At 50.1% G+C, this 121,877-nt stretch overlaps 6 protein-coding genes across 10 annotated transcripts; 5 read left to right on the top strand and 1 right to left on the bottom strand.

Moving 5' to 3' along the window:
* The first annotated feature begins 23,957 nt into the window (after positions 1–23,957).
* SLC2A1 (solute carrier family 2 member 1) lies at positions 23,958–36,443 on the top strand. 2 transcript variants are annotated; one of them, XM_085558999.1, is made up of 11 exons: positions 23,958–24,077; positions 28,405–28,497; positions 31,597–31,757; positions 31,889–32,129; positions 32,448–32,610; positions 32,690–32,877; positions 32,969–33,073; positions 33,173–33,274; positions 33,512–33,715; positions 34,729–34,920; positions 35,635–36,443. In XM_085558999.1, exons 1-11 carry the CDS (start codon positions 24,060–24,062, stop codon positions 35,635–35,637), a joined length of 1,470 nt encoding a protein of 489 aa, XP_085415125.1. In that variant the 5' UTR covers positions 23,958–24,059; the 3' UTR covers positions 35,638–36,443. The 2 variants fall into 2 exon arrangements, with proteins under 2 accessions (XP_085415125.1, XP_021393522.1); XM_021537847.3 differs by lacking the exon at positions 35,635–36,443 and having other exon boundaries at positions 34,729–35,210.
* A 2,089-nt stretch (positions 36,444–38,532) lies between these two features.
* ZMYND12 (zinc finger MYND-type containing 12) lies at positions 38,533–53,192 on the bottom strand. The gene is made up of 8 exons (XM_031506683.3): positions 53,070–53,192; positions 51,987–52,128; positions 47,056–47,227; positions 45,518–45,687; positions 42,606–42,728; positions 41,698–41,818; positions 40,072–40,217; positions 38,533–38,793 (listed from the first exon to the last, which is right to left on the bottom strand). The coding sequence occupies exons 1-8, from the start codon at positions 53,150–53,152 to the stop codon at positions 38,674–38,676; spliced, it is 1,077 nt and encodes a 358-aa protein (XP_031362543.3). The 5' UTR covers positions 53,153–53,192; the 3' UTR covers positions 38,533–38,673.
* Positions 53,193–53,235: 43 nt separating this feature from the next.
* On the top strand, positions 53,236–57,495 carry PPCS (phosphopantothenoylcysteine synthetase). Its single transcript, XM_021537844.4, has 3 exons — positions 53,236–53,767; positions 55,250–55,353; positions 56,865–57,495. Exons 1-3 carry the CDS (start codon positions 53,251–53,253, stop codon positions 57,186–57,188), a joined length of 945 nt encoding a protein of 314 aa, XP_021393519.1. The 5' UTR covers positions 53,236–53,250; the 3' UTR covers positions 57,189–57,495.
* A 2,720-nt stretch (positions 57,496–60,215) lies between these two features.
* On the top strand, positions 60,216–98,443 carry CCDC30 (coiled-coil domain containing 30). Of its 2 annotated transcripts, XM_085558993.1 has the most exons (24): positions 60,216–60,261; positions 60,845–61,012; positions 61,859–61,979; positions 67,992–68,167; positions 71,464–71,611; positions 74,983–75,098; positions 76,871–76,963; positions 77,651–77,757; positions 78,549–78,741; positions 81,260–81,358; positions 81,973–82,113; positions 83,470–83,607; positions 84,430–84,587; positions 85,873–86,113; positions 87,493–87,666; positions 88,267–88,476; positions 89,013–89,170; positions 90,114–90,261; positions 90,700–90,821; positions 92,223–92,364; positions 93,755–93,891; positions 94,166–94,277; positions 95,658–95,725; positions 96,302–98,443. In XM_085558993.1, exons 1-24 carry the CDS (start codon positions 60,238–60,240, stop codon positions 96,522–96,524), a joined length of 3,417 nt encoding a protein of 1,138 aa, XP_085415119.1. In that variant the 5' UTR covers positions 60,216–60,237; the 3' UTR covers positions 96,525–98,443. The 2 variants fall into 2 exon arrangements, with proteins under 2 accessions (XP_085415119.1, XP_085415120.1); XM_085558994.1 differs by lacking the exons at positions 60,216–60,261; positions 61,859–61,979 and having other exon boundaries at positions 60,879–61,012.
* A 1,305-nt stretch (positions 98,444–99,748) lies between these two features.
* Positions 99,749–104,484, top strand: LOC110474421 (coiled-coil domain-containing protein 81-like). 3 transcript variants are annotated; one of them, XM_085558997.1, is made up of 12 exons: positions 99,749–99,989; positions 100,162–100,223; positions 100,640–100,796; positions 101,166–101,422; positions 101,765–101,850; positions 102,381–102,484; positions 102,711–102,828; positions 103,059–103,167; positions 103,497–103,672; positions 103,912–104,030; positions 104,164–104,211; positions 104,363–104,484. In XM_085558997.1, exons 1-12 carry the CDS (start codon positions 99,878–99,880, stop codon positions 104,467–104,469), a joined length of 1,455 nt encoding a protein of 484 aa, XP_085415123.1. In that variant the 5' UTR covers positions 99,749–99,877; the 3' UTR covers positions 104,470–104,484. The 3 variants fall into 3 exon arrangements, with proteins under 3 accessions (XP_085415123.1, XP_085415122.1, XP_085415121.1); XM_085558996.1 differs by lacking the exons at positions 99,749–99,989; positions 100,162–100,223 and adding an exon at positions 100,292–100,362 and having other exon boundaries at positions 104,164–104,207; XM_085558995.1 differs by lacking the exons at positions 99,749–99,989; positions 100,162–100,223 and having other exon boundaries at positions 100,345–100,796; positions 104,164–104,207.
* Positions 104,485–108,089: 3,605 nt separating this feature from the next.
* LOC110474425 (guanylin) lies at positions 108,090–113,332 on the top strand. Its single transcript, XM_021537820.3, has 3 exons — positions 108,090–108,300; positions 111,429–111,618; positions 112,463–113,332. Exons 1-3 carry the CDS (start codon positions 108,226–108,228, stop codon positions 112,525–112,527), a joined length of 330 nt encoding a protein of 109 aa, XP_021393495.2. The 5' UTR covers positions 108,090–108,225; the 3' UTR covers positions 112,528–113,332.
* The last annotated feature ends 8,545 nt before the right edge of the window (positions 113,333–121,877 follow it).

Genomic DNA, 121,877 nt, shown 5'->3' with positions numbered 1-121,877 from the left:
CCAGCCAGCCTCGTCGCTCCCCTTGCAGGACCTTCATCCCCTGCCCTCCCCAAGACCTTCCCCTCCATTCACACCAAGAGCTGCCCAGGTTGGACATGCGATCCCAGGTGAGATCCTATTCCCACCATGGATCCCATGGGGTCACATCCTCCCTCTTTTCTTTCCTGGCCTGTGATTATTTATCCACCCCTTGGCTTCTTCCTTTTCCCACCCTTTGAAAGAGTGTCTTTGCTTCCTTTTGAGTCATCCTGGAGTTCCTGCTCTCTCCAGTGAGTAATGTAGGGTTGGATGGACCACGCTGGTCCGGGGAGAGGGATGGGAGAGGAGAAGCTGGGATAACAACCGGATTGTCTCCTCTGAGCAGGAGAAGCCACAGCTCCACGACGTGCCAGATCTCCTCGAGGAGTGAGATGTTAACAGCGTGCCAAGTCAAGACTTTCAGGCCTTGGGTTGGTGTCACCTTCTGGGGGCATTGTGGCCAGCAGGGACCCTGCCAGGACAAGTGGAGCAGGAGAAGGAGCAATGCAGGCTCACCGGGATTCCCAAGCCAACACGTGCTGGGAGACGTGGGGGAGCTGGTGAGGAAGAGGAGGGTGTTCCCAAGTGGGCAGGACCAATCCTGCCTGAAAATGTCCATTCTCACCCCTGGAAGTGCCCAAGGCCTGCTTGGAGCAACCTGGGACACTTCAAGGTGTCCCTGCCCATGGCAGGGAGTGGCACAAGGTGGGCTTTAAGATCCCTCCCAACCCAAACCAGACCGGGATTCTATTCCAAGAAAATCCAAATTCACCTCAGTTCCACACTCCAAAACACCATTTCCACAACGCGGGGCAACACAAGCCCTGGAGATCCCCAAATTCCCCCTTTTCCATCCTCCTTCCCTACTTTGCATTCCAGAACTGGGGTAACCCCAGACGAAAACTCGGGGAATTCTTTCGGCTCAACAAGTCGGGAAGGGGCCAAGCTGCTGGAGGAGCTGTCGCGTTGGATTTTCCAGCCCTGTGCACCAGCAGGAAAAATTTCATGTAAATAACCCCCACTTCATCCTATGGGGTAATAATGATTTTCGTCCTCCTAGGGAGGGGAGGTTTAAATCCCCCAGGATGAGCAATCCCAAGCATTGCAAATTATACAAAAATAGAATGATTTGTTTTAATATTTTATATCAATTTATATTTTCTATATGAATAAAATTATAAAAATATACATAATACATAATGTACAAATTCTATTTTATATATTAATAATAACATTTCAATATAAATATACAGAGAGTGTTACATATATATATTTACATAAAATACAAACATATAAATGTACAATCCCTTTTCCCTGCAAAGAAGTTTGGAAAAGGAGAATCCAGCCTCAAGCTCAGCTGCCTCCAGCATAATCCCCTGCCAGCTCCTAACGAAGAATAGCCCCATTATTAATTAAACGGTGACATTCAACTATAGATGCCTGAAAATATTTCCTGCTGGGGCACGTGCCCCCAAATCCCACAGGCAGGTTGGTGGGAATCTGGATCCCTGATCTGGATCCAGGCAGCCTCCTGCAGCTTTTAGGCTTGGTTTTAAGGGGCTGGAGGGGAAAGAAGTGTTTGTTCCTGCCTGGAAATAAGAAAGTGCAGAGAGTGGATGCTAAAAATCCATTTCAACTTGAATTTTCCAAGTTAAATTGGAGTTTCTAGAGAGAAATAATGAGAAGCCGCAGCCTCAAAGCATTAAATATAATTTTATCCCTGTTTTATCACGCCCATAAATCCAATTTTTTTTTTTTTTCTCATGACCAGGGACCCCCCACTTCATGTTTGGATGTTGGAGGGTCCATGTTTGGGAAAAGACACTCCAGGTTTTGCACAGCGGGGTGGAAAATTTGAAAAAGGAGGTGGCAGGTGTGCAAAAAGGGATTTTGGAGTGAGAAAAATCCCCCCCAGGTTTAAGAAGAGGAGCCCCGATTTCCAAAAATTCCCCCCAGATTTAAGGCCCATCCCCAGGTTCTCAAAAATGGATCCAAGCTTTGCAAAAAGGGGTCCAAGATTGCCAAAGGGGGGGTCCCAATTTAACAAAAATAATTCCAAATTTTAACAAAAATGAGTCCTGATTCACAATTCTCCTCCCCAAAAGTGAGAAAAGGCCCACGCTCCAAAAATGGGGTTCCAGGGTTGAAAAAAGACATTTTGGATTCCCTAAAATGGACACTAAATTCCCTAAAAATGGTTTAATAAAAAAGGAGCCCTGTTTCACTAAAAGGGCCCCAAAAACTTAAAAATTCCAAAGGTTCCCTAAAAAAGATCCCAGGTTCCCAAAAATGAGGTCCCAGGTTTGCAAAAAAGGGATTTCAGGAAGAAGAAAAATCCCCCCCCAGGTTTAAGAAGAGGATCCCCGATTTCCAAAAATTCCCCCCAAATGGAAGGCCCATTCCCAAGTTTTATTAAAAATAAAAATAAAAATAAAAATAAAAATAAAAATAAAAATAAAAATAAAAATAAAAATAAAAATAAAAATAAAAACAAAAATAAAAATAAAAACAAAAATAAAAATAAAAATAACTGTTAAAAATTAAAAATTAAAAACTAAAACTAAAACTAAAACTAAAACTAAAAATAAAAATAAAAATAATAAAAATAAAAATAATAACAACAGATAAATTATTTGGGAACTGTCTCTTTTACTGATGTAAATGGGTTTTTACACTGGATTTTCCTCCATATTTTATTAAATTCTAAAGGGAACATTCCCAGGGCTGGAAGTAGAGATGGAAATGCCCCTTCCAAATCTGGGTCTCCTGAGAAGTCTCTGTGGGAAAAGCAAAATTTGGTGTTTCGGTGGAGAATAAAGGGAAAAGGTAATAAATAAACTGAAAATGAAGAAGCAGAGAAGGAAATAAATGTGGAAGTCAAAGAGGGGAAAAGATAATGAAGAAAAATCAAAATAATGGGAAAAAACCCATGGAAAATGGGAATAAAGACATAAAGAATTGGAAAGCAAAATAATGGGAAAATAAAGCCAGGGAAAGAAGGATAAAATCATGTGAATGCAAAAAATAAATGAAAAAAAGAATAAAAAAAGAAGTGTAAAATAATAAAACTGCAAAATAACACAGAGGGATAATAAAGAAATTACAAATAAAAATGGACAAGTAAGGTGGTACAATGGAAAAAAGGAAAAGAATGGAAATAAAAATGATATAAAAATGAGAAGATACAGGAATAAAAAAATGTAAAATTAAAAGAATAGAAATATAAAAGAATATAAAATATGAATTAAACCCAAAAGAATATAAAGATGCATTATACAAAATAAAGTAACATAAAAATGAACAAAAAAGCCAATAGAAAAATTGTGGATTAATAAAAAATCTAGAAAAAAAGCTAAAATGAATGCTAAATCAACGAATATTAACAAATAAAAATTCAAATAATATTAAAAATTATTAAAAGTAAAAGACTCAAATTCAAACGATATCAAGGTAAAAAGACCCCAAAACAAGAAACACGCAGAATATTGAAATAAGAATATTGAAATAAGAATTATATTGAAATAAAAATATTGAGATAAAAATAATATTGAAATAAAAATATTGAAAATAAGTAACGTTAAAAACGGAAATAAACCAATCCCTACTCCGAGCGCATTGAACTCCAAGGATGTCAAACAGAACCCAGCACAAGAATTCCATTAATTCGATTTTTATTATTTTATTTTATTTTATTTTATTTTATTTTATTTTATTTTATTTTATTTTATTTTATTTTATTTTATTTTATTTTATTTTATTTTATTTTATTTTATTTTATTTTATTTTAATTTATTTTAATTTATTTTTATTTTATTTCCCTGTCCTCCCCCGGCGCTTCCCTTTGCTGGGCCGGGAATTCGGGCAGGGAAGGAGCGGGAACGGGAGCGCGTCCTCCTGCTCCTCCTCCTCTTCCTCTTCTTCCTCCTCCTCTCCTCCTCCTCTTCCTCTTCTTCCTCCTCCTCTCCTCCTCCTTTCCTCCTCTCCTCCTCCTTTCCTCCTCCTCTCCTCCTCCTTTCCTCCTCCTCTCCTCCTCCTTTCCTCCTCCTCTCCTCCTCCTTTCCTCCTCCTCTCCTCCTCCTTTCCTCCTCCTCTCCTCCTCCTCTCCTCCTCCTTTCCTCCTCCTTTCCTCCTCCTCTCCTCCTCCTTTCCTCCTCCTCTCCTCCTCCTTTCCTCCTCCTTTCCTCCTCCTCTCCTCCTCCTTTCCTCCTCCTTTCCTCCTCCTTTCCTCCTCCTCTCCTCCTCCTCTCCTCCTTTCCTCCTCCTCTCCTCCTCCTTTCCTCCTCCTCTCCTCCTCCTTTCCTCCTCTCCTCCTCCTCTCCTCCTCCTTTCCTCCTCCTCTCCTCCTCCTCTCCTCCTTTCCTCCTCCTCTCCTCCTCTCCTCCTCCTTTCCTCCTCCTCTCCTCCTCCTTTCCTCCTCCTCTCCTCCTCCTTTCCTCCTCCTTTCCTCCTCCTTTCCTCCTCCTCTCCTCCTCCTTTCCTCCTCTCCTCCTCCTCTCCTCCTCCTTTCCTCCTCCTCTCCTCCTCCTCTCCTCCTTTCCTCCTCCTCTCCTCCTCTCCTCCTCCTTTCCTCCTCCTCTCCTCCTCCTTTCCTCCTCCTCTCCTCCTCCTTTCCTCCTCCTCTCCTCCTCCTCTCCTCCTTTCCTCCTCCTCTCCTCCTCCTTTCCTCCTCCTCTCCTCCTCCTTTCCTCCTCTCCTCCTCCTCTCCTCCTCCTTTCCTCCTCCTCTCCTCCTCCTCTCCTCCTTTCCTCCTCCTCTCCTCCTCTCCTCCTCCTTTCCTCCTCCTCTCCTCCTCCTTTCCTCCTCCTCTCCTCCTCCTTTCCTCCTCCTTTCCTCCTCCTCTCCTCCTCCTCTCCTCCTCCTTTCCTCCTCCTCCTTTACTCCTCCTTTCCTCCTCCTCTCCTCCTCCTCTCCTCCCCGCGGGGGTTCCGCCTCTTTGTTCCCCTCAAAGCCTCGTCCCGCCCTCGGGAGCACCGCCAGGGATTTTAATTTTTTTTACATTTCCTAAATCAAATAAACACTTTTTTCCCCCCACCCCCACCTCAGCTTTCTGGAATTTTCCTGCCCCGGGAATGGCCCCGGGCGGGCTTGATTTGAGTCCTTTTTATTATTTATTTTATTTTATTTTATTTTATTTTATTTTATTTTATTTTATTTTATTTTATTTTATTTTATTTTATTTTATTTTATTTTATTTTATTTTATTTTATTAATTTATTTTATTTTATTAATTTATTTTATTTTATTTTAATACATTTTATTCTATTCTATTTTATTCTATTTTATTTTATTTTATAAATTTTATTTTATTTTATTTTATTTTGTATTTAATTTAAATTTTAATTTAATTTAATTTAATTTAATTTTAGTCTAGTTCATTCTCCAGCTGTTCCAGCAAAAGGAAAACAACCTCTACCCCCAGCATCTCCTTGGGGGAGGGAATCAGAGCCCAAAAATACTTGGGAAAACCAAATTCCACCGTGGATTCAAGTTGGCTTTTGTCTAAAACCAGACAAATTTGGGGATTTGAGAGGATGCTGCTGCTCCTGCATCCCTGCCCCCATCCCCCGTGGTACCCAGCCCCAAAATCCTGCAGCCCTGCATTCACCCCCCCAGATGTCCCCAAAAAATCACAATTCCTCCCCTTGGTGCACCTCAAGAGGAAAATCTGGGTAAAAATTTGAAAATCTGCCCCAAAATTCACAATTTCCATTTTTTTTTTCTGGTATCTCAGGGGAAGTTTTGGGGGGAAAAAATGATGGGAAATTTGGGGAAAAGTTTAAAAATCCACTCCAAAAGGTCGCAATTTCCTCTCCTCAGAGGGATCTAAGGGGGAAATTTAGGAAAAAAATTTGGAAAATCTTCAATTTAACCAAAGTTTCTTCCTCGGGGCTATTTAAAGGGGAAATTGGGGAAAAGTTGTGGAAAGATTTCCCAAAAAAATTGCATTTCCAGCGAGTATTCCAGTGGGATTTGATGGTTCCCAATCGGTTCCATGAATTTTAGAGCTGAGGCACGGAAAATGCACCCTAAAAAATCACATTTCTCCCATTGCTGGCATCTAAAGGGTGAAAATTTGGAAAAATTATGGAAAATATGCACAAAAAATCAGATTTTCTCCCTATCTCAGGGACTTAGAGGGGAAATTTTGAAAAAATTTTGGAAAATCCACCCCAAAAATCAGCTCCTCCAATGAGAACTGAGGCTGGTGCTGGTGAATTTTTGCTCCCCTTTTTCCTTAGGAAAAGAGACTTAAGGATGACATTTTTCCATGGGATTTGAAAGATTAAAATATGGAATTTTGGGAGTATTTATGGAGTATATGTAATTAATTCTGTATATTTTAGTAATCTTTAGGCAATATTATATTAATGTTGAAATATGGATAGTAATTCTATTTTATTCTGTTTTCTATTCTATTCTGTTCTATTCTATTCTATTCTATTCTATTCCATTCCATTCCATTCCATTCCATTCCATTCCATTCCATTCCATTCTTCTGTATTATATCTTATTATAGATTTATTATATCTATATCTTCATTATCTTCATTATCCTATATTATTATTTTATCACATGATATTATGTCGCCATATATTCATTGCACAACATACCCCAGTGAATGAATAGGATGTTTATATTATTATTATTTATATGTCAATTTATATTTTATTATTTATATTTATATTATTAAATTATTATTTATATTATTAGTATTTATATGACCTATTAATGCCACTTTTGTCTCATATATTAAATATAGATATAAATTTGCAACTTTCAGTGAAAAAGGCCCCAATTCCTCATATATGATTTTTTTGGTGTCTTCCTAACACAAAACCCACTCCATATATTTAAATTTATGTAAAATTTTTTTGGCCTTCTGCTGCGAACCCCACCACAAACCCTCTCTATACTTGTATTTAATTTGACGGTTTTTTAATGCAAAAAAATCTTCATATCTCTATAGACTTTCATGTTTTTCTAATTCACAAATACCCTCCAAATATGTTTTTTTATGTAATCTTGCAATGTCCTTGTGGAAAAATGACCTCAACCCGCCTTATATGTATTTTAAAATATATATTTATGTTTTTCCTGCTTTTTATTACAAAAAAGACCCCAAAACCTCCTTCCATATGTTTTATTTTTTCTTATGAAAAAACATCCCAATTAACCTCCGGCTAGAAATATTTACATCCAATTTTGCATCTTCTTCATGCCAAACCTACCGAAATCTTCCTATCTATGAATCTATAATAAATATTTTAGATTTATTTAAAATATTCATGTGTCTGAGCATCTCAGCCCCTCCTTCCATCCAGCCCCAAACCAGCATCCTCAGGATTTTTCTCCGTAGGGAAAAATTCCCTCCAAGCCCACAAATAAAATCCTTTTGCCGTTCCCTGCTGGCCCAGATCCTGATCTCAGCCCATTTTTGATGGATGCAAAACGATAATTTTGCCCAAATTTTTGAAAAATTCGATGGTTTGGGCAAAATCCTCCCTGCAGAAACGCATTCGTGATCCCGTTCTATTCTTGTTCTTTCTCCCAAATTTATTTTCCCACCCGGGGGGAAAAAAGGAATTTTTTGGGGATTTGAAGGGCAAAATAAACGAGGGTTGGTGCCTCCGAACCCCACAAATGGTTTTGTTCGCCGCGAGGGGAATTTTTGGGGTGGGCAATGCGGGAATTGGAGCCGCGATGGAAAATTACCGCCGGGCAAACAAAGAAATCTGGGATTTGGGAATAAACAGGCGGGCCAGGAAGCCGGGAGGAAACCTTGGGCAGGGGAAGGGAAGGGAGAGAAAAGCTCCCACCACGGGGGGCAGAGAAAATAACCCGGGGGGGGCCCAGCGCGTGGGAAAGGGGCTCGAAAATAGGGAAAAAAGAGCTTTGGAGGGACCCCAAAACGTGGGGTGCCACAGCGGGGGGGACAAGGCCAGCCTGGGATGGGGGGTCAGGCCTGCGCCCCCCGGCCGGGTCTGGGAACCCCGGGAATGAACGTTGCCCTGGGTTTGTCTGGGAGCGGCAGGTGTGCAAGGGAATGGGAGTGTGCAAGGGGATGGGAGCGCAGGGGGGAGTGCAAGAGAGTGAGGGGAGTCAAAGCAGTGAGGAGTTTGCAGGGGAATGGGGAGTGTGCAAGGGAGGGAGTGTGTAAGGGGATGGGGAGTGTGCAAGGGAATGGGGAGTGTGTAAGGGAATGGGAGTGTGCAAGGGAATGGGGAGTGTGTAAGGGAATGGGAGTGTGTAAGGGAATGGGGAGTGTGTAAGGGAATGGGAGTGCAGGGGGAAGTGCAAGAGAGTGAAGGGAGTGCAAAACAGTGAGGAATTTGCAGGGGAGGGAGTGTGTAAGGGAATGGGGAGTGTGCAAAGGAATGGGAGTGTGCAAGGGAATGGGGAGTGTGCAATAGAATGGGAGTGTGCAAGGGAATGGGAGTGTGCAAGGGGAGAGAATGCATGAAGGAAAAAAATTAGTGGGGAAGTGAGTGTGTACAAGGAGCGAGTGTGGAAGGGAACAAGTGTGCAAGGAGAACAATCCTGGAAGAGCAGCAAGCTGCAGAAGGCCTGAGTGTGCAAGGGGGGTGCACAAGCAGATGGAGTGAGAGTGGAAGGGGAAGAAGTGTGCAAGGGGAGTGAGCACAGAGGGAGAGCGAGTGGGAAAAGGACTGAGTGTGCAAGGGGGTGTTGGAACAAACACATGGAAACAAGTGTGCAAAGGGACAAGTGTGCAAAGGGAGCCAGAGGTCCAGGGGACCAAACTTCCAAAGGGAGCAACCATGGAAGGAGAGCATGAGTGTGCAACGTGCGTGGGGAGCAGGCGTGCAAAGGGAGGGAGTGTGGGCAGGGCAGCAAGGGAACGAGTGTGCCAGGGGAAGAGGTGTGGAATGAGTGTGGAAGGGAAGAGCTGTGGAACGAGTGTGTGAGGGGAAGAGTTGCGGAATGAGTGTGTGAGGGGAAGAAGTGTGGAATGAGTGTGCCAGGGAAGAGCTGTGGAATGAGTCTGCAAGGGGAAGAGGTGTGGAATGAGCGTGCAAGGGGAAGAGGTGTGGAGTGAGTGTGGAAGGGAAGAGGTGCGGAATGAGTGTCTGAGGGGTAGAGGTGTGGAATGAGTGTGCAAGGGGGAGAGGTGTGGAATGAGTGTGTGAGGGGTAGAGGTGTGGAACGAGTGTGCAAGGGAAGAGGTATGGAACAAGTGTGCCAGGGGAAGAGGTGTGGAATGAGTGTGCAAAGGGAAGAGCTGTGAGACGAGTGTGCCAGGGGAGCCAGCACAGACTGAGGTGAGCAGGGAGTGAGCGTACAAAGGGGTGAGTGCGAGCAGGGAGTGAGCGTGCAAAGGGGTGAGTGCGAGCAGGGAGTGAGTGTACAAAGGGGTGAGTGCGAGCAGGGAGTGAGCGTGCAAAGGGGTGAGTGCGAGCAGGGAGTGAGTGTGAGCAGGGAGCGTGCAAAGCGAGCGTGCGAGGCCCCTGTGGGCCGGCGGGCCGGGCGATGGCAGCCCCTCGCTGGCCTCCCGTGGGCCCCCGGCGCTGCCGCTCTCCCCTGGCTCCTTGGGAAGGAAACTCCAAACTGCGCCCACCAGGGAAGGGCCCGGGGCGGGCGCGCCCCTGGCACTGCCCCGCTCGGGGGCTGGCAGCAGCTGGCACGGATTTTGGGAGCAAATCCCCCGAACTCTGGCTGCCGAGCGAGCGGGTGGCGTGTGGGGACACCGGGGGACACAGGAGCTGGGAGGTTCCTCGAGCTGGCTGAGCTGGGAGAAGGGCTTGGACGTGATGCCGCTCAACAATATTTTGGGGGATTTTTGGCTATCGTCCCGCTCTGGAGCATCCCAAAAAATGGGCCAAGAGGGGATGAGGAGGCAGCTCCCGGGCAAGACAGCGCCCATCGCCCGTGTCAGGCTGGCACACGCCCACCCCGCCCTTGGGCAAGCTTGGAATGAGGAAGGAACTGCTCCTGCTGCTCTTCTCCTGCTGCTCCCACAGCCTGGAAGTGCTGCTGGACCTTGGCTGGGGCCTCACCCAAAATCCAACCCCACCCCACCGTGACCTGTCCCTGGGTGTCCCCAGTGCAGGAGACCTCAGTGGGACCCTGCCTCAGGGCATCTGCCCATGGTCACCCCATGGAATGTCCTTCATTCCCCACGCATGTCCTTCCCCCCATGGAGGGCCTTTGCCCTGCAGATGTTCTCCATTCCCTGAACTTTCTTCAATCCACAGGTGTTCTTCACCCTGTGGATGTCCTTGACACCATGGGTGTCCTTCACTCTGCAGATGCCCTTGATCCCATAGATATCCTTCACCTCACGGATGTTCTTCATCTCATGAATGTCCTTCATCCCCCCATGGATGTTCTTCACCCCAGAGACATCTTTCATTCCATGTGTGTCCTTCACCCCATGGATGTCCTTCATTCCACGTGTGTCCTTCACCCCATGGATGTCCTTCATTCCACGTGTGTCCTTCACCCCATGGATGTCCTTCATTCCACATGTGTCCTTCACCCCAGAGTCGTCCTTCATTCCATGTGTGTCCTTCACCCCAGAGTCGTCCTTCATTCCATGTGTGTCCTTCATCCCCCATGGATGTTCTTCACCCCATAGACATCCTTCATTCCACGTGTGTCCTTCACCCTATGGATGTCCTTCATTCCACATGTATCCTTCACCCTATGGATGTCCTTCATTCCATGTGTGTCCTTCATCCCCCATGGATGTTCTTCACCCCAGAGACATCTTTCATTCCACGTGTGTCCTTCACCCCATGGATGTCCTTCATTCCACGTGTGTCCTTCACCCTATGGATGTCCTTCATTCCACATGTATCCTTCACCCTATGGATGTCCTTCATTCCATGTGTGTCCTTCATCCCCCTATGGATGCTCTTCACCCCATGGATGTCCTTCATGCTATGTGTGTCCTTCACCCTATGGATGTCCTTCACGCCACGTGTGTCCTTCACCCCATGGATGTCCTTCACCCTGCAATCTCCTTTACCCCCCATGCCCCCCCATTCCCACTGGGAAGTGGTGTCTGTCCACGTCATGATCTTCCCTGGACTCAGACTTCACTTGGATCCACAGCAACACTTCCTAGGCCGGCCTCGACTCCTGCAACAAGCCCTGACCTGACCTCACCCCCCAAATTTTGGGGCTCTGGTGGCCAAGCAGGGCAGGTCCCAGCAGCTCTAGGCTGGAGCTGTTTTGGGAGGGTGTTGCCAGGACTTGACCTTGGATGTGAGAAGGGAGATTTTTTTGGGCTGACCCATATTTTTGGGAGGTCCACGGGAAATGGGGGTGAAGCCTCAAAACGCTGATCCCCTTCGACGCACCAGGAAATGTGGAAAAGAGGGAAAAATCCATCTGAAATCCCAGGTTGGGGAACACCGAGTGAAATTCAGAAACCACAGGAATTTCGGAGGCCGAAAAGTGCGGGAAGGATCAAAGCGGCTGCGTGGGAATGGGCAAGCCCCAGCAAGATCCGGGGTGACCTCGCTTTGACATTCCCAAAAATTTGGATCCGTCCCGTTGTTTTCGCCCATCATCCCGGTGTGCATCGCTGAACCCCCTCGCTCCCAAAATTGTCGCTTGGAGCACCCAAGGGACCCTGAGGGGGATGTTTCAGATAAAATGGGATGTTCTGGGCATCCCCCAGTCCCACTGGGCTGGTTGCGGCAGGGCCGGTTCCCCAGCATGCCGGGACGTGCTGGGAAGCATTTTTCCAGCTTTTTCCTATCTCCTTCTTATGCAAAGAATTCGGGGCCTGGCAGCAGCGCTGGGGGCTTTGCCCCGGCTCCATCCCACCCTTCCCCCAGGATGCTGCAGAGCTGCTTCCCGTGGGGGGCTGGAATTTGGGATTGCGTGGGAAATGCACAGGAATGACACGGGCTTTCATGGGATGGCTGCGTGCAATTTCATCATCGTGCATGGGATTGCATGGATTAGATGGGAATTGTATGGGATCATTGCATGGGATGGTTGCAAGTTGTTTAGTGGGATTCCTTGTGGTGATTGTATGGGATCATGTGGGATTCCATGGAAATTGTATGGGATCATTGCATGGGATGGTTGCAAGTTGTTTAATGGGATTCCTTGTGGTGATTTTATGGGATCATGTGGGATTCCATGGAAATTGTATGGGATCATTGCATGGGATGGTTGCAAGTTGTTTAATGGGATTCCTTGTGGTGATTGTATGGGATGGCGTGGGATTCCATGGAATTACATGGGATTCCATGGGGTGATTGTATGGCATTCCTTGGGATGACTGAATGGGATTATGGATGGGATTGCGCGGCATTTCATCAGGTGAATCCATAGGACTGCGTGGGATTGCATGGATTAGATGGGAATTGTATGGGATAATTGCATGGGATGGTTGCAAGTTATTTAATGGGATTCCTTGTGGTGATTGTATGGGATTGTGTGGGATTCCATGGAATTCCTTGGGATGACTGAATGGGATTACTCATGGGATTGCACGGCATTTCATCAGGTGAACCCATAGGACTGCAGGGGATTGCATGGATTAGATGGGAATTGTATGGGATGGTTGCAAGTTATTTAATGGGATTCCTTGCGGTGATTTTATGGGATGGCGTGGGATTCCATGGAATTGCATGGGGTGATTGTATGGCATTCCTTGGGATGATTGAATGGGATTCCTTGGGATGACTGCATGGGATTACTGATGGGATTGCACGGCATTTCACCAGGTGAACCCATAGGACTGCATGGCATTGCACGGATTAGATGGGAATGTATGGGATCATTGCATGGGATGGTTGCAAGTTGTTTAATGGGATTCCTTGTGGTGATTTTATGGGATGGCGTGGGATTCCATGGAATTGCATGGGATTCCACGGGGTGATTGAATGGGATTCCTTGGGATGACTGAATGGGATTACTCATGGGATTGCACGGCATTTCATCAGGTGAACCCATAGGGCTGCAGGGGATTGCATTAGATTCCATTGGGATTTCATGGAATTCTGTGGGATTGCACAGGATTGTGTGGGAAGGGAAGTTTGGGAAAACGGCAGGAGACGCTTACGCAGGAGCCTGGTGGGTTGGACAGTGTGGGATCAAGGTGCAGGGGGATCAAGGGGATTTTTGAAGGAGTTTGAATGAGTTAAAAATGGGACTTTTGAAGGTTTTTTTTGGTGATGTGGTTTATTTTCTCATTTTTTACATGGGTAGGAAGGGTGAGTTTGGTCTATGTTGTTACAGCATGGTTTAGAAGGTTGCAAGAGTTTTAGTTACAACGCTTTTTAAGGAGTTATAGACTAAAAAACACTGTTAATAAGGATATTTACATTTTTGACTTAATATTTAAATATTTTGGTTTATGGATTTATGTTATAGCTTAAGTTTTCTTAATTATGACGTATAAATTTACAGTACTGTATTTTAATCTTTCTTAATATGACATATAAACTTACAGTACTGTATTTTAATCTTTCTTAATATGACATATAAACTTAGAGTACTGTTTTTTAACCTCTTTGTTTATTTTTGTGGCTGCTTTATTTTTTCCCTATATTTTAAACTCCAAAACTTTAAACTTTCTTTTATTTAGCTCAACGTATCTCTGCTTTAAACTATAAACCTACATTTTCCCTTTTAGCCCTTAAGTTTGGAAGTATTTTCTAAGGTTTCAGATGAAATCTTGTGTTTAATTCTAAATTTTGGGTTATGGGTTTAAAGTTGTGAGCTAGGGGATATTTGGGATGGAGCTGGCCACCCTTTAGCACATCCCCAGGGCTTTTTCCTGCTCCCATCCCATTTCCATCCCTGGGAACGGGGGAGGAAAACCCACCTGGAGAAACACCAGAGCCACTTTGGCCACCAGGGAATTCCAGACTCATCTGAGCCTCCAATTTGGGCTTTAAAATCCTGGAGAACACCAGGATGTGGCACAAAAAGTCTCTTGGCATCTCCTTGGCCAAATCCAGCCGGGAAAAAAAAACCCAAATTTGGGAATTTCATGGCAAGCAACATTGATCCCCCTTTTCCACGGCCAGACCCCCCCATCATCCCCCGATTCTGGGGGGTCTGAGCCCCCCACTCTGTTGTCTCCACTTCCATCTAATGAGTGGAGCCTTTCCCTTTGCCTAATTAAATCCTGCTCATTAACCCACGGGATTTAATTGCTCCTGACGAGGGGCAGCAGGAGCCGCATTTCCAATTTCCTTCCCTTAATTCTTTTAATTGGGAGAAGCAGGGGGATGGTGACCCAGCACCGCCGGAAAATCCACCCAGGGCAGAGTTTTTGGGAATATTTTCCATCACTTTCATCTAACGGCTTTGTGTCACCCCCAAAAATAGGGAGAATATCCCCAAATCCACGAGGAAAGGGTTGTAAGAGCTGTGCTGATGCTGACAGCAACAACAGTGACAGCAACAGCGAAACCAGCAATAAAAAATAAAAATTAAAAAATAAAAATAAAATAATACTCATACTAATACTACTAATACTAATACTAACACTACTACTGCTACTACTACTACTACTAATGTTCTAACCTTTTATTCCAGATTATTTGTGAGATATTTTTGGGGAAGTTTGGAGATTTTTTTGGATGCAAGCCATGCCCGTGGCTTTTCTTCTTCTCCCACTTGGAAAGGAGTTTGTCATCTGCCTCCTGGGTTTTTTTGGGAGTTGCTGAATCACGACTTTGGGGAATGGGGTTATGGAGAGGGCGGGTGAAGCTGGAGAAGGTGAAGAGGAGTTGGGAGAAGCTCACAAAAATTGAGTTGCATTGTCTTGGATGGCTGCTATTCCCAAAATATCCAATTTCATCATCCTGGGAGGATAATGATCCCCAAAAAAGTGAATCACACTGTCCTGGGAATCCACTAGACTCCCCAAAAATTAATTTTCACCATCGTGGGAGGGTGATAACCCCCCCAGAAATCCCAGTGGAGTGTCCTGGCTGGGCTATATCCCTGCAAAAATCCAAGTTCATCCCCCTGGGAGGTTAACGCTGCTCCCTCCTTGCCCACAGATAAATTTGCATAGTCCTGGAATGTTGATAATCCCCCAAAATTCGAATTCCATTATCCTGGATGGGTGATGCCCCCCAAAAATGGAATTGCATTATCCTGGGAGGATAATGACCCCCCTAAATCAAATTCTATAAGCCTGTCTGGGTGTTATCCCTCCAAATTTTCAAATTGTGTTGTCCTGGGTGGGTTATGACCTACTCAGAGTTCAAATTTCCAGGTGTTGGGAGAGTGACACTCCCCAAAAATTCATATTGCCCACACAAATTTAAATTACATCACATAAGGAGGGCAATATTCCTCAAAAAAACCAAGTAGTATCATTCTGGGAGGATGGGAAGCCCCACAAAACCCAAATCTTGTCATCCTGGGAGAGTGCTATCCCCCAAAAATCAACTTGTGTCATCCTGGGAGAACAACAAATTTGAATTTCATTTTCCTGGGATTATGATATCCCCCAAATAAAACCGCATCACCTTAGAAGGACAATGATCCCAAAAAAGTTGAGCTGCAGCATCCTGGGAAAATGGGGATCGGAGGAATTTTTAGCTCCTGGATTTGCTGAGCCGCTGTCTCCGACATGTCCCTGCAGCCGAGGGCTGATGACACACAAATACCTGACTCGTTATTATTCAGGCAGTTAATTAGGTAATGGGGATTAATCCTCCTTCCTGCGGGGCGGGAATTGCCCATGGAGCCTGCTCCGACCCATTCCCAGAGCTCCGACCAAAGGGATGGGGAGGCAAAACCCATCTTGTCTGAAGCCCAAGGGACTTTTAATGGAAAAAAAAAAAATAGGATTTTGGAGCTTTTCATTCCCTTCCTAGTGTTTCCCAGCTTGGGATGCCAAAGTCACCTGCACCCACACGCTATTGGTGGGCCCAGAGGGTAAAATGTACCTTGTGCAGCAAGAGGAATATCGTTATTAAATTAATTAATTGAAAATAGACCATCCCAAAAGATGGGATCTCCTCCATCCACGGTGGGATGAGTGGAACGTTTCAGCCCGTACCCTCCGGCCAGCACCTGCTCCCACCCTCAAACCCAACATTTACAACTCCAAATGCCCTAAAATTCATCCCCAAATTCTGCCTCTGGCCCTTTTCCAGGCTCCCCGAGGATGCTCGGGCATTCCAGGGATGCCAAGGGGAGGAAGGAGGATCCCTCCGTGCCGGCAGCTCCAGGGTTGTCAGAATACTTTACATTTGGCAAATCGGGCTATTTTGAGTGGAAAAATCAGGATTTAGGGGTTTTCTAAACCTGGCAGGGAATATGGAATGGGAAGACCAAAATCCTCTTGTAAAGAAATCCATCATTCTGGGAGCAAGCTAGAGTTATTTCTCTCTGGGATGTTCTGATGAGGTGCTGTAAAATCCTCCCTACACCTGGAAAATTCCTAAATCTGAGCAGGTTTGGTGTCAGAATCTGAGGTGTTGATGATTCTGAGATTGTAAAAGTCTCTGTCTGTCAGCCCCCTGCCAAAGCAGAAGCCATCATTGGTCTGTGCTGGTTTCCAGGTTCTTTATTCTGTTGATCTCTCACATGTTCTGCTGCCCTGCCCAGCTCTGTCCTGCAGGGCAGCGTGTGGGGCTCTGCCCTCAGTGGGATGTGACAAACATTAAACACCAGAAACTCCCTGGGCTGGATTTACAATAACGTGCCAATATCTGTCACCTACGTTGGACAGTGTGTCCCCAGCCTGAACCAACAGAAAAATGCCAACACCACAGTGAGACATGGAGGGCATGAAGAAGGAGAAAAAGGACAAGGCACACCCAATTTCCTCCAGCTTGTCCCCTTTGGACCCCTCATCTAGAATCCTAAAATTTTACTTTTGCACCCGTGCCACACTTAATTATTACTGATATCAAACACTCAGAGCTTGTAATTCATGCTGTAAGATTGAAAACTCTTTTCCATGGCCAGAGATCACAGCCAGTGTCTCTGGGGGCTCTGTCCAGGGGGTTCCTGACCCTGCCAGGGTCCCAGGGCAGCCAGAGGGAAGCCAGGATTCCCACAATTTGGATGCATTCCCACATTTTGGGTGGATTCCCACAATTTGGGTGCATTCCCACAATTTGGTGCATTCCCAGCGGGATGGTGATGCCGGAGAGGGGCAGATGCTCCTTTGGGGTCCCGGGGGTTCTGGCACCCCCCTGTCCACCCTGCAGGATTTCCATGGCCCGACCTCGGGCCAGGGCTGGGACCTTGGGAATGTGCCGGGAGTGGCAGAAACAGGAAAATCGGCCTAATTCCGCCTTTTTTTCCCGCTAATCCACTAATTTTCCCCACCTTTTTTCTTTATCTTCCAAGCTATTTTCACCGTGTTACACCCATTTTCTCCCTATTACACCTTTTTTTCCCTCCTTATTACACCTTTATTCTCTCTGATCCAAACATTTTTTTCTCAGTCCCACCTTTTTTTTTTTTACACTGTTCCACCCATTTTTGTCTCTAATCCTCCCATTTTTTCTCCCAGTTCCACCCTTTTTTCACTCTGTTCCACCCATTTTCTCCCTTTTCCACTTTTTTCTCCCTATTCCACTTATTTTCTTCATTCCATTCTTATTTTCCTTCCATTCTACCTTTTTTTAAAAGTTTGTGTTCCACCTCTTCTCCCTATTCCACATCTTTTTTCCTCCCTGTCCCATTTTTTCCTCACCATTCTACCTTTTTCCTCCCTTTTCTTCTGTGTTTTCTCCCTATTCCACCAATTTCCTCTCTATTCCGCCCTTTTTCTTTGTAATCCATCTATATTTTTTCTCCACATTCCACCTTTTTTTCTCCCTTTTCCTCGCCAGGTGGAGAAAATCCCAGTGCCTGGATCCCAAAACCTCAGCAGCTCTCCCAAAGAAGTTCCCCCCTGGCATCCTGTGCATCACTGCAATGGGATGAAATAAAATCGAATAATTAATCAAAAATGAAAAAGAAAAAAGGAACGTCTCTGTAAATGAAGCCACAGGAGAGGCCATTATCCATTTATTATCATTAATGATTAATTATTGTCATTACCAGCCTTTGACTTCAGAAATAGATCCCCAAGGGGAAAATCATTGGCAAATTAGAATTAATTCATCATAATATCATGGAAGAGGAGGGGAAATCCCTTTTTTCTGCTGTTTTGGCTGTTTTAGGGGTTTGTTGGTACATCCAAGGCAGTTTTATGGAAAGGGAAAAGTGGGATTAAAAAAAAAAAACAAAACAACCAACCAACTAAAATAAAAAGAAAGAAAAAACAAAAAAAACCACCCCCAAAACCCAAAAAACCAAACCATATATCTCCCTTTTTTTTTCCTTCTTGGAGAAGGACTGGGAATCCTCATGCATGAGCGTGTGGCGCCGAAGGGAATGGGGATTTTTCCCTCCTCTCCTCGCGTGGATTTCGGCGCTGGCCCCGCTGGCACAGCGCTCCTCGTGCCTCCCGTGACTCACCTGGTTATTTTTAGCCCGACCTCTTTTCTCCCCATGTTTTCATCCGTGTTGTGGCGTCCTAAAAACGGCAAATAAGGCATGAAAGGGAAAGCCCACCTTTGGAAGAGCCAGCACTGGGCGGTAACTTTCCCCTTTTTCATGGATAAAGCAGAAATTCCCTTTGTTTTCCCATCTTTATTGCGTTTGTTGAGTGAAAAACCAACAAAACCAGGTCAGTTTAGGACAATGAAGTCGCTGCCTGGGCTGGAAAACTTTTTATTTATTGATTGGAATACATTAAATGATAATAATTGGTTTTATTTGGATCAGTGTTCCTGCTTTTTGCAGACATGGAGCTTTTCTCCATTCCACTCTCACCCAAGGACTGGAGGGTTTAATGCGCTTTCATCCCACTTTTACTGATCCTGGGGTTGAACTAATCCAGGTTTAAGGATAAAAGGTGAAATCCAAGGAGCTTCGGCTGTTAAATCCAAATATTACGGTTATTCAGGAGCTCTGTCGCATCCCTAGAGCTGGACCAGCAGGCTCCAAGAGCATCTGGAGCCAAAAAATCTTCTGGGAGCAGCTCAAAATCCCAATGGAAAAGCCAAGCCAGGGCATTTTTAAGTTAGGCTGAAATCCCTTTGGAAGTTGTGTCGATGTTACCCAACCCAACTTTATGACAAATCCTATTTCCGGATGGACTTTATCCTCACTTTGTCACCTGGGCTGAGGTGACCCAACCCTGGCTCTGCCCAGCCCTTTTTTTCTGTAATTTTTTGGGGATTTGAAGGAATTGGGATGGTGGAGCTCTGGAAATCCCATTATTTTGGGGGGATTTTTGGCTGGTCTTTAAAAGGATAAACACCAATTTTTTGGTTCAAGGAAATATTTTAAAGTTTCTTGAGGTTCAAACATGCTGGAGGACACTGGGGATATTGAGATAAATCCTCCCTGTAGTGGATTAACTCCATCCCAAGACAAATTCTTTGGTTTCCCCATATTCTAAGGGATAACCCAGGACTTTTGTCTTGCAGCATCAAGTCCCAGCAAAACCAAATTCTCTCCCATGATCCATCCTGCGAGGCCAGCTTTATTTCCCCAAAAAACATCCCTGGAAAGGTGATTCCAGCTTGAACTTTGCCTGAACAAAAGGGAGCTGTGTCCAAATCCTCAGATCCCGTGTGTCACCAGGATTTGCGTGTCCCTGATGCTCCCGAGGGTGGCACTGGGTCGGGATGAGGGTCAGGGATCGGGATCCTGGATTTCCTCCCCTGCTGGGGTTGGGAGTTTTTGGGGCCGTGCTGGGGGCGTCAAAGGTGAAATCTGGTGGGGAAGGGGGTGAGGATGGAGAGCTGAGCCCATCCCTTTGCTCCTGTTCTCCACACAAGCCCATCCATGGAGAAGCTGATCCCATCCCTTTGTCCCTGTCCTCCCTGAGCTCATCCCTGTGGGTCTCCACCAGAATTTCAGGCCCACGGAGCAGCTGATCCCACCCGTGACCTGTCCTGGCCACAGTGGGGTGGGAGTGCAGAGCTTCCCTCTCTGCCCTGGGACCCTGGCAGGGTCAGGAACCCCCTGGACAGAGCCCCCAGAGACACTGGCTGTGATCTCTGGCCATGGAAAAGAGTTTTCCATCTTACAGCATGAATTACAAGCTCTGAGTGTTTGATATCAGTAATAATTAAGTGTGGCACAGGTGCAAAAGTAAAATTTTAGGATCCAAAGGGGACAAGCTGGAGGAAATTGGGTGTGTCTTGTCCTTTTTCTCCTTCTTCATGCCCTCCATGTCTCACTGTGGTGTTGGCATTTTTCTGTTGGTTCAGGCTGGGGACACACTGTCCAACGTAGGTGACAGATATTGGCACGTTCTTGTAAATCCAGCCCAGGGAGTTTCTGGTATTTAATGTTTGTCACATCCCACTGAGGGCAGAGCCCCACACGCTGCCCTGCAGGACAGAGCTGGGCAGGGCAGCAGAACATGGTAGAGATAAACAGAATAAAAAACCTTGGAACCAGCACAGATTAATTATGATTTCTTCTTTGGCAGCGGGGCAGAAAAACAGAGACTTTTTACAATCTCAGAATCATCAATATCTCGGATTCTGACACAGGTGGATGCCCTGAACCCCCCCTTGTGCCCTGGATCCCCACAAAATCCAAAATCTGCATCCTGGGCATGGCTGAGCCCATCCCGGTGCCCCCGGCCTCCCCCCGGTGTTATTTTAACCCTTTTCCCGACAGCAAATCCCCCTAAATCCCCTCCAGCCCCTCGGCCCCGCCGGGATTATCCCGTTTGCCTCCATCAGCATTCCCGTGGCGCCGAGTCGGCAAAACCCCAAAAAACCCCAAAAAACCCCAAAAAACCCCAAAAAACCCCAAACCCCTCCGGACCCCCCGGGATGGGCAAAAAGGGGCAAAAGGGGCTGGGCTGGATCCAGTGGAATTCACAGGTGAGGAATTGCCTGGAATGGCCAAATTTGGGGCAAAACCCGGCAACTTTAGGAAAAAAAATTAATATCTATGTTGGTTTTTCTTGATTTTTTTAGTGTGATTTCCGGTTTTGCTTTTCTGGTGTTTTTGAGATTTGCTTTTTTGGTGTCTTTTTTTTTTTTTAAACTTTTAAACTTTTTTGTACATTCCTGTGCTTTATTTTTCTTTTTTTTTTTTTTTTTAATTTTCCCCATTTTCTTCAATTTTTGTGTACTTTTTGTGCATTTTTTTCATTTTGGAGACTTTTAAAAATCTTTTTGGTTGCTTTGCCCAACATTTTCACGATGCTTTTCTTTTGTTTGCAGGAACGACAAGGGGAATTGCATTTTCCATCCAGTTCTTAGGATTTTAGTGACTTTAAAGGAATTTTTAATATGAATTTGAGGGGAAAATTGGAGTTTTGAGTGGAGGTGGCAGAGCCGGCCACATGTAGGTGTGCACTCACTGGTGCACACATGTACAGCCATACAGCCCTTGCACACTCATGTGCACACAGACACTCCCATTGCACACTCAGGTGTGCAAACCCCTGCAACACGCACAGAGCCACAGAGATGTAAATGAAGCCACAGGAGCGGCCATCATCCACTTATTATCATTAATGATTAATTATTGTCATTAATAATTGCACACTCACGTGCACACGCACACACTGCAGCACACGCCAATCATGCTGTGCACACGCAGTGACACGCAAAAATATTGGCACACAGTTACACACAGAGGTGTGCACACACACACAGCTGCACTCACACTCACACACACAGAGCTGTGCACACTCACACACCTGCACTGACACACTCACACACACCTGCACTCACACTCATACACAGAGCTGTGCACACTCACGCACACCTGCACTGACACACTCACACACACCTGCACTCACACTCATACACAGAGCTGTGCACACTCACACACCTGCACTGACACACTCACACACACCTGCACTGTCATTTACACACACAGAGCTGTGCACACTCACGCACACCTGCACTGACACACTCACACACACCTGCACTCACACTCACACACCTGCACTGACACTCTCACAGTGACAGCCACCCCCCATACGTGCAGCTGCACGTGGGCCTGTGCTTGTACACTCACTCACACGTGTGTGCACGGTGACACGCACACAGACACACACGTGTGTGTGCACGGTGACACACACACACACACATAGACACAGACTCACACACACAGACACAGACACAATGACACACAGACAGACACACAGACAGGGACACTCATACACACACACTCACACAGACATGGACACACACATGGCCATTCTTACACTCTCACACAGAGACAGACACACAGACAGACACACGGACACTCACACACAGACACATGGACACTCACACACAGACAGACACACAGACACACAAGCAGACACACAGATGCACAGACAGACAGGGACAGACACACAGACACAGACACACACACACACAGACACTGTCACACTCCTGGCACTCACTGTCTCACACAGACAGACACACGGACACTCACACACAGACACATGGACACTCACACACAGACAGACACACAGACAGACACACAGACACACAGACACACAGACAGACACACAGATGCACAGACAGACAGGGACAGACACACAGACACAGACACACACACACACAGACACTGTCACACTCCTGGCACTCACTGTCTCACACAGACACACAGACAGACACACGGACACTGTCTCACACAGACAGACACACACAGGGACAGACGCACGGACATTCTTTCACTCTCTCACACAGACAGACACACAGCCACAGGCACAGAGACAGACGCAGAGACACATGGACACAGGGACAGACACACGGACACTCACTCTCCCACAGACAGACACAAAGACAGACAGACACGGACACAGACAGACACACAGACACATGGACACTCACTCTCTCTCACACACAGACACACGGACATGGACACACGGACACTCACTCTCACACACAGACACACAGACGGACACACAGACGGACACACGGACACACACACATGGACACACGGATGGACACACGGACACTTTCTCACAGACACATGGATGGACACACAGACACACAGATGGACACAGGGACACTCTGTCACAGACACTCAGACGAACACACAGACACACACGGATGGACACACGGACACAGGGACACACGGATGGACACACTCATACATATGGATGGACACACGGGCACACGGACAGACACACGGACGGACACATGGACGGACACATGGACACACGGACAGACACACGGACACACGGACGGACACACGGACGGACACACGGACAGACACACGGACGGACACACGGACGGACACACGGACACACGGCCGGACACACGGACACACGGCCAGACACACGGACACACGGCCGGACACACGGACACACGGACAGACACACGGACACACGGACACACGGCCGGACACACGGACACACGGCCGGACACACGGACACACGGACAGACACACGGACACACGGCCGGACACACGGACACACGGACACACGGACACACGGACAGACACACGGACACACGGACACACGGACACACGGACAGACACACGGACACACGGACAGACACACGGCCGGACACACGGACACACGGACAGACACACGGACAGACACACGGACAGACACACGGACACACGGACACACACACGGACAGACACACGGGCAGACACACGGACACACGGACACACGGACAGACACACGGACACACGGACACACGGACACACGGACAGACACACGGCCGGACACACGGACACACGGACAGACACACGGACAGACACACGGATGGACACACGGACACTCCCGGACCCCCTCCCCTCCCCCCCCGCCCACGTGCAGCCCCGCACGCGCCGCCGCCCCCCGCGCGCGCCCCCTCCCACGCCCCCCCCCCCTCCCCACCCGCGCGGGGAGGGGGGGCGCGCGCTCCCCCGAGGCCCCGCCCCCTGCCGCGAGCGCCGCCGAGGCCCCGCCCCCCCGGCCGGCGCCGGCCAATGGGCGCGCGGCGCCTCGCGCCGCCCCCGCCCGCGCTCTTAAGCGGCTCCAATGCCCGGGCGGCGGCCGCGCCTCCGCCCCGCTCCGCTCCGCGCCCCGCGCCGCGCTCCGGGCCCGCCGCCCTCACGGCCCCGCCATGGACACCGGCAGCAAGGTGAGCCCGCGCCCCGCCGCCCTGCCGCCCTGCCGCCCTGCCCCGCGCCGCCCCGCCGTTCTGCACCCGCAGCCCTCCCCGGAGAGCGCCCGCCGCCCGCCCGCGGGCTGCCCGTTCCCCCTGCTGCCCGACCCGATCATGTCCCTTTTAACCCCGTTCTGGGAGCCGGGGTTTGGCCCCAGAGCCCGGCAAAGGCTGAGGGGGCTTTAGGGGGACCCCCCCCGGTCCCCGCGGCTCGGCCGGGCTCGTCCCGCCCGGAGCTTCTGACCCAATTCCTGCCGATTTATCCCAAACTCGGGAGCATTCAATGCTCCGAGCGCTGCCGGGATCCCGCAGCACCCTCCCCATCCCAAATTAATTCATTTGCATTTAATTTAGGGGGTAAAATAAAAGCCCTGAACGATCCCGCTGGTTAATTCTATCAGGTCACTGACATCGACCCCCATTTGCTTCGTCCCAGCCACCAAAATATTCCCGTCCCAATCTAGGAATGGTTGGGATAAATCCAACTGCTTTTGGGATTTTTTTTGGGGGGGGGGATGAAGGAATGTGTTAGGAAATTGGCTGCGTGGCGGCACGAAGTGTAATTAACCCAAAAAACCGTGATTTTTATCCTAATTAAAGATGCCACGATCCCTCTTGGTATTTTCCCCCCCTGGAAAACTCTCCCTTGTCCTCCCGCACGAAATACAGATTTTTCTTTAAATTGAAGGGTCTGTATCTATATGCCCTGTGCATTCTGCTCCGGTTTCCCGGGATGAGGGGTGGGATTGGGAACGTGCCGGCCGGCAGCGCGGCGATGGGGGCAGGAATTAAAAGGCAAATTTGCTCTCATACCCAAGAAATGCGACGCATTAACTCCCGGCTTCCCGAGCCGGAATCGCCTTCCCGCTGCTTCCCCAGCTCTGCGACCCCCTCCCCGCCTTGGATGGATTTGGGTTAGAAATGATTAATTTTTTTGGTCGAGGTAATTAATTGCAGGGATGATTTGCCGAGCGCTGATGGGTGACGCTTCCACCCAGAGTGTGTTTTGCATGGAGAAACAAAATAAATGTATTTTTCATGGAACCAGCTGGCGGTCGGGAGGTGGGGGACAAACTCCCCTCCCCAGCCCCCTTTGGATTTAATAATTAATATTATTAACGCAGGACGTGTGGCTGTGCGTGGCACATTCCGTGTGTTTTTTTCCAGCTCGTTCCATGCAAAAACGTCTCCCGTGCTTGGTCGCGGTTGCACAACTCGCCGGGATTGTGTCGCCGTCCCCGGGTGACCTTTAAGTAGGGAAGCAAAATAAATAAAAAAACCAAATTCCGCCGCTCCGATGCTCCTTGCCCTCCCCTCGCCCGTTCTCTCCCCCAGCCCAGATCCCACGGTGCTGGTGTGACCCCCAAACGCTCTGCCTTTAAATCCCCTCCTGAGGCTTTGGGGTGGATTTTTCCTGGTTTTTGGTGGCGGTGGGAGCTTTTCCCGGGTGGGGAGGGGGCTGCAGCTGTGTTATCCATGTGCCCTTGCTCCCGGGAATGTGCAAATGGGGAGCAAGGGGCTGCCCACAGCCCCTCTTCCATCCCCGGCTCTTTAAATCCTCGTTTAAACCCTCGTGGGTCTTTTTAGTGGTGTCTTTGTCGTGTGGATTTTCCCATAAATTCCCTCCTGAGACCCCCTTTTTAACTGTCATTTGGATTTTTAATTTTTCTTGCTCCACGGGACAGACAGCATCCCAAAATTCTCCATGCTAGAGTGAAAAAAAACCCGGGATGTCCTCCTGGGACCTCTGGTTTTTTTCATGTTATTGCTAATTTGCTTTTAGAGAAATAATGAATTCACTGGATCCATGAAACAATCAGCATCCCAAAATTGCCCAAATCCTCCTGCACTGGAGTAAAAGAAGTTGAAATTCCCTTCTGGGACACTTTAAAAAATATTATTTAGAAGGAATTATGATTTCCTTGTTTTTCCTGAGGCAGCACCATCTCAAAATCCTCCGTGCTGGAGTGAAAAAGTTGGAATTCCCTGCTGGGGCACTCTTTCAATATCTTTATATTAATATTTGAATATTACTGTTTTGCTTTTAAAGGGATTATTCATTCCCTTGATCCATGGAGTGGGCTGTATCCCAAAGTCCTTCCAGGCTGGAGGATAAAAAAGCACCAAAAGGGTTAAATACAAAGTTGTAAAGCCGAAGGCAGCAGGTTTGGGGGGGCCCTGTCCCCCTCTGGATCCTCCTCGGAGTGTCCTGGCTTCCGTGTTGGAGCTGGGGAGGAAGCAGGAAGCAGCTAAAAAGAAAACAAATAGTGTAAATTTATTAAAAGCTTGTCTTTCCTATAACATAGAGGAATTATTAGGGATAAAACCAGGAGTTTGGGGTCTAGCCAAGCTTCAATAAGTTTGTTTTATGGAAATAAGAAAGAATTTGTCCCAAAATTCCCGATAAAGATGCTTTATCCTGCAAGGGGTTAAAAAAAATCTCCCCACAGCCCCACGTGGGATTTGGCAGGAGCTGCCTGGGCAAAGCTGTCCTTAAAAATCGACTTTTCCCTTTATTTAATTATTTCCCCCCCCCAGAGTTGCCTTTAATGGCGAAGTTCAAGCCGAAAGGCTCCCGGATCGGAGCCGGGCAGCGTGTTTGGGCTGGGAAGGAAGCAGAGGAGCTGACTCACCCTGACCCTCCTCGGGTCGAGCCTCCCAAAAACCAATCTTCCTGCCATTTTACCCATCTCATACCTCCAAACTGCTGGAATTTAATGAAAACACAAGAGGTTTTTCTGCTGGAATTTAATAATTTTTTTTTTTTTAGTAGCTGTGAAAAGTGAAAAGTTCCTTTCTTCCAAATGTTAACGCTGAAGAATGAGTTTTGAGACGTTGTTTTAAAAATTTTTTTTTTTTTTTTTGGTAGTGGCTGGTGTGGGTACATCAAGCTGTTGTTACTTCTCACCTTCCTGGAGCAAAGTTCATCTGGCTGCTGCATCCCCATCCCTGGAGGCATGACTCACCTGAGCTTGCCCTACCTAGGGGAGCGCCTGGCAGCTCCTGGGGTGCCCTTTAGCCAGGAAAAGGCAAAATTAGGGCACAAACGCATCAGGGTGATCACCCAAAAACAAAGGAAATTCATCCCCAAACCTTCTAATGCCCTCCAAACCCACTTAAATCCCTCAAATCTCTCATTTGTAATAAGGTTTCCCCAAGCAACAGGTGTTTTTAGCATTTCCATCCTAGGTTTTTGGGGGATGGATAAGGTCCCAGTTAGAATTGTGGGATTTTTGGGGCTTTTTCTGTGTTTTCTTGTTTTGGGACACCATCAACTTCCCAGCTTGTTTGTGCCCTCCCAAACACCGAGGAGGTGTTTTCTCCTCGAAGCACCGACCAAATCCAAGTGCCAAAACCTCCCTGATTAGTTGTGTTGGGGCCAAGCCTAATTAATGAGCTTCATTAACGGGCCTGGCTTCGTTCCCTCTGCTTTTCCCCTGGGAACTTTCACGCGGAGGGAGGCGGTGGCCGGAGTGGCAAGGTCAGGGAGCAGCACTAAATCCATTCTTTATTAAAAGAGGTGAATGGTTCTTAAATATAAAAATTATCCTTCTTGTGGGGGGAGTTGGAGTCACCTCCCCTCATTTAGGCAGAATATGAGATATCGATCCCTTGGGAATATTAATCCAAGACACCCTGGGAGCATCCTTGGGGTGACATGTTGGTACTTAGGGGAAAACCCCTCCCACCCCCCTCAAATGAAGGGTTTTATAAATTTCACGTGGCTCATCCCAAAGCTGATTAAGTGGGAATGTCGGATCCTGGTTCTAGTGCCGGGAAAATCTCCTGCCTGGGATAATTGGGCCGCTAACGAAGGTGGCCCAAGCGCTGGCCTGCCCTGACCCTGCTCCCAAACAAGGCTCTGATTGTTGCTCTGGCTCAGGCGGGAGGAAGAAGAGGCCTGGGAAGGCTTTGCCAACTACTCAGGGTTTTGCTCAGCGACTCTTAATTAGACTCTGATGGCTCCCTGGAGCATCCTCGCTGCTGGCCCGGAGCCTGGTGGTCACACAGAGCCTCCGAGGGGACCCTTGGAGCCCTGATAATGCCTCTGACCCACTCCCGGAATTCCTGGAATCCCCCAAACCATGGGATTTTCCAACCCCCAAAATGACATTTTTGTCACTATTTTCCCCCCCCCTTTGCGCCAACACCAGCGTGTTTTCTCTTTTTATTCTGAATATTTGTACTCGCCGCCTTCCCGGTGTCCCGTGCAGCAGCCTGGTCTCACTCTGGTGGGAGAGGCAGGGCTGTGGGGAATCCCAGATTTAACCCCTTTTCACCCCTTTTCCCTGTTTTCTGGCAGATGACGGCTCGCCTGATGCTGGCTGTGGGAGGAGCAGTGCTGGGCTCCCTCCAGTTCGGATACAACACCGGTGTCATCAACGCCCCGCAGAAGGTGAGCGCTCCCAGAACCCTCCAGAGGGAAATTCCATCCCCTCTGTCACAAAATTCCACCCCCCTCAGCCCGTGTCCCAAAACAAAGCAGCCTCTGCTGCCAGCCTGGCTAAAATAGTACATCCCGCTAGGCAGCTTAGGGCTGTAATGGGATTTGAGAGGGAGTTATTTAGCTCCAGCCTTCCCAGGAGAATTTGTTTCCTCCTTGCTTGGCGCTTTTGTTGGGAAAAATCCCAGCAGTTGCCTGCAGGATGCTCTCTGGGTGTGGCCGGTGGAACTTTTCACCTCGGCTCTTAGTGAAGGTCTGGGAATTAATTAAAGGTTTGAGTCACCCCGAGTGGCTGCTCTGACCAAGAGCTCTGGGTTTTGCATCCCAGCACGATGTCTTGGGAGGAGAGAGAGTTGGCTGGGAAGTGCTGTAAGTGGGATGGAGTGCAGGAGGTGTTGGCTCCTCCTCTCATGTACTGCCAGGACCCTCCTGCTGCTGCAAAACATGACTTTTCCCAGATTTGGTGGCTGCTTGAGGTGTTAAACGCTTGGAAAATAAGCTCAGAATTCCAGTTCTGAGATGGTGCTTGCTGTGCTGGGATAAGGTGTGGAGGGACAGCTTGGGCTCTGTGGGAGCAAAGCTGTCCCCGAGTGTCATCACCCCAAAGAATGCAACCCACTGGGGCAGCATCCAGCTGCCAGAGTTTAATCCCATCCCAGTGAGTGCTTCTGGAATGTCACCACAAGCATTGAGAAAACTCCTCGTGGGATAGAAAACCCTGTGGAAAAACTCCCCAGGCCCCCTCGGTATGGGAAGAGGAAAAAGCCAGGGATTTGTTCACGGTGTTGCATTGCATAGTATTAAATCCTATGTTCAGTTCCTGGCTGCAGCTTTCCCCCAGAGCCTGCAGGGTGCTGCTGAAGCCTTCCTGCAATATCCCAGTGTCTCGTTGCCTTCACAATCACTGGTCTGACACGGGGGATGTCCCTGAGCACGCTGCCTGGGAGATGGGCCATGGAGCAGCACTGGAGCTGCTGGAGTTGGGAAATCCCTGGGATTGCACTGAGGAACTGCTGCCCAGCATCTGCCCTGGCTTCCCTGAGCTCTGGCAGCGTGGCAAGAGGGGATGCTGTGCTCGCCACCTTGGTCAGAGCCACGTCCCAGGAGGAGCTTTGGTTCCCTGCACTGAAGGATTTCTCTCCATCTCTCCCAGCTGGCTGCTCTGGGTGATGTGGATGGTCAGGAATCAGCTCTGTGCTTCCCGTGGGACCCTGCAGCCCCCAGCAAATCCAGACACTCATCATGGGTGTTGCCACGGTTTTCCTCTTGATTTTGGGGATGAATCCCTTGGGCTCAGGCCAGGAGGAGTCACATGGTGCTGGATAAGTCACCAGTGTTGAGGGGAAGGATTTGGGATCCTCTGTGGGAGCATGAGGAGGGGTGGGATGAGGGTTTTCCTGGGCAGCAGGATGTGCTGGACACAGGGGCTCACCCAGTTTTAAGGATGGGGACACATAAAACGTGGCATTGGGATAAGGACACATTACTGTGCAAGATGGAATGCTTTGCACTTGGAATGGGGTGCATTGGGATAAACTGGGGCACAGCTGGGATGCATGGAGGTGCAGGACTGGGACAGGAATGCCTCAGGATGCATTGAGGCACAGGATGGGGATGCAGTGGGATAAACTGGAGTGAAGGGTTGGGATGAGAATGCACAGGGATGCAGAGTTGGGATGGGGATGCATTGGGCACAGGTTTGGGATGCACTGGTATTGAGATTCGTGGGGATGCATCACAACATTCAGCTGAAAAGGAGGGGAAAACAATTTTTTTTTCCTTCACCTTTTTTGCTTTAAACCCATTTTTTACCTCTTTCTCTCCCAAAAAACCATTGGGTTCTTCAAAGCATCTTCCCTTTTTTCAGGAGGAAGGGCCAGGAGGGGCTGTTATTTCCAGATACCCCCTGGGCCTACTGAGAGCCTGAGCCAGCCCAGACTTCTCCAATTATCCAATCAATTATTTATTTTGGGAATACTGGTAAAAGAGGGAAAAGCATCCAATCCCCTGGGTGAAACAGAAGTGAACAAAATCACTTAAATATAGAAATTCTAATGGTTTACATGCTTTGGAAAAGGAACAACTTGGCAAAATAATGAATTTGGATTTGTACCCAGCCCAGTGTATATTTCTTGCAGTGTCTCTGCTAGGGCTCCTGTTTGGGCTTGGATTGATGGGAAAATGGAAAGTAAAGCACAATGGTGTAAACAGTGAATTGGGAGTGAAGCCATTCAGAGCAGCAAAATCTTGAAGCCACCTGAGCTCCAGCAAAGCAGGGAATCTCTGGAATTTCTGCTCATTCCAGCTGGGCTTGGTGGGGTGTTATGGAGCCCTTTGCTGTGGTGGTTTGGGGATGGGTGACCCATAAATGATGGTATTATAAAGGATTTGGGTTGGAAGGAACCTCTAGAGGGTTGTTTAGGCCACTTTCCCAGCCATGGGCAGGGACAGAAACTTGGTGAAGCTACCAGTGATGGGCTAGCTTTAAAAATACATCAAAAATATACAAAAAGTATATATTTTGTGTAGAAAAAGATGCAAAATTGATATAAAACCACCTAAAATTCACAAACCAGGCAGTTCTTGGTGTTTCAACCCAAGGCCTGTGCTGGGTGTTGGCATCGAGGTCCTGCAGAACCACGGCAGAGATCTTGTGTTACGGAAGTCTTGGGGGGAAAAACCTGGAAATAGAACCCCACGAGTACCCAAGGGGATGGGAGCTGCCCTGTGTTCCTCCCCTCCCTCTGCAGGGCCGGTGCATCTCTGGCTCCTGCCCTGCCCTGCGGAGCAGCGTGACCTCCCCGTGCCTGCCCGGCGAGTTTGGCGTCCGTCTCTCTCCGGGCAGGGCGAGCCCAGAACCCGTCCGGCCGCATTTCCCCCGCGTATCCCAGCAGGTTCCCTCCCTTGGGCAGGAGCCCAGCCTTGGCCGGCGGCTCCGGTGACGCATTGTCTTGTGAGCCGCGGTGGCCGCGGGGACTCGTCCCTCCGGTGGCCCGGCCGGAGCGGGGGCTGGGCCTGACGCCCGCTCTGGGTTCTGTCCTGGTTTTCCAGGTGATCGAGGACTTCTACAACCGCACGTGGCTGTACCGATACGAGGAGCCCATCAGCCCCGCCACCCTCACCACGCTCTGGTCGCTCTCCGTTGCCATCTTCTCTGTCGGGGGCATGATCGGCTCCTTCTCCGTGGGGCTCTTTGTCAACCGCTTTGGGAGGTGAGCTCCGAGCTGGTGGGTGCCGTGGTGGGGAGGTTCTGCTGCCTCACCCCGCCCTGGCGTTCCACACTGCTCAGGGCTGATGTTTGGGTTCTCCTGGCGTTCCTCACCTCTCCTCCGTCCCTCTCCAGACGCAACTCCATGCTGATGTCCAACATCCTTGCCTTCGTGTCAGCTGTGCTCATGGGCTTCTCCAAGATGGCTTTCTCCTTTGAGATGCTCATCCTCGGCCGCTTCATCATCGGCCTCTACTCTGGCCTCACCACGGGTTTCGTGCCCATGTACGTGGGTGAGGTGTCCCCTACTGCCCTGCGGGGGGCCTTGGGGACCTTCCACCAGCTTGGCATCGTCCTGGGCATCCTCATCGCACAGGTGAGCACTGGAGAATGTTTTGGAGGGGTTCCCCCTTCTTTTGATCCTGACGCTCCTCAGGACCTGCAAGGATGAGGTGCTGTGGATCTGAAAACCTTTCAGGTGGAGCTGGGAGCTCAGCAGGAGCAGGATGCTGTGGAATCTGAAGGTTTGGGATGGGTAACATCAGGATACTAACATCTCTTGGCCACCTGGAAGCAGCACAGGAGTCCTTCCAATGGCTGTTCCAGCTTGGAGCACACCATGAGTTGCAGAGTTGTGTCCAACCAGGACTTTTCCAGCTGGGATGGGTGGCTCAATCCCTCTACTCCTCCTCAGGTGTTTGGTTTGGACTTGATCATGGGAAACGACTCTCTCTGGCCGCTGCTGCTGGGCTTCATCTTCGTTCCTGCCCTGCTGCAGTGCATCATCCTGCCCTTCGCCCCCGAGAGCCCCCGGTTCCTGCTCATCAACCGCAACGAGGAGAACAAAGCCAAGAGTGGTGAGTGGCCCCTCTGCAGGGCCCATCCTGGTGCTCCAGAGGGTCCTGGACATCTCCTGACCCCACCTCTCCCTCTCAGTCCTCAAGAAGCTGCGAGGCACGACGGATGTGAGCAGTGACCTGCAGGAGATGAAGGAGGAGAGCCGGCAGATGATGAGGGAGAAGAAGGTCACCATCATGGAGCTGTTCCGCTCGCCCATGTACCGCCAGCCCATCCTCATCGCCATCGTCCTGCAGCTCTCCCAGCAGCTCTCGGGGATCAACGCGGTCAGTCTGGGTGGGCTCTGGATGCCAGGGGTCAGCTTGGTTCACCTACAGCTCCAGGACCTGACTTGTGGCACCTCCCTGCCCTTTGTAGGTCTTCTACTACTCCACCAGCATCTTTGAGAAGTCGGGGGTGGAGCAGCCTGTCTATGCCACCATTGGCTCTGGTGTGGTGAACACTGCCTTCACGGTGGTCTCGGTGAGTTCTGGCCCCCCTGGGTGGGAGGAAAGGGGAGGTGGGAGAAGGGGCCTTTCCTGCAGGCTGGGGAGGTGCTGATGGATCATGTCCATCCCACAGCTCTTCGTGGTGGAGAGAGCCGGACGCAGGACCCTGCACCTCATTGGGCTGGCAGGGATGGCTGGATGTGCCATTCTTATGACCATCGCCCTCACGCTGCTGGTGAGTGCTGGAGAGGCTGGGAGGAGGAGGAGGAGGAGGTTGAGGGATGGTTGGGGAGGAGGAAGGGCTTATTCCTCCTTGAAGTGATGGCTGAGCCCTCAGTCTCTATTGTCACATCTCTCCTGAGCTCCTAGAATTCCAGCTTCCAGCTCATGGCTCCTGTGCCAGCACCAGCTGAGGTGTCCAGGTGCCTTGTCCCCTTCATGGCACCAACCTTCTCCCTCTCCCTTGGCCTAGGACCAAATGCCCTGGATGTCCTACCTCAGCATTGTGGCCATCTTTGGGTTTGTGGCCTTCTTTGAGATCGGCCCGGGCCCCATCCCGTGGTTCATCGTGGCGGAGCTGTTCAGCCAAGGCCCCCGTCCCGCTGCTTTCGCCGTGGCTGGGCTCTCCAACTGGACTTCCAACTTCATTGTGGGAATGGGCTTCCAGTACATTGCGGTAATAATGGCTGGGGATGGGGGTGGGACTGGGGACACGGGGATCTGGGAGTCCCGCAGGATCCCAGCAGCCCAGGGGAATCTCAGTCCCAGCCTGTCAGACTGTGCTGGCTCAGGGTGGATCCAGATCCCAGTTCTGGATCAGGGATGGAAGCGGTGTCCAGCTAGATCCTGATGCTGGATCCCCGTGCCAGACTCCAGTGCAGGATCCCATTGCTGGATCCTCCTGCCAAATCCAAATCCCGGGTCTGGTTGCTGGTTCCTGGTGCTGGATCTCATTACCGGATCTCAGTGTGGAGCCCTGGTGTCAGATCTTGGTGCCAAATCCCGCTGCTGGATCCAGTGTTGAATTCCAGGGCCACATTCTTGAGCCCTAAAACCTAAGCTGAGGTGGTTTGGTTGGGTTAAGATCCCTTGGGAAGAAGGATCTGGGGCTGGAGGAGGATCTTGACTCAGTGTTTCTTACAGAACTTGAGATGTTCCTTGAAAGGAGGACCTGGGTTTTGGATGGCCATGGCGGGGTGGTACCAGCTGGTCCTTCAACCATGGCCCATCACTCTGTGTCCAGAGATGGGAACAGAGCTGGGGAAGGCTCTGGAACACCAGGAGCTGCTGGGGAGGCTCAGCCTGGAGAAAAGGAGGCTCAGGGGGGACCTTCTGGCTCTGCACAACTCCTGACAGGAGGGGACAGCTGTGGGCGTGGGTTGTGCTCTGCTCCCAGGAAACAGGGACAGGAGGAGAGAACCCAGCCCCAAGCTGTGCCAGGGGAAGTTAAGATTGAATATTGAGAAAATTTCTTCATGGAAAGGGTGGTCAGGGAGGCAATGAAATCACCATCCCTGGAAGTGCTCAAAAACATGTGGATGTGGTACCTGGGGCGTGGGTTAGGGGTGGACCTGGCAGTGCCGGGTTGGTAGCTGGACTCAGTCTTGGAGGGTTTTTCCAACCTCAACACCTCCACGATTCCGTGACCTCCATCCACGTGCTCACCTCCCCTTTTCCCTTCGATCCCAGCAACTCTGCGGCTCCTACGTCTTCATCATCTTCACGGTGCTGCTCGTGCTCTTCTTCATCTTCACCTACTTCAAGGTGCCGGAGACCAAAGGCCGGACCTTTGACGAGATTGCCTCGGGCTTCCGGCAGAGCGGGGGCGGCCAGAGCGACAAGACCCCGGACGAGTTCCACAGCCTGGGCGCTGACTCGCAGGTGTAACCTGGACCCCGGCGCCGCCGCCCCCCGCTCGGGGGCACTTTCCAAACACTTTGTACAGACCCCAAGCAGGAGGGGAGTGGGGGGGGGTCTGGCTCCAACACCCCTTCTCCAGCCTCCCCCAGTGCTTTACTGGGGACAGACTGACCTATTTTATTATTATTATTATTTTTTTTTTTCTGCTAGGAACGAGTTTTATTTTATTTAATTTTTTTAGTTGGTTTCGCGTCCAAGATTTCAAAGCCGATAGGCGTTTTAAAACCCAGCCATGCAGCCCCCACCAGCAGGAGGGCAATTCCCTGTTTTTTATCGACGACGCGATAGCTATTTAACGGAAAAATCACGTAGAGGAAGTTTTTAAAAAAGCTGGAAACTTATTTTTTAACATTCTAATCATAGAGGAAAAAAAAAAAATCGCATAAATTGACTAATATTTTTTTTAAAAAAACAACAAAACCTACCAAGGAAATGAGTCATTTTTTTAAAGTCTCCTTGATTTCAAGCCCTGCGGTGGGCTCGCGGACGGGGACCTCCCGCCCGGGGCAGCGCGGAGGACGGAGCCGTCCGGATGGATCGGTTGGAAAGGTCAATCCATTGTCACGGGCTCCTCTCCTTTTGCCTGAATTCCAGCTGGGAGGGGGAAAAACGGGAGAGGGGGGGATGTGATCTTGTTGAATTTTGGGATTAATCTCGGCAATATTTGCCCGACAGTGAAGCGCCAGCGGCAGCCGCACACGACAACATCCCCCTCCATCACCACCCCCATCCCAGGACTCACCAAAATCCAGCACCGCATGGATACAGCTGTTTCCTGCTCTGTGTATAGACTGGAAGATATTTATATTATATATATTTTTGTTCAATGGTTGTTAATAGTAGACATTTAAGTTATAGCGTTTCTGATTTGACAAGCCAAGTACTGTAAATATTCTTGGAGTATATTCACACTGTATAATGCATACAAAAGGTACAGAAAAAGGTTATAGTTTCTATAGCAACTAAGAAAAAAAAAAAGCTTGTACATGGTTAGGATGACTTTTGTATAGTTCTGCACTGTAGTTGTATCTATTGCACTGAACTTCAGGCTGTAGTATATTAAAAAAAAATACACATGAAAAATACTGTCCTTTTCAAACAAAACTGAAAACACACACAAAAAAGCATTTCTCTGAGTGCAGCTGGTGTGGGAGCTCCTGGCACATTCCCAAAGCCACAGGGAGGGTTGTTTTTTTGTGTCATTTTCTTGTTTGTTTTTTTTTTTTTAATAGTATCTTTTTTAAAATGTATTTGTTTGGTTTGGAAGTGATGACACTTGACCACACATGAAAGAAAATAAAGGGGCGGGGGGGGGGGGAATAAAATAAATATCTTTAAAAATGCCCATTCTCAGCTGGTTGTGGCACAGCCTCACCAAGCTGTGGGGGGGGTATGTGTGTGGTTTTTAAGCAAATCCCTGCAGTGAAGTGCCAAGGGGAAGGTGTGTGGTGTGAACAATAAAGGAGAATGTGAGCAGCCACCCAGCCCCAGTGTCCTGTGCCTTTATTTCTCAGAGCCAAACTTTCCCTGCCCTGCCAGGGCTGGGGGGGTGTCTGGGAGTGCGTGTCCCTGCAAAGCTTTTCCACCACGGGAACGACTCACCTGGTTGCAAAATACCTGCTCTGGGTGTACAACCAGATTTTAATTGCCTGCAGCAGCCTGGGCTGGGATCGTGGGGGGACCTGGCTGGAGCTGTCGTGCCCTGTGGATCCCAAACCTGCTCCTCTTGCCCAGGACAGAGCCTTGGTGCTGCCACGAGCACCTGAGCAAGGGAAGGGAGGGAGGAGGTTGCTGCTGCTCCATGGATTTGGTTTTTTTTCCCCTCCAGCTGAGAAGGTGCCGAGAGTTGCAAGCCTGAACACTTTCAGGCAAAGAAATGCTGATCTTGGTCACTTCAGGCTTTTTTCTATCTATTGAAGCAACTTTTTGCCCTGCAGGGCATGGCTGTTGTAGGAATCGCTCCTGTAGTGTCTTTAAGAGCTTCCCCAGAATGTTCTTTCTACGCCCAGGGCTCCTCTCCTCACTCTGCTGTTTCGTTCCTGGCTCCAGGAGATGCTCAGCCCTGCACTACCTTCATTTCCAGGCTGGGCTTGTTTTGTTGAACATTCAGAGCAGCCACACGGCCCTGCAGGCTCAGCCTGGGAGCACTGGAAGGATTACAGCCATGACCAAGCTCCAAATCCCTGGTGACCCAAATCCTTGTGCCCTGGGGCACTGTGCCAGCAGGAACAGCTCCCCAACATCCCCCACCCCACGGCGGTGATCATTCCAGCCCCTTCAGCATCCCCTGCCCCTCGGCGGTGATCGTTCCAGCCCCTCCCAGCATCACCCACCCCATGGAGGTGGTTATTCCACACCTGATGAGGTGGAGAGTCCAGCAGCATCTCCCACGAGAGTGCTGCGAGGTCTCCCAGCCCTTCCCCAGGCCTGAGCTGTGCACCCTGAGCAGCCTTATCCCACCCTCTGCAATGGAACGTGGCTGAACCTGCGGTTTTCCCTTCCCCAGCAGCAGCAATCCCTGCTAATTGCTCAGGCCCCAGCTTGACGAAGCGTTCACAAAGCGCACTTGACTCCAGCCCAACTCGGCGAGGCAATTAAACACCCTCATAAATCCTCCTGCAGTAAAGGAGCCTTAATCGGGGCTCAGGGCTCAGCGCGGCCAGGCCGAGTCCCTTCTCCCCTTTCCCAGCCTGAGGGATCACCATGATTCCCACATTCCCCACACTCCCCACGGCCTCTGGAGCCTTCTGGCGTCTGGCCCTGCCCTGGTGTCCCTGTCCCTTCCCCCAGCTGGGTCACTCCATCCCGAGGGGTCTCGCTGCTCCCCAGGCCAGGAGCCGGCTGGGAATGGGCCCCGGGGTGGCATCTCCTCCTGAAGCTGGGGCAGGTCCAAGGGCATGTCAGATCTCTGCCAGGAGGAAGCTGCATCTCCTTTAGCTTAGAATCCCAACTTGGAGTCTTTTCATCCTTTCTTTCAAGCTTGCTTAGAGTCCCTCATGCCTCCCATGGTCCTTCTTTGGTAGAAGTTCTTCCCATGAAACTTCTGCCCGTGGAATTGGAACAAATGAGTCTCTCAGTGCCCAGAGCTATGAGTTGTGCAGAAAGAGAAAAATCTGAGCACCTGCCATAGTGGAAGGTGTCCCTGTCCATGGCAAGAGGTGAAGTGGGATGAGCTCTAAACCAAGCTGGTTTTCCAAACCAGGCTGGGATTTTCTGGAAATTGCTTTGGAGATGGAGGGGCTCTGCAGGGAGCTGCAATGCCTTGTCAAGCCCGAGCAGCTCCCCTAGCTAGATCCTGCCCACCACCCTAGCCCTTCCCTGTGTCCCTCTCCTATCCCTCCATGGGATCTCCCTCACCAAAATGGCAAAGCAAAGCCAGGAAGCCAGTAAGAAACACACCTGAGCTCCTCTTGGCTCCTGGACAACCACCATGAGACTGTGAGAGGCTGTTTGCTTATTCCCAACCTGGCCAATAAATGATTTATTCAGTGTGTTCGTGCTGCTTTTGTTTCTCACCCTGGTGCTGTTACTCTCTCAGAGGTTACAGAAGTGGAGCAGCAGATGAAGACTAACTCAGACCAAAATGTTTATTTTCCAAACAGTTTGGAAAGAGGCAGCAAGCAGAAGGCCCAAGGGCTTGTGACGCTCGTGGTGTCCAGGAACCTGGATAAGAGAGAACCTGGCCAAACAAACCGGGTCTGGCAGAGCCAGTCTTTATGTGGTGTGGGAAAGCTGGGCATTAATCAGCTCCAGCAGGTGACCAATGGTTTCTAGAGAGTCTTGCTGGGGCAGCTGCTTGGCCAGGTCGAAGGCTTTCATCCCCACCTCCTGGGCCTGGAATGGGACAGAAGAAACACCCAGGAATTTGGCTTTTCTCACGGGATAGTTGAATACCTGCTGAGGCTCAGTGCAGGAGCAGCCTGGAGCAGATCCAGGCTCTCTTTCTGAGGTGACCTGCACAAGCTGCTTTACAGGAGAGCCTAAAGCTGCTAGCAGATCCCATATTTAGGATCCAGTGGTGCAGACAGGAGATTACTGACCCCAGCCCCCCGTGCTGGACATCACCTCCTGTCTAACACAGCTCCTCTGGACAATCCCAAAGCCATGTCAGGGAATAAAACCAGCTGTACTGACTCTGAACTAAATCCTTCATTTCTCTTGATAAGGAACTAAATAATTTCCCTTGGTAGCTTTTCCAAGGATTAGATACTCTCAAAATTATAAAACTTTAATTTTTCCAACAAATTGAAATTTGTTTGTGTCTCCCAAACACTCCCAACTTGTGGCTTTCCATAATACACTGAAGAGACCATTACTATTTCAAAACAGTATTTTTCACCACCTGTGTTTTCACTCCTCAAAACCCAGGCTGAAGAAACTCAGGGTTTTGAGCTCTGATCCCAAACAGAAGGGCCTGATTGCCAGATGGTGTCTGCTCAGCACTTCCTGAAAATCAATTCTTGTGCTTCTGGTAAAGCACAGAAGTTACTAGTCACCTGAATTTTTAAGCCATAAAGACACAGGAATGCAGATTCCAAACTGGAATTACAGACCCAAATATACTGAACCTTGAACTCAGGGGAGTTCAAGATCTGTCTGGTACACAGATCTTGCTCTGTGTAACCCCTGAGCTCAGCTCAAAAGGCAGCTACACTGCCAAGATATCCCAGATAAAGGAAGAGCCTAGAAAATGTGGATAACTGCAGGATCCGCTGGCATGGCAGAGACCAAAACACATCCCCCAGGATTGTCAGCCTTTACAGAGTGCAGGTCACAGAATCATGAAATAGTTTGGCTTGCAAGGGACTTTAAAGCTGATCTCATATCCCATGACAGGAGGATGGTCTTCTACAAGACCAGGCTGCTCCAAGCCCCATCCAACCCAGCCTTGGACACTTCCAAGGATGGGGCAGCCACAGCTTCTCTGGGCACTCTGTGCCAGGGCCTGCCCACCCTCCCACTATCCCACCTAAGCCCTTGCTTTGAGCACTATGAGGCTCTTTGTTCTTGGTCACCAGCACTGTGGGCTCAGGAGGAACAAGAGGACCAGGAGATAGGATGGTCCCCAGAGCAGCTGGCCAATTCTCCTGAACCCTTTCAGCCACAACCTACCTTGGCTAAATCCAGGCCCAGGTAGTGGATCATGGCCAGGGCATGCAGGACTCGGGCTGTTTCCCCAGGATGCTGCAGTGGTCCCTGCTCCCGGACCTTCAGCACCGTGCGCAGCATCCGCGATCCTTCCTCACGCTGGCCTTCGGCTGCACGGAGAAAGAAATGATCCTGATGGATGGATTTATGCCAGAGAATAGATTCCAAACTGCCCAGCTGGCTCTTCTAGGCAGCAAAGTGTTTCTGCTACAAACATCAACATGGTCTGAGGGTGGGGAGGCCCTGGCACAGGGTGCCCAGAGAAGCTGTGGCTGCCCCTTCCCTAGAAGTGTCCAAGGGATGGGGCTTGGAGCAGCCTGGGATAGTGGAAGGTGTCCCTGCCCCTGGCAGGGGGTGGAATTAGGTGAACTTCAAGGTCCTTCCAATCCAAACCAGTCTGGGTGTCTCTGATCCCAGCTTCATGCAAATTCCATGTCCATCAACAGGACTCCTTTCATCCACTCAGTGCTTGTGTTGATCAGCCTTCAGAGAGGATGTGGAGTCACAACAGCTGCAGGAAAATAACTGTTTTTCTACTCCTGTCACACCAAAGATGGTCTCCTGTAGCCCTGCCTTAGTGCTCTTCCTACTCTGAGAACTCCTGATGGAGGTAGTGCCAGGAAATGGGATTTACAGAAATGATTCTCTGAAAATCACAGAATCCCAGACTGCTTTGGTTTGGAAGGGATCTTAAAGATCATCTCATTCCAATCCCTGGTCATGGGCAGGGACACTTTCCACTAGACCAGATTGCTCCAAGCCCTGTCCACCCTGACCTTGAACATTTCAAGGAGAGAATTTTATATTCCCTTTCCTGACAATGTCCTTATTAGCACAGATGGTAGAAAGGAGCCAAGAACCAGAGTCTGGTCTGGTCTCAGGAAAGCCTGAGGTAGTACCAGGGGCACACTGATGCTTTCTGCACCTTTATGTGCCAGTGAGAGACTCCCCAGCCTTTCTCCCAAGAGTGCTCTAATTATCTGTACAGGCTATTCCATCACGTCCTGCTGCTCCAGGAGGCAGCTGTACCTGCACCTAAGTGAGCTGAGATGTCACATCCATTATTAAAGGGAGATGAAGAAGCTGCAGAGAATGAGAATGTTCAAGTGTCAAATTGCACCAGGGGAGGTTTACTTGGAATATTAGGAAGAAATTTTTCATGGAAATACATGTAAAGCATTGGAACAGGCTGCCTCGGGAGATGGTGGAATCACCTTGCCTGGAAGTGTTCAAAAAGCACGTGGATGTGGCATTTGGGATTGGGTAAGTGGTGAACAGGACAGTGCTGGAGGAATGGCTGGACTTAATGGTTTTAAACCCAAATGAGTCCATGAATCAAATTTTGCTTTGCTCCAGTCAGTTCTAAGGGAGCTGTGAAATGGAGAATGCAACCAGCAAGGGCAAAGCTGGGTTTCCATGGAACACCCTCATCCCTGAAACGGCTTGTGAAAATCTGCCGAGCAGTGACATCCAGAACACTTGGCACTGCCATTAAATTCAGCCTCTGGAAATGCCAACACAACATGTAGGGTGCAGGGAGTCTTTAACCCCCCCACTTCCCAAAGGTTTTGGAGCAACAGCAGCTCTTACTCATCCTGTCCTCGATGACCTCCTCCTCCTCGGAGAATGGTGATGCTTCTGCCTGGGCCTGGAGCACTTGCTGGTGCCTGTGAAGGGAGCTCAGCAGCCAGCCATGCCAGAGGCTGCTCACCTGGCAGGAAGCATGGGAATTATTTCACTCCTGTGAACCCCTGGTATTCGCTTGTTCTCCAAACAATGTCCCTGCACGGCCCCGTCCCCTCCGCGTGCCTGCGGGTCACTGAGCCGGGCTGGATGTTCCCACTCCTTTCCCACACAGCCCCACCTGGAATCGCTCCCTTCTCCAGCTGGTTAGGGATTTTCACCTAACTTCAACAAATCTAACCAAAATGTTCACCAAAAGCTAGCTGAGTTGATGTTTGGGATGGGAATGGTGGTGGATTTTGCAGCTCCCAGCACCTTATTTCCACAAAAAGTTCATTTTCTTCAGTTATTAAATCAATTTGATAATTATTACTTTCATTGCTTGAGCAATCCAGTCTGAAAATCTTTTATCAGTGTGACTTTTTACTGGTTCCTAGTATAAATTTTAGGTTGCTTGTTTGTATCCCACTTTTCCCTGGATTTAGAAACCCCTCAGAGACCCTCTGTATTGGTGGGATTCTAACCCCTGGCACAGGAAATTTGACAAAAACAGCAAAGCTGTTTTTTTAACAAGGTTTGGCTGCTCAAAATGAAGACAGTTTATTAAGAATTTTGAACTGATTACAGGATTAATACCTCACGGTTTTAACTCAGATATTTATTTATGTATAAAAAGGGTTTCTGGGACTGATCCTAAAAGGCAACACTGACACTCGGTATGGTCATCAACCCATTGAAAGGAAAGGGAAAAACCTTGGAAAGAGCATCCAAAAAAGCTGAGAAAAACTCAGAGGATGATTTTTGGTTCTACCAACCTCAGAATAGAGTGAGTTTGCTGCATCCATTTTATTCTGGTGGAAGAAAATATTGGCCATGTGGAAGTACCCTGCAGAGACCTCAACAGAATTTAGTCCAAACTCAGCAGTTGCCAGGTAAACCTGAAATCAATATTAAATACAAAATAAGCCCCAGAAGATTCATGTTCATGTCAAACCTGGGAAGTTTTCATTGTGGATTAATATTGCAAATGCTGGGGGGTTTTTTTATGTGTAAACTATGCCTGACAATGATTGGAAAATGTGGTGCTTAAAAGCTGTTTTTTGGAAGTTATGTAAAGGAATGACATGCTAAAAACTCTGGTTGTTATCCATAGGGATGAGACACTAACAAGCTGTATTTTGGGGGTTATCCATATGAATCAGGTATTAAGCTGTATTTTGGGGATTATGTAAAGGAATAAGGTATAAAACCTCTATATTTTGTGGTTATCCATGGGAATGAGGTACTAAAGAATTGTATTTTGGGGGTTATCCATAGGATCCATAGGAATATACCTAGTTCACAGAGTTCATCCATAGGAACGTATTAAAAAGCTGAATTTTGGGGTTGATCTGTGGGAATGCAACACCCTAAATCCCCCCTAGCTGGGGCAGAGGCACCTGCTTGGTTCATGCTATGAAGTCCAGGGCAGATTTCCCACCTCTCCCCCTCCCCCTGTGCCACCCATCCATCCACCTCTCCCAAAACTCATCCTGCTGCTCTCCCAAAGCCCATCCTGCTGCTTTCCCAAAGCTCATCCTGCTGCTCTCCCAAAGCCCACCCTGCTGCTCTCCCAAAAGTCATCCTGCTGTTCTCCCAAAACCTACCCTGCTGATCTCCTAAAGCCCATCCTGCTGCCCAAACCCCATCCTGCTGCTCTCCCAAAGCCCATCCTGCTGCTCTCCCAAAGCTCATCCTGCTGCTCTCCCAAAGCTCATCCTGCTGCTCTCCCAAAACCTACCCTGCTGCTCTCCTAAAGCCCATCCTGCTGCCCAAACCCCATCCTGCTGCTCTCCCAAAGCTCATCCTGCTGCTCTCCCAAAACCCATCCTGCTGCTCTCCCAAAGCCCATCCTGCTGCTCTCCCAAAGCCCACCCTGCTGCTCTCCCAAAACTCATCCTGCTGTTCTCCCAAAGCCCATCCTGCTGCCCAAACCCCATCCTTCTGCTCTCCCAAAGCTCATCCTGCTGCTCTCCCAAAACTCATCCTGCTGCTCTCCCAAAGCCCATCCTGCTGCTCTCCCAAAGCCCACCCTGCTGCTCTCCCAAGACCCATCCTGCTGCTCTCCCAAAACTCATCCTGCTGCTCTCCCAAAGCCCATCCTGCTGCTCTCCCAAAGCCCATCCTGCTGCTCTCCCAAAGCCCATCCTGCTGCTCTCCCAAAACTCATCCTGCTGCTCTCCCAAAACTCATCCTGCTGCTCTCCCAAAACTCATCCTGCTGCTCTCCCAAAGCCCATCCTGCTGCTCTCCCAAAACTCATCCTGCTGCTCTCCCAAAACTCATCCTGCTGCTTTCCCAGCCCCCGGACAAGCCTGTTCTTCCCCCAGAGGAGCAGTGAAGGCAGTGTAGAATTCCAGCTATTCTGAGCTGGTGTGTGACTCTCAGCCGATCCCAGACATGCAGCCAAAGTCCAGGCAGGTCCTGAACTTGCTAAGAGTTAAAAACTTCTTACCTGGTGCCCTTTCAGGCATCACATTTAGGGAATCTTAAAAAAAAAAAAAAAAAAAAAAAAGGCAGGAGGGAGGGATTTTGGAAATCTCCAAAGACTCTTGAGAGATTCTTTTGTGGGATTCTCAAATGCCCAAAGGGCTTCTAGACTAAGCAGAGACATGGTTGTGTGTTAAATAGAAAAGGTCTAACTCTTCTCCCTTTATGTCATCATTTACACCCACACAAAGCCACTATCAAATTCCACAGGAGTGGATATACATCACTCAGCACTGGATAAATTTAGTCTACATGGGACAGAAATAGGATGTGGAGAAGTTCATCTGGCTTTGGAGGATCAAATGACAGGCAAAGCATCCACAGGAACACGGGTGGCAATGGCCAAACTATTTTCATGGCTGAAGATGTGGAATTGGAGAAAAATCATTGAACCAGATACTGAAATAGGGAAATAAAGCATTAATTAAATAATGGGTGACAGGGCTGGGAAAGTACTGAGTGAAATAACAGCCAAAATGTAAATTATCTCTGGAAAAAAGGCAAATCCATCAGCTTGGGGCAGGAATGTCTGGGCATCTCGGCACTGAAATGAAGCTGATAGAGAAATTTATAGGGAGAAGCCATCAAGACAAGGAATGTGAGGAATATATGAGGAGTGTCTGAGGGAGGCTCAGCCTGGAGAAAAGGAGGCTCAGGGGGGACCTTGTGGCTCTGCACAGCTCCTGACAGGAGGGACAGCCAGGAGGGGGTCGGGCTCTGCTCCCAGGGAACAGGGACAGGACAAGAGGGAATGGCCTCAAGCTGTGCCAGGGGAGATTAGGTTAGATACTGGGAAAAATCCTTCATGGAAGGTATAGTCAGGCATTGGAGGAGGCTGCACAGGGCAGTGGTAGAGTCACCATCTCTGGAAGTGTTCAAAAAGTGGCACCTGGAGACATGACATGGGTTAGTGGTGGAGCTGGCAGTGCTGGGAGAATGGTTTGACTTGGTGATCATGGAGGGCTTTTCCAGCTGTAGTGATTCCAGAATTCTCTGTCACTTCACGGGAATAGGGATAACTGGCAAAACACATCTTTAGCTCACACATGGATCCACATGTGTCTCAGATCTATCCAATTTGGGTGATGTGAACCCCCTCAAGATCCCAAATCTGCCTCTTGGCATTTCCATATTGATCTGGGAGGAGAGAAGGAATTACAAGGGAAGTGTTCCTTGTTCCTGTATTCCAAAGGACTTACATCATTGGCCAGGTGATACAAAGCCTGGTCCAGGTTTCCTTCAGCAACAGAGAAAAGCCCCAGCCCACGGTGTAACTTAGACTGAAGAGCAGCACTGCAGTCTGGGGTTTGGAGGACGATCCACTGGGCTTGGGAGAGATATTTGGCTGCCTGGCGGAGACGGCCAGCACCTGAAATGACATGTAGGGATAATCAGGGAAATCAGGAAGATAAGGAGCATTTTTTAATCTGGAAAATCAGAGAATATTACTAGCTGTCCCTTTGGGGTAGCTTGATATGCAATGGACATGCATTTTGGGGATTCCCCACTTCTTTCCCAAGTGCTTCTGAGTTACCCAGGTGTCTAAAGACTCATTTACAGACAGGTGAATGTGTAGAGAGCTCCAAAAGGAGCCAGAAATCACAGAATTCCAGACTTATTTGGATTGGAGGGGACCTTCAAGCTCATCTAGTTCCAGCCCCTGCCATAAGCAGGGACACCTTCCACTATCCCAGGTTGCTCCAAGCCCCATCTAACCGGGCCTTGGACACTTCCAGGGATGGGGCAGCCACAGCTGCTCTGGGGAAACTGTGCCAGGGCCTCCCCATCCTCACAGGGAAGGATTTCTTCCCAATATCCCATCTGACCCTGACCTCTGGCAGTGAAGCCATTCCCCCTTGTCCTGGCACTCCAGACCCTTGTCCAAAGTCCCTCTCCAGCTCTCTTGGGAGTCTCTTTAGGCACTGAAAGGGGCTCTGAGGTCTCCCTGGAGCCTTCTCTTTTCCAGGTGAACATTCTCAACTTTCCCAGCCCATGGAAAGCTGGGCTCCATGGCATTGGATACGTTGCACACAATCTCTCTGGAACACGTAGCCTAAATAGGTTCACTGCAGGCAGGCACTGATGACTCTCACCTTATCACACTGGAATTACTCACAGTATTTTTTCCCCCTGCTCTCACCACACCATTTACGACAACCCCTGAGCCAGCTCCGTTGTGCCAGCGGAGCATTGTGTGCACTCCTGGAATGAAAGTGATTTACAGGGATCTCTCTTGCACGGAGAGCAGCTCCCATGCCCTCATTTGCCATGTTTTCCAAAGCACACAATGAGAAAAAGATCTGCTCAGGCAGAGCAAGATTTGTGAATGAACCAGGAGTTCTTTGGGTGCAATGGCCTCTGAAATGTTTGCTGGTTCCCCGAGATAAGAGCACAACTAACCACCCTCTGGAATTTAATGCTTTGGAGAGTCATCCAAGGCCATGGAGGTAAAGAATAGACTTTCATACAGCTTCTCCTGTGGGAATTGGTGTAGAGGAAGAAAACATTTCATTTGATTTCATCGATCTCCTGAGCGCTGAGAGATTTGTTTCCCCAGAGCCACAGAAAAGGGGTGTGAGGGGGGTGTGTGTGTGTGGGACGGCTCAAATCCCTGCAATGCCCTTGAGGCAGAGCAGGGGCCAGAACTGCTCCTTTCCAGATAAATGGCAAAAGGAAACCAGAAACCTGAGCTGGGAGGCCTTGCCCTTGCCAGCATTCCCATGTTGACAATGCTCACCCGTGGAGGCCTCGGCCAGGAGCAGATAAATGGGCACGAGCTGTGTGGAGCCAGAGCCGAACACTCGGGAGCTGAAGCGCAGCGCCTGCAGTGCTGCAGGAATTGCTTCCAGGGGCTGCCCTGACCACACAAACCCCTGGGCTGTGCTCAACGCCACGGCAATCAGAGATTCCTGCAGGGAAACAGAGCAGGGGCAGAGTGAGGAAAGACAGGGAGAAAGGAAATCACAGAACCCCACTCTCCAATTTGGGTTGGAGAGACCTTAAAACCCATCTCATCACATCCCCTGCCATGGGACACTTTTCACTAGACCAAGTGGTTACAGATGCACAGGCTCTTTTTAAAATTAGGTTTTCAAATTATAAAGCAGCAATTGTAATGTAGTTTGTGGCTGTAATTAATAGACAGACATTAAAGCTGTCATATTAGAATGTATTAGAGTCTGGCTCCATTCCTGCTTTGAGTAGGAACGGCTTTGGAGGTCATGTGTTGTCTTCCTGGACGAAGAATCCTTTACGCCTCCTGACAAGGTCTCATAAGGCTGCAGCAATAAAAGCTGTGAAGCACAGAAAATGATCATCACAAGACCAGAAAGGAGATTAGAGCCAGGGGCTCCGGTGTGACTCAGAGCCAGCCAAGCCCCGTGGTGCCAGCATGGCACAGCTCCAGCTGCTGGAGACACGGCCAGGGAGTGAGGAGAGAGCTCCTACAGGGAACTGCAGCTTCATCCCACCCTCTCCTGGCTGGTCCTGCACTGGGATTTTGTGTGCAGACTGAAAACTGGTCAAAATCAGAATGTATTACACTCAGCAAATCCATCCCCAGCCGGGGCTGGTGGTGCAGCAGCTTCTGCAGTGTTTGGGTTTGTCAGAATCCATAACTTATCCTGTACTTATCCATATATCATTGCTCCCTGCCTTTTGCTGTTCTTACCAGTCCACACCATTTGGCCTCTCCAATGTTAGCAGCAGCTGATGTAATCCCCAGCTCCACAAACAGATCTCCATCCCAATTCCTGCTCCCTGCCAGGAGCTCTGCATACTGTGCCCTTACAGGAATGCCAAGGATAAAATGCCAGGATCTTTGTGGAATGACAGAATTCCAGAAAGGTTTGGGTTGGGAGGGGGCCTTAAAGCTCATCTTTTCCACCCCCTGTCATGGAAAGGGGCACGTTCCACTAGACCAGGTTGCTCAGAGCCCCATCCAGCCAGCTACTAACACTTCTCCATCAGCTTTTCCTAGCAGTGGTGCAGCAGGAAAGCTGCCTGGGAATCACTGTAGCTGAGGTAAAGAGACACATTTTTGGGCAAATGAGATCACTGAAGAGCACAGCCCAGAGCAACAGCCCCTGCTCCATTGAGGAGAGCCAAGAGCGAAAAAACCACAGCACCCATTCCTGAGCTACCTGAATATGGAGAGGGGAAAGGCAGGTTTTCCAGAGAAGCTGTAGCATCCCTGGAAGTGTCCAAGGTTGGATGGGGCTTGGAGCAGCCTGGGATAGTGGAAGGTGTCCCTGCCCTTGGCAAGGGGTGGAATGAAATGGACTTTAAGGTCTCTTCCATGCCAAACCAGTTTGGGATTCTGTGAAACACAAACTGTGTCCAGGGAGCAGGTGGTGCCCAGGAGAAAACCAGCACATGCTTGGGACAGCAGCAGGAAAAGCTGGTATTTCTTAGCTGGCATTTCTGTCTGTGCCAATCTGGTGCAAACAGGGCAGGCCCTAGTGTGTGGGCATTGCCCAGATTGGCATCTGGGAGGTGCTGGAGATTGGGATCATTCCTTTTTTACTCCTTGTCAATGGTATCATCACTGCTTCCCATGGCCTGAAACATCTGCAGCGAGGACAAAGCTGGGGGTTGGACTCTGGCACAGCTTCCAGGAGGAGAAGGAAGGGCAGGAGGCAAGAGGAGCCCTGGAGCAGTGAATATTTCCAACCACAGTTCCAAGCCTTGGAGGATAGTTCCCTTTGGCCCTGAGCAGTCCTGGGTGGTTTTCTTTGGCCCTGCCTTGGTTTCCCCCTAGCCCCTGGCCTTGTTGCTTTGGGCTCTCTCCATGTGTGTTGCAATTTGAGGTTTCTCTGAAGATGCCCCCACACAATTTTTGGGGTTTGAGGGGGCTGAGGACCCCAGCTGTGCTCCTGGTGGGAGCAGGGGGTTGGGAACACACTCAGGGCTCAGTGCCACATCCTTTATTCACTCTCAGGACCAAAATCTGTGGTGTGTCTGAAGAAATGAGGATTTCAAGAAGAGGGAAGGCTCCAGTGAGCTGGAGCTGAACCTGCAGCCAGAGCAGGGCTGGGCTGGATCTTTCCCATGCCCAGGAGCTGTGGGGAGCTGACATCACGCAGGCAGGTGAGGCTTTTCTCCAAACAGAAACTTGGAGTTCTGTCGGTTTGGAGGTGCTGTCTGCAGGCACCCCCCTGGCTATGTTGACAGAAGCAGATTTCTATCAACAAAGCTTTGGAGCACAGACAAGGAATGAACCTCATAAAACCTCCTGGCTCCCAGCTCCTTGCTCCTTGAGCCACAGGGCATTTGGATGTGCCCAGGTTTCCCTGTGTCCTGACTGATGCTGGAGCTCTGTGTTTTCTAAACAAACACAGGGCAGGAGTGGGTGAAGTACAGCAGAAATGTTCAAAAAGCAGCAAACCCAAGGCAAGCTTTGGGCAGGTTTTTTCTCTAGTTATCATGAGACTGCAGAGCTTTTCCCTCGACTCCAAAGGCCTTTTTTGCATAGAATCCCAGACTGGTTTGGGTTGAAGGAAGCCTAAGGGTCATCTCATTCTGGCCCCTGCCATAAGCAGGGACACCTTCCATTATCCCAGGTTGCCAAGCCCTGTCCAACCTGGCCTCAGACACTTCCAGGGATCCAGGGGCAGCCACAGCTGCACTGGGCAACCAGTCCAGGGCCTCCCCATCCTCACAGGGAAAAACTTTTTAAGCACTTTTGTTGGATCTGGAGTAGGAATGTGATGCAGCCAGTGAGACAAGGCACTAAATATCCTTCCCCTCTCCCAACACTTCTGAGCCAGCCCAGACCCAACTTGGCTGCTTCAAATCCTGCTGGACATGAAGGAACTTTCCCTCTTGCTGGGAAAGCCAGCGGGTAACTGAGGGATTTCCACTGTCTCCCTCCTTTTTTGGAGAGAAGGAAAACAAAGTGTCCCAGCACAGACCATTCTCAAAATGGATTTTATTTAAATAGGCTGGAGACAAAGGTCAAAGAACAGATGATGTTAATGGTTGTTAAGGAGCTTATAAAAATCTCTACTTCAGAAAACCCCAGAGTCTTCTCTCCCTGCCTTTCCCATGGAGCCATTCCCAGCCCAGGCTCCAGCTCCATGCTGCTGTTTGCTAACCCAGCGTGAACCCCAATAAAGAATGACTTTCTCTCCACCAGCCCCATCTTCCTGCTGTCCTTCCCTTCACCTAATTAAACCAGGAGATTAACTTCCAGCTAATGAAGGAGCACTTCCCTCAGCTGGCAGCCACATGGCCTGTTGGAATGTATGGGGATAATTTTAGTTGCAATAAAGTCAGTGATGTAATCAGTGTCAACATCAGTGTTCAATAGCAGGGGAGTTTCTTGGAACAGCTTCAAGCACTTCTGGATGCAAAATCCTGCCACACCCCCCTGACACCCATTTTAACCTTCCTTGCAGGTTTTATAAAGAACAGCTTAAACAGAACCTGGAATTAAGGAAGTTTTGCATTTTCCCTTTGGGACACACTGGCCTGACACACCTTCTGTGGACTTTGCTCAACAGTCTCACCTGGGATTTTCAGCCAGACAGGAGTTTCCAAACCAGCCTGTGATGTCATGGCCCAGTTCCTGTAAAACCAAAAGGAATCTGCTGCCTAAAGCCTGTCATGAGCTCTCACCAAACAGGACTTTTGCCTTTGGACTTCATCTTTCTAGAAGCTCTCAAGGAAGGTGACAGCAATGAGCTGGTCCCCAAAGCCCCAGAGCTGGGCCAGAAACACCTTAGAAATAATAATTCATGTAAAATTCAAAAGATTAGGGATGTTCTCCTCAGTGGCACCATTGGATTGCTCCAAACCCACTGTGTGCTGCCCTACTGTTCTGTGTCTGGGGGTTCTTAGAGAGGGAAAATTAATTTCCATAGGGAGAATTTTCAGGAGCAGATGCAGTTGGGCAGGTTATTTTAGCAACAATGTAGAACAGCAGCTCCTGCCACTCCATAAACAGAAAGAGAAGGAGTTGCAAACCACTGGGGCTGGAAAGGAGCTGCACATCTGCATGTACCTGAAGCCTGATGGAGAAAAAAGGCTGCACTTAGTGGGAAATGGTGTTCCAAGGTGGCTAGGAAAACAAAGGGAGGGGACTTGGTTTGTTTGCCCCTTTGCTCTGGGAAAGGGGATACCCTCCCATCAAACAGCCTGGACAAAGCAAATCTCAGCTGGATCCCAGACTAGCCAAGCCGATGGACCAACCCACTGGCAAGGTGGGAAATCCAGGATTGCTGCTGCCTGAGGAAGCTTGGGACATGAAGTAAACACTGTGGAAAAGGCTGGAGGCTCAGGAATGACAGAGAGGCTGCTCCTACTCCCCTTATTTTTGAGGTTTTGTTGAAAAAAAAAACAACCCCCAAACCTCTGCAACCAAGTCCCGAATCAACCAAGGAGGTGTCACCCTCTTCCTTGGGAGGACCCAGAGGGAAGGATTCTAAAGGGGAGGATCCTGTGAAGTCAAAAACCTTGTTCAGTTTTAGGCAAGAAATTCCTTTCTATTTTAGAGGGATTGGGCAGTGAGAGCAAAGGCTGCTTTGGAGACTCCTGTGTGGCTGAAAATTCCAGGTGAGCCCAGTCTGCCCCTGGTGTGTCCCACCATGTACAGCCAGGGCACGGAGAGAAGCTGGAATTCCTTCCCTGGAAGCACTTTGAAGTCATGCTTGTTCCTCCTGCACCCACCTGCCTCCTCAGCAGCTGCTCCTTGCCATGTTTTCTGTCTTTTTCGGAATGGAAACAGGGCTGGGGCCCAAGGACTGGGATGAGCAGGTGGCAGATATGGCTGTGGATGCTGATCCAGTCGGTTGTCTGGTGAGAGACATCACTGGCAAAAGGAGGGGAGAAAGATACTGGTATTTACTGGGATATCATGTAAGGGAAGCTTATTCCCTGTTGTTTTTCAGGACTTTCTCCACAATAATTACCCAGAGCCCATGGACTACCTACAGGGTACTCAATAAATGATATTTCCAAATGTCTCCATTTCACAGCACTGTCCTGCCCTACAGTTCTCTGTGCTAAAATCCTTATTTAAATCACTCCCTGAACTCCTGATATGGCTAAGTTTGGACAAATCCCTGGATTCCAACACTGGAAAAACAAAAACCACAAACCAACCCATCCCAGGTCACTGTGGAAATGATCTGGAACTCAGTGACTGCTCTGAGGGTGTGTGAGGGATGTTGGTGTGATGCTCCAGAGCTCCCAGAGCTCTGCTCCCTGCCTGATGCAGGAGCTGCTGGAAGGCAGCAGGAGCATTCCAGGCGAGTGCCTGCTCCAGTTCCTGCTGCCTCAGCTCCAGCCTGGGCCCTCTCCAGGCTCCATCCTGGGTCTGGTCGCTGCCTCCCGAGCCCATCCCTGCCTGCTGAGCTTTGTCCCAGGTCTCATCCCTGTGTGCCGAGCTTTGTGAGGCTTGGCTGTGTGTACTGAGCCTCATCCCAGGGATAATCCCTGCCTCTTGCTTGTGTCCCAGACCGCACCTCAGGCTTTGTCCCTGTCTCTCTGTCCTTGTTGTGGGCCTGTTGCTGCCTCCTACGTTTCCTCCTGGGCGTTCTCCACGCGTCCTAATCCTCATCCTGTGTCTGGTTCCTGCTTCCTGGGCCTTCTTCCCATGCCCTGTGCTTCACCCTAGGCCTCGTGTTGTGAGCTTTTTAGTGGGACAAGCCTCGCTAAGTCTGTTCTGCCTCCTCCTTCTGGGCCTCATCCTGACTTTACCCTGAGCTTTCTGCCTGTGCCGGGCGCCTCACCCTGGGGGCAATCCCTCACCAGTAGCGGGTGAGGCGGCAGCCGGGGCAGCGCAGCGGGGCCGCTCGGGCCCGGCACAGCTCGCAGCGCGGGGCCGCCGCCATGGCCGGGCGCCGTCACTTCCGGCGGGCGCGGGCGTTCCGTTACCGCGGCAACCCTTCCGCTAACCGGGCGGCCGGCCCCCGTGATTTCCGTCCCGGCCATGGCGGCGGCGAAGGAGGAGGAGAAGGAGGAGGAGAAGGACAGCGAGGACGCGGCTGCGGCGGAGACCGAGGGCCGGGTGCGGGCCTGGGCGGCGGAGCAGGCGGCCCGCGGGCGGCGCGTGGCGCTGGTGACCTCGGGCGGGACGCAGGTGCCGCTGGAGGCGCGCGCCGTGCGCTTCCTGGAGAACTTCAGCAGCGGCCGGCGCGGGGCCGCCTCGGCCGAGCGGCTGGTGCGGGCGGGCTACGCCGTGTGCTTCCTGCACCGCGCCCGCTCCGCCTTCCCCTGGGCCCGCGCCCTGCCGCCGCACGGGCCCGCGCTGCTCGACGCGCTCCGCCTCACGCCGGGCCCGCCGCCCGGCGTGGCCGCCGCCCCCGCCGCGCTGCCCGCGCTGCTGCCCGCGCTCCGCGAGTACCGCCGCGCCGCCGAGGCGGGCGCGCTGCTCGCCATCGAGTTCACCGCGCTGGGCGAGTACCTGGCGCTGCTGCGCGCGGCCGCCAGAGCCCTGGCGCCCCTCGGTACGGCGGGGCCCGGCCGTGAGGGGACGGGGGGGATGGAGCCCCCCGGGGGTGTGTCCAGTGTGAGGGGACGGGATGGTCCCGTGTGAAGGCTGAGGGTGAGGAAGGGTGGGGAAGGATGAGACCCTCATGGAGGTCTCCAGTGTGAGGGGGCAGGATGGTCCTGTGTGAAGTTGAGCATGAGGAAGGGTGAGGCTCTCATGGGGGTCTCCAGTGTGAGGGGACAGGATGGTCCTGTGTGAAGGCTGAGGGTGAGGAAGGGTGAGGCTGTCAAGGGGGTCTCCAGTGTGAGGGTACAGGATGGTCCTGTGTCAAGGTAGAGGATGAAGGATGAGGCTCTCATGGGGGTCTCAAGTGTGAGGGAGCAGGATGATCCTCTGCGAGCTTTGAGGATGAAGGTTGAGACTTTCATGGGGGTCTCCAGTGTGAGGGGACAGGATGGTCCTGTGTGAAGGCTGAGGATGAAAAGGGATGAGGCTCTCATGGGGGTCTTCAGTGTGAGGGAGCAGGGTGGTCCTGTGTGAAGGTTGAGGATGAGGAAGGATGAATCTCTCGTGGATGTCTCTACTGTGAGGGGACAGGATGGTCCTGTGTGAAGGCTGAGGCTCTCATGGGGGTCTCCAGTGTGAGGGAGAAGGGTGGTCCTGTGTGAAGGCTGAGGGTGAGGAAGGGTGAGGCTCTCATGGGGGTCTCAAGTGTGAGGGAGCAGGATGATCCTCTGCGAACTTTGAGGATGAAGGTTGAGGCTCTCATGGGGGTCTCCAGTGTGAGGGGACAGGATGGTCCTGTGTGAAGGCTGAGGGTGAGGAAGGGTGAGGAAGGATGAGACCCTCATGGGGGTCTCCAGTGTGATGGGGACAGGATGGTCCTGTGTGAAGTTGAGCATGAGGAAGCATCAGGCTCTCATGGGGGTCTCAAGTGTGAGGGAGCAGGATGGTCCTGTGTGAAGGTTGAGGATGAGGAAGGATGAGACCCTCATGGAGGTCTCCAGTGTGAGGGGACAGGATGGTCCTGTGTGAAGGTTGAGGATGAAAAAGGATGAGGCTCTCATGGGGGTCTCCAGTGTGAGGGGACAGACAGACCAGGAGCAAGGGGGTGTGATGGTTATGCGAGAAAGGTCGAGGGGTTCTTGGCATGGGATGGATGATACAACCTTCTCATGGTGGCCTCAGGGCTCAGGTATGAGGTGATCCTGGGACCTGTGGGGCTCTGGTGTGAGGGGACAAGGGGACCTTCTTGCTTGAGGGCAATGTTAGGGTATGGGCTGTCCCTGGAGGCTGTTGGGGCTTGGGAGGAGAGGACGAGACAGACCCCAGGGTGGGGGTCAGTGCTGCCCTGCTCAGGATTGTGCTGGGATGATCCCTGATGGGATCCCTGGGCTCTGCTGGTGTGTGTGTGTGGGTGGCAGCTCAGCTGGCTCCGGGGTGACAGGGACAGGCCATGGCAGTGGGGGACAGCAGCTGAGCAGTTGTGTTCCCACAGGCTCCAGTGTCATGTTCTACCTGGCAGCCGCCGTGTCGGATTTCTACATCCCGGTCTCCGAGATGCCGGAGCACAAGATCCAGTCCTCGGAGGGGCCCTTGCAGGTGAGTCCTCCCCTGGGCATGGTCCCCTCTGCCACCCCCCTCAGCCATCCCCTCCTTGCTCCCAGGGTCCTTCTCCTGAGAACTGGCTGTGGAGAAAACCTGGGAAAGCTGCAAAGCAGCAGCTCGTGTGTGTTGTCAGAGGGAATGGGAGGGTGAGATCCCACAGGAACAGAACCCCGTGGAAATCCTGGAGCTGCATTGTTTTATTCTTATCTTGCACTGAGGGGCCCAGATAAGAGGGCAGGGCAGGATCAGCCCTGCTCTCCTTTGATCTGGGTTTATTTTTAGGTGGGATGAAGGGGTGAGGGGTCCCATGGGTTATCTGCAGGGAGGTCAGTGCTGCTCTGTCTGATATGGAGCAGCTTCAACATGTCTGCAGTTGTGGTGTGGCACATGAAGAGGGCCCCCTGAGGTTCCTCCTGCTTTTTTGGCTTTGTCCTTTAAAGTTGCCCATGCTTCCATGGATGTGAGGAGAGGGTGGGTCTCAGAGAACTGAAGTGCTCCAAGAATAGTTGCTGGAGTACTTGAGTTGTATTTTGTCTGGAGAGAGGCTTTGGAGAATGGCCTGGAGTGCTACAACTAGGGGTGAATGGTTTCATACTGACTGAATGGATTTAGATTGGATATTGGGAAGAAATTCTTCCCTGTGAGGGTGGTGAGGCCCTGGCACAGGGTGTCCAGAGAAGCTGTGGCTGCCCCATCCGTGGGGGTGTCCAGGTCCAGGTTGGACAGGGCTTGGAGCAGCCTGGGGTGGTGGAAGGTGTCCCTGCCCATGGCAGGGGCTGGAATGAGATGGGATTTCAGGTCCCTCCCAACCCCAAGCCATTCCATGACTCTGGGATCCATCTTGCTTGTACGAATGACAGAACAACACTGCAGCACTGAGGTCCCTCTCAGCAATGGGAGCAGGTGGCTCTGGAAGTCTTTATATAACAAATACCAATTTTTTAAAATTAATTACTTTCTGAGAAGTTGCTGGGCGTCATTCTTTAATGTTAGCATTGGAAAAATGAGACCTGGCCTGATTCCCAGTGATGGATCCAGAGGTTGGGAAGCTGGAGAACACAGTCTCCTACTGTTTTTCTCCATGCTTTAGCACTTTTATGCCTCATGCATGTTAAGGAGTTGATAGAAGGAAAGGTGAAGATGGGATAAACCACCCAAACTCTGGAGAGGTGAACACTTAGATTTATGCAGTTATAAGGCTGTTTTTAATCTTCTCTCCTCATGTTTATATTCCCCCAGTGTGGTTAGCTCTGGCAATGCAGAGTTCCTGTGGCCTGGCCTCAGAACCCCTTGACTGTGAGCACCACATGGATCATTTAATTTCAATTTAGTGTCATTTGAATCTTGTTTGGTGAGAGCTGCTCAAACACTGCCTTGAAAAACTTCCTGGTGCAAATGGAATATGAAACAAAGCTGGATTTTCCCTCTTTCCCATCCCATCTCTTATTAAAACTCCCTGTAATGTTTTTATTGATTTTTTTTCTTTTTATCTTTCCCCACTGCAGATCACAATGAAGATGGTGCCAAAAATGCTGTCACCCCTGGTCAGAGAGTGGGCTCCTGAAGCCTTTGTGATTTCCTTCAAACTGGAGACAAATCCCCAGATCCTCCTGGAAAAATCTCGTCAGGCTCTGGAGAAATACCGGCACCAGGTGGTGGTGGCCAATGTCCTGGAATCCCGGAGAACCTCTGTCATCATTGTCACCAGGGACTCACAGACTCCCTTATCCCTGTCTGACGAGGAAATAGCACAAGGCATGGAAATAGAGGAGAAGATTGTGAGTTACCTGCAGGGCCAGCACACGGCCTTTATAGAGAGAAAAGGCTGAGGAGCAGCTGGGAGGAGATAAGGGAATGGTGCTGCAGAGGGAGCAGGACTGGAGCAGTGCCTGTCCAGGTAGATAAACCAACCCCACAGAGCACTCAGGAGGGCTGTCCAACACTCTGTCACTTCTATACAGCTCAGCCGTGGCTGTTGCAGCTTTGTAAAAGAGAAATACATGGAAGTGAAACCATCCCAAAGGATATTTGTCCTGGTGTCTAAAGGAGGAAAGAAGCTTCTGTTCCGTGGGCTGGGAGAACTGGGAGGATGAGAAATGGTGAAGGTCTCTGTATATAAAGAATTCCTTGAATCTCCCTCTTTGAATTTTCTTTGAGAATGGCAGGAGGAAGGAATGGGGCTTCACAGGCAGGATGTGCTGGTTTTATGACTGGAGTGGGGAATCTCTGGTGTTGAGAGTGGATGGTGAAACCAGGGTAGCAAAAAGGAAAATGAGGTGACAGCAACTTTGGGGAAGCAACTCTTGTGCCAGGAGACATCCTGGGAGAGATCCCACATTCCTACATTTTAGGTGCTGCAGCAGCATCCCTAAAGCATCTTTACAAATGTTTTCCTTCCATCCCAGGTATTTGAAGGTTGCTTTGCTTCATATTCCATTTCCAGAAAGTTTTCAAGGCAGGGTTTGGGCAACTCTCACCAAACAAGGCTCAAGGGTCACTGCAGAGCTCTGTAAACAAAGGCAAGGCCACATTTGGCACAGACCACAGGGGATGGATCCAGGGTTGGAGAAGGGGAGTGGGCACTGAGGGGGGGGTGGTGTCCTGGAAGGGAAGGAAGGGTTTGGAGCACAGGAGCAGCTGAGGGAGCTGGAAAAGGGGCTTCACCTGGAGAAAAGGAGGCTCAAGGGGGACTTTGTGGCTCTGTACAACTCCCTGACAGGAGGGGACAGGCAGGAATGATTGGGGTTTGCTCTCAGGGAGCAAGGGAGAGGATGAGGAAACAGCCTCAGGATGTGCCAGGGGAGGTTCAAGGTTGGATATTGGGAAAATAGTTCATAGAAATGTGTTCAAGTATTGGCACAAGCTGTGCAGGACAGTGGTGGAGTCCCCATCCCTTGAAGTATTCAAAAACAAGTGTGGATGTGGCACCTGGGAACAGGGTTTAGGGTAAACATGGCAGTGCTGGGGGAATGGTTGGACTCAATGATCTTGGAGGGCTTTTCCAGACTTAGTGATTCCATGATTCTCTGACAGCAGAAGGGGTGGCAGTGATTGACCCTGGAAGGGGAAGCTTCCTCTTGGCTGTGTGGATTTAGAACTGGAATGTTCCTGGTTTTATCTAAACCCTCTTTGAACAGTTATCAACTTCAAAGGGTGTGTTCCTCATGCCTGCAAGAAACTTAAGGGCAGCTCTCCTGCTGACCACTGTGTATCTGCTCACGGGTTGTCTTCAATATAAATTCACTGGGATCTGGGAAAGGACAGCAGCACATGGGAATGCTGGAAACATTTCCAGAGGCAAGACCATCGAGTGTTCAGGAGGCAGCAGTGATTTTGTAATATCCAGTCCTCTGAAGGTGAGGGGTGCTCAGCAGAGAAGGAAAATAAAGCCAGAAGAGCAAGGAAAGAGCATGGGGATGGGATCAGTGGATGCCATCAGGGATGGGAGAAATCCAGGTTGGTCAGGAGGGGAGAGATCCAGCTGGTAACTGAGTCAGGAGAAGGAACACACAACTTACCTGTGGCCAGGACTAATAAAGAAGGTGAAGAAGCTCCAAGAATTGCCTGTCTTCATCTCCCAGTATGTAATTGGTGGGAATGTTGAGTCTGGGATTTCTCTTGTGTTAGTTTGGATGGGCCAGCAGGGATGAGAATAGAAAAATTTGTGTAAGGTGAACATGCCCTTGCAGGAGTGTTGGGACAAGGGTTGGGAGAAATGCTACCAACACTGTCTTCAGAGTGTCCTGGAATTTCTCAGAGATGGTTGGGAAGGTGAGGAATAATCTGAGCTTTTTGAGGAGCAGAGAGTCTTGGGGTTTCATTGGACTTGAGAACACACAGTGGGCTTCCAGCGTTGTATCTGCCCCTGTTTGTGAAGTGCTGGCTGGGGAGATTCCCTGGGCTGGAACTGAGCCACAGCCACCCCCATCCCACCTCAGGGATGTGCCTGTTCCAGCTGGGAGGTTAAACCAAGCCCTGCAGAGTCCCACCCTGGCAGGGTTTGGGCACCAGCACTCTGGGAATGCTGGCTGTGGTTCCTAAGTTGGAAGTGGCTGCTGCAAGTCCAGGGTCTGTCCATTGCTTACTGAGGATCTCAGAGGGCTCAGTGGAAGGTCCTCACTGGACTCTGCCATGTACCTCTTCTCTATGTCCCGGTCTCCTTTCTCTGCCATCCCCTTGTGAAGTGTCTTCAGCCAGTGAGCTGCTTCTGCAGGGTGGACCTACTTAACTCTTCAGTTCCTCAATCTCATGGAGTCATCTTTGGGTCTCCAGGGGCTTTAAAGCTCATCTCATTCCACCTTCCACTGGCTGAGGTTGCTCCAAGCCCTGTCCAACCTGTCCTGGAACACTTCCAGGGATGGGGTGGCCACAGCTTCTCTGGGCAGCCCATGCCAGGGCCTCCCACCTCACAGGGAAGAATTTCTTCCAATATCCCACCTAACCCTGCCCTCTGGCAGTGGGAAACTCCTATCTTGTCCTGGCACTCCCATGTCCTCATCCAAAGTCCATCTCCAGCTCTCTTGGAGTCCCTTGTAGGAACTGGCATTGTCTCCATGCTCTCCCTACAGATTTCTCTTCTCTAGGCTTGGTTCCATGTACTTGCCCTCCTCCCCTCCAGCTCCAGCAGTTTCTCCTGGCCTTTAGAAGGAAATTGGGAAAACTCGGTGACCCCGGAATGACCCTGGGGGCGCGGCGCTGCGCCCGCTCCCGGCCGCCAGGGGGCGGCACTGAGCGGGGAGGGGGCGTGGCGCGGGAACCCGCCCGCTCGTGACGCAACAGGGGCGTGGCCTCAAACGGCCAATCAGCATCAGGGCTGTGGGGGCGCGGCCGCAGAGGGGGCGTGGCCTGTTGCCATGGCGCCGGGCTCCGACCCGCCGCATGGACGCGGCCGCCGCCGCCCCGGTGGGTGTCCGGGACCGGCCCGGGGGGTGTCCGGGTCAGGTGTCCGGGTCAGCCCCGGTGGGTGTCCGGGACCGCCCATGTGGGTGTCCGGGACCGGCCCGGGGGTGTCCGGGACCGGCCCGGGGGGTGCCTGGGTCAGGTGTCCGGGTCAGCCCCAGTGGGTGTCCGGGTCACCCCCGGTGGGTGTCGGTTTCTCCCCGGTGGGTGTCCGGGACCGCCCCTGTGGGTGTCCGGTTCTAGCCCGGTGGGTGCCCGGTTCTAGCCCGGTGGGTGTCCGTGTCAGCCCCGGTGGGTGTCGGTTCCGCCCCGGTGGGTGTCCGGATCAGCCCCGGTGGGTGTCCGGGACCGACCCGCTGGGTGTCGGTTCCGCCCCGGTGGGTGTCCGGATCAGCCCCGGTGGGTGCCCGGTTCCGCCCCGGTGGGTGTCGGTTCCGCCCCGGTGGGTGTCCGGGACCGGCGTCGGGGCCGGTTGTACCCCGGGACCAGCCCAGCGGGGCTCGGGGGTGTTTCGGGGTGTCGGGCCGGCGGTTTCCCGGGATCGGCCGGTCCCCGCGGTGTCTCACGGCTGCTCCGGTGCCCGCAGGCGGAGTCCCCGGTGCCGGCGGCCACCGTCCAGCGCTGGCTGCGGGCGGAGGGCGCCGACCCCGCCGCCCCGGCCGAGGAGCAGCTGGCTCTGGCCTGGCGGCTCCTGTGGCGAGCGGAGACCCGGCTGGGCGAGCTGGAGCGGCGGCGAGCCCAGGACATGAGAGACGTAAGGGCCGGGGAGCGGGAGAGGGACCGGGAGTGGGACCGGGGAGCGGGACCGGGGAGCAGGACCGGGGAGCGGGACCGGCTGCTGCCCATCCTGGGAAGGGAACGGGGCTGGAGTGCCAGGAGCAGCCGGGGGAGCAGGAAAGGGGCTCAGCCTGGAGAAAAGGAGGCTCAGGAGGGACCCTGTGGCTCTGCACTGCTCCTGACAGGAGGGGACAGCCCCAGGCCGGGCTCTGCCCCCAGGGAACAGGGACAGAAGGAGAGTGAATGGCCTCAAGCTGTGCCTGGGGAGATTCAGGTTGGACATGAGAAGTTTCTTCATTGTAAAAAGTTGTCAGGCATTGGTAGGAGCTGACCAGCGCAGTGATGGTGTTCCCATCCCTGCAGGTGTCCAAAGACCAACAGGATGTGACACTCAGTGCTGTGCTCTGGTGACAAGATAAGAGTTTTGTCTCAGGTTGGACACTTGGGAGCCTTTTCCAACCTCAGTGCTTCTGGAATACCCCCGGGGTTAACCCACCCAGGCCTGTCTCCCCTGATCCCCCCTCTGTGCAGCAGCAGCTTCAGGAGTGTCATTGCCGTGCTGTGCCCTTGGGAACTTGGGATTTATATCCCCATTCCTCATTCTGACCATCAAAAAGCACCTGGTGAGCCCAGCACCTCCATAGCTGCACCACCTCCCACTCAAGGTTTTACCATTCCCAGGTGTTCCAAAGGCATAAAGCGTATTGTCCTGCAAATATTTGAGGTTATCCTGTAAACATGATGGGGTGGAGAAGTTTTTTAGGCTGCTGGATCACTGGAAGCACCAGCAGACATGGGAATAGCAGGGTTTTCTTTATTCCAGGTGGAAAGCTACGTGGGCCACGTCCGTAGCCTGACAGAGGAGCGGGATGCCATTGCCTCTGAGTATGAGAAGGAGAATGAGCAGCTCAGGTTGGAGCTGGCACAGCTCCAGCTGCAGCAGGGTAATCCTTTCCCTCTGGAATGGGGGCCCTGGGAATGCACTGGAAGGTGTTTGGGTCTGGAAAACTTCTGGGAGAGCTGAGCAGAGTTTGTTTTTTTTTTGCAGTTCTCAGTGGTTGCTTGAGAAGTTTCTTAAAGTGTTAACGAGCTGTTCAAACAGATTTATAATTGATTTAGAGGTTCTTGCCTGCTTTTACTGCCTTTATTCAGGGATTTTGGCAGCTTCTTCACGTAGCATCTTCCAGGGGCTGTTTGAAGACCAGAACTGATGGTGCTCTTTGGTTTCCAGCTCTAAATTATCTGTTGCTCCCACCAAGCCAGTGAATTTGCTCTTGGCTTTGGTCTACACAAGCCCCACGTTTTTTCAAACAATATCGGGGACAGGAATTGTTTGTTCTGATGATTCAAAACTTGGGTGCTCATTGTCACGGAATTCCAGGATGGTTTTGGTTGGAAGAGACCTTGAAGCTCGTCCAATTCTACCCCCAGCCATGGGTAGGAAGACTTTCCATTAGACCAGGTTGCTCAGGGCCCCTCAGGGCTTCGGTAATTTTGTTTAAACAAATTATTTCACTTACTTAACTTGAAATAATTTATTTTCTAACTCTAGGGTCACTTTTGCTAGGTTTAATTCTTGATTTTCTTCAGTCTTGTGTTGCACTTGCAGTGGTGCTCATAGCCCATGTCACCATTAACTCCTTTAGTATGCTGTATTGTCCTGGTCTTAAGATAAAATTTGGGGTGATGGCACAACTTAAAGTTTCTTTGTGATTCAGGCTTTGGGGCAGTAAATGCAGGAGTTTGGGGGAAATTTTGAGCACTGGTTGGGTTTTCAGGGAGCACATCTGGTGGTGTGACTTTCCAAAGATGGATTTACATAAAAATTTGATTTCTCTGGGCACTTAAAGCCGTGGTTTGTGGTGAAAAGGCTGCTTACAAAGGTTAAAATGAACAATGAGCTCCTGGGAGTCTGGCTGTGGCAGAAAACTCCGTTCCTGGTTCTCTCCCTTCCCACAAGGTGGCAGGAGACAGACAGAATGTCCCCAAAGCTGGAATGCCGTGATTTCATCCTGCTGGATCTGCTCCCCTGGGATTTCTCCATTTCTTAGGGGTCCCTGAGGCTGTTGAGCAATGATTTCCCCTGGAATGGAAGCTGAGATCCTTGTCCATGGATCTCGGTGTATCTGGGAGGGATGGCTGGTTGCCATCCAGTGTTTCCCAGTGTAGAGTGTTTCTGGAGGGATTTTTTTGGGATATCACTCAGATTTTGAGGTTCAGGACTTGTTGCTGACTCACTGCTGGCATTGGCTGCTATCCTGGGATGTGTGTGGATAATTTAAGAATCTGGAAGCCCTGCTCACTGCGGGCTGTCACCTGCAGGGAAAGGTGCCAGCGCTGAGATATTTTGGGTTCTTGTAGAGCACTTTATTGAGTGACTGGTCCTTTTAGCCAGGTTTGTTCAGCTGGAGCAGAGGAGGCTGAGGGTGAGCTGGGGGCAGAGCTCATCCCAGGCTGCAGCTCCTCTGGAGGAGAATTTTATCTTTGCACTCTGGGACCAAGGAAAGGACCTGAGGGAATGGCTGGAGCTGTGCCAGGGGAGGGTTAGGTTGGGTGTCAGGAACAGATTCTTCCCCTCGAGGGTGCTGGACACTGCCCAGACTCCCCAGAGCTTCAGGAGCCTTTGGACAATGCTCCCAGGGATGCCCAGGGTGGGATTGTTGGGGTATCTGTGCCAGGTTAAGTGTTGGACTGGATGATCCTTGTGGGTCTCTTTCAGCTCAAGATATTTTGTGGTTCCATGGTTCTATATCAGCCTCCTCATAAAATAAAACCCCCCCCGGCCATCTCTAGTATGGAGTGGCTGGATGTGCCTGTTCTGGAGATGCTGCACAATCCCAGAGCCTTTGCTGGCCTGCTCCAGGTCTCTCATGTGTCCCTGCTGCAGGTTCTGTGCTGCATCCCTGTGTCTGTTCCCCAGGCCTCTGCTTTTCATCAGAGTTCTTGGAACCTTGGCAGTGTTTAGGTTGGAAAAGCCCTCTAGGATCATCAAACCCAACCATTCCCCCAGCACTGTCAGGCCCACCCCAAGTGCCCTGATGTTCAAACATCCACAGGTTTTTTGAACAATGCCAGGAATGGTAACTCTACTGCTTCTCTGGGCAGCTGTGCCAGTGCCTGACCAGCCCTTCAATGAATGTCCAGCTTGAACCTCTCCTGGCACAGCTTGAGGCCATTTCTTTGTTCTGTCCCTGTTCCCTGGGAGAAAAGCCTATCCCAACTGGCTGCCCTCTCCTGTCAGGAGCTGTGCAGAGCCACAAGGTCCCCCCGAGCCTCCTTTTCTCCAGGCTGAGCCCCCCAGCTCCCTCAGGGTTTGTGCTCCAGGTGTTGCCCCCCCTGTTATTTTTGCAGGACACTCAGGTGTCTCAGCAGGCAGAGGATGATCCAGCAGCTTGGGCTGGAGAAGGAGCTTGTGGAAAGACACACCATGGTCTGCTGGGATTGTTAAGAATGTGGGCAAGGCAAGAGGACAGGATGGTGGTTGGTAGCTTTTGGAAGCACTGAAAGGAGAATGGGAAGGGGCAGCTGGGGGCAGTGGCTGGGTCAAGCCAGTGATACAGAGGAGGAGCCTGAGCTGTGAATGGTGCAGGGGGAGGACAGGATCTGTGCTGACACACCTGAGCTGAGAGCTGGGGAAAGGAGCCCAGATGCCCCTGTGTGAGCTCTTGGGTCTGAGCACACTCCCCACAGCAGGCAGACAAATCAGAAACTCTGCTTGGTCTGAGATCACTTAGAGCAATTTGATATGCTAAAAGCTGTTTCATCAAATCATGTAACTATGGAATGGGTTGGGTTGGAAGGGATCTTAAGCTCATCCCATTCCACCCCTGCCATGGGCAGGAACACCTTCCACTATCCCACGTTGCTCCAAGCCCCATCCAACCTGGCCTTGACACTTCCAGGGAATGGGCAGCCACAGCTTCTCTGAGCACCCCGTGCCAGGCCCTCACCACCCTCACAGCCAAGAAATTCCTCCCAGTATTCCATCTAACCCTACCATATGTCAGTGGGAAGCCATTCCCCCTTGTTCTGGCACTCCAGGCCCTTGGTCAAAGTCTCTCCAGCCCTCCTTTAGACCCTGAGGATAATTACTGCTGGTGACTGACACTGAGCAGTTTTTGAAGATGAAAAGTAAATCTCTGCTTGCACATTTGCTTCCTGCCCATCCCTGCCCATTCCTACAGGGAGCAGCCAAGGCTGGTTGATGCTGGACCATCGAGCTGAGTGTCACCTCATCTGATACCTCTGCCCAGAGTGACATTTTTCCTTCCCTCCAGGCAGCTCCTGATCCGCTTCTGATGCTCTCGCTGAATGCACTGGGTGTTGTTGGAGGGCAGATCAATGGTGCTCCCAAAAGCCTTTCTGAGAAACAACTGGCAGTGAAACACAGTGCTGCAGGAGCTGCCTGGATTTATTGAAAAGTGGAATAAAAAGAAGACACAGTCATGGTGTGAGCTTGTTTGTTGTAACAGCTGGGCAGGTTAAACACACCCAGCAGGGCTGGAGGATGTAGGGCTGTGGTGGGGTGAGGTGGCTGCTGTTTCTCAGAGTATTCCTGGGGTAGGAAAATACAAATATTAATATAAAATTTGCTTCCAAACAAGCATGGACAGAGGTGGGAGATGCTAGTAGAGCTGTTGTGTGACAGTGCCTGAGGCAGTGGTTGGCTTTTCCCAAGCACTGGATGAGGGAGGGAAGGGGTTTGTAAGGAGTCAGTGGGGTTTACTCACAGGTAACCTGTGCTGTGTGGGCAGACCCCCCTTGTCATCACAAATCCTTTTTCCTCTCCAGCCTCTGGAATATATCTGGGATCTAAAATGATACCACTTGATCCTGCATTGCAGGCTGGGGACAAGGGGGGCACTGGCAGGTAAAGGTGGTTCAGGGCACAGGGGGCATAACCAGAGCAGTTTCTGTTCATTTTAGCTGGGATTTGGCAAAACCATGGGACGAAGCTGCCAGGCAGGTGGGGATCTGTGGGAATCCAGAGCTTCCCTCTGGCTGCCCTGGCAGGTCTGGGACCCTGGCAGGGGTCAGGAACCCCCCTGGACAGAGCCCCCAGAGACACTGGCTGTGATCTCTGTCCATGGAAAAGAGTTTTCAATCTTACAGGATGAATTACCAGCTCTGAGTGTTTGATACCAGTAATAATTAAGTGTGGCACAGGTGCAAAAGTAAAATTTTAGGATTCTAGATTAGGGGTCCAAAGGGGGCAAGATGGAGGAAATTGGGTGTGCCTTGTCCTTTTTCTCCTTCTTCTCCCTTCATGCCCATCTGTTGGTTCAGGCTGGGGACACACTGTCCAACGTAGGTGACAGATATTGGCACGTTATTGTAAATGCAGCCCAGGGAGTTTCTGGTATTTAATGTTTGTCACATCCCACTGAGGGCAGAGCCCCACACGCTGCCCTGCAGGACAGAGCTGGGCAGGGCAGCAGAACATGTGAGAGATAAACAGAATAAACAACCTGGAAACCAGCACAGACCAGTTATGGCTTCTGCTTTGGCAGCGGGGCTGACAGACAGAGACTTTTACAATCTCAGAATCATCAATAGCTCAGATTCCGACAGGGATTCAGTTCAGTGTGATCCGTGGGCTCTTCCCCAGGCACAAGGAGCAGTTTTGATGCTGCAGCCTGCCTTGTTTGCTGTGCTGCAGCAGGGAGCTGCTGGGGAGCCCTGTTTGACCCTGCACTGAGCAGGCTGTGCTTTGTCTCCCCGGGGAAGACGCCTGGGGAACCTCAGGGTGTTTTCCATCCACAGGGCTGGATGGAGCCGGCTGTGAAGCACACAGTGGAAACATGGCATCGATCAGAGCCTCGGGGTGTGGTTGTGCTGGGTCCTCTGTTAAACCAGTGCATGAGAGCGAGGGACAGGCTGGCCCAGGGCTCTGCATGTCCTGTGTCTCAGGAGTATTTGCTCTGCTGCACCTCTGCTGTCCAGCTCTAGATCCCTGAGCAGGGAAAGAGTGTGAATATTCCTCCTACCTCTATACAGCTCCCTGCACTTCCCATCTTACAACACTTGGAAGCCTTTATAATCTGGTTTGGGCTAGAAATTTGGTCTGTTGGTTTTGGTTTTAATATGAATTACACAGGGAGTGTTTGAAAAGCCTTCCCTAGCTCCACAAGCTGCTGGATCCAATGCAGGAGTTGCTGCCCTCATCATGCCAGACACCAAAGGTTCCTCATTTTCTCCTGGCAGGTAAATTCCAACCACACCAACCAGGGGGTCTTTTTAAATAAAAACTGTTGGTTGCACAAACACAACAGTGCCCAGCCATAAACTGACTCCTGCAAGTTGTGTTGTCACCTTTCTGCCTTAGAGACTCTTGAGTCTGGAAGTTTTTCCCAGTACAGAGTCTTCCTGGCTATAATTTTTGAATAAATATTGAAGCAATGGCAGTTTAATTCTTAAAGGGGTTCAGATCTGCCTCCTTCCTACACATTCCTTGGGAAAACAGTGATGCTCTCTAGGAGTGATCTGGCATTTTGTGTGTCTCCTGCCAAAGAAAACATCTTCGTGTCCATCTGTTTGATTTCTCTCCAAGGTTGGACTTGATGATCTGAGGGTTGGAACTGATGATCTTGGAAGTCTTTTCAACCTTAATGATTCTCTGGTTCTCTCAGTATCTGTTTAATCTGGTGTTTAGTTTTTACCAAGCTGTACTTGGGGGTGAAGGGGCTGAGGATAAACCAGTTTGGGAGAACTCTGCCTGGGGGGAGCAGGTTCTGTATGTGAATAGAAACCTTGTGAGAGAGGGAATAAGGCTGAGATAATGGATAGCAGGGAATGGGAGGCAGTGAGGGAAGTGGGAAGCAGGAGAGACTTGAGGAGCTGTTGGGCTCCAAGGGAAATGGGGCTGTTGCAGCGAGAAAGTTGAGAGGGACAGATCTCCAGGAAACCCTGCCCTTTGTTCCTCCTCTGCTGACACCAAGCCTTGCCTTGCCTTGCAGAAACCCAGCTGAAGGAAGTGGAGGAGATGCTGGAGCAGGAAGGTTTATCCCAGATCTCCTGCAGTGCTGCCAGTGAACAGGTTGCATATTTCCTGGTGGAGCGGGCGGCGCTGCTGGAAAAGCTGGAAGTGGCAGCCCGGCAGCTGGAATCCCACAGCGTGATTGATGGGCTCCAGGTACTCCTGTTCCTTGGCTCTGCCTGCAGGAAAGGAATATTTTTGGGATATTTCTGTAATGAAAATTGTTTCTCCTGTCTCTAAGGCCACTGTGGAGTCTTGGGTCTGAAACGCTTGAAAGAATTACAAGAAAGATGGAATATTTGCGAGAGTCTGGAATGCCAGGACAGGACAAGGGTTTCAAACTGGCAGAATATGTCTAGATTAGATATTGGGAAGGAATTCCTGGCTGTGAGGATGGTGAGACCCTGGCACAGGGTGCCCAGAGAAGCTGTGGCTGCCCCTTCCCTGGAAACATCCAAGGCCAGGTTGGGATTGGAGCAGCCTGGGATAGTGGAAGGTGTCCCTGCCCCTGGCAGGGGGTGGAATTAGGTGAACTTCAAGGTCCTTCCAATCCAAACCAGTCTGGGTGTCTCTGATCCCAGCTTCATGCAAATTCCATGTCCATGAACAGGACTCCTTTCATCCACTCAGTGCTTGTGTTGATCAGCCTTCAGAGAGGATGTGGAGTCACAACAGCTGCAGGAAAAGAACTGTTTTTCTACTCCTGTCACACCAAAGATGGTCTCCTGTAGCCCTGCCTTAGTGCTCTTCCTATTCTGGGAACTCCTGGTGGAGGTAGTGCCAGGAAATGGGATTTACAGAAATGATTCTCTGAAAATCACAGAATCCCAGACTGCTTTGGTTTGGAAGGGATTTTAAAGATCATCTCATTCCAATCTCTGGTCATGGGCAGGGATACCTTCCTCTAGACCAGATTGCTCCAAGCCCTGTCCAACCTGACCTTGAACATTTCAAGGAGATAATTTTATATTCCCTTTCCTGACAATGTCCTTATTAGCACAGATGGTAGAAAGGAGCCAAGAACCAGAGTCTGGTCTGATCTCAGGAAAGCCTGAGGTAGTACCAGGGCTGTGGAATGGGATGAGCTTTAAGATCACTTCCAACACCAAACCAGTCTGGTATTCCAGGATTCAGTCAGTGCCTTTCTTAATTCTTACTCTTTGCACTTGATTTACTCCCACATCTGCACAGGGACAGTGAGATGGATTATTTGTAATCCTGTGCTGAGGAGTTTGTGATGAGTTTGGTGTGAGGATCTTCACTGGGTAAGAATGACTTTCTCTGGGTTCAGCTAGAGCAGAGGAGGCTGAGGGCAGATCTCACTGGGGGCTGCAGCTTCTCCTGAGGGGCAGCTCTGATCTCTGCTCTTTGTGAGCAGCTGGAGCTGTGCCAGGGGGGTTTAGTTTAGGGTGGATATCAGCTTCTTCCCTCAGAGGTGCTGGCACTGCCCAGGGAATGGTCCTGGCCCCAACACTGCCAGAGCTCCAGGAGCCTTTGGACAGGCTGGGATTGTTGGGGTGTCTGTGTAGGACCAGAGGTTGGATTGGATGATCCTTGTGGGTCTCTTCCAGCTCAGGATATTCTGATTCTATGGTTCCAAGGCCATCACTTTCCACCTACTCATGACTTATGGCCATGTCTCTGTGGAACTGGAGTCCAGGAATGCTGTGGGATTCCAGGAGCTGCTGTTTGTCCCTGATATCCCAAGCCATGAGGAGGGAGCAAGACCTCAAATACGGGTCAGGGCTCCTTCTGTTGTTCCTTTCTGTTTAATGGGGATGTGTTTTCCCGGAAAACTGTCTCAATGGCAGGACTGATTACTCTCCCCGGTGATGTCATTGCTGTCTCTGCCTTCGGAGCAGAAACTGTTGATTAAACACTCCATTGTTCCCGGGAGCATCCCACTTGTTTTGCAGGACCATCAGTGTTACAGGTTAAGGTGTTAATTGCTCCTCTTACTCTGTTTACTGGAATGTGTGGCCTTGCTTGTTCCCAGCTGACCTGTTCCACTCTTGGAATGAAGGGCTGGACAAGTTCCTGTCTGGTACAGGGATGAATTCAGCTTTTAGCCAGACTGCTCAAGCAGAATTGATTGTTTTATTGCATCCCCGGGAAAGCAGAAAGGCGGGATACAAACCTGCCTCTCTGTGTGGTCAGCTCCAAGAAACCCATATGGAAATGTCTTCTGGATTCCTGGCATGTGCTAGCTCACTCACCCTCTGAAGTGCCAAATATCAGTGGCAAACCAACGTGCTGAGCCTTAGGACCCCTTCAGTGAAGCAGGAATGTGTGAATCCATAAATCAGAGGGATGTGGAGCTGTGGTCCAGGGAGCTCCTGGAGTTCAAGCCCCTGTGCCTGGATAGGGGCAATCTGAGAATGAGCACAGGCTGGAGGAGGAATTCATGGAGAGCAGCCCTGTGGGATGGATTTGGGAGTTCTTATGGCTCCAAGTGTCACCCTAACCCTTCTGAGTCAAGATATGTTGGAACTGAAAATTCCCCTCATGATCCTGAGGGACACGTGGCAGTGCCAGGGGACACATGGCAGTGCCAGGGGACACATGGCCCTGTGCTGGTGGTGCTGTTATTCAGGAACATCTCTGTGTGCAAGGCTGGCTCTGCTCACACCTGTCAGGCATTGGGAGCTGAATTCCCACAGCAGCAGGAATGCACACAGCTTCCTGGGGAGGCAGAAATAAGGAAGTACACATTTTCCTGCTGGCTCATAGTTGAGATTTCACAGAATCACCGAGGTGATTGCCAATGCTCTCCAAGATCACTCAGTTCAACCATTCCCCCAGCACTGCTAGGGCCACCACTAACCCATGTCCCCAAGTGCCTCATCCACAGAGCTTTAGAACACTTCCAAGGGATGGTGACTCCACACTGCCCTGGGCAGCCCATTCCAATGTATGACCACCGTTTCAATGAAGAAATTTTCCCTAATATCTGATCTAAACCTCCCCTGACATAGCTTGACACCATTCCCTCTTGTCCTGTCCTTGTTTCCTGGGAGCAGAACCTGACCCCCAGCTGGCTGTTCCCTCCTGTCAGGGAATTGTGCAGAGCCAGAAGATCCCCTGAGCCTCCTTTTCTCCAGCTCCCATTGCTGTTCTTCATCACACTTCTGCTCTCCTGCATTTCAGGTTTGTCCTTAAGCAGATTGGGAGGGTTTTTATTTGGTTTAGAGTAAAAAACCCAGAGCCCAAACAGTGTCACAGCCTCATCCTCACACTGTGCCCAGCCTGGGCAGGAAATAATCCCTTCTCCTGAGACCCAGGGAACACCTCACATTATGGGGCAGGACATCTCCTGATGAACTAGCACTGGAGATGAGGAAATCCACATTTTCCAATGGGACCAGCATGGTGGGGGTGACAAACAGCTCTGCCTTGGTCACATCTCCACAGGGTTCCTCGTTTCCATTGGCACATTAACCCTTGTGCTTCAGTTCTGCAGGGAAGAGCTGGAGGGGGAACGAGCTTTGCCTGCAGGAGTCGTGGGAGATGTGGATGAGGCCCCACAGAGGCTGGTGGTATCCCAGGAAGACATCCAGAGGGTGGCAGAAGGGCTGGATAGCAGAGAGAAGAGTGGAGCAGGTAAGTGCTGGCATGCTCTGAGCCCTGGGGTGGTGGGGCAGTCTGTCCTCTGTCCTCTCTGTTTGGAATATGGGAATAGCAGTGCCAGGAGTCAGCCTGCTCCATAGGAGCTGGGAATGCAGTGGTTAGCTGTCACAAATCCATTAATTCTGAGACCAGCTTCTCTGATCTGTGATGCAGCTGCACAGTCTGGATGAATTTCCTGTCCCTGGGAATTTCCTATCTCCTCTCTAGGGGGAACTTTCTGCCCTGGGAGGGGATGGAGAGGGAATAATGACTTGGCCTGCAAGCAAAATAACTGAATTACCATGTGCACAGGGTTAATTACCAGATCTGGACCTCATCCCAGGGCTCTCCAGGTACAATTTGGGATGTTGCCTCCATTGGATCCTTAGCAAGTGCAGCAGTGGGGAAGTGACTGGTACTGAGAATATTCCCTTTTACCTCCTTGAAATAACTGTTGACCAGCCCTGAAGTGTTATTTATTAGCAGGATTTTAAAATAAATTCTCACTGTAGAAATAAACAGTTTTCTGGAGGGAGATGTGGTAAAGCTGCTCTTGGAGTGAAATGTCCGTGGAAAACGTCCTTAGTGACACACAGGTCTGGATGCTCTTTTGGGGGATTCCTTGCATTGTCCCCAAATCTGTGATGCAGAATTTCACTGGAGAACAGCAACTGGGATGAGGTGATCATCCCAGCCCTGTGTGCTTTTGCAGGGACCAGCTACCTTCAGGGGGCTGGCACTGTCTGGGGCAGGTTTAGAATTGTAGAATCCTGGGGCTCCCCTTGGTGCTCACATATGGCACAAGGACTTGAGTGTTTCTCTCCAGCCCCAGCAGCTCTTTTCCAGCTCCAGAAGCTCCTCTCCAGCCCCAGCATCCCCTCTCCAGCCCCAGCATCCCCTCTCCAGCCCCAGAAGCTCCTTTCCAGCCCCAACAGCTCCTTTCCAGCCCCAGAAGCTCCTTTCCAGCCCCAGCATCTCCTCTCCAGCCCCAGCATCTCCTCTCCAGCCTCCAGTCCCATCATTCCCAGCCTTTTCATCCCTGTGCTGGCTAGGGATCGATCCATAATCCCCAGGGATGGGATGAGTGATGTGGCAGCTTCAGTGCTGACTCTGGAGCACGGACAGGCTCCAGCCTGGGACTCCCATGGATTGTAGCCTGCGCAGGGAAATCTGTGCTTTATGAGGTGCTAGATGAATACAAAGCTTTACAAAATGTGAGTAAAGGTTTAATGCTTGTTTTGTCTCTGGGGTTTGTCTCTCTGTGTGCAAAATGAGGGGGGCAATGTCCCAGTGGCTTCCCTGGTTCTGTGTCTCTGCACAGCTTCTCCTCCTGGCGAGCTCTGAGCCAGCTGCTCTTGGAATTAATTGATTTGCTACTAAAAACCGAGGCTGTGGTCACTTATCTTTAGTAAAACTCACTTAAACAGCATATTTTGGTTCAGTGATAACTTGTGTGCATTGGAGGGAAGAATTCCTGACCCGTTTGAACTCAGTTAGTGGGATTTTGGTGAGGAGAGGCTTTAAATGGTATTTAACAAAGTGCATAAGGAATGTTGTGGGGTTTTTCCAAAGCAGAACTGGGCTGCCACATCCAAACTCTGTTGTCCTTGTGGAATCACCCTGAAGGCTGATCCTGAGGGGGAAAAACAGGAGAAGGAATGGGAAAATAGTGGGGGAGGGGTGGGGGGTGGTCAGAATTTTTGCAAGAGAAAAAGAGCTGGAATTTTATTATACTTTCATCAACCTTTTAATCATCATTTAATTATAATTGTATAATAAATTTGTGTAGTGGTTAACAGGCTTTTGAGTAAAATTTCCGTTCTGGTGGAAGATGGGGGTTGGAATGAGATGATCTTCAAGGTCCCCTTCCAACCCAACCCATTCTGTCATTCTGTGGAGATGCTTTTTGTTTAAAGCTCTTTGCTTTTTGTTTTAAATGACACAACTGAAAATCCTTGTTTGAAAAAGGAATTTCTTGCTTTTTCCAAGGTGAAACCAAAAAAGTAGATTTTTTTTTTTGCCTGAATAGAAGTCAAATTTAAGTTTAAAAATTCCTGTGCCTAGTGATAAGCTGAAAAGGGAATAATATTTCTTCCTTTTTCTCTAAGGAAAATTGTCTCCCCAAGACAGGAGGATACCAGTGTGTCCTCAACATGTGCTCCTAATGCAAACACCTCTTCCTATTTCTGCCCTGAAAGTATTGGGAATATGCACTAATTGGTGTTGGGATTAATTTATTAATTGATCCATTGATCCATAGAAAAATTGGTGCACAATTTTTCCAGTTGTAGCCATTCCATTAAATTTGAATGTGTGTTGACAACATGGATCCATTGGCTGGGATTGTGTTCCTGCTTGTGGCAGTGATGGATTTTATGGTGAAAATGTTGATGTTTTCCAAAGAGAAAGTGAAACCCATATTAGATGAGGGGAGTGATTTAAATTCTGTGATCCAGAGGTAAACTGAATGCCTGGAATAATGATGGAGAGACTGCTGTTGGACCTGGATCTCCAGGGACATCCCTGGATCTCCAGGGACATCAGCCTTTGCTATGAGAGGGAGAGGGCATGGATGTGGGATGTGTTCCCACATGGATGTGTCCCATGAAGATGTGTTACCATGTGGATGTGGGATGTGGTCCCAGTGGATGTAAGATATATTCCCATGTATTCCCAGTGGATGTAAGATGTGTTCCCATGTATTCCCAGTGGATGTAAGATGTGTTCCCAGTGGATGTAAGATGTGTTCCCATGTATTCCCAGTGGATGTAAGATGTATTCCCAGTGGATGTAAGATGTGTTCCCAGTGGATGTAAGATGTATTCCCAGTGGATGTAAGATGTGTTCCCATGTATTCCCAGTGGATGTAAGATGTATTCCCAGTGGATGCAGGATGTATTCCCAGTGGATGCAGGATGTATTCCCATGTGTTCCCAATGGATGTAAAATGTGTTCCCATGTGTTCCCAATGGATGTAAAATGTGTTCCCATGTGTTCCCAATGGATGTAAAATGTGTTCCCATGTGTTCCCAGTGGATGTAAAATGTGTTCCCATGTGTTCCCAATGGATGTAAAATGTGTTCCCATGTGTTCCCAGTGGATGTAAAATGTGTTCCCATGTGTTCCCAATGGATGTAAAATGTGTTCCCATGTGTTCCCAGTGGATGTAAGATGTATTCCCATGTATTCCCAGTGGATGTAAAATATATTCCCATGTATTCCCAGTGGATGCAGGATGTGTTTCCAGTGGGTGTGGGACATGTCCTTGCTGCCTCCCACCTTTCCCATGTGTGGGATCAGCCTGGAATCCGTGCTTGGAGCGTGGGCCAAGCCAGTGACCTCTTTCCTGGTGCTGCTGTCTCCAGCCAGGACTGAGCTCCAGAGGGCCATGGAGCACAGCAGCCGGCTGGACAAGGAGATCCTGGCGCTGCGGGCACGGGTCCAGACGCTCGACCTGGAGAGGAAAGCGTTCCTGGAGCTGGTGAGGATCCACCCAGCCAACCCAACGACCCTGAGCTGCCTCCTGAAAGTCATCCCTGCTCCCAAACCTGCCCTGCCTTCCTCGTTCCCCTCCCTGTTCTATGCCCAGTCTTGCCAGAGCTGCAGTTTGGCTGTGTTCACGGAGCAGTAAAATTTGGGAAATAGGCAGAATGCAGCTCTGGGAATTCCTTCAGTGCAGGAGGAGTTTGAGGGACTCCAATTGAGTGGTGGCTTGAGGACTTTGGGACACATTTTCCTGTGCCCATGGAGAAGGATCAGCTCCCTGCTGATCAGTGTTTATCCCAACTCAAGTGTGGAAATAGAGTAAGGAGCACACGTGCTTTTCCCTGGACTGGATTAAAGAGTTCAGTTTATCTAAGTTTAACCTAAAACCCCCACCAGATGGTTAGAAATCCATTTGCAATTTATGCTCATTCTTGATTCCTCTCAGCCCCTTTGGTTTTTAACTCAGCCACATTGATTGATTTGCTTATTTTCTGTGGGTTCTCTCAATGGAATTAATTACATTACTATTAGTTAAATGCTTGGTGTTATGCAGCCGTGATTCCCTAAATGCCACCTAGAATTAAGGAGCAATTAAGGAACTATCAACCAGATAATTCCTTAATGAAGTTGCCAACAGGGAAGGGACAGAAGAGTCTGCTTCTTTTTAAAATGTATAATTGGGCACAAAATCTACTGCTGTTCTTATCTCCTGATTTCCTTATATCAGCCTCTGCCATCCCAGCACTGGGAGCTCTTGGCTGCCTTGCAGTTCTCTCATGTCCAATGAGTATTGCTAAATTAATAGAAGTATCTCTGAGAAGATACTTTTCAAATAATATTTATCAGATAATATCTTGAATGGGATTTATTCCATTTGAGGTGTTCAAAATTTTACAGTATTTTTATATAGTACAGATTTTTTTATAGTTTTGTTCACTGCATTTAAAAAACTTGCTGTTTTTTTCCATGTCTGTCACCTCAAGCCTTGTATTTACAGCTCAGCCTCTTTCTGGAGCTGCAAAATCCATAACTTAGTTCAAATTCCTCTGTTTACTTTTTTTTTAATTCCAAATAATGTTTTTCTTGCTGTAGGACATTGCTCCTTTCAGTTATTCTGGATACACAAGTGTATGAATAGCTTATAAAAAATAGAAATAAAATATTTACAAATATATATTTATGTCTATATAGACAAGAAACATACAGATATATGTAATATATTTTGGTCACTGAACAGGAAAAAACGTAGCCAGATTGAAATCAGTTCCAGCCACATGTTAAGCTAAAAGCAAATTCCCTTTATTCCTTAGGATTGGGGTTTAACTGTTGGCACAGAAGTTGGGAACTGCCCAGTTTTTAATTTACAGAAGTAGAAAATGTGCTTTATTACTGACTACAGCAGCTTGGTGTCCTGAAAGGTGTTTTCTTGTCTGTGGGTTCCGAAGAGTAGGGGAGGAACAGGCTGGGCAGTTGGTCTGGGATGAGCTGCTGGTAATGGAATTCCATTGATCCCATGGATGGAAGACACTGAAAGGTGTCCTCAGAAATAGCAGCTGGACTCTGACACAATGTGGGTGTGGCCAGGAAGTGAAATAAATTCAGAAAAATCATCCTTTAATGGATTGGAGCAGCAGCATTCCCACTTTTGCTGCTCCTTATCTGAGGCCACTCAGCTGCTGGAGCATCCTGCCAGTCCCTCAGGATAAGGAAGAGAATACATTAATAATAAATATGAAAATAATAACAACTCAAATCTTTGTGTTGCAGGTGGAGCAGCTCAAGGAGGAGATCTGTGAGTACCAGCGGAGCGAGAGGCCAGAGCCTCCATCGGCAGAGGGAGCTGGAGTGGCCTCACTGCAGGTGTTTCCAAGGGCTATTTCTTCATATTTTCCATTCCAGAAAAAGTTCCCTCTGCATCCCAGACCCTTGCTGTCTGTGAGAGCCTGGAAGTTCTGGGGTTGGAGGGTTTGGCTCCTAGGGCTGCGAGGTGAAGCTGATGTGCTCGTGTGTTTTATTTCCGAGCGAGGCGGGTGGCCTCGGAATCACTCTGTGCTCACATGGGAAAGCACAGGCTGCTCCGGTCTGTGCAGCTGCTGGAGCTGAGTGAAGAGGCCAGGGAGATACTCTGAGGGATGGAGCCAGGCTGGGAAAACTGGGGGTTTCACCTGGAGAGGAGAAGGCTCCAGGGAGAGCTCAGAGCCCCTTGCAGGGCCTAAAGTGGCTCCAGGAGAGCTGGAGAGGGTGTGGGGACAAGGCAGGGAGGGACAGCACACAGGGAATGTCTCCCACTGCCAGAGGGCAGGGATGGGTGGGAGATGGGGAAGGAATTCCTGGCTCTGGGGGTGGTGAGGCCCTGGCACAGTTTCCCCAGAGCAGCTGTGGCTGCCTCATCCCTGAAAGCGTCCCAGGCCAGGCTGGATGGAGCTTGGAGCAACGTGGGATAGAGGAAAGTGTCCCTGCCCATGGAACAGGATGAGCTTTAAGGTCCCTCCAACCCAAATCCATCCTGAGATTCTGGGATCTCAGTCCTCGTTGATTTTCTCTCAGGCACAGGGCACCCAGGAAGAAGCAGGAGCTGATGGAGATGCTGGTGCCAGCAGAGCTGCCCTGTATCAGGAACATGGAGATCAGGGTGTTGAAACTCTCCACAAAAGGTGAGAGGTGTAGAAATCCTTCCCCCCTTGTACTGCCACTGGTTCCTGGTGCTGTGTCACTGATGCTCTCTCTTGAAGGATTATTTGATTATTGATTGTTTTAAATACTCTTTAGGACTTTGTTCTTCCACTCCCAAATGGGAAAATTTGGAGGAGATGCAGTCCTGAGGAATCACTTGTTCCAGTTAAATGCTGATACTTCCTCCACTTTGTTGATTTCCTAAAAGAAGAGAGTTGGACATTTATGGCTGTCCACAGACAAAAAAAAACTTGTTTAAAAACCTTGTTTTTAAACTTGTTTTAGTTCTGGGACGTTTTCTTTGGGTTTGGTTGCTCTCCAGGAGTGCACCAAAACACCTGACTTTCAACCATAATATATAAACAGGGATTTCTAAGGGAATTCAAAGCTTTGACTGCTCAGGAGGTGCTGCACCTCATCTGGCAGATTCAGGGAGGAAAGTGGAACTGATCCTCTTCAAAAAGCCCTCTGACCCTTCTCCCTTCAGGTTCCCAAGCCTGTTCTCCACCTCAAGCAGCTGAATTTGCTGTTCTCTCTCTGCTGTTGGCAGCCTCCTGCCTGACCTGTTTCCTGCCCAGACCTTCATCATTCCTTGTGTAGATCCCACACAAGGAATGATGAAGGGATTCCCATCTAAATAAGGACAGGCACATGCTGGATGTGAGACTGGAAATCAGCAGGAGAGTGTGAGGAAAACCTTGGCTTTTCCTCGCCGGCGGGGAGCAGCTGGGATGCAGTTGCAGCCTTGGTGATGCTGGGTTTTGGTGTGCAGGTGCCTGGAAGCCATGGAGAGCGTTGAGGGCAGGAATTCCCAGCTCCTTCACAAGCTGCAGAAACTGGAGCAGGAGCACAAGGGTTTGGTTGAGCGCAATGAGGAGCTGGAATCGATTCTGGGAGAGACACAGATCCAAACCAAGCAAGAGAAGCAGCAGCTGGAGAGCCAGGTGGAGGGACTGCACCAGAAAGTGAGTAAGGAATAGGAGAGACAAGGTTTGGGTTTCTTTCATTCCATCTTCTTTTCTCTCTGATTAGAAAACTAGAATGATTTGTTTGGCCTGGCCCTGCACTCTGCTGTGTTTAGTTTGACAGAAAGCAGCCAGAAAAATCTGCTAGTTTGGCAGAGAGGGGGAAGGAAAAGGTACCAGCAGGGAGTAAATGACTCTTGGTTGGAAGTGCAGATTCCCATGTTGTGGCAGTGTTGTATTTTCCATGTCCTGTCCCCCCTCACATAATCCCAGCCTGGTTTGATTGGGAAGGGTCCTTAAAACCCATCAAGTCCCACCCCCTGCCATGGGCAGGGACACCTTGCTCTATCCCAGGTTGCTCCAAGCCCCATCCAGCCTGGCCTTGGACACTTCCAAGGATCCAGGAGCAGCCACAGCTGCTCTGGGCAGCCTGTGCCAGGGCCTGCCCACCTCACAGAGAACAATTCTTCCCAATATTGCATCTGACCCTACTGTCTGTGACACTGGTGCTCCTTGATCCCAGGAAATGTCACCAGTTAAGTGTCCTGGTGGCAGAAGATTGCACTTTGGCTTTTCCCGAGGGTCAGGATCTGGGAGATGTGTCAAAGATGGTGCTGAGTGTGAAGGCCCAGGATCTGCAGTGCCTGGGAACATCCTCCTGAATGCACAAACCCGTGGATAGATCCACCTGCTTAGCTGGAAGTTGCTGTGTCCTGCATTCCCAGGGGGCTTTAAGAGCCCTGGGGATGAGGAGGGAAGGGGCTGGAGCCTGGGCAGGGCAGTGCTGCTGGGTGTTTTCCACTCCTGCCCTGGCTGGGAAAGATTTGGGAGGGGTTTTTGGTCCTGGCACAGCTGCAGAAGCCTTGGCTGGTCAGACTGTGACTCAGGACCAGGACAGTGAAATACAGAGTGAGGATTGTTCTGCTGCTGGCATGGGATTTGGGAGCACAAATTAAGTGCTTAGAAGTTAATGGCTTGGATGGAGACTAAATAAATGCATTGCTGGATATCAACTTCTGACCAAAGGCTGGCTGAGGGTGAGGAGGGGAGGTGTGTTTTGCATTTGAGATCCCTTTTGGAGCTCCAAAGTCTTGCTGAACCCCAAATTATCATCCAGTCATGCAGAAGGAGAGGGGTTTGTTGTCCTTTAGCTCTTCTGTGAGAGGTCTGGGTGTTTCACCCCACTTTTAATCCCTTTTCACACATTGGTGAGCTCATATCTTAGATTTAAAAAGCAGTGTTGCAGCAGCTTTCCTGTGTGTTGGAGACTATTCCCCTCTGGGAGCTCCAGCAGACCCAGATGGTGCCAGGAACTCTTCAGGGGGAGCAAAGCTCAAGGGCTTTGAGGTGCTGCTTTGGAAATGGACTGGGATTGGCAGGGACTTGGTGCTTCTTTGGCTTTGAGATTACATTTGGGGAAGAATTTCTTGTCTGTGCGGGTGGGGAGGCCCTGGACAGGTTGTCCAGAGAATCTGTGGCTGCCCCACCCCTGGAAGTGTCCAGGGCCAGGTTGAATGGGCTTGGAGCAACCTGGGATAGAGGAAGGTGTCCCTGCCTATGATATGGGTGGAATGGGATGGGCTTTAAGGTCCCTTCCACCCCAGTCCATCCTGGGATTCTGGAATCTCCAGAACCAGTCTGGGGTTCTGTGGAGCTGGATTTTCCTCTCCCTCTGGTGTCCCAGCTCATTTCAGGGGAGCCAAGCTCAGGCAGTTAGTCCAGCCAGGGATTTTAGAAATTAGCCCAAACTGGATTTCAAGCCTAAGGAAAGGAAGCTGTCCAGGCTCCTGCTGTCAGCAGAGCAGGGGAGCTGCCAGTGCCAAGACTTGGATTTTGGAAAAAGGTAAGAGAAGCTGAGCTGCTCCTCTGGGATGATCCTTATCTGGACTGCTCAGAGCTCCTTGGAGGCCTTTATAACTTCAGGACCAATAACTTTCCCCCCAGGAGCAGATGCCCTTGGGGGTATCCAAATGCAGAGTGAGACCTTGTCCCAACTCCCACCTGCAAGGAGGTGCCAGGAGGAGGAAAAATCAGTGGCTACAGAGATCAGTGCTTTGCTGTCCCAAATCCCAAGTCCCTGGAGCCTTTCAGAAGCTACTGAAAACTTCCTATGAGCAGTGAAGGGACCAGGATGAGCATCAACTTGGGATAAGATCAGCACTCAGAGCACAGGGACAAGGATTACCCAGCACCTAAACTGGGGTGTCTTGGTGTCCTCCATGTCAGGGGAGCACCACAGTGTGTGAAAGCTTTGAGTTTTCACCATGTGCCTGGGTTGTTCCACTCCTTTTGTGGAGCAGAATTCCATCTTTTTCTGGCTTGAGTCCAGATGGTTCCTTCCTCCTTGGAAGCAGCAGGATGAGGGATGAGCTGGAGCTGGTCATGCACATCCCCTCCTGTTCCTTGTTCCAACATGGGCCTTATCCCATAGCAGCAGCACAAGGAGCACTCTAGGGGTAGTTGTGCATTTAATTGTGAGTCCTGGCTTGGTTTTAACTTGGAATTTGTCCATGTTCAGATCACCAGTTTGGAAACAGAGCTGTTTGAGGTGCAGAAGAACAGAAGTGAGATGAGTGGGAACGAGCAGGTGACATCTGGAGCTCAGGAGATGCAGGAGGTGAGAGCTTTTCCTTGGGAAATGAACTGCTCTGTTTAGAAATGTTTTAAATGAGCACCTGAAGTGGCTCTTTCCTGGGCATGCTCTTTGTCACTCTCTCCTGAGGATCTGTAGCTCCTCAGCTCATGCAGATGGATGGAAAGCAGCCAGCGTGATCTCCATGAAAACTCTGCCCTTAGGAAGTTGTCTTGCCTTCAGCTCTGCCAGCTGAGGAGTTTGTTGTTTCCCTGTGAGTGTGAAGTTTTTACCTGTGTGGAGGTGCTCAATTCTTGTTTAGGGTTTAGTGAAACCAGGGGATGTGTAGGTACATTTAAAGCTGATATTCATCAGGTTCTGGGTTAACTTTCCTGTCCATTTGTTCCTTGCCAGCCCAACAATTGGATCTGCCTAGTGTGTCAGGCAGACAGAGATGGGAGAGGAGCTTCCCAAGGTGTTTTGAATCAGTGGAGGTTCTGTGAGCCCCAGATAAGAGGTGTAGAAATTCCACTGGAAACATTTGAGAACCATTTTTCTCCTCTCCTTATTTCCTAGAAGACACATATCCTGCAATCTGCTTCTCTCTGAGTAGAAAAAAACCACGTTGTGGAAGTGACTCTGAGCATTTCTTGTTCCAGATGTTGGAAAGCTGTCAGGAAACGATAGACAAGTTGGGAAGTCAGCTGGGAGAGAGGAGAGAACGGAGAAAGCAGCTGGCATCTGAGCTGGAGTTGCTAAGGGAAGATCTGAAGGCTGAGAAGGTGGCTCTGGGCAGCCAGGTATGTCCAGGCCTGTGGTGGGACCCTGCAGGAGCCAGCTGCCTTTGGATGCTCCATGGAAACATCCCCAGGTGCTCCCCACACTCATTGCCTGGCACCTCTTGATGCCACTTCCAAACCTTTGCTGGAGGGTTTTCAATCCAGCTGCTCTCGTGGCATCATCTCTGACTCCAGAATTTACTTTCCTTTCAGTGAATCTAATACCAAATCAGTAATTCCAGCTTTGCAGCCAAACCCTGAGGGCAGAGTGGGAGTTTTCAGAGTCAGGCATTAATTTCAGGAATTGAACACCCCAGAGCAAAGTGGACATCCTGCTGGGATCCAGCACTTCTGGGATTTCCCCAAGGGCCTTGGCACACTTGGCTTGAACCAATTGAGGTGCTAAATCAACTCCTGGGGGTTTCCCTGCTGGGAATGTTGCTGGATCTCTTGTTTTCCAGCTGGGCCACAGGAGAGACAGGCAGTGGTGCCACAAAATTGTCCAAGGGCTGCCAGGACAAGTGTTGAAAATTAGGGTAAAAATGTAGGAGGTTGACAGATCTGTGGCTTGGACAAAGGGACCTGGCAATGGGAGAATGGCAGTGGAGGGGGCACAGCCATGACAAATCCATTTTTTATCACTCTGAGAGCCTTAGATCAGCTTGTGAGTCCTGTCACCTCCTTGAATCCAAGTGAAAATCCATGGAAGTCCTGAGCTGTTGGCAGAACTCAGCAGACTCAGGCACTGCTGGAGGAACAGTGGCATCTAGAGGCCAGGGCTTAGTCCTGATGCAACAAATCCACACTGAAATTCGGGATCAAAGCTTGGGATCAGCACAGCCTGGCTGGGAGGAAGAGGCTGGGTCAGTCTGTCAGTACACACATGGAAAGGAATTGTGTGATGTGGGGAATGGTGGGCAGAATGGGAAGAGTCCTTGTTGAATTCTTGCCTACTTGTGATCCTGGGATCTTTGAATCCAAATCATCCATCCCTAAAAGTCTGGCTGCAATTCAGGCACCCACTGGCCAGTGGTCTCCCTGAAGGAGGGAGTGTTTTCATCAAAGGCATCAGGAGGAATGGAATCCAGAGCCCTGTGTTAGACTGAAACAACCTTTAGCATAGAGACCTTTGCATCTATTTGGTGAATTCCTGGCTTCCCACATGGGCTCATTCCTTTTGGATGGAGCAGCTGTTCTGCAATGAATCATTTCCCAACGGTGCTGGAAACAAGATTTGCATGAAATCATTGGGTTCTGTCACTTGGAAAATCTCTCTTTGTTTTTAAGAGATTTTTGGACAATTAAGAGGATAAATCTTTTCCTGAGCTTGTCCTTCAGGGTATTTTTTATCCACTGACTCTGTTGTTGCCTCTCCAGGGTTTGCCTGATTCCCACTCCGAGCTCACAAGCCACATAAACACCTTCCCAAGTCTCCAGAGAACATCAGCCAGCAGGGATCTTGTGGCTGTACCCCATGAGAAGCTACACAGAGACAGTGCTTTGCTAGCTCCAGAGGTGAGACACGGAAAGAATTCCCAGTTCTTGTGGTACCTGATGCAGGCAGGAGCTGCTGGGCTGTGTTGCTCAAATATGAGCAAATTTGTCCTGGTCTAGATAAGATGCCTTGGAATTGAAATACCAGGAGATAGTTGGGATTGAAAGCTCAGGAAGAGCCGTTGATTAAAAAGCTTTAGCAGTCAAAGTTGGTGTTTAGTGAGGATAAGGTGTTTGTGTCTGAAGGATTTGGGTCCATCACAGGTGAGCAGCAGATCTGACACTGGGCAGACTCCAGTTGGGATTCAGCTGTGAGTTCTCCTGTCCTGATGCATTCCTCCTTCCTTGCCCCTTTTGTTTTCTTGCCATCTCCTCCTCAAGTCTCATGTCCAGGGTGTGCTGTTACCTGGTGTTACAGGGTTAGGTGACACTGGGAGTGGAGGATCCATCCCTGGGGAGGTGTTTGGGGTAGAGTTGGAGCACCTCTGTGAGAGCCACCTCAACCCACACTTTGTGCCCCTCCTGGTTTGCCAAGAGCTGCTGCTTTTGTGAAAAGCTTTGGCATCTGCTGTAAATCCCTGGGAGCTGCAGCTGTGCCACAGTAGGATGAAATCAAATAAAGAACCATGGCTTGGTGGTAGTTTAGACACTTTCCATGCAGTTTAGTTACTTTCCATGCAAGAAAAAGGACTCACATGTGTCTTTGACAGGGAAGAACTGCAATGATTTAACCACAGAATCACAAGCCATGCCTTGCTGGAGTCCCCAGATTGCCCTGTATGGCCCCAAAGATTTCAATCAGAGCAAAGGAAATCCAAGTCATGGTGTTTTCTGACCTTACAGGCCTCTGAAGCCCTGCAAGACAGAGAAGAGAGTCCCAAAGTGGAGCAGAAACAGGAAGATCCCTGTGCAGATGCAAAGACCTATGAGGAACAGATGGCTAAAGTAGTGTTTTTGGAAGAACAGATCAAAAACCTGAGGGAAGAACAAGAACTGCTCTGGTAAACCTTAACAAAGCCTGTGGTATTTTCTGCTCCTTGTCTTTGCTGAGTTAAGTTTTGACCCTTTTCCAGCTCCCCATGGGGCTGCTTCTGGCAAAAATGGGCCTGGCACCTTCATGTTGTCCTTGGGTCAGCATCTCTGTTTTTGGTGACTTTCCTTAGTCAGGATCAGCCAGGATTAAAGATTTTTTTCTGCAGCTTTTCCAGATTCTGAGCAGCCTAAATGGGAGCTGTCCTTAGGGAGGAGGATTCTTCCCTTGAAGTTGAACTAAGGGGGTCTCAAAAATCTCCTGTTGTGGGTTTTGGCTCCTCAGGGCTCACTGCTGGCAGCAGCTGGCAGTCCTAGTCCCACTGGAGATATGGGTAACCCTTGGAATTTGGGTTTATTTGGAGGGGAGGTGTCAGCAGGTGCTGGTCTGACTCCCCCTTTGAGTAGAGCAGGAGAAATTTGGAGCTGGAGCGTCTGGGCTCAGGTGCTCATCTGTTCTTAGTAAATAAAAGTTTGGATTAAATCCAGTGTGGTTGTAGTGACCTGTGTTACTGGCACTGGGATGAAGTACAGCCAGGAGAAGGCAGCAGGGAGCTGCTGGGGAATCCTGGAATCACTCAGGCTGGGAAAGCCCTCCAAGATCATCCAGTCCAACTGTTTCCCAGCACTGCCGTGTTCACTCTTAACACATGGCCCCCAGTGCCCCGTCCACAGGTGCTTTGAGCACTTCCAGGGATGGTGATTCCAGCCTGGACATCCTGTGCCAGTGCCTGGACATCCAGGACATAGAATCACAGAATTCCAGACTCTTCTGGGGAGGAAGGGATCTTCAAGCTCATCCCATTCCACCCCCTGCCATGGCTTCCACTATCCCAGGTTGCTCCAAGCCTCATTCAACCTGGCCTTGGACACTTCCAGAGGTGGGGCAGACACAGCTTTGGTCTTGGATGGAGAAAATGGAGATGGAATTTGGGTGAAGATGTCAGGCACCTGAGTCCCTATTCCAGTGTTTCCCCATGACTTGGAGTCCAGAGCAGCTCCTGTGCCTTTGTGAGGATTCCTTAGTCAGCCTGTAACCTGTCAGCTGAGCCTTTGGACACACGTGGTTTTGTGGGAAGTGTCCCAGGGACACTGACCCTTGCCCAGAACTGCTGCACCCACGACTGAATCCCCTTTGGAGCCTCCCGAAGCGCTGGAGTGTTTCACTGGGCTATCATCTCCCAAGTTTTTCCCCTTTCGGGGTGTTTTCCCTGGATTTGTGTAGTTGTCTCTCTCCTTTACTGTTTCTCCTTCAAGCTCTGAATTACTAGAGAGCAACAAGAAGAAGGAGGAGCTGGAAAAGCAGCTCAAAGAGAGCAGTGAAGAGAAACGGATGCTGCTTGAAGAAATTGCCCAGCTCAGATGTGACATCCGGAGTGCCTGGGAGCAGGGCCCCACTGGAGACACCAGGAGGATGACCCCAGGCTTGGAGCAGAGGGAGAACAGGTTTCTCCCATGGCAGAGCTCAGCAGGCAGTTTAGAAGGAGGCCTTAAACAGGTATGGGCAGCTTTGCCATCTGCACCCTGCTTTTTGTCATTAATTGAGTGGCAAAATGTAATTAAAGTGGGCTGGAAGCCAGCCCTGTGGTGTGAGCGATGGGTGGAAATTAGGGATGTGTTAATTTCCTTGTGTTGTGCTTTTGGATGTGGTGGGGATTTGGATAAACTGAACTGATTACACATGGCAGAAATAAGTCGTTTAAATGGAATTTGTTCACCTTTCTCTGCAAGAGAAAGGGAGGTGCAGGTGTCCCTGCCAAACAGGGAGGAAATGATGGAAGAATGTGGGATGGGGAGACTGAGGAGGAGCTCAGCTTCTGTGCAAAGATTTGGGAGAGAAAAGAGGCAGGGTGGTCTGTATGGGCAGGGTGGGAATGAGAAGTGGAGGATCAGAGTCCAGCTGTATCCAAGAAGCAGCAAATCATCTGAGTGGAGCAGAGCAGGACACAAGGAGTGCAGTGGATGTGGGAAGGGATCCTGATAGAAGGAGGTGGGGAAAGCTCCACAAAACCAATGGAGCCAATGGGCCTCCAGGACAACTGACTGCCAGACCCCACAGTGCTGGATCAAGACTTTTTCCAGCTTGGGAAATTTACCCGGGGATTATCTGAGATTTGGTCTCCAGTGAATTCCCTCTGCTTCCAAGAGCAGAAGGTGAAGATGCAAAGTGGGAATGCAGATCAAGAGATGGTTGAAAGTGATGCTGGAAAGAAAGGCTTTGGTACAGCCCAGGCTTTGGTGTGTGTGCTGGGGAGGTGAGTGAGCTAAGGAGATCAGTTACCCCCCAAGAGCCATCTCAGACCATCAGTGACACCTCCCAGTGTCCAGGATTTGTCCAATTGTGTTCCTGTCCCACTGCCAGGACTCACCTTTCTCCTGTTCCTGATCCCCCTGGGAGCTGGGCTGGCTGTGTCACTCCTGCTTGGATGCCTGAGTGAGACTCTGGTACAAGAATCCAGAGTGGCCTAGTGGTTTTGCTTTGATTGCACAGATTTGTTTCAACAAGGGATTTGTTCCCTCATCCAGGTTATCACCTCTTCCCCCTCAGCCTCAGGAGCTGTATTGGCTTCTCTGAGGTGATGGAAAGAATGATGGAATCATTGAGCTTGGAAAAGGCCTCTGAGATCATCAAGTGCAACTGTTAACCCAGCAATGCATGTTCACCACAAACCACGTCCCCAGGTGCCACATCCACAAGGCTCTTCAAGCCCTGCAGGAGCAGAGAAGGGAGCAGGACACAGTGCAGGGACACGGCGATGCCAGGCTTTACACACCTTCCTGCCCACATGCCCTTAAATCTTCCTGGCTTCTGCCTTCCTTAATCCCCTTTATCCTGCCTTGAAGTTGATTTCTGTGCCACTTGTGCTGCTGCTGCAGGGTCTGTCTGAGGAGAGGTTCCAGCAGCAGGAGGAGAAGCTGCAGCAGCTGCGCCAAGACCTGCGGCGGGTGCAGAACTTGTGCAGCTCCGCTGAGAGGGAGCTCAGGTACGAGAGGGAGAAGAACGCCGACCTCCAGAGGCAAAATCTGCTGCTCCAGCAGGAATGCACCAAGGTAGGGACAGAGCCAGGCTCCCCAGCTCTGCCTCAGCTCCATGGGGATTATGGCCACGAGGGCTGAATTCCATCTGCCTCCAGGCTGGGAGAGCTGGGGGTTCCACCTGGAGAGGAGAAGGCTCCAGGGAGAGCTCAGAGCCCCTTGCAAGGCCTGAAGGGGCTCCAGGAGAGCTGGAGAGGGACTTTGGATAAGGACCTGGAGTGCCAGGAGAAGGGGAATTGGCTTCCCACTGCCAGAAGGCAGCGTTCCACAGGCTATTGGGAGGAAATCTTCCCTGTGAGGGTGGTGAGGACCTGGCACAGCTGTGACTGCCTCATCCTCAGAAATATTCCTGGCCAGGTTGGACAGGGCTTGGAACAACGTGGGATAGTGGGAGGTGTCCCTGCCCATAAAGGGGGTTGGAACCAGGTGATCCTTAAGGCCCCTTCCTACCAAAAATGCTCTGGGATTCTGTGACAAATTTCCCTGCACCCAAATAAAACATGCTTTACTTCCTTTGTGATTCCTCTTTCTGGAGCCCCGTTCCCCTTCCCTAGCCAAGCCATTCCAGCTGATTTATGCTGAAGTATAAATCTGATTTCTTCTCTGGGATCTTAGGTCAAAACTGAGCTGAAGCAGGCCCGGGCCAAACTCTTGGACACCACAGAAACATGTTCCTCCCTCTCAGCACAGTGGGACAGGAGCCAGCAGAAGGTCAAGGAGCTGGAGCTGGAGCTCTCCAAGTGCTCCCAGGCTGATAAGCTCCGGAGCAGCCTCCAGGAGAGGCTGGCCCAGGAGAAATCCAGAGCAGGAGAAGCACAAAAGAAGGTGAGTGTAAGCTGGGGTATGTTTGACACTTCTGTGCAGCTCTAGTGCAGAGAGCAAGCAGGTTCCCCACATTCCTTTTTGTGATCCCTTGGCTTAATACTGTAGGAAAAAAGCCTGTAATGAGCAGGAGCAGAATCAAGGTAATAGAAGCCATGTCTGGTAACTCAATATCTCTGAAATACTGACAGTGGGGCTGACAGGCACAGGGAACCCCCATCTTGTTCTTGCTGAGAGGATTTCCTACTGTTCACTGGCTGGAAAATTCCAAAACCTTGTGTTTTCCATGGCACTGCTTCTGCCGTGCTCCTGCAGAAATCACTGGATTCTCTTTTGATTGGGTTGAACAAAGATTGTTGGGAATTCATGACATAGTGTTTGGTCCAAAATCTGGTAGCCAGTCCAAAGCTTTTGCTTTTAATGGACTTAGAGTCAAAGCAAGGAAATCTTTCCTTCCCATGCCTCAGACACTGGGGAATCAGAGGGATCTGATTCAGACACTGGCCTGTACATTCAGAAAGTTTAATCTATGTCCCAAGGTTTCAAAACTCCAGCAAAAGCTGAAGGATTCCCAGCACCAGCTGCTGCTGGCAGAGGCTCGTGTTTCTGATAAGAAGCTTCTGGAGGAGGAGCTGAAGGAAGCTCGGGAAAATGAAGCTCGAGTGCAGCAGCAGCTTCACGAGGAGCAGCTGAAAAGGTCTCTGTGCTGTGCCAACAGCTCCTGTCTGCCCTGGGGGGTTCAAGGACACCCAAACTACTGCCTTCACCTCTTGTCTTCCATTTGGACCTGTCTGATCCATGGAGTTCTCCAGGGATTCCCCCTTCCTGAGATTTAAAAGGTTATTGGAGGCTTCATCTGCCTTGGAAGGGCCGTGGTTTCTCCTGTCAGTGCAGTGATGCCAACAGCCCCCTTCCTGTGCAGCTGGAATGATCCCAGTGTATCATCCCCATTCCCTGTGCAGCTGGGAGTGATCCCAGTGTGTTATCCCCCTTCCCTGTGCAGCTGGAATGATCCCAGTGTGTCATCCCCCTTCCCTGTGCAGCTGGGAGTGATCCCAGTGTGTCATCTCCATTCCCTGTGCAGCTGGGAGTGATCCCAGTGTGTTATCCCCCTTCCCTGTGCAGCTGGGAATGATCCCAGTGTGTCATCTCCATTCCCTGAGCAGCTGGAATGATCCCAGTGTGTCATCCCCATTCCCTGTGCAGCTGGGAGTGATCCCAGTGTGTTATCCCCCTTCCCTGTGCAGCTGGAATGATCCCAGTGTGTCATCCCCCTTCCCTGTGCAGCTGGAATGATCCCAGTGTGTCATCCCCATTCCCTGTGCAGCTGGAATGATCCCAGTGTGTCATCCCCATTCCCTGTGCAGCTGGGAGTGATCCCAGTGTGTCATCCCCATTCCCTGTGCAGCTGGAATGATCCCAGTGTGTCATCCCCCTTCCCTGTGCAGCTGGGGGTGAATCCCAGTGTATCCTCCCCCTTCCTGTGTCACTGGGACACACAGAGCTGGGATGTGCTGATTCCTGTGTCCCCTCCATGTCAGCCAGAGAGGAGCAAGGGGCTGTTTTGGGTGGCAGACAGACACCCTGGGAGCAGCAGGCACATCCCCTCTAGCTCTCACTGTCACCCCATGATATTCCAGGAGGCTCCTGGAGCAGCAGCTGGAGGAGCTGAGGCAGCAGCTCCGGCATTCCCGGGATTCAGAGGCGTCGCTGGCCAAGATGCACGTGGAGCTCCAGGCCAAGACCCTGCATGTCCTGGAGGATGAGAAGAAGCTGGATGCCGGTGAGGTGAGTTCCTCATCATACAAGGGGCAGCAGGGCTGTCAGGAGCTGGAATCTGCTGGAATTGGGAGCATCTGATCTGAGGTGCAGATCTCACTGATTTCAACAGGAGCTGGAGGAAAAAGCAGCATCCGGTTTGGTTTCCTGGGATGCAGCTCTGAGGGTACAGGAAGGCTTGGTGGTTTCTTCCTTCCATTTATCTTGCAGAACTTAGAGTTTTTGCATGGAAATTTTAGCAGAGTCCATTGTTTTGGAGGGTTCATTTACCTCTATCTGCAATAAAATCCCACTGCTTGTTAGGGGGAGGAGGGAGTGCTCTGGGGGGCTGGCTGCATATTGGCTGGAGTGGGAACCACTGGGATTGATGAGAGAGAAGCTGTGGAGACCAGGCAGATGGGAGGCAGAGGGGCCCCACACACACAAGTTAAAACCAGCCTTTTCCAGCATGTGCAGTGCCAGAAGGAGAATCAGAAGCTCTCAGAGCAGCTGGCACTGCTGAAGGAGGAGAACAAAGCCCTGTATGAGGAAGGTGTCCGGCTCTTGAACCAGAAGGATCTCTATGTCAGGTAATGCCCATAACCTGCCTGGGCCTGCTGCTGGATTTGGCTCTGGTGTGGACTTCCCTGTCCAATATTCAGGCTTTTAGCACTAAATCCACTAGGCTGTGTGCACTGAGCTCACCCCCCATGTCTGCTGTCAGGGAATTCCAGACAGGTTTGAGTGGGAAGGGACCTTAAAGCCCATCCTGTTCCACCCCCTGCCAGGGGCAGGGACGTTTTCCACTGTCCCAGGCTGCTCCAAGCCCATCCAACCTGGTCTTGGACACTTCCAGAGATCCAGGGACAGCCACAGCTGCTCTGGGCACCTGTGCCAGGGCCTGCCCACCCTCACAGGAAAGGATTTTCTTCCAGTGTCCCATCTGATCCTGCCCTCTGGCAGTGGGGTCCTTGTCCAAAGTCCCTCTCCAGCTCTCCTGGAAGGGGCTCTGAGCTCTCCCTGGAGCCTTCTCCTCTCCAGGTGGACACTCCCAGCTCTCCCAGCCTTCCTGCTCTCCTTGGTGGCTGAAGGCAGCACAGGAGGATGGTCTGGGTGTTGGTTTGGGTCTGGTGTGACTCTCCCTGGAGCTGCTCCTTTCTCCCCAGAGCCCTTTTGGTTAATTTGAAGCAGAGTAGCTTTTTTTTATAATGAATTATGAGCAAACTTGGGCAAATATCCCTTATATGGTAGCAAGTTCTCTTCTTTTTTTGGTATTATTTTCACTTCTATCTCAACTGGATAAAAATAAAGAAGAACTTTGCCTAAATTGACAAGAGGGGAAGAGCAAAAATCAGAAGTGTCAGGAAGGGAAAATATTTGTCCCCAGTGTCCTACCTCAAAGAAACTCCCACTGAAGTGGCTCTTCTTGCTCCTTATGACCTGTCCATTGCTGTTTAGAATTCTTAATTTTCCAACCAATTTGTGGATGTGGCACTTGGGGACATGATTAGTGTGTGGCCCTGGCTGTGCTGGAGGAATGTGGGACTCAGTGGTCTTAGAGGGTTTTCCTAAATTTTCTTCCCATTCAGAAAGGTCATTCCCTTAATCATCCACAAAACCAACTTATCTTTGCCTTGGAACTTCCAGTTTTGGTGCCCTTATAATCCTGTTTATTTTAAAGAGCTGGGAGGGATGAGCACAAGGATTTGTAAAGCTGGCAGTCACTTTTGGAAGTGCTTTGGGTCCTTTTCCTTTATCAATTTCCATTTGGTTGACATTAAATTTTCCAACAAAAACACCCCCAAACTGATCAGTGAAAGCATCCAGACAGTCCGTGTGCTCATTCTGGGCAGGAAGGAGAAGCTGGGGGACGGCTGAGGCTCCGAGTTTGGGCTTTGAGGAGCCTGAGTAAACCTGGGATATTCTTGCCTGGATGGTTGCTCCGAGCAAAAATGCCTTTCCCAGCCTGGTGGCTGTCCCTGTTTTCCCAGGAAATACAACGAGATGCAGCTCAGGCACAAGGACAGGATTCGCAGGGCCAAGGAAACCTTCATCCACGAGGTGAAACAGAGGGACAGCAGGATCAAACAGCTGGAAAATGAGCTCAGCGAGTCAAAACTCCAAGTGGAAAAGGTGAGAGGACACATCCAGGGCTTCTCCTGCAAGGGGAGGCTGCAGGGGCATTGCTGCTTCCAAAAGTATTCCCTGGTGGCCAAGGGGGCCAGTGGCATGCTGGCCTGTGTCAGGAGTGTGGCCAGAGGAGCAGGGAGCTCATCCTCCCCCTCTAATTGGCACCTGGGGTGCTGTCCCTGTCCTGGCCCCTCATTTTGGGAAGGACATGGAGATGTTTGAGCACATCCAGAGGAGGCAACGAGGCTGGAGAGGGGCTGGGAACACAAACCCTGTGAGGAACCACTGAGGGAGCTGGGGGTGCTCAGCCTGGAGAAAAGGAGACTCAGAGTGACCTCATCACTCTCTACACTCCCTGAAAGGCGGCTGTGGCCAGCTGGGGTTGGGCTCTTTCTCCAGGCAGCACTGACAGAACCAGAGGACACAGCTTTAAGCTGCACCAAGGGAAGTATAGGTTGGATATTAGGAAATGTTTTTTACAGAAAGAGTGATGAAGTTCTGGAATGTTCTCCCCGGGGAGGTGGTGGAGTCACCATCCCTGGATGTGTTTAAAACAAGACTGGATGTGGCACTGGGGGCCAGGGTTTAGTTGAGGTGTTTGGGCTGGGTTGGACTCGATGATTTTAAGGTCTCTTCCAACCTGGTGATTCTGTGATTCTGTGAAAGTGATCATGGATTCAGGGAATGATGTGAGTTGGAAGGGACATTAATGCTCATCTCATACCACCCCTGCCATGAGCAGGGACACCTTCCACTGTCCCAGGCTGCTCCAAGCCCTGTCCAGCCTGGCCTTGGGCACTGCCAGGGATGGGACAGCCACAGCTTCTCTGGGCAGCCTGTGCCAGGGCCTGCTCACCCTCCCAGGGAACAATTCCTTCCCAGTATCCCAACTGCCCCTGGGAAGCCTTTCCCCTTTTCCTGGCACTCCAGGCCCTTGTCCAAAGTCCCTCCTTGCAGGAAGGGACCAGGGGCACCAACCTGCAGTAACAAAAAACCAAAAGGAAATTCCTGGCTTGGGATTGCCCTTGTGGGAAGCCACATCCTCAAACCCCAGTCTGACACTGGCTGGGCTCCGTGTTCCTTTGCCTCAGCAATTCCTGCTGGGAAGTGACCCCAGAGCCTCTTTTTGGGGTATTTTACACCAAACAGGCATTGCAGAGTCAATGAGGTTGGAGAAGACCTTTAAGGTGAGGATCTTCATCAAGTGCAACCATCACTAAACTGTGTCCCCAAGTGCCACATCCACGTTCTTGAGCACTTGCAGGGGTGGTGGCTCCAAGCTTTTGGGAGCTGGCACCTGTGATGGTGGTCCCTTGGGAAAGCCCTGAGGTTTGAGAGGACAGAAGAGTCAAGAGTAACTGGTGGCTGTTCTTTCCTTCTCCACCACCCTCAGGGGAAGATGCTGATTGCCCAGATCACTGCTGAGAATGAGAAATTACTCCAGGAGAGGCGACGGCTCCTCCAAAAAATATCAGACCAGGAGGAGTCCACTTGGAGCCTCCGGTCTGGGATTCCCTCCCTGCAGAGCAGGTAGGCCCCTGCTGCTGTCCATCCCCTTTTTCCTGGTTTTGTGCCTCTTTCTCTTAAGAATTCCAGAGGAAATTCTAGCCTGTTCCCCAGCCATTGGTGCAGAGCTTTCACAGCTCTAATTAGAGATGTAATTACCCTGTTTTCCCATCCAAGACCTCGCCATTGAGCTGGAGGCTGTGGAGAAGCAACAGCTCTGAGGTTGGAAAAGGAAATGCCTGATTGAAAATGGAACGTGGCTGGAAGGAAAATAACTTGTGCTTTGTGCCATGGCCAGAGGGAAGATCCTGGAGGAGGAGAATGCCCGGCTGCAGGACAAGCTCCAGCTCTCCAGCCATGGGGCCTCCTCCCAGCGCCTTGCCAGGAGCAGCCCCACTCCCAGCACAGAGGTGAGAGCCCAGGAGGGCTGGGATCAGCAGGAATCACAGGAGCTGATGCCTGAGGGGCTGAGGAAAAGCTGGATCCATCCCTTGAGATGGAAAGGGCTCCCATATAGAGCAGGTGGAGACAGATATGGTGAGGAGAGGCTTTGTGAGGAGTGTTCCATGCACTCAGCCCCTGCTCATCCCTGAGCTGCCGGTTATGGGATCCTCTTCCACAGGGACAGGAATCTCACTTGGCACATTTAGAGCTGTTCCAAGGCCTCAGTTGCAAAGCTGGCTGTCAGAATCTGAGGTATTGATGATTCCCAGATTGTAAAAGTCTCTGTCTGTCAGCCCCCTGCCAAAGCAGAAGCCATAATTGGTCTGTGCTGGTTTCCAGGTTGTTTATTCTGTTTATCTCTCACATGTTCTGCTGCCCTGCCCAGCTCTGTCCTGCAGGGCAGCGTGTGGGGCTCTGCCCTCAGTGGGATGTGACAAACATTAAATACCAGAAACTCCCTGGGCTGGATTTACAAGAACGTGCCAATATCTGTCACCTACGTTGGACAGTGTGTCCCCAGCCTGAACCAACAGAAAAATGCCAACACCACAGTGAGACATGGAGGGCATGAAGAAGGAGAAAAAGGACAAGGCACACCCAATTTCCTCCATCTTGTCCCCTTTGGACCCCTAATCTAGAATCCTAAAATTTTACTTTTGCATCCATGCCACACTTAATTATTACTGATATCAAACACTCAGAGCTGGTAATTCATGCTGTAAGATGGAAAACTCTTTTCCATGGCCAGAGATCACAGCCAGTGTCTCTGGGGGCTCTGTCCAGGGGGTTCCTGATCCTGCCAGGGTCCCAGGGCAGCCAGAGGGAAGCTCTGCATTCCCACAGTTGGCTCTAGGAAAGGAGAACCAGCCCTAGGAGTGAGATTGAGAATGTTCCTCCTGCCAGGAGGAATGTTCCCTCCTCAGGCCAAGCTGAGTGATAATTCCTCAGCTAGGTGAAAGTTGGCTGTGTTAATGAAGAACTTTGGCAGGAGAAATGGAGAAAATCCAGGAAATCAAAGAGTTTTCAAATCAACCGGGTGGATTTTGGAGTTTATTGGGACTTTTAATTTGGAGAGATTTTTAATTTCCAGCTAGGCTGGAAATGAGCTGTTGAGGGGGAAAGGGCTGTTTGGGGCTCACCTGGCCTTGGTGGACCTTGGTTTGGAATTTTGAGTATAAATTTACACCCAAGGGACAACCAAATCCCCCATTAGCAGCTCTGTGGGGCTGCAGTTGGTGGAGAGGACTCTCAGTGAAGCTGGGGGAGAGCTTGGAAGATCAGGAATTGTTGGAATTCAGCATCTGACCTGTACCTCCTCCTGTCAAAGTCTCTGTTCCTCCTTCCAGGACTCGAAGGTTGTTCCTGGCTCTGAACGCCCACCACAGAGTAAGGTGTTGCCACCTCCTCGTGCCAGGTACCGTGGGGGGCAGGGGCAGCCAGGGAGGAGCCACTTGAGCATTTTGGCTGCTCCACCCTGTGCTTTCACCTCCCAGAGGCCTTTTTTGTTAGTTTTTGGTCAAATTTTAGGGAAAATAGTATTAAAATGGCATTAAAATGGTATTGAAACCTGTCAGCTGATGGGATGGAGAAGTCCAATTTTCAGAGTATTTTGGGGAACGCTCTGGGATTTCGGAATCTTGGTGCTCAGGGGCTTTGGAGGAGTCATTATACAAGAGGTGGTGAGACTTGGGGTCCTGGTATGGCCAGAGCTGTGTCCCACATCACTCTGGGATGTGTTCCTCCATTCCAATCCCTGCCAGACCAGATGAGGGGAAGGCAGAGGGACCCTGCAGCTCTGGGGGTTTGGTCACTGTTGGGGTGAAGGATGGTCCAAGGAGGTTCTGGGCTGGCTGAGGGTGTCCCTTCCTTGCCTGGAGGAGGTGCCTTGGTCCAAGAGAAGAGCGTCAACATCATTCTGTGCTGCTCAGAGATGTTGGCTAAGGCTTACTCAGACTCCACAGAATGACAGAAAATGGAAATTCATTTCCAGCTTCCCACCTCGAGACCTCACAGAGCCCCTCGGCGCCCTGAAGGCCCCGCAGACCACAAAGCCTGAGGGAGAGGCTGAGAGCCAGGATTCCTCCTTCTGCCTGTCCCCCTGGCAGCCTTCAGAGATTGGGTACCTGAACGTGGCCTCCCCCGGGGAGAGCACGGCCCCTGCAGCCTCACCCCTGCAGGAGGAGAGCCGCAGCCTGGGCTCGGACAGCTTCTGACCTGCAGTGCTGCAGCCTGGGCTGCAGCTTTGGCTGCAACAGCTTCTGACCTGGGGCAGTGCTGCAGCCTTCCCTGAGCCTCAGGGCTTGGGCTCCTGGGGCCAGGGACGACAGAGAAAGAGGAGACAGGATGACAGAGAAAGAGAATTGCCAAATGGACTGACCCCCTGATTTCTGGGATATGTTCCAACTAAATGATTCTTCACCTTTTTTTTGGTTTTTTTTGGTTTTTTTTACCTGTCCACCTGTAAATGTGTGTGTGATCCCAGGTCCGCTGGAGGCTGGAATTTGTAGATAAACCCATTACAGGGTGGAGGCTGTCTTCCCTCAACCTGTCCAGTCCAAATCTAGAAATTTTATAAATAAAACTTAGAGATGTTCCCTTTCACCCTGTGCCCACAGTCCATGCCCACACTGTCATTGCCCTTTTTCCACGCTCTCAGCATTCCCTTTGTGCAGAGGTGAGCAGGGTCTCTGAGCTCTGGGGAGAGGGTGGGAATGTGGAGGGAAGGAAGATGGGAGGAAAGAGAAGCTCTGGGGGCAGGATGTGATGGGCAGAGGGGTCAGAAATGAGACTGAGGGAGATGGAAGGGCAGAGGGAAATGGAATAGGGGCAGAAGAGAGGAGGGACATGAGCATCCAGGAAAGGAAAGGAGATACATTTGGAATGGATGGTCTCACGCTTGGGTGGGAGTGAGAGATCAGGCCGTGCAAAACAGGGAGTGGAGGGAGCCTGAGGATGCCAGGAGGGAGGCAGCAGGATCAGAGCTGCAGGTCAGGGGGGAACAGAGCATGGCTGTGCCTCTCCATGGGCCTCTCTGTGCTTACTGGCCTCTCCCTGTGTGTTTTTGGGAGCTCTGGACCCCTCAGTGTGCCCCCCCTGCACCCTGGCTGTCCCTTAGGGAGTATCCCAAGCCCTGGTGTCCATTTTGGGGGGTATCCCCACTCCTTGGTTGGTTTTGTGCCATGCCCAGGCCCCAGTGCTGCCTTTGGGTGCCCCTGGCCCCTGGCAGTGCCTGTCTGGGCTCTCCCCAGCCCTCACGGAGCCTTTTGGGGTGCACAGAAGCTCTCCATGGGGTTTTCTGTGTCACGGAGCCTTTTGGGGTGCACAGAAGCTCTCCATGGGGTTTTCTGTGTCACGGAGCCTTTTGGGGTGCACAGAAACTCTCCATGGGGTTTTCTGTGTCACAGAGCCTTTTGGGGTGCACAGAAGCTCTCCATGGGGTTTTCTGTGTCATGGAGCCCTGGGCTGTGCACTCCACAGTGTGTGTGAGCATTTTTTGGGGAGTCCAGTCCCTCCTCATCCCTCTGGCTGTGCCCTGGGCACCCCAGAGCTCCTTGGGCTGCCACAGAGCCCAGGGAGGTGTCAGGAACGTTCCCGTGGGGGCTGTGGGGTTTCGTCCCTCCTGAGGGGGCAGAACTGGCTCAGCCACGCTCAGGGAGAGGCAGAGACCCTGAAGAAGGGGCACAAACCATCAGAGACCCTGAAGGGACCACAGACTCATTCCTAGGCCTTCCACCAGAGGACTGGGCGTGACCCCAGTGTCACACTGGACCATGTAAAACTACTGACCCCAGGGAAGGTACCTGGGTGTTCCCACTGAGCCTGAATTAATGCACTGAACTTTGGATTTTTGGAGCTTCCACCCTTGATGGAACCAGACTGTGACCACCACTTTGACTGTGGACACTGAGGTTGCAATAACCAAGTCTTGTCACTGGACCCATGGGTGGTGAGACCTTTCCACTCTCTACTCTGATCCTTTCTTTTTTTCTTTCTTTTCCTCATGTATTTTCTAAAGTGTTATTTTTATACTTTTATATTGGTGTATTTCTAAAGGAAATAACCAAAATGGCTACATAGATGACTTGCATTGCAACCAAAGTGTTAAAATAAATGTGACGTATATATAAAAATATATATGTATGTGTGTGTGTACACAGCAATCATTCAGTGTCCTTTCATCCATTCCAAGGGATGTATTAACCCAAGAGCCTGGGTTATCCCAGCTCAGAGATGCCCTGCAACAGCTCTGTTGGAATCTGTGGTGTTGGTGATTCCCAGATTGTAAAAGTCTCTGTCTGTCAGCCCGCTGCCAAAGCAGAAGCCATAATTGGTCTGTGCTGGTTTCCAGGTTGTTTATTCTGTTTATCTCTCACATGTTCTGCTGCCCTGCCCAGCTCTGTCCTGCAGGGCAGCGTGTGGGGCTCTGCCCTCAGTGGGATGTTACAAACATTAAATACCAGAAACTCCCTGGGCTGGATTTACAAGAACGTGCCAATATCTGTCACCTACGTTGGACAGTGTGTCCCCAGCCTGAACCAACAGAAAAATGCCAACACCACAGTGAGACATGGAGGGCATGAAGAAGGAGAAAAAGGGCAAGGCACACCCTATTTTCTCCATCTTGTCTCCTTTCGATCCCTCATCTAGAATCCTAAAATTTTACTTTTGCCTGTGTAGGAATGAGGCCCACAGTCTGAGATAAGGGATTTCCATGGGATATGTGCTGGTGGGAGTATCCAGGTGTGATCACCTGCTGAGAGGGTGATGGGTTATGAGGCAGAAGCCAGATAATCCCTGTCCTTGGAATCTGCCAGGGGGAAGAGGGAGTGCTTCTCAGGTGCCACGTTCTGTTCTGCCCTTGCCAAGACCCAGAGCTTTTTTAATCTCTCTCGTTATGGCTCTTGATATCCCTCATTTCTGGATAAATTGGATGCTCCTCCCTCCTCCCCAAAGCATGGACACCCCTTAGTGAAGATGCCTCCAGATGCATTCCTGGGAACATTTGTCCTGCACAGCTTTTGTGGATCCAGTGCATTTATCACTCTCAGTCTAACAAGAGTCTGTAACCTGCTGCTGCAATAACTGCACTGCTGGTGGATTTCTGTTTGTGAAAGTCCCGCTGGATGTGACCAGACCTGCCAAGTGCAACTGGCTCCTGTCAGGAATTCAGCCCTGCTGCTCCCTCTGATCCCTCAGGATGAGCTGGGAAATCAGGTTTGTTTCCTGCCAAACCCCAAACTCGTAACACAGCAGTTATCAGTGTAAATCATTCCAAATCCATTCCCATCCGATTTTCCAGCTGCTTCAGCAGTAGCTGTGGGACACTCCTTGGAAAGGGCAGTGGCTGGGTGGGGACAGCCCCTCAAAATGAGGAGTGCAGCCTCCTTCTCCAGGGCCAGGGGGTGTCTGTGTCAGTGTGGGGCTCTGCAGCCCCTTGATGACACATGTGAGGTCACAATGGGACATTCTGCCTCCAAGGAACCGTAGCACCCACTTCCCTGGGAGACCAGCACAGCTGTGGTGCCTCTCTGTCCCACCAGGCCTCCCATCCTAAGGCCACAGGGGGATGGACAGCAGGAGAGAAAGAAGTCAGACAGGAGGAGCTGCAGCCATGACCAAGCTTTTCTCTAGCTTCCTGCTCACACTGTCTCCGGATCTTGTGTACTTCAACAAGGATGGTAAAGCCTTGAGATCCCCCAAAATCCTGGCGTCCTCCTGCCCCTGGGGGTGGGAATGTGTTGGTTCCTTTGCCCAGGGAGAGGGTCCCTTTGGAGAAGGGGATCTGGCACTAGGGAAGTGAAGGGAGGATGATGAACTTCGTAACTTCAGCACGGCTCTTTCTCCCGACAGAAATCACTAAAGTTTGGGACTGTGTGTCTGAGTGCTATCACCAAGACCTGCTGCTGAAGAAGGTGGGGCTGCTTTCCTCGTGGTCCTCCCCCAGTCCATGGTGGTTTCCTGATCCTTCCCCATCCTGTCTGGCCCTCAGCCAGCCTGGAGGACAGAAGTGTCCCAGGCTGCATTTTAGTCAGAGACCTGCTGTGAGCACAGGCAAGGAGTCGAGTGATGCTTGAGTAGAAGAACATTGGATTTCCTCTTTGGAGCCTTCCCCAGGATGGCTGGAAAGGAGGGGCATCCTCTGCAGGTGTCTTGCACCCTGCAGATCCTGGAGAGGAGGGAGTGAAGAACCATTTGGAGTGAAAGGCTCTTCTCCAAAGCTGTCGTGGGGACTCCATCTCAGGCCTTGGAGCTTCAGGGGTGGAAAGGCCACAGATCACCCTTTGCTTTCCCTCCTGTTTGCCCTCTGATTGCCTGCTTTTGCTTCCAGAGAGTTGGGCTGATGGGCCTGGGTACCCTCCACATCATGAAAAGACCCATCTGGCACGGAGAAGGGGAAGGTTTCATGGCAGACAGTCTGGAGTTTAATCTGAACAAGCCATTTCTGGTGGGGGAGAAGCTCCTCCATGGGAAAAGCCCCGTGTCTGGTAAGATGAGCCCTTCAGCCCTGTGCTCCCTGGGTCCCTCCAGGGCTCTCTGGGTGCTCGTGGAGTGCTGCTGCTGCTGCTGCTGGAGAGCTCCTGGAGATGCTTCTGAGAATCTCCTGGCACCGAAGGGACTGATGGTCCCCACCACCTTGGGAAGTCAGGAACCATTCCTGCTGGCTCCTGCAGCCACCTGAGAGGTTCTGTGGAGCTGGAGCATGGTGGCTGAGCTGGCAGTGCAGTGGGGCTCATGGCACAGAAGCAGGACATTTGCTGCTGGGTGAAGAGTCACTGGTGGGAGGGGGTTGGTGGCTCTCAAGGGGCCACAGAAGGGCTGAGTGAGTGACTTTGTGTTGGGTGGTTTCTCCACAGGGCTCTCCAAAGCGGACGAGTTGGTCTGTGCTGAGGTGGCCTTGCGCCTGCACAAGTCCAAAGCCACCATCATTACGTGCGTCAAGGCCACGCTCAAGATCTGTGAGTGGGCCCTGTCAAGTGGCCAGAACTTCGACTTTGTGTTCAAGGACATCGGCGTCCTGGTCTGCCGGGGAAAACGCGTGGCCATGAGGTTCTTTGAAGGCTTGGTCCGAGAGGTGGCTCAGTCGCAGAGCGTGGCAGACGGTTTGCTCCAGGTGAGTCTGGCACGTATTTCGTGTGCCCCCAAACTCCTGGGGACACCGCCGTGCCCTTGGGTGGCTTTCCATGGTCCTGCCATGCTGCTCCCAGGGAATCAGCCCTGGGCTTTGGCTCCTGTGGAGAAGCTGCTGGCATGGCCTCGTTGTCCCAAAACGCCGAGGTGGTGGAGATGGATGTTCATGGATTTGGGACAGTGTAGGGGCACAGGGTGGTGGGGAGAGAGCTGGGGCTGGGCGTTGAGGAGAGGCAGCTGGGGCTAGGAGAAAAGAGGGGTTTTGTGCCTTGTGAAGAGCAGGCAAATTCCCTGTGGATCCTGCCATATCTTGTCCCTGTTGCAGTCCCCAAATCTGAAGCCGTTGTTCATCGCCCACACGGAAAAGGACATTTCCCAGTTTCCTCCTGGAGGCGTCTTTGTGCTGCCGCAGTGAGTGCAATTGTTTCTGTGCATGGCTGGGTGATTATCAGCAACACCTTTTGGTCCTGGCTCCTCCCACGTGGGAGGAATCCTTGGATGTATTTCATTTTGGAGGTGGAATTGAAATGGTGCAAGGTCCACGGCCATTCTGAATTCTTTGGGGAGCATCTTCAGGTGGATGCCCTGGGAAGAGGGATTGCTTTACCTTCCCAGCTCAGTGGGAAAGACCACTGGAGGCAGAGCTGGGGCCATGGAGCAGACAGCTTCACCAGCTCCTTCCTTGTCTTTTGAGAAGGACTGGGAGCCAGCAGGCCCCAGAGCCTGGGATGCTCTCAGTCACGGCGGGTTTGTTTTCTCTGGAAAGCATCTCTGGGATCCCAGACCTGGCTGAGAGGAGCCCTGTGGAGGGAGACTCTTCTGCCCGTGCTCCAGTGTTATGTTTCCTTTGGAAAAGTGGTGACCTGGGAACAGCTTCTTCCCACAGGCTGCCATGGACTCCACTGCCCGTATTCCAACTGGTGTCACCACCTTCTTTGCAGCTTTGTGCAGGCAGATGGGAAGTCCCAGCCACATCCTATAAGTGTTTACCTACAAGGCACTGGCACAACATGCAAAACCAACACCAAGCACCAAACGACTCCGGGTACGTCCCCTCCTAGGAACTGAGGTCCTCCATGCCAAAGGGAATTCTGTCTCCTGCCAGAAAATTGTCCCAGCAGGTCCCTCTTTTTCTGAATGGGGACCCAAGGAAGCAGTGGGACATCCCTCAGGGAAGGAGACTGGGCTGGGACAGGAAGGCTGGGACATCCCTCATGTCCAAAGCATTCTGGAGATGCAGCTGAGAGGAGCTTCCTCTTTTTCTTCTTCAGGAAACCTTCCCAGCCAACGCCTCCTTCGTCGTCCATGTCTTTCTCCAAGTCGGATACCTGATGTGAAAGTGACGGGAAGAGAGAAGAAAAAGGCTGATGGTGGAGTGCAGAGAGGGAGGTGAGAGTCTGGGAGAGCTGACTTTAGGTAATTCCATGCTCCTGGACAGGTGTGAGGAGCTGTCACCTTTGGCCATGCTGCCTGCACTTATGGAGAGCAGACGTGGGCACATGCCCTAGGCCTTGGTCCTTCCCATGGCATGGGAAGTGGGCAGCAATGTTTTGGAGAGGCCTGGAAAAACACCAGAGAGGATGCTCTCACTGTTTCTCTCAGAGAAACTCTCTTTGCAGTTTTCTGCCTCCAATTGAGAACTCTGTGAAGAAGGGCAGAGCCACCGAGGAGATGGAAGCACCCAGAGCTGGGCTGGCAGCTCCCACCAGGCAGGGAAAACGTGCCAAGGTGTGTTACGTGGATGTAGGACCATGTTCTGCAGCACTGCAGGGAGGCTGTTGAAAGGATCTCTTTGCATCTGTCCCTGCTGGGATGTCTTTTGGGTCCTCCATTCAGTCCTGGGAACAAATTCATCATTCTGCGCCGTGCTGCCAGGAATCTTTCACTGGACTGAACCTCTGTGGTGTCCAGACTTCTTCAGGAAGCAGAGGGTCACTGCCAAGAACTCTAGGGGATGGAACAGGGATCCAAACTGTCCTTTGGGTCATGGGCTGCAGGATGGGACTCTTATTGTTGCCAAAATATCTGAGCTGCCTTCCCTTTGCTTCATGTAACAGCTTCCACCCCTGGCAGAGAAGGGGAGTCTGGAGAAGGCTGCTGCGTTCTCTCCTGGAGGATTTGAAAGGCTAAGGAAGGAGAGAGTGGCTGCTGTGGCAGGAGTGGCTGCTGCTTTATCCCCAGAAGGGACCAAGGAGAAGAAGACACTGTCCCCTCAGAGAAGACCACAGCCAAGGTACGAGTGCTTGTTAGGAGCAGGGGGGTTGAGCAGGTAGGAGGGACCCCTTTAGGATCAAGGAAGTGGAGCCATGAGCTCTGGGCCGGGTGTGGTCCCTTGGACAGCCCCTGACATGGGCATGCCCTGGGGTAGCCCCTGCTCCTGGTGTCCCATGTGCAGAAGGGGCTGGTGGGGCCAAAGGGAAGAGGCAGGATTCCAGCCAGGGTGTGAGAGGAGAATCTGTCCCTGCCTTGCAGGACCCCACGAGCAAAACAGGTCCTGCTAAATCTGCAGCCATACAGAATTGCCCGGGAGCAGTGCGCGAAGGCCTTGCAGATGAACCAGTTACGGAAATGGTCCAACGACGATTCCCTCAGTAAGTATCTCCAAGCAAGGATGCATTTTCCTGTGGCAGCACGTTCCTCCCCTGCCTGGCTGCAGCACTGTCTGTGCTACTGGCTGGGTGTGGGGGGTCCTGGAGCTGTCCCTGAACCAGATCTGCCTTCCAGCCCAGGGTGACAGCCTCAGGCAGGACGAGGCAGGTGGAGACAAGGTGGGTTCCTCTGCTCTCTGGCCTGGCCTCTCCCAGGTCGTGGGCTGGCAGAGCTGGGTCTGCAGGGCAGGGGTGTCTGGGAGACTACAGAACCTCCAGGAGAGGTGAGCAGAAGGTCTGTGACCTCCTGACTGTACCTCCTGAATCCTGAACAGCTTCTGGATCTGATCTGAGCTTGGTGAAAAAGCTGGAGGTCCACGAAGAGACAGCAACAGAACTGGGACATGGGGGCAACCACATGGCACCATGGAAAAAGGAATAAAGGCCTAGAAACCCATCAGCTTGGTGTGTAAATTGCTGCTCCACACCAGGGATTGAGTCCCTGGTTGGGACAAGAGTGTTTGGTGATGCAGATGGGACTGGTGGACGTGGACGACTCCGAGTCCCAGGATGGGTGAGGTTGGGAGGGACCCCAGTGGCTCATCTGGTCCCACCTTCCTGCTCCAGCAGGGCCATCCCAGAGCACATGGTACAGGATTGTGTCTGGATGGGTCTGAAATACCCCCAGTGAGGGGCACTCCACCCCCTCTCTGGACCACTGTCCTGGGCTCGATCGCTGCACGGCAAAGTTCTGCCACAGCTTCAGCTGGAACTTCCTGGGCATCAGCTCCTGCCTGTTCCCCTTGTCCATCGCTGCAGCAGAGCCTGGTCCCTGCTCTGAGTCCTCCCTGCAGACAGGGACAAACAGGGATGGGGCTCTCTCTCATGTGTGCCTCCTCTTGAGGCTGAGCAGCCCCAGGTCCCTCAGCCCTTCCTTGGCAGGGAGATGCAGGCCCTTCATCATCTCTGCAGCCTCCACTGGCCCTGCTCCAGGAGCTCCATGTCTCTCCTGTCCTGAGGAGTCCAGAACTGGACACAGCACTCCAGATGTGCCTCCCAGGACTGACCTGAGTGGCTGAGATGGAGCTCAGAGACAAAGGATGATCCCTCGGGATCTCTGCTGGGACCAGTGCTTTTAGTGTCTCCATCAACGACACAGACAGTGGGGCCGAGGGCGTCCTCAGCACATTGGCAAATTGTCAGAATCCTCTGGCTGCCCTGGCAGGTCTGGGACCCTGGCAGGGGTCAGGAACCCCCCTGGACAGAGCCCCCAGAGACACTGGCTGTGATCTCTGGCCATGGAAAAGAGTTTTCAATCTTACAGCATGAATTACCAGCTCTGAGTGTTTGATATCAGTAATAATTAAGTGTGGCACAGGTGCAAAAGTAAAATTTTAGGATTCTAGATGAGGGGTCCAAAGGGGACAAGATGGAGGAAATTGGGTGTGCCTTGTCCTTTTTCTCCTTCTTCATGCCCTCCATGTCTCACTGTGGTGTTGGCATTTTTCTGTTGGTTCAGGCTGGGGACACACTGTCCAACGTAAGTGACAGATATTGGCACGTTCTTGTAAATGCAGCCCAGGGAGTTTCTGGTATTTAATGTTTGTCACATCCCACTGAGGGCAGAGCCCCACACGCTGCCCTGCAGGACAGAGCTGGGCAGGGCAGCAGAACATGTTAGAGATAAACAGAATAAACAACCTGGAAACCAGCACAGACCAATTCTGGCTTCTGCTTTGGCAGGGGGCTGACAGACAGAGACTTTTACAATCTCAGGATCATCAATAGCTCAGATTCTGACAGCAGATGACCCTGAGCTGAGCAGTGCAAGTGTGATACACCTGGGACACAGGATGCAATTCAGGGCTACCTGGACAAGTTCCAGAAGCAGGCCCATGGGAACCTCAGGAGGACCAAGGTGGGCAAACACAAGGTCCTGAACATGGCCTGGGGTAATTTCAGTACCAGTCCAGAAGTGAGCTAGTCCTGCTCTTGTCTTTCTGCTGCCCCAATCTTCCTATCCAGCCCTTCACTCCCAGCCTGTATTGGGACTGAGGTTCACCCAGCTCATGTGTAGAACCTCGTGAGATTCCCATGGATCCACTTCCCAAGCATGGCCAGGTCCTCCAGGATGTCCCCATCCTTTAGGAGCATCACCAGTCCTGCTCAGCTTCCTGTCACCTGCCAAGGGGCTCAGGGTGTGCTCCACCTCTCCGTGTCCTTGTCCAGGGACACTGGTCCTTGCTCTTTGATCACTGGTCCTGGGTACACCACACCTCACTGGACACAGAACCATTGACTACAGCTCTGCCTGTGTCTGTTGCTTCAGTGTTCTTGTGACACCTCTCCAAAATTGCCTCTTTGGGAATCTCTCCAAGGCTGGGTTTGATAATTTTGTTTATTTTCAGTCTTACCAATTCTCTTGTTCCCTCAATGCCTCTTTAATCCGTTTTTTGGTTTCCACCAAGCTGTACTCAGGACTTAACAGGTTGAAGATAAACCAAGTTTTGGAGAAGAAAATGATTGTAAAAATTCCCAAGCATGTGGGAAATGAAATGCTCTCAGAGGAGATTTTTGCTCTGCCCTTTGCTGTTCCACCCTTGGCCCACATTAAAATGATTAAGGGCAGAGGCCTCAGCTGCTGTGGGGTTGCAAATGCTGTTGGCTGCTGGCCAGGGCAGCAGAAAGTAGAGAAATCATTACTGGAGAGGAAACAGGCTTGTTTTGTTGGAATAAAGATTGTTCCAGGGGTGCAAATTTTGTGTATGAGGCTGGTGGAGAGGAGAGAAGCAAAGTCTGTCAGCTCACACTCTGCATTGTCAGCTCAGCTTCAATTCTACAGCAATTTTCGGGTTATACTGAATGAGAAAAGTCCCATTCCCTCCCTCCAAACCCCCTGACTGGGGACATGGCTGCTTTGGATTCTGGAATTTTACTCCAAGCAGAAAGATGATTTTCACTGTAACTTGAACAATAATTTGTGTTACAGCAAGAACTGAAGCCTTTGGGGCATAAAACACTGCTGAGATTTGAGGAAGGTGCTTAGCGGTGACTGTTGCCCTCTTCTGCTCTGCTGGGGTCAGGAACAATGTTCTCCTGGTGCCTGTGTCAATCCAAACCCACAAAATTCCAGAAATCATTTACAGATCTGAGGACCTGAGCTTGATGTCAGAACTGAGCTGAGGCTCGTTGATCCTTCATCGGTGTGCCATCCGTGTGTGTTTCCATGTAAGCAAGGAAGTCACGGAGAAATGGATTTGATTCCTGGCAGCATTTGCCCTTAATGACACCCCCCATGCCTTTTAATTAGAGGCTGCAAAGAGCAGAGGTGACATTTTAGAGCTGGGCAGGTGCAGGTGCAGCTTTGGGCTCTCTCCAAACCTCTCTCTCTCTCTTAGCTCTCTCCAAACCCTGGCAGGAGTTGGGATCACAAGGGACAGGACCAGGGGAAATGGCCTCAAGTTGTGCCAGTGGGGCTTTAGGGTGGGTGTTGGGAAAATCTCTTTGTGGAAAGGGTGGTCGGGCACTGCCCAGGCCAGTGGTGAAGTCACTATCCCTGGAAATGTTCAAAAAAGGTGTGGATGTGGCATTTTGGGGACAAGGTTAGTGGTGAGCAGCCTACCAGCAGATCCTGGGTTGATGGTTGGACTCAGGGATCTTCTCTGACTTTAACAATTCCATGATTATGTGATTACACTCCTAGTTCCTGGGACATCCAGAATAGGCAACTGACTGTTTTTTTTTTTTGTTTTTTTTTTTTTTTCTATCTTCTTCCAAACTCCTTTTTTTCCTTCCAGTTCTGCAGAAAGTGGCCAGAATTATGGGGACTTTCAGCTGTTGCCTGAGCTCCGTCCCCACCATTTATTTATTGCAGTTTGGAACATTTTGCCTGCCTATGTCACAGCCAGTGCCTCAAAGTGGGAGCGACTCATAAATCCCAGGATGTTTCTGGGTGTGACGGGCCAGCTGCACTGCTGAGCAGATAACTGAGAGTCCCCTCAGGGTTTATGATATGCCAATAGAAAGTCTGGATTAATGGATTACCAGCATCATGCTGGATGAAGTCTTTATAAAGCTCTGACTGCTGGGCAGTCTGAGACCTCAGGAGAAGAGGGAAAGTCTGAGAGACACAAAAAAGCCCAAAGGCAGAGGAAATAAAATCTGTCCAGTTCAGGAGAGACTTGGCTTTGCAGGCACTATGAAAAGCTTTCTTTCCTGGACAGTCCTGGCAGTCCTTGTCCTGGTGCACATCTCCCAGGCAGTCTATGTTCAGGTAAGTTTTTTCTCTTTCTTTTGTTGTTATTACAAATTCAACAAAGTGCTGATATTCTGGTTGCAACAGGAATCTTGAACTAAATAAATAAACCTGAATTTTTGCCTTGCTCCGCCTTGATTTCCACCTGTATCTCCCCTGTACTCTGGGTTTTCCTTCCTTCCTAAAACACTTCAGCTATCACTAAATGCTGCTGCTGTTTATTTACCTTCTCCAGCCATGGCTCTGCTCAGTCCTTAGGGATTGAGGTGTTTCATGCCCATAATTTTCTCCTAGACATAAAGCCACGTGTGGTGAAGGTGCTGACTTTAGAGAGTGATGCAAACAAGGTGTGACAAAGGAGAAACTGCCTGGTGTTACCTGGTTCTAGGCAGGAAGTTCTTTGTGGAAATGATCTGTGAGTTTATGGGATGGAACCTGTGAAAAAAGGGAAAAGAAGAGCTTAGCTGGATCCAATTAAATATTAATAGGCAGAGAAGTGATTAAAGGAGACTCTGTGAAACTTTCCAAGTACACAGCACCTATGCTGACAGTCCATGCAATGTGGAAGGGGTTAAGAAGGCACTTCTTAAGAAGGCCCTGGTCTGTTATTGGGACAGTTTTGGATCTTTCTGCTCTTCTGAGAGACAGCGTGGGGATTTCAGTCTGACTGAATGTAAACAACTTCCTCTGGGGACCAGGAAAATGAATCCTTATTAAACAATTATTGACTCTATCTGTGTGTGTGCAGCAGCTTTCCAGGGCTAAGGTATCTTTGTGTCCTGGGCTATCCTCTTTTTTGTCCTTTGGATGACAGAGATATCCAGAGGCAGCAGGTTTAAGCTATTCTTTTCTCTCAAACCATTCTTCAACTTTTACATTCTCCAGAGGAGCAAGCAGCTTCCTACCCAGTGAAAAACATCCCCATTTTTATTAATATTAAAAATATTAATAAATGAAAATGGCTGCTTCTAGGTTGCATAAAAAAAGTAGAAAGTGCATCTCTGGAGCTTGGGCTGGAATTCTTCACTCATTAATCATTAAATCTATGTTTTCTCCTCTGTACTTGCAGTGAACTCTGTGTTGCACTCCTTTCACCTGAAGTCTTTGAGGTCTGAGTGATTCTTTGATTCTTCACTGCACAAAGTTGGATTGCACTCTTCTTCCCTGAAATTGTTCCCGAAACTTCCCTTCCTTGTCCCATAGAATGTCAAATTTAGCTCTCTTCAATACATCTTTCTTACTTGAGGTGGTGGGGTTTTGTCTCTATTTTGCTGTTCCTTTGTTATTTTTTTTGTCCCCAGGACCTGCAGATCTCAGGGTTTCTTCCCAGTTCCCGATTTCTGAAATTGTGCCTGTGGAAATCCACCTTTTTTTAGGTCTATGGGTTTTGCTTCTCAGTTGTGTGACCAAGAGCTGAATCAAGAGCTGCCTTTATAGGAAAAGTGAATTTTTCATTGGCAGCCAGGGCTGATCACAGAATGAGAAAGTTGTTTAGGTTGGAAAAGCCCTTTAAGATTATTAAATCCATCTGTTCCTCCAGCACAGAGAGATCCACCATTTCCCCTGGTGCCACATCCACATGTTTTTGGAACAATTCCAGGGATGGTGACTCCACCACTCCCAGGGGCAGCTGATGCCAGTGCCTGATTAACTTTTATAGATCATTAAGGTCCGAAAAGATCTCTAAGATCATTGACTTCCATTGATAAATTAACCTGAGTAAGATCATAAACTGATTGCAAGAGAAAATATTTTGACAGAGTAAATGCGTATCCAAAGCCTATCTGGGTTTTTTAAACCTTTACCACCAAAATAATGTGATACTGCAAAAACCCCTCCAAAACCCCAGCCAGAATCAAATCCCCTCCCCACTTGTCTCACTCCATTCCCCATTGGACTCATGGGGATGTGAAACAAATGCTAATATTTGGTTTTCTGCTGTATCAGAGTAACTTCATTTTATTTCTTTGGATGAGGAGCTGTTACTTGATTCCAGAGTCCCAGGATGGTTTGGGTTGGAAGGGACATTAAAATTTATCTCATTCCAAACAGTGCCAGGGGGTTGGAACCTCCCACGTCCCCTTGCTGACTACATGTTGGCCATGAAACCATGTTAAAACAGCAGATATAAATCTGTTTGAAAATGCTTATTTGTTTTCTAGGCCCAACTCTGATTATCTGCAGATGGGTACTGACTTTGTGCACTTGGTTAAACAGCTGCAATGCCTGCAATTTAAATTTATGATCTCAAAAAGGGGAAATCTCTTGAAATTGAGGGAATGACTCTTAACCAATGAACAGGGTTCAAGTAAAACATAGAGGAATATTTCTCAGAGTCCTGTTCCAGCTTCCTTAATTTTCTGGTGTGAACTTTAAGTCAGAAGTGTTATATTTATGCTTCCAAAAACTTGTTATTCACGGATTGTGTGAGCAAGTTTTAAATGGGCAGAGGGTGGGATTGGTGGGCATCTGTGCAGGGCCAGGACCTGGAGTCAAAGATCCCCGTGGGTCCCTTCCAGCTCAAGAGATTCTGTGATTCTAAATTAACGGGAGCTTTCCACAGAGTCTTGAGGCGAAGGGTTTAAGCCCTCAGCAATGTGTGGTGTGAAAGAAGAGCTGCTTTTGTGTGGTCACCCCCTGCCAGGTCACAGCCAACACTTGACAGTCCCACTGCTGTGTTAGGAGAAAACAGTGAGCCAAATAAATTCCCATTTATCCCCATTCAAGTCATGATTTTGTAGGTCTCTACCACGTATCCCTGGAAGTGCTGGATGGAGCTTGCAGCAGCCTGGTCTAGTGGAAGGTGTCCCTGCCCATGGCAGGGGTGGAATGAGAAGAGCTTTAAGTCCCTTCCAACCCAACCCATTCCAGGATTCTGTGATATTTCCCAGTTCTCACTTTTTAGGCTAAAGATTCCCAGCCTTGCTCTTCCTGTCCCAGATTTTATGGGTCTGTCTCATGGGGATGAGCCAGGACTGAATTGTCCCTCTGCCCACTGCTTTTATTCAACACAGGTTTTATCTTGGCTTCCTTTCAACACCATCTTTCCCCTCCACTCTATTTTTTGGGAGAGCTTTTGCTTGAAATGGAATGGATTTGCAAAAGGCCTGACTTCCTGACACTTCTTTTTTTCTGGTTCTTCACAGGATGGAGACTTGAGATTCCCCCTGGAGTCTGTGAAGAAGCTGAAGGAGCTCATGGATGGCAACAGACACATCAACCCTCGCATGATGGTCCCCATGGCCAGCTACTCGCCCTGCCAAGAGAAACGCCTCCCTGAGGAATTCCGGCCTGTGTGCAAGAAGGAAGATGCACTCATGATTTTTAGGAGGCTGAGTATGTCGTTCATATTTCACAATTTTCATTTTTACCACAATTTTCAACCTTAAACATTCCAATAGCAGGAGGCAAAGCCACGGAGTTACTTCCGTGTCCCTTCTAGGGCAGCCGGGAGGGTTTGTGCTGCCTCTGTGCTGCCCCTTCTCCTGCAGAGGTTGGGCTCCATGAACCACCTAAGGAAAATTCCTGCAGTGCTGAGCTGAGCTGGGCACATCCCACTGCTGTGACCAGGGAAAAAAATCCAAAGTAGAATAATGGAATCACTGAATAGTTTGGTTGGGGGGGTATTCAAGCTCATCCCATTCCACCTCCTGCATGGCAGGGACACCTCCCACTGTCCCAGGCTGCTCCAGCCCTGTCCAGCCTGGCCTTGGACACCTCCAGGGATCCAGGACAGCCACAGCTGCTCTGGGCACCCAGTGCCAGGGCCTGCCCACCTCACAGGGAGGATTTTCCCCCAATATCTCATCTAAATCTACCCTTCTCTAAGCCATTCCTCCTTGTCCAAAGTCCCTCTGCCAAGGGCTGCTGCTGCTGCAGCGTTTGCTTTTTAAAGTTATTCTATTGCAGTTATCTACTGTCCAGTACAAGGGACACTTTAGGATAAAATGCTGCCACGTCCTCTTGTCCTCTTGCTTCCACATGTTCCCACGTGGAAAGGATTCAGGTCAGGTTTCATTCCTTCAGCCAGATTTTAGCATGAGCTAATTTTACTTAGAGCAGTTCTACCTACAAGGGTCTTTCAAATGACAAAGCAGGAATGCAAATGAGTCTCCAAATGCTCTGGCAGGCAGTTCTGCCCTGCTGGCACCCGACTGATCCCCTCCTTTCTCCTGGACAGCCCTGGCTGCTGAGGATGACCTCTGTGAGATCTGTGCCAACGCTGCCTGCGCCGGCTGCCTCTGACAAGGTGGAAGAACCCACAGAAGACATGTCCAGCTGGGCAGTTTGTGCATTCCTGTGGCAAGATCATGTACTTTCAACAATCAATACTCCTGGGCTTCATCTCCCACTGCAGCCAAGCTGGAGCTGCCTGCTGGTGAGGACATCCCTGCAGTCCTGCAGCACCTGGATCAGGTGCCACCAGCAGAGCAGATGTGCCAGCAGGGAGGCTGGGACTCCTCTGAGAGGTTCCAGTGCTGCAGGAGCTGGGTGACACTGGGCTGGAAATGCCCTGGGTTTCATTTCCCACTATTTTGCCCGGATTTGAACACGCTGTGTGAAACTCAGCATCCCCTGCGGCCTTTTTAATGCCTAATATCTAATATTTAATGCCCAATAAGTAGTATCTAATAATTCATATCTGCCTGTGGTTTGGCCTCCCCTACACAAAACCTCCCTGGGTTATTCCCTTTCCCAGTGTGTTGGATCCTTTCCCTTCCACCTGTCTGCAGGTGACACCTCTGAGTTTGTAGCAGAACTGCAACAAGTCACTCAAGCTGAATTCCTGGTGTTTAGGAGCACTCTGACAGCCAGAAATCAGCCTGTTCCTCGTACTGATTGTTGTTGATTTAGGGAATGGGTGTGCAGCAGCACAGGAACACTTCTTCACTGGCTGGAATATCAAGGTTCTTTAAACTCTCTTTGAGAGAAAGGAATTCCAAAGTGCAGTGCTAGAATCACACTGAAATGAAAGCATTGCTTGTTGTTTTATTTATTGGTGGCAAGATTGGGAAGAAATTATCTGTCCGTGTTTATATGCTGTACAGGCAATAAAAAACTCATGATAATTTGGATTTTTTTTTTTTTTTGTTTATTTTGTTTTGTTTGTTTTTGCTGGGTTTGGGGGTGGATTTTGTTTTAGGATACTCTTCTTGCCTGCTTGCTTTTTCCCCATATAAGGCATTTCATATCTGAATGAAAGACATCATTTAAATATATCCTGAACTTAATGAAAGAATCCCTGAATGAAAGATATCTTTTAACAATGTCCTGAACTTAAAACCAGTTTGTAGTCACAGAATCACAGAATTATTTGGGTTGGAAAAGCCCTCCAGGATCATTGAGTCCAACCTGTGCCTGATCCCTATCTTGTCCCCCAGCCCAGAACTGAAAATTAGGAAATTAGAAAATTATCAGGAGGTGCATAAATCCCTACTTCATTTGACAGGAAGACTGTGAGGGTGTAGAAGAGGATTCCTTACATCCACTATTTTGACTACCTCAGGACAAAATGCATCCAGAGCAAATTCCAAAGAGAGTCCCTCACTAAGGCTCTTCCTGCTGCCTTGAAGTTGGGAAATGGGATTTCCTGACTTAAACACTGAATTTATTTCTCCAAATAGAGGAGGTACTTCCTATTTTCTTTTAAAACTAATGTGACAAATCCTCAGGTCCCAGCACAGCAGCTTGGACCAGCTCCTGCAGAGAAGGAAGTGATGGATTTTGCAAGGGAGATTTGTTGGAAAGAGGATTAGAACCTGTTTGTCAGGGAGCTGAGAGTGGGTGAGAGAAGATAACACAGACTTCTGATCTTGGTCCTTGCAGGTCCTTGCCAGGCCCCCAGTTCTGCAGGTCTTCATGTGAGCAGGGAGAAGCAGAACTGGGAACACTTAAAGGACATTTCCCCCAAACCCAAAATGTGCTTCACTCCACTGCAATGTACAGAAGCTGTTCGTGTCTCTGTTCTTGCTCTGAAATGAGTAAGCCAGAGCAGCAGAGCATTTCCCCCATCAGCCCTGGCTGCCCTTCCCTACAGGACTGTAAGGGGTTGGAAAGGTCTGCTGGCATTCCCCGTGGGGATATTGAGGGTTTGGAGGTCAGTCAGAGAAATCCTGTTCCACATGGAGATGTTACCTGCAGTTATCTGTTATCAGCTCTGCAGGAGCAGCTGTGATTCACAGAATCACAGAATCACAGAATCACAGAATCACAGATTCACAGGATCACAGATTTACAGAACCACACCACCAACCCAGCAGCACCAGGATGGGACCGGCTGCTCCTGGCCTCAAAGAGCAGCCTCTGATGATGCTCCCCACAGACCAGACTCTGTGTTGTATTTTTAAGGTCTTTTAGTGATCTTGATTGCAGCCTTGAGTGTACTGAGGTGTCAGAATCTAAGGTATTGATGATTCTGAGATTGTAAAAGTCTCTGTCTGTCAGCCCCCTGCCAAAGCAGAAGCCATAATTGGTCTGTGCTGGTTTCCAGGTTGTTTATTCTGTTGATCTCTCACATGTTCTGCTGCCCTGCCCAGCTCTGTCCTGCAGGGCAGCGTGTGGGGCTCTGCCCTCAGTGGGATGTGACAAACATTAAATACCAGAAACTCCCTGGGCTGCATTTACAAGAATGTGCCAATATCTGTCACCTACGTTGGACAGTGTGTCCCCAGCCTGAACCAGCAGAAAAATGCCAACACCACAGTGAAACATGGAGGGCATGAAGAAGGAGAAAAAGGACAAGGCACACCCAATTTCCTCCATCTTGTCTCCTTTGGACCCCTAATCTAGAATCCTAAAATTTTACTTTTGCACCCGTGCCACACTTAATTATTACTGATATCAAACACTCAGAGCTGGTAATTCATCCTGTGAGATTGAAAACTCTTTTCCATGGACAGAGATCACAGCCAGTGTCTCTGGGGACTCTGTCCAGGGGGGTTCCTGATCCTGCCAGGGTCCCAGGGCAGCCAGAGGGAAGCTCTGCATTCCCACACTGGAGGAGCTCTGATGGACCTGAGGTCTCCTGGGCCCCCAGCTGCTCTGGGCTGTGTTGGAGGGTGCAGCTCTCCACCACAGCAGATACTGCAAGGCTGCTGGTTCCCACCACACCTGGCCAGATGTCAGGACCCCAATCCACAAACCACCCCCTGGCTTGATCTGGGATCTTCTCTTCATGATGGACCTGCCTGGTGATCACTGGTGAGCTGCTCCTCTTTACTGTCCCTGCACCCCAGTTGGTCCCTGACTTGCACTTGGCTTCCCAAATTAACTTCAGATCTGCCTCATTAATGAATCCTTAACGTTTGAAGTCTTGGTTGAGCCTGATGAGTGTTTGCCTGCCCTGCTCAGCTCACCCAAGTGCTGTGGGATAGAATTGCTCCCAGCCTCCATCCCACAGGGAGCAGATGGATCTCACTGCTCTGGCAGCACCTCATGATGTTTATAACCCAAAAGCTGAGCTGAGTGAAATCCCACGTCAGGAATAAGTGATTTTGGCACACCTGAATTCTGAGCAGCAGGTAACACTGCAAAGCCCTTCCTGAGAGGTCCAGCAGGAGATGTCCCTGCCAGGGGCTGGAACGAAATGATCTTTGGGGTCCCTTCCAACCCAAACCATTCAGTGGTTCTATGATTCTTCAACACCTCAGTTCCTAAAAAATGAGCTAAAAAAAATTTGAATTGTCTCACTGGTGATTCAATTGGGTAATTTGCATTATAGAAAAGATTACATTGATTCCCTCATTTTTCACCAAACCATCAGGCTTGTGTTACCTCACACACCCTTCTTATTTCTAAATCCATTCTTTTCCCCATTCAACTTATTAAAAAGTTCGTTCCTTTTCTCCACTTGTGGTCTATAAGTGACACCTGAATCCCAGTGCTTTGTGGGGATGGGGAGCCAAGCTCAGGTTGGACAGGGCTTGGAGCAACCTTGGAGTGGAAAGAGTCCCTGCCCACAGCAGGGATGGGATGGGATGGGCTTCAAGATCCCTCCCAGCCCAGATCAGTCTGGGATTCTCTGATATGACTGATTCTCTGATTTTCTATTAATGTTTAATCACTAATGAGAGCACAGACGTCAGCCTGGTGCTGATATCTTTCTCCTCATATGAGATTTCACCCACCCTAACACTCCTTTATTGCCAGCTCCCAACAGTGGAACTTTTTTGCAGCTGCTGAGCACTGAGGTGACAAATTCCATCAGTTCTGTAATTCCAAGAATTCCTTGAAACAGAGACTGGCAGCTCTTCCCCGTGTCCAGCACCTGCCACTCCCAGCCCCTGGTTCCCCTCATCCCTTTATCATTGTGTAATTCCGTGTTGTGATGCCCACAGTCATCAGGGAGGTGGGAATTTCCTCCTTTCTCACCAGTATTGTATACACAGACTTTTGTACCTCTTCTCCCTTAAGTTTGCCTCACATTCACCCCTGAATTTCTCCTCACTTTGCTTGGCTCTTCCACATTTCCAAATTATCCAAGTCTTGGCTGATACATCCATTTATTCTCTTTATTGGCTGCCAGTTCTGGTCCTTCCTACTGTCACCATCCCTTGTCTCTTATCTCTAATTTTTGGAGTGTGAGTTGTTTTTTTCCTCCTTGATTCCACAATGTGGCTCTTTACCCAGCTTTCATTATTCCTTCCCTTCCATTCCTCCCCCATGAGGGATTTATGGAGGTCCTTATGGGATTTCCTTGCCCTTTTCTCCCTCTATTCTGCTGAAACTCAAAATTCCCTGGCCTGATCATTTTTTAATTAGTTTAAAATACATAATTTTGATGTATTTCATATATTTTTACTCTCTTCTCTAGTTCTAGCCACCAGTGTTCTCAGACAACCAGCTTAGATCCTATTAAAATCTTTCAGATTCCTACCCTATATCCCTTCTACCCAGAAATGTTGTGTTTATCTGCTTCTATTCCCATTAACCACTGGCTTCCAACCCATCTGGCAATTATTTGCCCGTATTCTTCCTGTATGTCAGAATATTTGTCAACCTTCTTTCCTCCCCTCCACCTTTCTTTATTTATCTATTTATGTATTTATTTTCATTTTCCATAAAGGGATAAATCCAGACAGCATTTGAGGCAAGCAGGAAAAGAAGTTGTTTTAACAGCAAAAAAAAACTTTTTTCCTTTCAAATGTACAAAAATATGAAGGCTGAAACCCATTTCTTCACAGAATCCTGGAGTAGTTGAGGTTGGAAGGGACACTGGGGGTCCTCCAGTTTTATCTCCCTGGGCCCTGAGTGTCCAGGACCATTTTAAGATGACTTTTGGATGTCTCCAAGGATGGAGAGCCCAGAGCCTCCCTGAGCAGCCCATTCCAATGCTCAGTCATCCTTCTTTTTGTCTTTTTGTTTAATATCAGTGGAATTCTGACCTGCCCCCACCTAGGAAACAGAAGAAGTACTTGCTAATTTCAAATGAAGCTCTTTTTTTTTGAGAAAATTTCAATATTTTTCCTGGAAAAAAATGCAAAATGATTGCAGGAGGTGTTGATGGGATTGGGTTTACTCCTGCGTGGGCCTCTGCTCCCACCCCACACAAAGCCAAGGATCCTGGGGTGCTCAGCAAACACTGAGCACACAAAGATGTGATTGTCCTTGGGGTAACTTTTTAACTAAAGGGTCAGAGAAAGTACCAGCAGTGACGTGATTTGGTTTATAAGCAATAAAAAGTCCATAAAAGCAATGGCACACCCAAGGAGAATTCGCATTAAATATTTCGCATGTTCTGATAAAAAATATCAGGGTGGAGATAGAAACACTCTTCAATCTTTCCAGGAGCTTAACTTGTTCTTTTATTTCCAAGAATCTGAAAGACAAATGCCACGTTCTCCTCTGCCTGGGATATTTGCACTGTCAGAATTTCTGATAAAGGTATTTATTGTTGCTTTCATTGCTGTCATGGTGAGACACTTTTTGAGCAGATCAGTATTCTGCTTTGCTGTTCCACAGGATGAGGTGACACAGGGAATCCCAATACCCCTGTTAGCATTAATCATCTGCTTTAAATAGCAAATACCCACAGTTTGGTGTCTCCCAGCTGGGAATTGTCAGTTGTCCCAGGCATCTTTGAATTTTTGATGTCTCCTGGTAAATGTCCAACCTCTCTCCTGGGACATACCTGTGACAAAAAACCTGGAAAATCCTATGCAAGGTGACCAAGGTGGTGAGGGGTTCTGTGGCACATCAGGTTGGAGGGAGATGAATTTCTTAAATCTGGGAACAAGGAGAGGAAAATGGTGAAGGGGGCAAATATGAGGGACAGATTAATCACGGAAGGGTCTTTTATTTCCACATCCTTCAGAAAGGCACATCCAGTGACACTTCTGTGACACTCCCAAGGGTTCATGTCTCAGTTTGCTCATGGGCCACACTGGCTTTTTATAGCACTGGAAGAACTTTTGTTTTATTATTATTTTGGAAGCTTGTACCAAGTGTGGCACATATTTGTTGGTAAAAAAGAAAATATTTATGATTACTCTGAACCCACTGCCTGATCATTTAGCTAAATTCCACTTGTCTGATATTTGTTTTTTTGTGCTCTAAAGCTGCACCTTTAATCTCTTGTTGACTCAGACCTTCAGGGCCTTCAGCAGGCTCTGAATGAAGCGGGCAGATGTGGCTGAGTGAGCACACAGAGGCAGAGAACAACACGGAACTTGCAGGATAACAAAGGTGCCACTCCAGCAATCCAGCTGCTGGGCAGGTTGTTTTTGGGGAGGGCGGAAGGTCTGAACCCTGGTAAGTCAACAGCAGAGATAACTCATGAGTTTAGATCAGTAACGCTGAGTTCAACTGAAGTATTTTTCTAAAATTCCATTTCTACTGCATGTTTGGGCTGCAGACTGACTGTTCCCAATGGATGTTAGTGATTAAATTTGATAGGAATGGAAAGTCCAGAAGAAGCTGTGGTAAGCCCTGTGCTGGCACTCAGAGGGAAGCAGGATTTTGTGCTCTTAGGAGCAGGTATTCTTTGGAAATGTCAGAATGTCTGATGGTGGTGTTTTCCTTTGTGGCTTCCCGTACAAAACCGAGCGAGAGTGGATCCTCAGATTTCTTGGGGAAGGGCTGCATGACAAGCACTGCCATGAGCTTTATGACTACCAGAGGATTTTCCAGGTCATTCTCTCCTTTTCCAGCAGTCCTTTGTGCGATGAGGGCTCCCAGGTAAGAATTTAAAAAGAAAGCACCAAAAAACCCCAAACTACAGAAGCACTTGGCTTCGAGATCTCAAGTACCAAACAGAAAGGAACAGGTGACTCTGCCTTGGGCCTCCTGAAAATCTGTTCCTTGTTGGTTTTGTGTATGTGTGGAGGGGGAAATAATTTGTGTCTAAACCAGTCCCATCCTTATCCCCTGAAACTGGAGCAGGTTCCTGCCATCCTGGAGCCTCACGTGGGTGCTGTGGTTTTGCTCCTGCAGTTGGGGAATTTTCTTTTTTTGGGATCTGTATTCTCCAACCAGCACATTTGTTGCCTGAACAGTGCTTCAGCAGGAGGGAAACTCACGTGCCAGGAGCTCTCAGGTTTGGGAGCATCCAGCCTGAGTATTTCAGGTATCAAAACCTTGGAGGAAAAGATAAAATTGTCTTGCTACCAGAATAGAACAGCACCTGTGGTGTGAAGCTTTGAAGGGAGAATGTCCTTCCTTCTCTGGAGCTGCTGAGAGCAGGTGGTGTTCATTTTACCTGGAAGTTGATCAGATACCAGCCAAATTGCTCATTTCAAGTTAGATGATTAGATCTTGGCTGTAAAAGAACCAAGTTGCATTTTCTGTTTCAAAGTTGTATTCTGGAGATTTTACAAAGTGCTGCCCGTGTCACCAGAGCTGACAGAGGATCACAGCCTCCTCACGTGGCTCCTGTACCTTGGAGAAAAGGTGACCAGAGGAGTACGGGAGAAATGGGAACAATTTTCCTGTCCACAGGAGAAGAATTCTGTGGCTGAGGATGAAAGCACGGGTGGCAGACGTGGAGACAGGGGCACCAAGGCTGCCCTGGCAGAACTCGCTGAACTCTGAGGCCTCCCTTGTGTTTTTGAAAACAGAATCAAGTTGCTTGCAGGTTGTGGTAGGAGGGGTTATGGTGGGGGGACTTTGTGATTTGGAAATCATTTCCTTGAAAAAGCAAAATGACACCTTGTGCTGGTGTCTTTACCTTTTAAATTTCAAGCCCCCTCAGTTCCCATCCTGCCACAGGACCTGCTGCACAGGAGGTGGCACAGTGATGGATTTGAGCTGTCTAGAACATTATTTCTCCTCCCCTTGCCTCTCCCTCTCAAAAAATCTCTTCTGCATACACAGAAGAGCACCTTGCTGGCACAATTTATACCAGGAAAATCCTTTGGAGTATGTGATGTGTGTTTTGGTGGTGGTCATCTTCTTACAGAAAGTATTAAAGACAAGAACAAACCTCAAGCCTCATCTCGTGTTGTCATCACACTCGGAAAAAGAACGGGCTGGGAGAAGATGATGCTGCTGCAGACGTGGAAGTGGCTGAGCTGGAGAAATGCAGAGAAAATCTGAATTCCATCCTTGCCCCCTGGAGCCCTGTTTTTCCACACAGGGAGAGGAGACCCTCAGAGCTGGTGAAGGTCACCCGTGCACCCATCCATGTTGTCACGGAGTGGCTGGTGAGGTCCCTGGCTGGGCAGAGCCCCTCGGGGACCAGGACATGTCACCCCCATGCAACTTTTTACTCCCTCACTAGGGTTAGGGTTATGATAACCTAGGGTTAGGGTTATGATAACCCAGGGTTAGGGTTCTGAAAAGCACAAAGCCCAGAGCTCCAGGCACACTGCAGCTGCTAAAGGCATGCCAAGGGGAACACAGAACACACACCACGGATTCCTCCTTGCCTTTCTGCTCAGCACCAGCCTCACCCATGCAATTTTTACTCCCTCACCTAGGGTTAGGGTTGTCCTGTCCCAGACTGAGAAGCAAGATTTGTTCTATTGCCATCTGTATGGCAGTTGTCTTCTGTTAAGTGAGCAGTTTTCCTTATCTCTTTCACAACCAATTATCTGCTGATAACAGGCTATTGAATATAACTGAGTGACTGATAAGAACTGGAACATCCCATTGTGGGATGCTCTGACAGAGGGAGGAGTCAAGCATTCCTACCTGGATATAATCTGGGTTTTTAGGACACCAGACTCAGCCTTTCCACTGGTTCCCAAGAGGAACAACTGGGGTTTTCCACCAGACATTCAGTGGAAGACTGCACCCTTCTACAGGATCACTGCTCTAACAGAACCACATCTGCCACTCCAGGAGGACTGCAGCCATTCCAATTTGGGCTGCTATCAAAGAGGTGTCAGCGTGTTCTGATTCTCTGTCAGTGGTTTTCCTTTTGTATCACTGCATGTATTTTGTTTCTTTCCCCCTTTCCTAATAAACTGTATTTCTGACTTGGAGTCTCTCACTGGTTTTGCTTTCAAACCAGAACATATGCCTAGGGTTAGGGCTACACCTAGGGTTAGAGCTAGGGCTAGGCCATTAGGGTTAGGGTTACAGTGAGGTCAGGGTTAGGCTTTGAGGGCTTGATTTCAGTGGAATATTCCCCCTTTTTCCATCATGCAAGAGGATTA

The sequence above is a fragment of the Lonchura striata genome, chromosome 21 (genome assembly GCF_050655825.1).
Source record: "Lonchura striata isolate lonStrDom1 chromosome 21, ASM5065582v1, whole genome shotgun sequence".
In the NCBI taxonomy this organism is placed as follows: Eukaryota; Metazoa; Chordata; class Aves; order Passeriformes; family Estrildidae; genus Lonchura; species Lonchura striata.
Note: the sequence above shows the minus strand (reverse complement) of the source record. Positions and strands in the feature narration are given on the sequence as shown.

Excerpts from the sequence above, each read along its gene's own strand:
- ZMYND12 (XM_031506683.3), bottom strand. The coding sequence starts at position 53,152 with ATGGCGGCGGCCCCGCGCTGCGAGCTGTGCCGGGCCCGAGCGGCCCCG. Across the intron at positions 40,218-41,697 it reads GGTCATCGAGGACAGGATGA|CCGAAGGCCAGCGTGAGGAA; the intron begins GTAAGAGCTGCT and ends TTCTCCGTGCAG. Across the intron at positions 38,794-40,071 it reads TGGGCCTGGATTTAGCCAAG|GCCCAGGAGGTGGGGATGAA; the intron begins GTAGGTTGTGGC and ends GTCCCATTCCAG.
- LOC110474425 (XM_021537820.3), top strand. The coding sequence starts at position 108,226 with ATGAAAAGCTTTCTTTCCTGGACAGTCCTGGCAGTCCTTGTCCTGGTG. Across the intron at positions 108,301-111,428 it reads CCCAGGCAGTCTATGTTCAG|GATGGAGACTTGAGATTCCC; the intron begins GTAAGTTTTTTC and ends GGTTCTTCACAG. Across the intron at positions 111,619-112,462 it reads CATGATTTTTAGGAGGCTGA|CCCTGGCTGCTGAGGATGAC; the intron begins GTATGTCGTTCA and ends TCTCCTGGACAG.
- LOC110474421 (XM_085558997.1), top strand. The coding sequence starts at position 99,878 with ATGGACAGCAGGAGAGAAAGAAGTCAGACAGGAGGAGCTGCAGCCATG. Across the intron at positions 103,673-103,911 it reads CAGAGAAGACCACAGCCAAG|GACCCCACGAGCAAAACAGG; the intron begins GTACGAGTGCTT and ends CCTGCCTTGCAG. Across the intron at positions 104,212-104,362 it reads GGCAGGTGGAGACAAGGTGG|CTTCTGGATCTGATCTGAGC; the intron begins GTTCCTCTGCTC and ends AATCCTGAACAG.
- PPCS (XM_021537844.4), top strand. The coding sequence starts at position 53,251 with ATGGCGGCGGCGAAGGAGGAGGAGAAGGAGGAGGAGAAGGACAGCGAG. Across the intron at positions 53,768-55,249 it reads CAGAGCCCTGGCGCCCCTCG|GCTCCAGTGTCATGTTCTAC; the intron begins GTACGGCGGGGC and ends GTGTTCCCACAG. Across the intron at positions 55,354-56,864 it reads CCTCGGAGGGGCCCTTGCAG|ATCACAATGAAGATGGTGCC; the intron begins GTGAGTCCTCCC and ends TCCCCACTGCAG.
- CCDC30 (XM_085558993.1), top strand. The coding sequence starts at position 60,238 with ATGGACGCGGCCGCCGCCGCCCCG. Across the intron at positions 82,114-83,469 it reads AGGTGGCTCTGGGCAGCCAG|GGTTTGCCTGATTCCCACTC; the intron begins GTATGTCCAGGC and ends TTGCCTCTCCAG. Across the intron at positions 87,667-88,266 it reads TCCAGCAGGAATGCACCAAG|GTCAAAACTGAGCTGAAGCA; the intron begins GTAGGGACAGAG and ends CTGGGATCTTAG.
- SLC2A1 (XM_021537847.3), top strand. Across the intron at positions 31,758-31,888 it reads TTTGTCAACCGCTTTGGGAG|ACGCAACTCCATGCTGATGT; the intron begins GTGAGCTCCGAG and ends GTCCCTCTCCAG. Across the intron at positions 32,611-32,689 it reads GGAGAACAAAGCCAAGAGTG|TCCTCAAGAAGCTGCGAGGC; the intron begins GTGAGTGGCCCC and ends TCTCCCTCTCAG.